Source organism: Eretmochelys imbricata, chromosome 1 (assembly GCF_965152235.1).
Source record: "Eretmochelys imbricata isolate rEreImb1 chromosome 1, rEreImb1.hap1, whole genome shotgun sequence".
NCBI classification, from domain to species: Eukaryota; Metazoa; Chordata; order Testudines; family Cheloniidae; genus Eretmochelys; species Eretmochelys imbricata.
The window spans coordinates 302632538-302776716 of record NC_135572.1 but is presented as its reverse complement, the minus strand read 5'-3'; the positions used below and the strand labels follow the sequence as shown (position 1 = coordinate 302776716).

The following is a 144179-nucleotide window of genomic DNA, read 5'->3' as shown; positions in this document are numbered from 1 at the left end:
TGTCATGAAATATGTGGTGACCACTTGTTCAAGAGAATAATCAGCATCAAATGTATATACCGAAAAATAAAAAAAATTATAGTTCCCTTAGTAGTGTAAATATACATGCTGCTGTATAGTGTGATCAAATCCTTAACTATTATTTATTTTAGTACTTGTTATGGAGGTTGCCAGAGGTTTGGGGAATATAAAAATAGGATTTTGGGGCAGATCTGGTGGCATGGAGTTGTCATTTAGCCACATTAGCTCCAAGATCGCAGGAGTAAGCCTACTTTCACAAAGTGCAACTTGGTGGATAATCTGTTTGTTTCTGTCTTTCATGTTATACTTTCAAACAGAAAATAACATGAATCAAATGTTTATCTTTTGAAAAATCATATGTATTTTCTTTGTTGGAAGTTACTTCAGATTTGATCTAATGTTCATCAAAGTCAGTGGAAAGACTCCTATTGACTTCAGTGAGCTTTGGATCAGGCCCTTAGTCTTTAAGAATTTCTCTTTCCTGCAATGTTTTCATTCATGGCTTTGGTTCCACTTCAGCTTACTTTTAGAGCAGCTCTGACTTGTCTTAGGTCTTTGACAGCTAATAAAAAACACTTTGATAAGAGTAGAATAAAAACTGATAGAATAATTTTAATTTTATTTTAATAAAAATGCTTTTATTTTAATTGAAGCATAAGTACTTCTGTAATATTGTTTAATTGTCAGCTGCCTACTTTCTGAACAAAAACATTCTAATTTTTAAAAATAAAAAAAGTCCTTGATATTTACCAGAGTTAGTTCAGATTTCTCTCATTGTTTGCCGTAAGTGTTTCTAATTATATTAAGTAGGTTAATAGAATCTCTTTCAGTTATGTAAGTATTTTTCCTTTTAAATTACCCTTTTATTTTTTTCTAGGGCTTGTACGTGATCAGCTGTGTGGTAAAGACCCGCCTGCTTTTACTGATCTATGTTCTACTAAGGCCAGCTCAACAGTAATGCAGCATCTTCTCCTGCGAGGAGGAAGAAAGTCACAACTGATAAGCTTAGAGTCAGCATTTGCTTCTTTCATTTGTACTAAGATCTTCTTCCTGATGCCTTGTCCATTGCTTCCTTCTGAAATGTATAATGCCAGAACTGTGAAGGCACAGCAGTGAACAACTTGCTCTCAATTTTGGACAAAATCAGTATTTGGACCCAAACTATTTTATGTTGCCAACATGACTTTGTTTTCCTCTGGTTTTTTTTCAATTGCTTTTTTAATTATTATGAACTTGTTTTTGTCAGTGCATGATTCTGCCTTTTAGCATGAGAGGAAGAAGAATGGCCTTGGAATTAAGGAACTGGACAAGGGCTCAGAACTTGGCTTACTTCCTGGTGCTGCCAAAGACTTCCTGTGTGACTTTGGAGAAGTTGCTTAATGTCAGTGTGCCTCACTGTAAAATAGTGACGATAGAATTGCACTGTCTCACAGGGGTGTCATGAGGATAAATCAATAAATGGTGTTCAGAGGCTATAGCAATGTGGGGTCAAAATGGTACCCACATACCATCAAAGTGTCTTGGTTCATTCCATCTATGTTTGGTCCTGTGCACAGGGAGGGCCTTGAGCAGAGGCGCCACATTGGGGAGAGGGGGCACGGAGGGTCATGTGCCCCGCACCTCCCCGCAAGAGTTGCTACTTGGCTTGTACTGAGCATGCTCAGTAACATCGGCTGAAGCAGCTGCCCTCATTCCATCCCCCCCCGCCTTCCACTATCAGCAGGTACAGGTGGTCTCTGGCCTTAAGTATTATCCAGTCACACTGGGGGAACACAGTTCTTTTCACTCCTGGGCCCTTTTCCACCTACATTGTCATGGTGGCAAACAGTTTTATCTGTCTGGATGGTTCTGAAGGAGCAAACAGTTTTATCTGTCTGGATGGTTCTGATGGAGCCTTTTCCAGTCTCAATGCTGGTGTAATTTCATTTGGTGGGTAGTCACAAATGCATGTGCAGTGGCCATCTGTCTTCCTGTGCTGCCTACAGCAAGGCCAATAATCAGCTCAACATGGCTAGTGATCACCAGTCCAGGGAACTGAAAGCTTAAGGTTGTTCCCTATGGCCCAGCATAGCAACTTGCCCGCCTTTAATCACTCAAGTTTTAAAATTTGGTTTATAGAAATAACAAATGATGTAAGGTTAATAAGAAGAAGGGGTTTTAAGTGGGATATTTTGAACTAATCAATTCTTTTTAAGTGGGTATGTGGTGAGAACTCGAAGCTGATCTTGATGGATTATCATTACTATCAAACATTTCAAGAATGCAAGAAACATAAATGATTATCATTATTGTCATAGCTTTTCTCCCAAAATCTTTAAAAATGGACTATGACATCAAAAATACATGTTGAGTCTGGTAATCTGCTGTCTTTTTCATTTTCATGTTACAGTTTATTTCTTTAAAGATATTATCTTGCAAGTTTATCACTTTATGTATGTAGGGCTCCAAGCCACCCTGTATACTGGCATAAGGGGACCAGACACTGAGAATTCCATAAAGTGATATCTTCAAAGAAACAAAATTACAGGTAACTCATTTTCCCGTCTCTAAAGATACAAGTTACACAGTTCCTCATTCTTGGCTTTTGGTGGTGGCTGTAAAGAGATGCAGAAGCTGAATAATGAAAGTAAAGATTTCAGCACTCTAGAGATAGTGGCAGTCATGTAGAATGCAGGGGGAAAGAATGCCTCTGTCCTGGTGTGGCCTGCTGTTATTGCTGCGTATAGAGAAAGGAGCTGGCTGTGCAGCTCTGACATTAGCTCAGAAGTAACTTGTAATCATGTTTTAATTGTGTACTATAAACTGTTTTCTTCATCAGGTTTCTCCCTCCTTTGCTCAGAGGGTAACTGTTGGAGTCTGGGGTCCTAGACACCCTGTTCTCCTCATATGCCTTGGCCAGTGCCCTAACTAACAAGACATTTGAGGGCTCAAAACTTTTAGGGGACCAGTAGGGAGCTGGCAGTGCTGTGGGGAGGCCAGAGGAAAGCTCCAAGGGTTGCCCATCCTCCAGCCTTGGAGGGTATGTGTACACTGCAAGTAGATCCCCATGGCTGGCACAGTCCACCTGACCTGGGCTCACGGGGCTTGGGCTGACAACCTTGCAGGGTCCTAGAGTGGCGGGGCTCCAGCTGTCAGCCCCACCTGACCAGCCCAGGACGGTGGGGCTTGGGCTGACCAGCCCGGGATGGGTAGGCTTGAGCTATTAGCCCCACAGTGGTGGAGCTTGGACTGTCAAAGACAGCAACAGGCGATGTAAGCAATGCAGCTTATACATGGAGACTCCATCCACCTAACTACCTCGACCTAAGTGTTATGCCTTTCACAGTGGAGGTATTAGGTCGGTGTAGTGGGCGACTTACATTGGCGGGAGCAACATTATAATGAAGACACTTACAAAGTTAGGTCAACATAAACTGCATTACTTCGACCAAACTCTGTAGTGTAGACCAGGCCTCAGGTCGGCTCCCTATGGGAGTTGGCATATTTCCCTAAACTGAGAGCTCTATGCCACCATCCAGATATCATATCTGGACGCTGGTATATCATTGGTGCTGACATGCCTGTCTTATCTTGACTAATGGTAGTGAGAAAAGGGAAGTTCAGGCAGCCATATCTGAGGGTGCTGGTTCTTGAAAGGAGGTATGTGGTGTTTGTCAGCTGTTTTGTGTTCCTCAGTCCAATAGTCTTGTGCCTGTGCCATTAGTGCAGTGATGTGGCTGGAATTAGGGGCCTTGATTCATCAGTCTTGGCTGTTTAGGACAGGACAGCTGATTTTAAGAAGCCATATATACCACATGTGTATGCCAAGAAGCAAGTTGCAGGTAGTGCTAGGAATTAATATAGAGGTGAATTGTGACACGAGAAAGCACCTCAAACTTCAGAGCATTTTTCCATTCTCCCCACTGCCCAGTATATGAGGGTCTAAGCATAAGGAGACACTGGTAGCCACTATCGTCCTAGTACAGGGAGAGTTTGGGACTCTCTTGCATATAGCACTTCTGCAAAGGGCATCAATATCTCCTCAGTGCATTGGAGCACACTTCAGACAAAGGGAGGAGAGAAAGGATGGTCAGTGGTTGGGACATAGGCCTGGGAATACTGTTCCCAGCTCTGCCATAAATTTCCTGTGACCGTGGTCATATCACTTAGTCTCTATGTCACAATTCCCAAACTGTAAAATGCAGATAATAGTACATCCCTTTCTCACAGGGGTGTTGTGAGGATGAATACATTAGAAATTCTGAGGTGCTCAGATACAATAGCAATGGCAGGATAAGGAGCTAAGATAGCTAGATGGGGCGTGGTGAATGGAAGTGCTCCCATGGCAACATTGAAGTGATGGTCTATTGTATTCCACTGAGGGTTTACACGTGTGCCATGTGTCCGGAGCCAGAGAATTTGAAAGTAGGAACGTCTATTGGTCCATGCATGCTCTCTTTCTTCGCCTCACAGTTTTGTCTGAGGCTATAAAAGGCTGGGTGCACCAACAGCATCTCCAATCCCTTCTCATCACTGCATGCTCTCAGTCAGAGCTGCTAGTATTCTCTCCTCTTTAATGCACTTTAAAAAAAAAAGTTTTAAAATTGTATATATAGTTTTTCTTCTCCTGTTTTATTATTTCTTACATAAATAAGTAGTAGTTTTAGAAAGACTGGGACTTCAGGGGAATCTGTTTACTGGTTTCCTCCCCACCTCCCACTGCACCCGAACATACATACGCGGGTATTGGATTATTCCAAAGATGTCAGGATTCAAGATCTGCACCTCTTGCCTGTGTTTGTTCTCAGTCAGCGACAAGCACCAATGCTGCCTTTACTGCTTGGGAGAAGCAGGGCTGGATTACCCAATAGGCAGACTAAGCATGTGCTTAGGGCACCAGCAAAGCAGGGGGCATCAAAAAAAAAAAAGAGATTTTTTTAGCAGGCCATATCTGAAAATATGGGAATGCTGGCAAAGGTAACCCATCATACTTATCCAAGACCATATGTGATGAACTCATTGGTATAATGAGTGACAAAGTTCATTCAGCTGTTGTGGATGAAATAAGTATTGTTGGGTACTTCCGTTTATCTGTCAACTCTACATCTGATCTTTCACATATTGATCAGTTGAGTATTGTACGAAGATATGTGTCTCCCACAGATGGAAAACCTGTTGAACGATTTATAACATTCCTCAATTTGAAGAGCCACACTGGTGAAGAAATGGCAAATCAAGTACTGCATTATCTGTGCCAAGTTTGCAAAATAAATTTTTCAAAGTGCAGAGGTCAATCTTATGACAACGCTACCAAGATGTCAGGGCGTTATCAAGGAATGCAGAAGAAGCTCTTAGAACAGAACATATATGCTATATTCATACCATGTGCTGCACACACTCTCAATCTTGTTGGCCGTGGTGCTGTTGATTGTTGTCCAGTGGCAGTAAGTTTTTTCTCAACAGTCCAGTTACTTTATACATTTTTCTCTGCCTCAACACACGGATGGGCAGTTCTTAAAACATATTTGGGCAATGATCAAAATCTGTTTCTGTTGAAATCTCTTGTGTTGAAATCTCTTTCTAATACTCGCTGGGAGGCACGTGCAGTGGCAACAAGTGCAATTCTGGAGTTCTACTCAAAGATTGTGGATGCATTAGAAAGTGTAGCTGAAGAACAATCGTAAAAGGGAGAAACTATACAAGAGGCAGAAAACGTTGCAAACAAGATGCAAGAACTAGAGTTTGTATTCATGTTGACCATGTGGAATGAAATTTTACAACACTTTTACCACACAAGTCAAGCTCTCCAAGAAAAAGAATTGGATCTGAAAACATGTACAGACCTCTGTCAATCATTAGCAGACCACTTACACACATTGAGGAATGATTTTGAAAGATTTGAAGACATATCAAAAGATATGTTGATTGATACTAACTACAAAGAAGCCCAGTCCTGAAGCAAATCAGGAAAAACCAAGCAAATGATAACAGTGCAACAGAAACAACATTGAATCCTAGAGACAAATTTCACACATCTACTTACTACACTATAATTGATACACTTGAAGCTCATATGAAGAGGAGAGGTGAACTTATCCAGAATTTTGCAATCAGAAAATCTAGAAAGAATTTTAATTTCAGCATACACGTCAGTTTTGTGTCATTTCGGAAAATAAAATTTTATTTTACGGTATAGTATTGTTTTTATTTTGAATTACATATGGGGGCGGGTGGGCACCATAATCTTTTCAGTGCTTAGGGCCTCTAAAGGTCTTAATCTGGCCCTGAAGAGAAGCCCACATTTCATCCAGCTACAGTATCTGCCAGTCCTTCCCAAGCCTACCCGAGAAGGCTGGGCTCTTCACTTCAAGAAGTGCCTCATGGAAGTCACCATCAGGCCTCAGTCAGAAACAGACTGGGGAACCACCACAGCACATTGGCCTGAGAAAGTCAAGAGTGTGCCTCCTGCTACAGAAATTGAGTCTGGCTCTGGCAGTACCACCGCTACGAACCCTGTGCCACAGCCTACTCGGTAGGCAAGGAAGCATGTGCATAAGCATGACAGTTAGTCTTCCTCCAAACTGAAGAAGAATGATGCACCTTCCACAAGTTTTGGGCCACAGAGATGCAGTGTGTTCCAAGGTGCACAAGGATGACAAGAAGTCACGTAGACTGCTGGATCTGCTGGTACCGAGCCCTGAGCCCCACATGCCCTTAATGTCAGCCTCCCTTATGACAAAGGATCTGCTGGTTCCAGGACAGTCCTCTGCTCCAGTTCTGGCTCTGGCTATGGAATGGGTGCCATTAATGCCAGGACAATTGGAGAAAGCACCAGAGCCACATGAGCAGTTAACCCTAAGGGAACTGAGATATCCACGCCTTCCTCTGCCATCCACACCTAGGGAGGTCCGATCTCCTATCAAGGACTTGCCACAGTCAGGCTGCGCTTCAACTCCTCCTCCTGTGGTTTACATGCTTCTGCCGGTTCCAACAGTACCACCATTGGACCCAGGATCTGAGCTTTCCTCATCAGAGGATTCCAGTGCAGCACAAGGGCTGCCCATTCCCTACCACTGGTACGAGTATTCAAAAGGACCACCATCGGCATGGCATTATCCTCCTCTCCAGCAGCAGGGAAGTAGCTAGTTGCTCTCTCCATGGGGCCAGCCACAATATCTGCCGGATCAGTCTTGCTGGTCCTATTGGGGATCCTGGCCCCAGTACCACTCTTGGAATCCACCCGCTCAGCAAGGGAGTCTTCACCGTGTCCCTGCTAAGGGCACCCTCGAGCAGGCATTCTGAACTGGTTATCAAGGACAAACCACTCAGTCTGGTTCCGTCGGTATTGCCAGAGCAAAAGCATTTCCCATCATCCTCTCCACATGCTGCAGTAACATCAGCCTCCCCTTTGCCTCCAGATGACTCGGCAATTCCAAGAACTCCTACAAAAGGTGGCAGTGAGCTTCATGTTCCACTGCAGGAGGTACAAGACAAGCAGCATAAGATCCTGAACATGCTTCATTCCTCAATACTGAGCAGGGTTGCTCTAACAATCAACGATGCCATACTCCAACCAGCTCTACCAGTTTGGCATACCACATACTTGCATGCCTACCCCCAAGGGGAGAGATACTACATACCAGCTAAGGGGTCGGAGTTTATTTTCTTACACCCTCCACCCAATTCCCTGGTAGTATAAGCAGCAACGGAACAGTCCAGGCAGCAACACTCACACTCCACCCCGACAGATAAGGAAGACAAATGCTTAGACCTTCTGGGACACAAGGTCTTCACTTCAGCAAGCCTCCAATTTTGTATTTCAAACTACCAGGCCTTGTTGGCCAAATATGACTTCCTTAACTACGGAAGATTGGAGGACTTGCATAAAACATATCTTAGTCATGCCATATTCATATCATAACAATATTTCTATGAAGAATACGGGGTGTAACGTCACAGTTTCTATTCAACTTACTTCCTGGCACCCAAGAAGAAGGGCAGGTGGAAATGAATCCTGGATTTGTCACCTCAAGCTCTTCATCTGCAAGCCCAAGTTTTGGATGGTCACCCTAGCAGCCATTATATTGTTACTAGAAAAAGGCATGTGGTTTATGGCTCTCGATATGCAGGTTGCCTGTTTTCACACAGACATCCATCCAGCCCACAGAAGATTCCTGAGGTTCCTGGTAGGCCCTTAGCATTTTCAGTACAGGGTTCTACAATTTGGACTCACCATTACTCCCTGGGTCTTTACCAAAATCTTCTATATTATAGTAGCCCACCGGAGGCGCTCTGGGGGTCCTTATTTTTCCCTATCTCAATAACTAGCTTCTAGCAGAACAATCCAGAGATGAAGCTTGAATCTCAACTTCCATGTTGCTCAGACTCCTTTCATCCTTGGGAGTCAGCATCGATGTCAAAAAATTAACTCTGATTCCCACATAGTTCCTAGACTTCATAGGGGCCCCCATCAATTCAATCACAGCCTGAGCTTACATACCAAGAAACAGGTTCCAGACTCTGCAGAAACTCATCATCCAGGTAGTCAACAGTCCATCTGTCCTGGTCAGGACTTCTTTATCCATCCTGGGCCACATGGCAGACTACATGTACGTCACTGCTTTCACTTGCCTCCACCTTTGCTGATTACAGATATGTCCATTGGTGCTGGAACTAAGGGTGTTGGGGATGCTGCTGCACCCGTGTCTTGAAGTGGTTTCCATCATATACAGGGTTTACAGTTTGGCTCAATGGCTCTGAGCATCCCCACTCTAAAAATTGTTCCATCACCACTGGATGTGGCTCCAGAGAGCGTACTCACCCATGCTACATGCATGGACTTTATGTTGAAAGTTCCCCCCATAATGCTCTCTTCCTTTTAGTGGTGGATGGACCCGTGGTAGGTATGTACAGGTATCCCTTTTCTCCCATTCTCTCCAGGCAGGACGATTATCACAGACACATTGCTCACAGGATGGGGAGTGCATATGGGAGACCTCATGGTGCAAGGGACATGGACCTCAGAATCCAGGATGCACATCAATATTCTGGAACTCTGGGTGGTACAATGAGAATGTCAAGCATTTCTACCTTCTATTTGCTCCCATCATGTTCTTATCATGTTGGACAATACTCCCACCGTTTATTACATCAACAAACAAGGGGGCATAATGCTCTCAGTGAGTGTATACAGTGAAGCTTGTCAGCTTTTTCAAAGCAAGGTAACAATTTATTAGTCACCTGGCATACAGAATCTGAAAATCTTTGGGTTAGCACAGGGGGGAAAGGTTAAGACATAGTCCATCTTGACCAAGCCTGTGCAAATGTCGGCCAACCTGTTGTATCCTATCTCTGTTCCTGTGTCTCTCCCTTTTTTGGTCTCAGATGACAGCAGTCAGCCTCTTCCAGAGGCCAAGCCTTTGTCCCCCGCTGGTCCTCTCAGTCCTTTGTTCTCCAGGGTCCATGATGAGTTCACAACCCTGCTGCTGAAGCCTCCAGCCGTTGAGTGTGGCTGGGTCAGTGAGGGCTTCCTTTGTTGAACTGGGTCAGTTTCAACCAGTTCTTTAATGACTCATTCATTCCACGAGGCAGTGAGGTGACACACACACACCTCATATCTCCTGCATTGTTCCAGGAGAAGACTTGACCCTTTTACCTGCACTAGTGGCAAAGCAAAGTACAGAGGGGAACTTTGATTCCTATGTGTACCTCAAATATTACAAAAAAATTTCCACTTTGTCACGGCTTCTAAACACTGAACGGTGCTGCTTCTCTCAGTTTGTGTCTTGCAACAGTGTGTAAGAAATCTCTGTGTTAGCAGCCTCTGGTTTGCCTTGCCAGCGATGTTTAGCTTTTTGGGGGCAGGGATTCTCTTTTTGTTCTGTGTTTGTACAGTCCCTAGCACAAGAGGGGGTCCATGCCTGGGGTTATAGGCCCTATGGCAATACAAATAAATAATACTAATGTTTAAGGGAGTAAATTGAGTTTCAGTTGCACTTTTATTCCCAGGTTCATGTCTCTCTAACCTTGGTATAGGGTGACCATATTTCACAATGGAAAATGCTAGCCCTTTTCCCTCCACACACACACTGGGCTGGGGCTGGGGCTGACAGTTGCTGCTCGCCTGAGCCCTGCCTCTCCCCCCTGCCCACCAAACCACCCTGGCAAGGCTGGGGCTGGTGTCATCACTCACCCAAGCCCTGCCTCCCCCTCCCCCTGCATGTGAGGCTGGGGCTGGTGTTGCTGCTCACCTGAGCCCTACCTGCCCCCCGGGCCCTGCCTCCCCCCATGCTCAGGATTGGCATCGCTGCCCCCCCACACACACACACATTCCTCTGCACTCCAGTTTTTGACAAAAGTGGGCATTTGTCCCATTTGCTCTTGGAAACCTAATCAGTTAGCAAGGACAAATGTCCACTTTTGCCAAAAAAAAAAGTCGGGATGGCCAGGACAGGGCTTATAAAAGGCACTGTTCTGGCCAAAACAGGATGTATGGTCACCCTACCTAGGTAAGACATGGCTTTTCTATTGGCATGAATTTATTCTATGGTAAATAGGCCCAATGGCCTGTGATGGATGTTAGATGGGGTGGGATCTGAGTTACTACAGAGAATTCTTTCCTGGGTATCTGGCTGGTGAATCTTGCCCACATGCTCAGGGTTCAGCTGATCGCCATATTTGGGGTCGGGAAGGAATTTTCCTCCAGGGCAGATTCGCCTTCCTCTGTAGCATGGGGCATGGGTCACTTGCTGGCAGATTCTCTGCACCTTGAAGTCTTTAAACCATGATTTGACATAGGTGAGAGGTTTATGGCAGTAGTGGGTGGGTGAGATTCTGTGGCCTGCATTGCGCAGGAGGTCAGACTAGATGATCATAATGGTCTCTTCTGACCTTAATATCTATGAGTCTATGAGCGGCTGTCGGATTTCATTTTCTAATGCTAGGGAAGGCGTTTATACTGGTATGAGGATCATAAAGTCACTTTCTAGAACAAGGACAGTTGAAATATTTTTCTTCCTGGTTTTCAGAAATAAAGTGGGTTTCTTGGCATGGCTCAATGTGAATCCATTTTCAGCAGTTGGCCTAATTGCTTAGCCATTGTCCGGTTTGGGAAGCAGGGGGCTTAGTCACACCAGGTGTGTGTGAGGAGTTAGTAACAAGTGCTTTCCTGTTGTCTCCCCAGTCTTTCTTTAGGAGCCACCATCATGAAAAGGCATTAGAGAGGAAGCTGGGGAGTGAGCATATGGCTGTGTGTCAAGACTCCTGCATTCCAATCCTCGCTCTGTCACAACTTGCTCTCCGGTCTTGGGGAAATTAACCTGTGTCTGTTCTCCCAGCTGTAAATAGGGGTAAAACTTAGATAACTCACACGGTTAAGGTTGCATTTGCTGATGTTGGCAGCACAGCATTTTGAAAGGGTAAATCTTCATGAATGTTTAGTACATTTCTCCCTATATTGCCAGAGTACACTGTGGGGCATTCCCCAACTCCCTGCAGCAAGGAGGTAACACTAGTTTCCGTGTGGGCTGACAGAATTGGTTTATATTCATTTCTAACAATGAAAACTTCAGTTTGAATCCCTTCCTGAGCAGGGCATCATAGTCTGACCTTTATTTCTCCATGGTCACCTTCATTCAGTTTCCTAGGATCATGTTAAATTTCTATTTACCACTCAAGTAGTTTGGCTCCTGTGTGTCCATCTTTTATATCATATTCTGTTGGGAGGGGGTGTTGCCTTTTCCACCATTATTTTATGCTGGTTGTCATATTCTGGGCTTCCTGGCTCAACATCACTTTAGACAATGCAGGTGCAATGATAGAGACATTCTTCCAGATTGTAATGACCCAGAATGAGATCTATCATGACTAGTTCCTCTGAAGAAATAAAATTACTTGCTTGTAAATCTTGGTCTCCAAAGGCATTATAGCTAGATTCTTAGTTATCACAGATCATACCTCCTACCCAGGACAGCTGATTATGTTAATAACTTTTAGATTTCATTAAGGCCAACATCTTAGTAGGATTCAGGACAGGATTAGACTTTTATAGGGAGAATGAGCACATCCAGGGTCTCAGGTTAGAAATATTATCATGAAAGTAAGGACTATAAATCCTCATGATTGAGAGCGGATGCCAACCACTAGGAACTAATTTTCTTTATGGTCAGTTTTTTCATTGCATGGTTTCTTGTACTTTCCGCTGAAGCATCTGGTACTCGGTATTTTTGGACGCAGAATAGTGGACTAGGTGGACCACTGGTCTGGGGTGAGCTGGTTGAACTATTACTGCATACTGAGGCTTGGAGACTTGTTACAGGATCCCTGCTGATATTAAAAACTATTTAACTGTGAACATACATTGTATCTAAGCTATAAACTGGATGCACTAGATGTATTATGCTAAATGATAGATAAAGCTTAATTCTTGTTATAAGGCTCTAGCATTTAGACACCTCTCTGTTTTGTTGTGCCCCTAAAGTATGTTATTTGTGCATTGTCACCTGAGACTCACTAGCTGTTTTGATTGCTATTTCCCACAGTAAGTCAGTTCCTTCATTTCTGTAACACTTCAGGACTGCTTTGTTATATGACACTCTGTTGCCAAAACTTTAGTCCATGTTCTCAGCTACAGCAGTAAACTTTCCCTTTGCTGGCTCTTGGTCCTGTACTGACTGCTTACAATCCACTGAGACTGACTGTATGTTGTTTATTCATAGTCCTATTTACTCTTGTATGATCCCATTCTTTGCATACTTGCATTGATAACCCATTAAAGTGAAGATTGGGTTGAAATGTTATTGTTGTCATTTAAGGCTGTGGGAGCTGTGGCTCAGTACAATTTGCAAAATCTGAATCAAGTTTACGTTCCACTGTAGCCTATGGTTACTCTGCAATTGAGCTGTTTTTTGTTTTTTATCATTAGTTCTAGTTTAAATGTTTAACCCCAGGATAGTCACATAGTAAATTCCATTTCTGATGTTAAAACATTTTTCCTCCAGTAAATATGTTTTATTTATTGAAATCAGCTGTCCAATTTACTGCATCTTATTCATATGCATGTTGTTAAGCTCTCTGATTTATGTCAGCATTGCAATGTATATTAACAACTCATACCACCTACCATCAGCTATAGCATAACTATAGATGCTCACCCATTGACACAAACCAACAAAGATTTACATAGCTCTGCAGTCAACATTTGTTTGCTTTACAGTTGATGTGATGTGTCATTAAGCCCAAGATTTAGCTTTTGAAATAAATCAGCAACATTTTTAGAAGTAGGCTTTGCTCACATTGGTCTCATCCTTTAAGAATTTATGGAGTGGGGCCTGAATTTAATAGAGGTTGTTCATACTTACCACTTGTAAGTCGCTGAGGCCCTGATCCTGCATAGATTTACACATATGCTTAACATTCTGAGTAGTCCCAGTGAAGAGAATGTGATCTCTCAGCATGTGTAAAATTAGACACACCAGTAAGTCTTTGCATCATCATGGGTGTATGTTTTGGGGCCAAGCAATTCCCGCATGCAGCCCACAGTACAGGTCCTCCTGTTCGTGGGGTATTTTCCTCCTGTAATTTCTAATGTGTTTCTGTACTTTCAGGAGGCTCCTTTGCTCCTTGATTACATCTCCTAAAAGAAAAAAAACACAAAGTCACGAAGGGAGCAACTATAGAAAAGTTTGTATCAACTGTCCTTACTGTAACACCAAAGGGGATGAGTGATGTAACAGGTAAGATTCACTTTTGGGTCCCTACTGGCCATTATTGGTTTTGAAGCAGTTAAACTAACCACAGACCTAACTACTCAATACATTTCCAATAGTGGTCATGTCAAAAGTTTCATTAGAAACAACTCCAGCAACTGTTCAAAAGCCAGCAACTAAATTCTACCAGGTTTTATCACTCTAACTACCTAATAAATACATTTCATTGGTTTGATTCCAGTTCTGTCTGATGTCATCAAAGATGTTAGATCTGTAGCAAAGAATTTCAGCTGCTGAAACAATGTGCAGTAACTATGAGACAAGCTTAATGAAGCATAGAAGTACTAGCAAGGTGTTTAACGATGCTTTTCTACTAAATAAAGGCTGTTAAGGATAAGATTCAGGGCTGCATCTCTGCGCCATAGCATAGATTTCACAGCCCAGGCTGAGGAGTGTGCTAAATTGGTTTAAAATCACATTTGCACCCTCCTGATCCTGGGCTGGAGAGAATTTGGGTAAAATCTGGCAAATAGTTTCAGCCCCAAAAAACCAACAAAACAAACAACCTGGAAAGTTTTGGAAATGTTTTAACAAGTAAGCCACAATCTTAAATGCACAATTTATGGAGCCTGGAATAGTGATGATAAAGTATAGAGCATTTCACCTTTAGGTAACCATTCAAATGTAGCCCAGACAGATAGTGACTGAAAGATGTTTACAGTTCTATGGCTGCTCAGTGAGCGAATAAGATAACAGTCTCAATCCAATTCAGTGCATTGCTCTATTGAAGCTCTGGTGGGGGAGCCATATCCTCTTTGCCCCAGGTTTGGGGGATGTTATGCAGCAGGAATGTAAACTGATCCTGTGATTGACTGGTGCAACAGTCCCTTGAAGTCTGTAATCCATTGGCATCTCATAGTTGTTCTAACTTTAAGCGCTGGGCCTGGTTTGGCCTCTAGGCTCAGGAGAGCACTGAAGTGTCAAAGCTTTGGTCTAGTTCATCTGAGGATTTAGCTTCAGGTGTCTACTTCACAAAATTGCCACTGCAGCTAATGCTAATTAGCGGTCATGGCAGAGAGATAAAGGGGCAAATGGGGAGTAAACATAAGCTTTCACTTAGGTCTTGCTCTACATTGTATTTGCAGAGCCCCTCCTGTGTAGATGCAGCATATGCCAAGAAAACAAATTGTTTTAAGGCCTGTGTTATACAGGAAGTCAGATTAGATGGGATGGTCCCTTCTGACCTCAGAACCTATGAAGGAGCTCTTCTGCTGGCATAGTAACACCACCTCCACGAACGGCACTAGGGCTGGCAGTCTGTATTGCAGGAACTACGCCAGCATCTCCTTGTAGTGTAGACACAGCCTATGATAACTGACAGTACTTTTCTGTGGGTGTAGATACCACCCACCTAAACAAAGATAGTTACCTTGCCAGAAGTCCTCCTCTGTCACCATGCTAGCAGCTGGGGGTTGAGTTGGTATTGCTAGGACACTCAAGAGTGTGATTTTTTCACACCCCTGGCTGACATAGTTATGTTGAATCAGTTCTAACTGTAGATCAAGCCTAGCTATGCCAACAGAATCACTTGTTTGTTGGCATAATTGTATTTATAATTGCGGGGTCTGCTGGCACCGCTATGTCAGCTAGCAGGAGTGATTTTTTTCCCCACACTCCTAACCAGCGTAGCTATGCTTCCAAAACTTTGTAGTATAGATCAGGAGTAAGGGCTGCCCTGCACACAGAAGTTGCACCAGTTTACCTATAGGTGTGATGTTAAATCAGTGTTGCTCTGTACTCAGACACTTACAGCATTTTAGCTTGCACTTGCAAAACCAGATGGACTGTTATCAGCCAGGTTTAATTTGCTGTTAGTGTCCACACATAAAATTAGACCTGTTTAACATCACACCAATGTAACTTGTGCGCATAAGCCAGGCCTAAAGCTAGTTCTTTCACTGTCAGGGTGGAGAAACAATGACAAAGTGGTGGTATTATCACAGCCCTGGCTGGACCTGCTTTAGAAACAAATGGAACATTTCCTTCTCACCCATCATACCAAAATAGATCAAATTGAATAAAAACATTGTGTGTGCACACGGGCAACAGGCTTTTGAGGACCCTTTTGTGTAGCATTACAGCTAAGGAGTTTTGTTAATTTTCCTCGTTAAAACTAAATCTCCTTTGAGTGATGGCCCCTATTTGTATTCCATACTGGGGTACACATGCGCGCCATGCGTCGGAGTCCGGAAGTGTTTCTTAGCCGTGGCTATTGACCCACACATGGGTAATGCATCCCTCATGCTTGCAGCCGAGGGTATAATAGGTCGTGTGGGTCATCGCTTCTCCTGTTCCTGCCTCTTCACACACTTAGTTTTCATTAAGAGAGTGACTACTGTCCGTTTGTTGTAGATAGTTTAGGTAGTGAAGTTCTTTCCCCAATTAAGGACCATTTCCTATTCCTTCCGCCCCCCCCGCACACGCACCACCTGACTATGTCCTGGATTCCAGGTTTTAAAAACTGTCTCCTGTCTGCGCTCATTCTCTGTGAGCGACGAGCACCAGACTGCCTGTACTGCCTCGGTGAGGCACATACTGCGGCTCACTGCTCCCTCTGTAAGTCCTTCCTGCCCCAACCCTGGGAAGCTCCGGAGCTCCACCTCCATACGTAAGTGATGGAACTAGGAATGCTGGGGGTGCTGCCGCACACCGCTCTTGAAGTGGTTTCCATCACACGCAGGGTTTACAATTTGGTTCAATGGCCCTCAGCACCCCCACAATACAAATTATTCCAGTGCCCCCGCCTCCAGAAGTTCCCACTAGAGGAAGCTATGCGACCGCATGCACACTCGGTTCCGGGACCATTGGACCTCCAGCACAGTGGCCGTCCCCAGTGGTGAGCGCCCCTCCAAGCACCGCGTGTGCCCCAGCTCCGGCTGTACAAAAGATGAAGAAACACGCTCATGGCACAAGAGCAGAGCCCCTCAGTGGACTGCTCCCAAGGGCAGCATTTTGGATCAGGGTGGGTGACATGTCATGCATGAATCTGGCCAGACCAGTGCCCAAGCTTCCCTGGATGGAGGGTAAAGCTTGGAGCAAACAGGATCTGCGAATGGTATCCATGTGTCTGGAGCACTCACTAGCATACATACCGCCCATGCCACGGCTCCCGCCTCCCACCCCCCCATGCCTCCTGGACAAGCTAGCCCTGCTCATGCTGCTGGGGCCCTCTGGCATCTCCATGGGCACACCAAAGACTGCTGACTGCTCAGAGCATCTCATCAGCAGTGGAGCTGATACTCCTGTACTGCCATCTCCTCTCCTCTCAGAACCCTTGCTCAGCCGAGATGTCCCCGCTTCAGAAGACAAACTTCTGCTGTTGCCAGCTAGGCCCCCTCCAGTGCTGACCCACAGCCCTCCCACACTGACAGTTCCCTCAGTGGCAGAACTGTCTTCGGAATCGGAGGAAGTTTTGGAGCCAGAACCATGGTTCTCCCTGATGTCACACCACAGTTTGGACTTGTGTCCCCACCGGCCTATGATCCAGCAGTGAGGGTCTGGTACCATTACTTATGGGGCCCACCGCATCCATGGATCCCTTCCCCTTCTCTGAACTGGGAAGCCTGGGACCTTTACAATCAATGCCATGCATCTGATCGTGCATCCCCTGCTTCTCCAGCAGCACCTTCGAGAAAAAGCCGGATAGTGAACTGGTACCACTAGCTCCACTGGTCCCTAGGGCCTCTTTCTCTCTGCCAGATGAGGCACTTATTCCCCTCTCACTTTCTCTACTGGACAATCATGGGCAACAACAGGACTTACTTCAGAGGGTAGCAGCAGATCTAGGGATTCCCTTGGAGGAGGTTCAGGACCAGCACCATCAGCTTTTGGACATTCTCCAATCTCAGGGGCCCTCCAGGATGGCTGTACCTGTTAATGAAGCCATCCTCCAACCAGTGCGGGTGGTGTGGCATACCCCTGCCTCCTGTGCCCCCACACCTAAATTCTCTTGACATCCACACAGCAGAAGAGCAGGCATGCCAGCACCTGCAGAAGTCAACCCCTCCAGATCGGGCAGCATAGCATGTGGATGAAGCCATCCTCCACTGCTCGGGAGGAAAGTATATTCCTCGGTGGCATTACAGTTCCAGATTGTGAACTATCAGGCTCTGCTAGGCAAGTATGATTTTAATAACTATGGTAGGCTAGCAGAGTTCTGGGACAAGCTGCCACCAACAGCAGCAATTTCAGGCACTGGTAGACAAGGGGTGCTTGGTTGCCAAGATGGGCATCCAGGCAGCTGTGGATATGGCTGACACGTGTTCTTGCTCTCTCATGAGCAGGGTTGTCGTGTACTAGGACTCGTGGCTCCAATCGAGCTTTCCCAAAGAGATCCAAGATACACTCAAGGACCTCCCCTTTGATGAGAACAAGTTGTTCCGTGACAACACCAACTAATCCCTTCACTCATTGAAGGACTGCACATTATGGGCCCTTAGTATATACAACCCGCCACCATGTGATGCAGACAAGAGGCAGCAGTTCCATCCACACCCGTACGCGCCTTACCCAGCATACTACCATCAGGAGGCAGTCCCACATAAATGGCACTGCTCTCAGTGCCCACACTTCTCTGCTTCTGCTACAACCACCTTCTCAACCCCCTACCACCAGCAGCCAAAACCTGTTTTGACATGCCAGTCGGGACGTGCAAACTTCCCCCAATGCCACCTTCAATGCTCCATGTCATCTTTGGGGGCTGTCTTGCCCATTTGCACGCAATTGGGGCAAGATCATCCACCATGGATATTCCATAGAATTTCTCTCATTCTCCCTGCATCAGCATCCCCCTAGCAGAAACACTCTGTGAGTCTTCATTAAGATCTTGGCTCATTTGTGCTGCTACCATGGCAATCACAGCTACTTAGTATACCCCTATCTAGATGACTCAACTCTGCCATCCTCACCCTTTGTGCTCTCCTGGCAGCTGTAGGTATTTATGTCAATAAGGAAAAAATCTATGTTGATACCTATAGAGACTATCCACTTTATTGGAGCATGGCTCAACTCCATTGTGGCATGGGCTATTCTTCAGGTGGACCAATTCACAACATTGACAACCATTACCATGGACTTGTCACAGGCTATGTACCACAGTCCACCATTCTCTCATGCAGTACCACAGAGGCCCAGGTTGCTATATGTCCAAGGAGAGAATGTCTACACATGTGTTGCCTCTACCTTTGACTCTTTTCCATCTACAGCCCCAACACACACCATGTGGAGGCCATGGTCATTGGCTGGACAGTGCTGGCCTCCCTTAGAGGGAGGATAGATCCTTCCACGGTTGTGGACAACACCCCCTTCTTCCCTTCCACCCCACAGGCCACCATTACAATGAAGGCCTCCCTCAGGAGCCCATCTAGATCATCACATGGCCAGGGTGTCTGGACACCCCAGGAATCCAGGCTACATATAAACATGCTAGAACTGTGGGCAGTCTGTTTCATGTGCCAGGCAATTTTTCCTATGATCCAGTCCCACCGTGTTCCATTGCTCTCCAACAAAACTGCAGCAGTTGTGTACATCAACAAGCATGGTAGCGCTAAGTCACCTTCCCTCTGCTCCGAGTCTGTCTGCCTTTGGAAAAAACGGTTACTGACCTTCCATAACTGTTGTTCAAGATGTGTTGCTCATGTCCATTCAATGCTAGGTGTGCATGTGCTGGTAACACACTCCCAAGAACCAAAAGCTGCAACTTTATTGTTCCATGGGAGCCAGAGCGGAGAACTCACAGGGCAACATTTTCCTCTTCCTCTGGATGAGTAACATCTGCTATGCCTTTCCCCACAAGATCCACTGGGATCAAGTCACCGTGGTACTCATAGCCCCATTCTGGCCCCGTCAATTCTGGTTCATGGATCTCCTCAGGCTCTGCACCTGCACACTGCTCCTCCTCTGAACACTGCCAGATCTCACACAAGATCAGGGCAAGATCCAGCATCCCAATCTGGGCCCTTTTCACCCCTAGCCTGGTATTTGGATGGGGCTCAAGGGTAGAGGGCTTGCTCCACCCAGTGTGACATATCCTTAACCAGAGCAGGAGGGCATCAACTAGGGCCTGCTACCATGATAAATGAAGATGCTTCATGCCATGGGCTCACCGCCATCACCACCCACTGAGTACAGTATCTGTACCTATCTCCTCTACTCCCTTCTCAAATCTCAGAATGTCAGGCCTTGCCCTCAGCTCTTCACGGGTGTACTTGGCAGTGTTCAGTGCCTTTCGCCCCCTGTGGATGGCACACACTATCATCATCCATTTCATGAAGGGTTTACTCAATGCCTTCCTGCCAATACTGAGACCCACATGCCTCTTGGATCTTAATCTCCTTCTCTTTCACGCTCTGAGCCACTGGCAACATGTTCCGTCTCCATGAAGGTGACATTCTTGGTAGCCAAGAATTATCTATTACCTCAGCTAGATGGGTCAGTGAACTGGCAGCCATGACAGACTCGCCCTTCCGCCCCCCTTCTCCCGAAACATTGTATTCCACAAGGACAAAGTGTCATTGCCAGTACCCCCTAAAAGTAGTTTCTCCTAACTCAGTGCATCCACCTAGCTGTTTTCTGCCCCAAACCACGTCTCCCATGCAGGCAGGGTCACTGCACTTCCTCACTGATGGCCGTGCACTGGCATTCTACCTCCACAGGACTCGCTCCTTTTGCACATCACAGAAACTAATTTGTCCATTGCCGACCAATCTGAGGGCCGAGCCCTTTTCCTGCAGTGAATCTCCAAATGGGTCACTGGGTGCATCCCCAAATGCCACACACAATTCAAAATACCCCTGCCTGATGGAATGCCAGTGCACTCTGCCTGCCTCCCGGATGTCTCGTGACAAGACATCTGTCCTGCAGCAACCTGGTGTTCTGTCCACATGTTCATGACCCCCTACACCATCGCACAAGTAGCAGCTATGGACACTGCTGTAAGCTAAACTGTATCACAGACCTCACTTCCTATTGCATCCTCTCACTAACCCTTGTTTGCTAATCACCCACATATGGAATACATATACAGACCATCACTTGACAATGAAGAGGGGGTTACTTACCAGTAACTGGCGGTTCTTCAAAATGCCTGGTCCCTATTTGTATTCCAATACCTGCCCTCCACCCCCTTTTCTGTGCAGTCCTGGATGCAGCAGTAAGAACAGGACACTAGAGAGGCATCACCCTGCCTGAACTATTACACTCTCTGCTGTGAGTGCAAAGGGCCACACTGGGCACGTTGGGGTCAACAGACACGGCTAAGAAACACTTCTGGAGTCAGGTGCAGGGCAGACATGCGCACCCCCCCATGGAATACAAATGGACACCTGTGGTCCCTCAGTACTTCCAGTTACAGATAAGTAGCCTCTTCAGCCTGTGTATTTGTTCCTGCTTTGTTCTCCCTGAACTTTGACATAGTTCACTCCAATGAGGTGAAAAGAGAAAAGGAGGACTTGTGGCACCTTAGGGACTAACCAATTTATTTGAGCATAAGCTTTCATGAGCTACAGCTCACTTGGGTTCTCTACCCTTTATTGCCAGGTGTCAGACGCATAATGCTAGGGTGAAACAAACTTTCTGTTTCTCCTATTCGTGCACATATTTGCTTATACAAAAAGGCTTTTGTACAGACAAATGTAGTAACAAGGCACCTTATTACTGCACTTATGTATACATAAGTAAAATATGCATGCATAAAATGAGCAAGTATAAAACTAGAGCTGAGGCTGGCTGAAAAAATTTGCCTTACACTATTAGGGGCAGGAAATATGAAGAGGTCAATCTTTAAAAAAAAAAATTCATGTTCTTATAGAGAAACTAGACAACATTGCCTTCAGCGCATATAAGCTTTTCTCTGCGAGCAGAAATCCTTTGCGTAAGTCTCCAGAGTGTTGTGACATGAACCCTGAAACAAAGAGGCAAGAAAACGCTTCAGGAGTTGCTGAGTTGTAATAAAGGCTATTGTGCCAGACCAGAATCCCTTGGACTACGGGTAAAGCAGCTTCTAGGGGAGGCTTAAGGAATGTTTTCATCCCTTAAATCTGTAAAGATGCCACTTGAAGTTCAGGTCACATGTTGCTCCACTCTGCCCTTGATTGGGGAGCCAAGTTGGGATACCAGTTTCAGGAGAGCAGTTGACCAGGCTTCAAGCACTTGGCTTTCCTCTCTGGGGTTGTTCTTGTTGGTCCATCTCAAACATGGGCTCTATAAAGATGGCTCTGGATGAGGGAAAAGTGTTTACTCACCTGTAATTGGAGTTTGCCCAGGTATGTTGCCTGTGCAGAGTCACACTCATCCAGGCTTCTTTCCTCCCTTTTTAAAGGCCTTAGTTGGTATTTCAACATCAGAAAGAAACTAAAGGTGGCTGTGGAAAGGGTCTATCACTGCACTGAACAGTTGGATTCCCAAGAGAGGATGCATGACCCTGCTGCTTATTGCGTTACACAAGAAAGTTAGACTGGTTTAACTAAGGGCTTTAAATGCTACAGCTGCATAGCTGTTCCACTGTAGCACTTCATTGTGGACACTACCAACGGCAACAGGTGGGGTTTCCCTAACCATGTAGGTAATCTACCTCCTTGAGAGGCAATAGCTAGAGTGATGGAAGAATTCTTGTTGACCTAGCACTGTCTACACTGGGGGTTGGATTGTCTTAACTACAGATTTTGGGTGGTGTTGATTTTTCACTCCTGAGCCACACAGTTATGCCAACTTAATTTTATAAGTTAGACCAGGCTCTCAGATGCAATTTGAAACAAAGCTTATTACTGAATTAAGAGCCATTTGCCTGATTTAACTAGATTTTAAAGACGTGATTTAAAACCAATGAAATCTTCTGAGTAGGCGTTTATTTTAGTTTCAATGCTGTCATTAAAACCTGTTTCTACTCAATGTTACCCAGGGCAAACCATGCGAAAAAACAGACTCACATTAAACCAACTTTGTGTAGACAAGGCCCTTGTCTTAATTTTCTTGGAACTACAGTTGGAGAATCTAAGCTAGATATTATTTAAAGATTGACTGGCATTGGGGAGGAATAATGGTTATAATTAAGGCACAAAACTAGGAATCAGAAAGTCAGGCTGTTTCCAGCTTTGCTACAGGCTTTCTTGTGTGCTCTTGGGCTAGTTAACTGTATATTTAATCTGTACAACAGCTTCCTGTAAAACATAGAATACCGAGGTTAAATTCATTAGTTTAAATAGAAGACGAAGGTTCTTTTTTTTTCTTTTACAGGAGTGCATATTTCTCCTAGTTACCTCAGAGTGTTATTCATCCTGGATCCTCTACTTTCCAGCTAGATCATCTTGAATGGCCACCCCTTTTCCTAACGTTACAGCTCCAGTGTGACTCACTGCATTTACAACAGTCGCCTGTCAAAATCTAATGGACTGTAACTTCATATCCTGGAGCAGTAGCTTACACAGCTCTTCTAGTAGTTTTTCAGCTAGAATCAGTGGCTCTTAACCTGTGGTCCATGGAGTCCTTCAGGAGAGGCCACAGAATAAAGCCTGAATAGGAAACAGAGGGCTTGAGGTTCCTTCAACAGTAAAGCCTTGGTCACATAGTCAAGGCAACTGCATGCCCTCCTACAGTGCCCTCATTTGAAAGTACCCCACCACTGCTAAACTGCCCCCTACCAAGGCCACTTTTACACTAGAAAAAGTATCAACAATTACTAAAGTAGTAGAGTGAAACCTGGCCTTGCTAAAGTAAATGTAAAAACTCCTGAGTCAAGATTTCACCTCTTATACAGACAAGGCAGGTTTGTAGTTTTAATGGGTCAGGTGCCCCTTGCTGGCCACCTACCAGACTGCTGTGAGGGGAAATCAAGCCTCTGGTTCCCTAAGGGAGTCTACCCACTACCTCAATCTTGGAGGTCGTAGGCACACAACTCAGCGTGCAGACCTGCAGTCTAACACACCATTCTAAGAGCTGGAACCTACTATCCAGCTGCGGGGCCCCTCTGGGCACAAAGATGAACCTTTAGACTCCTCTGTACTTAAACACACCCTTTCCCAGAACATCACCTGAAAGGTGTGAAACCTTCTTGTTACAGTTAGACACTGGGCAAAAACACTTCATCACTTGTGCATGTCTCCCAAAAGTTAAATACAACAGCTTGTTTACCTAATCATTATAAAGCACAATTAAGTACAGCTGTACAGAAAACAACCATCCTAACTAGAGAGAGTTAGGAATTAGAGAAGGCAAATACAGCAGCATAATTTCCATTTAGTTTTATATGCCTACAAAACAGCAATTCATTTCAGAACTCTCCTGTGACAGATTGTGGTGGGAGATTTAGCCATTTAAATGAAACCTTCTGAGCCAGTATAGTTTAAGACCAAAGACACATTACTTGAAGTTTAGTCAAAAGAATTTATTAGAAAAGATTATGCACTACATAAAACTATTTTTAGAATATTATTTCAGTAGACAGCACTCCAGCCTTAAACACCACAGCATAGACTTTAGCCAGCCACTGTGCTCCTGAAGATACATCTTTAGGATGAGACATTCAAGCAGCATGCACAGTGAAACTATTTGAAGGAGTGCGGGGAAACTCCTTGTGATTTGCCTAAATTCACAAAATGTGTAACATTTTCTCAAGGCAATTTAGATAAGATGAATTTGTCTTCTCAACCTTCTCAGCATCAACTGGGCCCAGAGCTCCTGCTGCCACTTTGTATTTTGCATTAGTGCATGTTGGGAAATCCCAACAACTAGGGGTTAACACAGAGTTTCAATAAATATCAACAGGAACACAGCTTTAATACTAGTCGTTTAACAAAAAGATGTTCACAAAGTTAAAGCACATGCCTTCTCATGCAGTCATATTAAAGTAGACCTTGCTGATTTTTCTGGAAAAATATAGGATAGTCTATGTATTAAGGCAATGCATTTTTAATTTAAACACATCCATTTTAATGGACTGCATATTTTCTGATAAATTCTTAAATATTTCAGTTGTAAAAAATAAGGTTTACTGATCACATTCTAATCTACCAGATACTCTTCATTAGGATTTGAAATACAGTGGAGCATCACTATAATAATCACTGCCCCAATTAGAATGTGGTAGTAAGTGGCATCTTGTCTTCCAGACAGGAGCTGTGGAAACAAAAATTAACAAATCCTCCCTTCCCGCCCGCAACATGTTGAAAGCAACCATCCCTCCAGCTCTTCACCTCCTACTTCCCTTCAAAAGGACAATTACCTATTTCCTAAAAGGAGCATTATAGTGAGGCTCAACTGTATAGAGTAAAAAGATATAAAAATCATTAAACTCCAAAAATTCACCAGAGGAGGAAAATGCAATAAAAGTAAGTACGCATGGCGTGATTAACCAGGATAGACATAGCAATTTGCTACAAGATTTGTCAAAAAGTGCTAACCAATTTTAGCTTAAAATAGATTGAGAGTTCATACAAATTGCTACAACTGTCTAAAACTGAATCACTTTTGAAAGATCTAAAACATGGCTTGATTGTAGAAAATGTATTATACCATCAGTCTCCAATTTACATAAGATTTTGATTTAGGCACACAAAAATAAATATAGCAAGTCAAATGCTTCAGTAAGTCTGCAGAAAGTTAAAAACAAGTGATCAACTGTTTTGTGACAGCATTTAGTTACACACGTCTATATCCCTTATTTTATCTTTCATCTCATGGAAGGGAATGGACAAGCATTTGAAAGTCCCCTATCAAAGACGGCTATGTGGATGGTAACATGCCAGAATGTAAAACGAAGTATATTACACCACATTGCAGGGACTAAGTGTCAGCATGGCACCTTCACACTGTTGAGACCTTTAGTTGGAGCACAAAGGTCCTGGGCTCACAAACAGTATCACCAGAGTGCAGTACTGAGGGACTCACATTGCATTTGTTAATGCTGCCCTTCAAAAGGAAAAGGAAAGCAAGGTCCTGTCTACCGCACCCCTAGTCACTGTCCCGATGAAAGTTAAAAGGAGCTGAATAGGTGCTCTTTCCATAGAGCAGGTAAAAATCTCAAGGTCCTGACAAACATACACTCTCAGTTTAAAGCAGGTTCTACTCAACATTGCAAGCATTCCGGTAACACACTTAATGGCTCCCACATTTACCTTTAGAATGACTGGACTATCTGTACCTAACTCTTTATTGCAAAGTGTTTTGGGAAATATGAAAGCTACCATATGTGACTACATTTTGTATGTCACCTAGGATACCTGTGTGCAGTTTTAGTGACAAGTTTGGTGGTCTATGCTGTATTCCCCTGAAAACTATAGTTCATGTTAATAAAATACCTCACAACTAAAATTGGCACAACTGGCAACCTCTGGTCATTAGAGACCCTAGTAAGACTTAATACAGAAGTCCGTCTTGTTCACTATAGTTGAAGAGCTATAGAAACCCAGTGCTTATATTCCTGAATATCCAACCCTACAGAGTGATAATTTCCTAGGTCCTTTTACCAGATGAGGGAAGAATTAGATATGTACTGTGGTTGCTTGAACCATACCTCTTGGAACTGAATGAAGCCTTCAGTTAATTTCCATAAGAATTAAGCAGATTCGTCCCAACATCTTAAAACAAAAGTCACAAAACAAAAACAAGCAGCATAACCTTTATTTGGTGTTACAATAGAATTACAGCGCCCATGATATTGGACACTGAATCTTACTGTTTATGTTTAATTTTTTTTTTGTGTGTATCTAAACAGTTCTTCTGTTCAGACATAGCCATGTGTTTGTTTTTTTTTTTTTTTTTTTTTTATATACACACACTGACCCCTGCAATCAATCTGTCCAGTTAACACTAGAAATATTTGTCAGGGGAATACATTATCTTTATTATAATTAGGGGAAAATCAAAGAGAAAAATCTTACTTTAATATCTTTTAACCTGACTGATTACATGTACTGTACATACCTGTTCCAAAACCAATGTACTTAGAAGTTTCTAATTTTACGCACTTCATTATTCAAGTCAAAATGCTGTACATCTGCTAGTATCCACACAATCGTACATTCCTAATAAAAATGCACCCTCCTTTACACCTTTTACTTTCTTTTAAGCATCTTTTTTTGAAAAGGGATAAAGAAGTTGCAGTTAGATCTATAATTATTTAGAACAAAACATATACTACATTGAAAAATAATTTTATCAAAACCAGATTCCAATCAATTGTATAATCTTCAGTTAATGGTTCATGTTGAAATTGCACTTTGCAGATTAATCTTGACCATGTTTTCAGTTCTTTTTCATTTTATTCTCTCTTTCTTTCAGCAGAGACTGCTTCCTCCGGATTTTTCTTCCGTGAATGTTTGTATTTGTCTACATATGCTTTCACTAGATTCGCCACTTTTGCAGAATTGACTTCTCCACTCTTGCTATGACAAACCTACAACAGGAAATATATGTATCACACACACAAACACACACACCATTGTCAATGCTTCACAGCTGTCAGTAAAGAGTCACTCACAGATAAATAATGCTTACTTTCACCAAGATGGGCAAAACTTAAATCAGGAAGGCTGTTTTATTAATTTAATAAGGCAATATCTACCTACTCGCCACTGTTATAATTTTGTCTATGGAATGAACAAATGTACCTGATGTTGCAAGGTGCTGAGCACCCTCAACTCATCACCCTTTTTCCAATATTGCTGGGAGGTGGGAAGAGGGCGGAATCAATTAAAATATTAATGTATGTATATTTTTAGACTATTAAAAAGTCATTCCTCAATACAACTTACTTTATCTACTGCTTTCCGCACAATCTCTTTATACTCCTCCTTGGTAATATCTTTATTCTGGTAGAAAGGTTTAATAGCCAGTTTTACCTCTTGTGCTGCTTTTTCTTGAATTAATAATTTCTGTCAAAAGAAAAAGACCTGATTTTTAGCTAAGTACGTGTGCAATTTTTTTTTTTAAACATAAAAAGATTATTTCAAGTTAATTCTAACAATCAAAGTAAGAAAGGCTTTGCAGACTGAAAGTTTCTCTTAAACTAATGCTGTCGGAACCAGGGCCAAAGTTCTGCCCTAATATTTGAACACACAACCAGCTTCGACAGGTGTCAATGAGAACCACACATACCTATCTGCAGCAGAACGTGGCCGTACTAATTAATTACACTTTAAAATATTTTAAAGTACTTACAGAAGTGCAACTCTAAAAGTATTAATATTTTATTAGATAAAAATTAAGTTAATTTGCTTGTAGTTATAGAGTTTCCATGGAAGTTTAAGGATGACAGCAATAAGTATCCCATACATTAAAAAGGAGGTCGACACATTTGTTCTCTAATTTTTAACACTGTAGATTTATATATATTGCTCTCAACTCTGAACTTGCCTGGTCTTTCTTCGAGCTATCTGCGCTGGCTTCCACCGTAACACTTACTTTGCCTTCTGCAAATTTTACAGCAGCATTAGAGGTTTTGATGTGACTTGATGATGTTGCATTACCAGAACTTGGTCCCTGAACTGTTCCCACATTTCCCAGGACTGCTGTTGGAGCAGGCAAGAGTGGTGCACTCATGTTATTACTTACATGAGGAGCACTAGGAATACCCTGTTTTAAAAAGTTACCAGCAGTTAATACATTATTCTTCAGATATTCAATAACTGTTACTTTCTAGAACTCTCAGCAAGTGTAATAAATGCACGAATACCACAGGTACTTGGGTTTAGCAGCTAATTTCTACATCAGCTGTTGCTATAGCAGTCAGCCACTTTTATATAAAGATTAACACACATAAGAACAAAAACAGTTAATGAAATCCTGAACAAAATAAATGCACCTTACATCATATCATTAAAGTTGCTAGACCCTGGCTCTGGTGGACTTCTACCTACTGGGAAAGAATTCCCAAGAACGGTGCTACAAATGGAAATGGACATTTTCAAATTTAAGTTCTGAAGGCAGGTACTTCCCAGACACTTTTGGCTCTCATAGCCATGTACAGGAATGTGTCTGTTAGGTAAATCAGTTCCTAGACCCCAACACTTTGAAATGCATACACAAAAATGAGAGCTTAAGCAAGTGCTTGAGCTTAGGTGACAGAATGTTTGTCCATATGTCTGAGAAGGTTTGCTTCTGTGTTTCGCAAGAGATGGAGCTTCTTGTGAACTTCAAGGGTAGCCATAGCTAGTGCTCAGTCAAGACGAGAAGAGATCAAATGACGACTGAAGTCTACACCCGGGGAAAAGCCATTCTGAGATATCAGCGAAAGGCACAATGGACCATTGCTGCTTCCTTGGAATCAGGGAATAACAATGGTGCCAACAGCTCCTATTGGTGCAAATGCTGCCTCTTGCCTGCTGCTCCAAACACTTCTCCATACAAGCATCACTTATGTACTAGGCAGGTTGAGTCACAGCCAGTTTATATTTATCCAGATTGGGCAGTAGTGAAACTAGAATTTGAGTTCAAATGAAAAGGAGATACAGAGCTGGATATCAACATTACAATGACAAGAACTCAGTTAAAACAATCCTTAACCTTCCTAGCGGTTTCCAGTTTTTCCTTCCTATTCAGTGTTTATAAGAATGTTGCAGGACTCACACAAGGACAAGTAACTGTGTGACACTACCCTCAAACCCCTCTCTAAAGAAGGAGCAAATCTATTAGAGAGGTATTCCCAAAAGACCCTTCAGGCAACTCAGGGCATGTCTACGCTACAGCATAGACACTTCCTACACTGACAGAAGAGGTTTTTCCATCAACATATTTAATCCATTTCTCCAAAAGGCAATAGCTAGGCTGATGGAAGAATTCAGTCAACACTGTTACACCTACACTGGGGGTTAAATCAACCTAACTGTGATGATTGGGGTGCAACATTTTCACAACCCTGAGCCACATAGCTAGGCTGATCTAATTTAAATGTAGACCAGGCCTCAGTCTCTCATAGTCAATGGCATTACAAGGTGCTAACAGATTCAGGACTCAGCACAGACACCATTCCATAGTGATAGAGAGGGGCAGCACGCAGACATCAATTGAGTCTCAGTTCCTCAGCATACTTTGGAGCAACACATTTTACTAAATATGTTGGCTCTACAGTCATATTTATTGAGTCACTGGACAATTCCATTAGTGAAGGGTTCACAGAAACACTTCAGCTCTCTCATGCTTCTGGGATTAGAATATTTAATTTCCCAATGTAAAAATCTAGTTTTAAATTGTTTCAGACAGCAGACCTAAACCAAATTGAAATGCAGGCTGATTGTCTGTTATACTAGTATTTTACCATTGTGTCTGCAAAACATTTGAAATGTGTCATGTTCATTCATATAAGTCAGTATTTCCTATGGTTGTTCCCATTTGTTTATGTGATGTTGAGGTTGTGAATATTAATGACTGACAGCAATGGAAAAGGAACATCATCTAGAACAGTTTCCCAACCCAGGATGCAGAGGAAAGGATGCCAGATTAGTTTGGGGTCACAGGCCAAGGCTGAGGATCAGCACAGACGAGAAAATTTGCAGAACCCCAGATCCACTTCCACACACTGCAAACGTGCTGCTGTGTGTTCTAGTAATGTGTTAGGTAACCTCTTGAAAGCCACCCATTGTTCCTCAGCATTCCTGTGTGGCTCCTACTGTCATGACTGGCTGTGGGAGAAGCTCACATGTACAGAGCTGAAGGCTAAGGCAACAGGCCACCAGCCCAAAGGTCACTTCTCTGGAGCACCACAGGAACTACCAACTTTGTGAGGCACAAAGATATACCCCACTATCTCCAGCAGAACTGAGACTTCTGATGACTGGAGAAATGGGGTAGGGACTACAGCATCAAAGGGGAAGGACAGAGACTAGACAAAATAGGTAAAAAAGCCAAAATAAAAAAAGTAAAAATGATTAGAAGGAAACAAGGATGAAGACATGGAAAAAAAAGGTGAGTGGAAAAGAAAAACAGACACAAGCAACGGCATAAGGAAATGGTGCAAGGGGACATTATAGGGCTGATCCACCCCAAGAGAGGGCTCCAACAGAAAGGTTGGGAACCACTGATTTAGAGGACTGTTAAATGAGACAAAAAAAGCTTCCTCATACTACAAAATATATAAGCTTTCCCAGAGGATAAAGCCAACACTCTGTTGAAATGGGAAGAATATTCAAAATAATTTAGTATCCAATTTCTAAAAACTACTAGAATTGAAATCTCTTGTGTGTATACACAATTTGATAGTGGACAAACTATGAGAAAACTATGCAACATTCCATTCTTGGTTGACATCTCTGGGTGCTACAGAACTATAAATAAAGAGTAAAAATTGTGTATTCTGACTAACGTTTTTAAGTGGTTTCAGAGCCAATCCATTTCGCCATAAATACTTCACTATCACCTTTTTTCAGGGGGAGGAAGAACCAACTGTTACTATATATTTGACAAGTTTTATAGTATGTTAATACAAGATACTCTTGATAGATGTAACACTGCTTAACTATGTTTTATGGCTATATTGCTTAGACCTTGATTTCTGAAAAACATACCTGCAATTGTTTTCCATCTGTTTGTGAAGCAATGTAGCTGACTTGCTGAGATGGTGGGGGAGGAGGTGGAGGTGGAGGTAATCCCTGAGACACATTGGTAGGAGCAGCTACCTGTATGAGAGGTACTCCTGTATGGAGATGCAAGGGCAGCGGGGGATGTATGTTAAATGGATTGTGTTGGATGTTCATAATAGGAGCATGAACACCCACTGGATATGGGAAGATATTCATAGGCTGGTGTTGTGCGTTCACTTGTGGCATTACATTCATTTGTTGCTGCATCATATTTATTGGTAGCTGAGAGCCATCACCTGGTTGGTTTGTTTGGTCTTTGAGGTTTGGATCTATTAAAAGAACAGAATATTTAAAGTACAAAATACATATTTCTATAGAGAACAGAGACGCCCCAAGAAACACCAATTTAGAGGTTTAAGGAGTCACAAAGTTTAGGTTGCTCCGAGAGCCTTTGCTTTGAATTCCCCCACTACTCATTTATACCACAGCTTAAAATTTGTTACAGTCAAAGTGCAGGAATGCAACACACATCACCCAAACTGTCACTACTGAAACATAAGCATACATTTGCCCATGTATGCAATTCTGGGCGTCTGATTTGCACAACCATGCTATAGTTATTTCTAATAACTGTTCTATAGTATAAGGATATTTATACTCTGATTGGCTAAGAGTGCTTATTATCCAGACTTCAGGAATATTAACTGTATACGATAGTGATATGCTCCCTTACTCACAATGGTCACACTTCGTGCCAGAAATAAATAAGTGTTAACCTCAACTTTACTTCCCCCTTCAACAGAAGGCAATAAATACATTAAAAAAAAAATGAAATTGACATATAAGTAGTAAACCCCCAAAAGCTAAGAAGCTGGGACTGTGAAACTGCAGCACTGTTTAAAAATCCATTGGCTCACTTTCCTTCTTTGTACGTAATTGAAATCAGTGGGAACTGCGTCATTGAATTCAAGGAGATCAAGATTTGACCTTTCCTCTTATGCCTCACCCTCCCTACACATGCCTCCTTTTCTATAGGCCAACATGGCTCCGTATTACTGAGTTTATAATGGAAGAATTTAATCCTCTACCTCCAAATTCAGTTAACAACAAAAATACACTGGGCTATTTTGAAGGGGATTTTATGGACATGTAGGAAATAGGGATTAGGAATAGAGATGGAGAAAGAAAAAAATGGGTGAAGAAACAGGGACGAGAGCAAAGGTAGGAATTTTTTTGTAAGTTTTATGTAACATCCCATTTGTGTTCTGTAGCTTACATTTTTTAATTCACATATTTCATAACAATTTCAGAGTATCAGTAACTTGAGGGAGCTTTCCACTAATTCAGAATTAACCTCATCCTGAGCTAATAACTCCTCAGCCTTCTACTGCATAGTTTATTCAGCCCAGAATATTTTTATGAACTTAACAAGAAACAGTGAAAATGATATTACAGTCCCACTGGGTGGGGATGTTCACTGTAACAAATATGGAAAAGAGTAATACTTATATAAAATGTTTTATTTACTCCTAGTTCTCTGAATGCCCTTTGATATTATTGTAGTTGTGTATATCTGAAAAAATTATCTTCTGTACAAATGAGGACTTCTTTGTCTGTTTGCTCTTGTAATTAAATAATAATCCTATGTTTATTGCAACAGTCTGTGCACAGTGATAATTGTGATGTCAAAAACTAAAGGATCAAGATGGGGTAAACAAGGACTCCCTTTAGGTCAGTCAAGAGCCATCTGCTAATTAGTAAGAGCATGAGACATTTTTGGATTTATAAATACTTTATAACATGAAAGCCAGTTTCACTCTAAAAATGCTGACTGCTACATTATAGTTAGCGCAATCAAGTTAACACATGATCAAATCTATAATTTGTATATGTTTTCATTGGTAACTATTAAGTCTTCCTTGAAGAAATCACCCTTTAAAAAAAAAGGCAGTAAGTAGTTCATTACATTTCTCTATGTTCATTCTGTACCAACAATACCACAGTGTGTGTAAACTCAAATGAGCAAAACATATACATGGATGTTTTTTCTTTTTCTTGAGGAACATATTTGGTTGGTTGCACCCTAGTCCTGAAGACTCAAAGTCCAGTTCTTAATTTACTGAACATCCAGCCCAACAGTGTTTGTAGCATACAAACAGGGGTGAAGAAAAAAAGGCCTCCCTTCATAGTAGGCTTTGCCAATTTTGTTTGTTGTGTGACTACTAGTTAGCCTTTGCTGCACAGAACAGTAAAGTGACAGTGTCAAATTCACACAGGATTTGTAGTATTCTTAAAAAAAAAAGGGGGGGGGGGCATTTTCTCCATTTAAATACTATGAAAATCAGATAAAAATGAATACCTTGCTCAGATGTCTCATCTTCTTGCCTCATCCATCCAGACTGTGGACTTGAGGAATTTCTCCCTCTTCTTGAATAATAGTTTTGTACATCTGCAGGTAAAGTCTTTCTTACAGCCCAACTAGATGCAGATGTCCACCCAGACCTATCAGCAGGCGTATCAAAAGAAAAATCTTGTTCACTCTTACGCCTGTATGGTTGATGTTCTGGGAACCTTGCAGTCTCATTCCCGGAACTATTTGAGTTTCCTGAGAGGGGTTTTCTATTTTGCCATTGGTTTTCATTCTGGTCTCCATACATAAAACCGCCTCTGCCACGGCCACCTCTGTTACGGCTGCCTCTGCCACGATTTGAAATCCAACCTGAACCAAAGTTTTTATTCCAAGAATGTCCTGAATTATCATGTCTATTTTCTTCCCATTGTGGATCTTTAAATTTGTCTCTCTCTCTGCTCCTAGTTTCAGGAACAGAATTTATCCTTTCCATTACCCAGTCTGGACAATCATTCTTATGCTTTTCAGAAGAACATTGCTCATCAGTACTTTTGTCTGTATGGTCTTTTTCTTTTTGCAGATTTTCATTCTGTTTCTCCTGTTCACTTCTTTTGTATCTATCATTTCCTCTGGGACTTCTCCAGCTGTCATTTGTCCATCTCTCTTTCCACCGAGGAGAGTGACCATCTCTCTCATTCCTAATGAATGAAGGACCCTTACTTCTTGTTCTTGATCTGGATCTTGATCTAGATCGTGACCGGGATCTTGACCATCTCCTATTTCTTCTCTCTCTGTCATGATCTCTCCTTTGTCCATCTCTGTCACTATCCCTGTCTTTGCTTTGAGACCTAGATTTTTGCCTTGGAGAGGAATCTTTAACTCTTGACCGAGAAGGAGATCTTCTGCCTTCCCTATCCGTCTCCCTTTTAGGAGACCGAGATGGTGTTTTCCTGCCCCCTCTGACAGTCTCTCTTTTTGGAGACCGAGAAGGAGATCGCCTGCCCTCCCTGGCAGTTTCCCTTTCGGGTGACTGAGACCAACTGCCCTCCTTGACAGTCTCCCTTTTGGGAGATGGTGACTGAGATTTCCCACCCTCTCTCCTGGAAGGAGACCAAGTTGTTGATGGAGAGTGAAATCTAGACCTTCTAGTTCGAGGTTTTTTATCTTTTTTAAATTCTGTTGAGCATTCTGTTTCGTGAGAAGAAGCTTCATCTTTTTTGTCAGAAAGACCTGAGTGTGATACACAGTTTTCGGAATCTTGCTGCAATGAGCTTGCCTCCTCTTGTTTTATACTATCAACCGGTGGTGGCTGTTCAATTTGAGATTCAGTCTGGTCACTGCAAAATGAGTCACATTCCATTGGTATCATTTCACTGTTATCCTCACTAAAACGTTTATTAGATTGTTCAACATTCACCTTGAGTAACTCTGTAGTTTTGGCCTCTTCACATACAGGTTTGGGCTCCTCTTCTAAAGACTGGTCCAATTTGTTAATGTCTAGAGAAACATTATTTATTAATACAGCTGTTTCAGTATCTTGAACAGTTTTTATGTTCTCAGTATCTTCAGTGTTACGATTTGCTGACTGTTCTTTGTCCTCAGAATCATCAATTTCTATGGATTCTGGATGCTCACTCAGTTCATTTCTGGGGCTATCTAAAGATGGATCTACTTTTGCCACAGATTCTGGATACTCAGACGATTCATCTTGGGGATTATCTAATGTCTGATCTACTTTTGTAGATGTTACTGAATCCTCAAGTAATTGATCTCCGTGACTAGCCACTGGTTGTTCTATTTGTTCAGGAATATTTTCACAGACATCTTTACTTTCAAAATCTGTAACATTTTTATTAACATCTTTTATTTCACATTTCTGAGTCTCTAAGGTTAACACAGGAGGTTCTTGGATATAAGAACCTGAATCTGAATTTTCTAGGGTATCCTGTTCTTTGTCACAGTCTCTTGTAAGATCCTCACTCTCTACATGTTCACTGCAGCTTTCCAAGCCATTAGCAGACTCTGTTTCTGCATTATTTTTGTGCATAAGGCAAGAGTTACTACTTTCAATATCCGACAGGTGGTCTTTATCTAATATTGGATGTGTATCAGACTCCGCAGCTTCGTCATCTTCCACTGAATCACTGGATGATTTTTCAGAACGCAGAGAACTTCTAAGTTTCTTTTTAACCAAAGGTACCTGCTGTTTAACTCCTCTTTTAGACTTTCGTTTTGAGAGTGGTTTTTCTGATTCTGCAGAAGGAACATTTATAGTTGAGTTATCATCATTGGGGGCATCACATCCAGAATTACTTGATCTTGGTGAGCTGCGAGATTGAGTCATAGTCTCAGGTTTTCTGTTCCGTGCAGATCTTCTAGGAGTAGTATTCGCAGTCTTCTTTCTTGTTCCTCTAGTACCAGATGTGCCAGAGGCTTGTTTTTTCTCCTCTCCTTCCTGTGTACATGCAACAGCATATCTCTTTCCTGAAGGATCTAATATAAAAAAGTAAATTTAGTAATATATTAATTAAATGTAATGTGAATGCAAACGTGGTATTTTAAGTTTAATGAAGAACAGATATTGATGTGTAGCACAATATAAATTTTGGGCTAAGATACCTCCAGGGCTAAAATCTAGCATTTTGTCCAATTTATACTGTTTCTTCAAAAGGAGAAATAGACTAACATTTTGGAGATGTACTGGCAAGGCTCCCTGGTAGCAATTGCATTCAAAAACAAAACAAGCAACCATGTTTCACCACAGTGAGTCTTACTATTACCGTTTGAAGAGTTAGAATGAATGCCATTTAAAAAAAAGGTACTGTTCACCACCTATAGTGGCTAATTTACAGCAGAATTTGCCAGTTCAAGCATAAGACTTATTGCAGCTCCAGAGTGCTAACGTTCAATGCTGCTGCAAGATGCATTTTTTAAATGGGCATCAATGCAACTGTGAATTACCACATGAAAAGTGGTTAATTAACAAATGTAAATAATAGCATAACTCCTAATAAAATCTTAAATTCACAGTTTATAAATAGGACTCTAATTTCACTTTGCCATGGAGCACCCAAACTCTGTTGCAAGGCTCCCTGAATTCTGCAGCACTACAGTGACTAACAGTGGACAACAAATTCTGCAGTAGCTTCTGGCAAATTTAAAAATGAAGTAATATGAAAAATATTATAAGAAGCACAGTACCCTTTTTGTTGGTATGATACTATATTCCCTTTACTCTGCATTGCCCATAATTTTGAATTTTCAATGTGCCACATATTTTTGTACTGGCATTGCCTAAAAGTTGTCATAACAAAGTGGAGGTTTTGGTAGCTGGAAAAGGGACAGTGGGGACTTCTAACACCCAGGAAAGCATGCGGGGTGGTAGGTACATTTGCTTTTTTTGCTACAATGATCAGCAGTGAAACCGTTAACAATATAGGTGGGTGTCCTAACCACCTGACTATTGGATCTTCTCTCTCCCCTGAAATTCCATCCTGGACCTGAAAGCCCTTTCCACAGGAAAAGTTTTGGTTTCCACAAATTGGCAATTTCTAACCAACAAACTATTTAAAAAAATTCCTGACAGCTCCACAATAAGAATATCCTGAATTATTTTCAGTTTGAACTAAAGCACCTCTTTTAGAAAAAAAATTTGATTTAAAATATTTCCAGTGACAGAATCTGCCACAACAGGTGACAAGTTGTGACAGGTGACTACTATAAGGAATATGTGTTTAAGGTGAAGAGGAAACCAAATGGATATTAAATGGAGATCCCAAACTCTTAGAAGGAATACCAAGTGACTAAAGCTATTTGAAATGATATCACCAAGCAAGCAGTCTCTATATAAAAATGTTGTAAAAACCTCACATCTGTAAATTATTATAATACCCGAAGTTTATAGCATAGACCCAGGCCTAAGAAAGTCTTCAAGCAGAACTCACATCCTGAATGGTGAAAACCTGGATTAGGTCTGACAATGTTTTCTTTAAGGTCTTGTCTTGATGAGGTTGCTCTGTAAATTTCAATTCTCCCAATTCAGCATGCATTAAAACCTACACCGCCTTGTTCACATTAGACTATTAAAATGTGTTAGCTAAGAACATCTTTAAATTCTAGTTCAGACAAGGCATAGGTATATATAAATGAACATCTCGTGGGTGTCCGTCCAAGCTCCCTTTTCAAGTCAGTGAAATACTTGTAAATACTAAATTGAATTCTAATAAAGAGAACAAATGAATAGGCATGATAAAAAAAAAGACAGATTTTTTAATTTTAAAATGGTGTGAAAATCATTTCCTCTTATTTCCCTGGCAAGACCCGAACTCAGTATTTTGTGCTTCTTCTAGTGGGCAATGTGAAAGATTTTAGTTCCCTGTCTTGCATTAGGTATATGCAGTGTCAACAACACTTGAAGAGTTGCTAGCGTTATCAACCCTAATTAGGCCCAATATGAATAACAATTTGGGACCTGTTTAAATAAAATAATGTTCAATATTTTATTTCATTAACTTTTCAAATAAAAAATGTATACACTTCTACTTTTGGTGCAGTCTAATAGAGAAGCCCGTCACTTCAGGGGAGAAGTCTAGCACTCCCACATTCCATTGCAGCGGATTCCCATCAACCTAGCTCCATGTTTAAAAAAAGAGCAGCTGGAATCATGCGCTTTCCTATGCCACATCTCAATCACTGAAGGGCAGTCCCTAAGCATCCTGAGAAGAGCCCTTTTCTTAATTGCTGACCCCACCTTCAATTAAGAGGATCAAGTTCCTAAGTCAAATATCTGCAACCACAAAATAGGACCAGCCCCAAAGAGAGGAAGTGTATGAAAGTTAACCAATTTTTCAAGTTATATTTAAATGTACTCCCCTCCCCCAATTTTAAAAGTAGAATCAATAATAAAACTTTTACGTTTCTCCCAAATTTCTCCCTACTGGCTCCAATTTCTGTCTGAGTTTAATTTAAAGCACATTAAGGGCTTGGCTGTATGGCGAAATTGACCAACACAGCTATAGCAGAACAACTATAAAACTGTAGCTATCCTGGTATAACTCCCAGGTGTGGACAAACCTTAAGTTTCTACCCCCTTTAAGGTGAAGAAAGCCTTTAAAATATGAACTACTGAAATGCGCTCCTGAATCTGCAGATGGAGTGAAACAATAGCTTTGAGGGACATTATATAGCTTTAATAATTGCAAAGTTGACACCCAGTTGAAAATGGTTATAATTTAAATGTCAATATTAACTATTTAGTCACTGAGAATTTTAGCGGCGGCATCCAGCTAACGTGTTCTCCTATCACTACTGGATGCAGGATAGGAACATGGACAGGAGTGAGGGGAAAGAGAGCCAGTTAACTTGCACTGCTAAACACTGGAGCCCTGAAGAGTCAATTTTTCCCTCCCCCCACCCAAGAGAGGGGTAAAGTTTTTGCTTGCTACAATTTTGTACTTTTACTGCTGGAGCTGTTCTCACCCCCTCCTCTTGTCCCTTGGTAGCTGTTTCCCTGCTTTTGCCGCTAGCATTGAAGGCCCAAAGTCTCTCTCTGCTTGCCCAGCACTTCGCTCTGAGGCAATACTGCTTCAAAGAGGTTTTGATGATAGTTCTGCTGTCTCTGAAAGCTCTGCTCCCCACGTCTCAAAGCTGTGCAGGTTATGGGGAGGAGGAAGATCTCCGTTCTAACTGGGTTTGAGGGCAGAAGGGACTAGAGCAGGGACTAGATGGCAGTTACCGCAGCAGGAGGGAGAGTATGCTCCGTCACTGCTGCCCCAGCCCCAAATTCCTACTGGATCTTAAAGATCAAAACAATTCTGCCAGTTTTCCCCCCTCACCTTTTGGTGATGGGCTGTGCCCCATCAATTAAATACTAATCTAAACCACTCCTCTTGCTCCTGTACAAGATTGCTTCCTTCACAACATTTAATAGAGCACTGACAGTCTAGGTTGTTAAATAATATATAAACATATCAGCAAAGCTGCTATCCATCCTTTCGACAAGTTTGATAAGGTTACAAGAGTAAATATAAGATTCATATAATTTTGATATACAGAAGAAAATTTTATATAGAAAACATTTTGCTCTTCCCTAAATGAAGAAAACAAGTGTTTTATGTAACTGACCAATTATTTGGAAACTGGCACAACAGTTTACCTCCTAAATTTTAACCTTGAAAATTGATTATGAAAATATCTGGGTTTGAAGCTTACTAATTGTACTGCATCTGATTACAATTTTTCTTTATAACTGAACACTTCATCTAATTTAGAGAATCATAGTGGGACAACAGTTTATATGAACCATAAATAAAACTTACAAAAAAAAAAGTTTACCAAAATTTTCCAAAGGCGTGGTATATGTTGGAAAAACAGTCCCTGGCATTACACTGGAAGCAAGAAGAAAGGTTTCCGCTTCAGCTTCACAAAACACGAAGGGACTTCTGTAATATTAAAAAACAATGAAGCAATGAAAAAGGTACAATGGTTTATGAAGAACTTTAGAAAAATAAGATATAACAATGTCATTTAATGTACTAAGCATGTAATATCATGTTTCACCATGCTGACAAATGAAACATTATACTTAGGACTGCCTCATAGCTAGTGACACAGAGAGTCAAAGCTGATGAGTAGGCTTTCTTTCCCAGAAAGATGTATTCTTCAGGAGCCCTTATTCATTGACAAAAGCCAAACTAACTAACTCCCTACAATCCTTTAGATGAAATCAGACATAACAACCTGAAGCAAGGTTTCAGTAGAAAAATCCAGAGTCCTGCTGTAGGCCCTCACAGTCAGTCCAATAATAATCTCCCCTCCATTGGCTAAGCAGAAGAAATACTACTAAGAGAATCCATCTCCGGCTGGAGCACAGTGAAGGGATGAGAGATTCCTTCTCCCTCAGACACAGAAGTTCTGGAAAAAGAGTATGGGGAGTGAAGAGTTATCATTTTCTCCAGAAACGTTTCTTTTATGGATGTAGGGAAGAACCAGGAGTTTCCACCACAGATGTAAGAAATCCAGTGTGCCATATCATGTTATATGGAGAGTAAGTTGGTTTGCTGCGGTCAGGGGAAGTTAACAAATACTGGTATATTCACTAATATGGAGAACAAATGGACATAACAAGATGGGTTTTGCTTGGGGAGGGCAGAGTTGTTGGAGGGTGGGGTATCAAAACCCAAAACACACCATCCACTGATCTATCTTTTTAAATTTCTGTATCACTCTGAAATTAGAACCTAAACACCTCATATCAGCAAAGGAAAACTATTCTAAAAATAGAAAGGGAAGTGGTGACATCATCAAGGATCTTGTTATTAGGAAACGATAAGAAAGTTACAGAACTGCCTAGAAATCTAGAGGGAAAGAAAAGTGGGTAAAGTTACTGGTGACTGGGGAAAGTGGTGTGGCTAGCCTACAGAGTCAACTGTCATCGGGTGCTGAAGACAAGGTGGATTTATGAATTTTAACAGAACTAAGATGACTAGAAACCAGATACTTCTAGAAAGTAAACAGGATATCTGACAACATGGTTCAACATAAAAGCTGGCTAGTTCATCTTTTTTTTTTCCCCTTCACACGGTTGATTTCACTAGATCATTTCTAGTTTTACCTGTAGTAAATGTGAAATCTGCTGATTAACACTGCAAGTGAAGATTAGGGAAATGATTACTAAACACCTATGTATAAATTTCTCATTCAATATGCCTAGAGCTGAAGTAAGTAGTAGGAAATAATTCATTGAATGAACTGAAGTAATTAAAACTGTTTTTCCACACTAAAACAAACACTGTCAGAACGAGATAAGTAGTAAAACAAAGAATTCATGCTCATTTCATATGGGTTTTTTTGGATTCTTCAACATCAAGCATGACTTTGAATTAAACTTTCTAATGAAATTGAAAAGCAGAGCAAAGGTGAGTTTGAGGATTCTGTAAATGACATTTTTGATACTATCATGATTCTCAGCACATGAAGTAAACATCTAAATTATAATGGTTAAGTTACATGTTGTTCCAAGACTTCCAGCAGGTTTACAACATAAGATTTATCAGGAGCTGTCTTTTCTCGTTAAAAACAAAAAGAATAGCAAATATCAATCAATAAGACTTTTCAACGAACGACAGGCTTAAATTCAACTTGACAAAAAAGTTGCAATCTTGTGATATGCAAACAAAATAGCCCTCTACATAGCAAATAAGTAATTTAAAGAAATGATAGAAGTATTTTTCCCTGAGTTTACTCCACCAGACAGAATAACTCTTAAGTATAGCACTAGAAGTTGCAAGAGAAAAAATACAGGAATAAAAGAAAAACTATAATAATCAACACTGATATTAATGCAAGGTATTGAGTTAGTCCTTGTGTCTGATTAACAGTTACACTCATCTATTGAGGGATTTCATTTTATTCTTAATTATGTTGATTCTGTTTTCAATTTAAACAGCAGAAAAGTATGTCCAAACTGCTGATTATGTATGTCATCTAAGCACACAGAAGGAAGTTTAAGAAATCTCTCCCATTTGCTCAGAAAACAAAGAATTGAAAGACAGAAAAAAAAAGATGAGAGAACTCCTCATGCAATTATTTTGAAAATTTATGATGAATGTGTGTTCAGCACTGTCTTTTTGATAAAGTAGTAACACTTACCACACTCGTAAAACACATCTGAAGTCCAAAAATAAGACTTCCGCAACAACTATCACCCTATTTGGCTGTTAGAAAATGAAAGACTGATGCTCCATCTTCCCATTTGCAATCACATTCAGTTGAGCTCTCAGGAAAATTGTATCTCTACCTTTGCATTGAACTACCAAGGGCGTGTGAAAATTCGATCAAAGTCCTCTATTGCTCAATGCAAAAAACCAAGCATACTCAAAAGAATCTACAGAAAGACACTAAACTTACAAATGCAATTGAAGGAAATTTTGGAGGGATTTGACAGATGAGCTGATGGCATTATTGGCACAGTCTCAGTGAAATCTGGCTTGATCTAATTAAGAAATGGAATCACACAAGAACAAAACTGAGGAACTATTCAAAGCAGCTATAGAACATTTCCATTACACAGCCAGTATAACTGATCTCGAAATTTAAAAGGTCATAGGCCAGGGATGGGCAAACTTTTTGGCCCCAGGGCCACATCAGGGTTGCAAAACTGTATGGAGGGCCGGGTAGGGAGGGCTGTGCCTCCCCAAACAGCCTGGCCCCCACCCCCTCCCCGCACCCCTCAGAACCTCCAACCCATCCAACCACCCCCTGCTTCCCATCCCCTGACCCCTATCCACACCCCTGCCCCTTGACAGGCCCCCCAGGACTCCCACACCTATCCAACCCCCCCCGCTTCCCGTCCCGAGGGCACCCCCCAGAACCTCCACCCCATCCAACCACCCCCTGCTCCCTCTCCCCTGACTGCCCTCCGGGACCCCCTGCCCCTTATCTAACCCCCCGCCCCCTTACCATGCTGCTCAGAGCAACAGGAGCTCACAGCCCCACTGGAGCCAGCCACGCCACCGGCGCTGCCCAGCAGGAGTGGCAGGCCAAAGTGCTAGTGGCGCGGCGGCATCACTGCGGGGGAGGGGACGAGGGCTAGCCTCCCCAGCCAGGAGCTCAGTGGCCAGGCAGGACAGTCCCGCAGGCCAGATGTGGCCCGCGGGCCATAGTCTGCCCACCTCTGTCATAGGCTGAGACAATGAAAAAGAAGAAGAAACTGAAATTGAATGTGCTTTGCGTTTCATTTGCTAACACTGTCAAGGTCCATCCATCTCCCCCATTTTTTATCCACCATGGGGTGAAAAATGTGGATTTTTTTTCCTCCCCAGGTTGAAGAAAGTCACAACCAATCATGGGAGAGGGTAAGCCTAACTGGTTTAAAGTTGAGGTTTAAGTCTTGAGATTTAGTAGTCTGCGTTTAAATCAGAAGAATATTCTAAAAATAAACAACAACAACAACCACCACTGACATTCCCTGAATCATGCAAAATAAAATTAAACTCACACATATGAAAAATGGCACATGTAGGCTCACAGATCAGTGCACAGCGAGGTTATTGCACTGATGCACACGAAAAGCAAGTACCAGGATGTACAATAGAAAGTCTCAATTTACATAAAAAGTAGCAAATAACAAGCTGTGAAAATGAAGAAAATTATGATCTGAAAACAGATTTTAGTTTTCTCTAACAATTGAATAATGTGATTTCAAATCTGAGTATCCATTTAAACTTTTATCCACTTAAAACCATTGAACGCTTTGGATAGGAAACATTTATTTACCTTTGAACTCTAGCTAACACAGAGGATGACAACAATTCCAGTTCTCGTCTCTTCTGTCTGATCACTGTATGAATTTCTGTAAGTTCTGTACTGCAAGATAAATTTCAGAACTTTTTTTAAACAGTTTGCATTATACCAGTCTTGGATATTATGCATGTCAGTAATTGACACAAGCAAATTTATTAGAAGGCAATTATTCCTAAATTAGTTTTAAAATATTTCTACATGTTTAGAGTTTCAAGATTTTTTCATGCCCACCCACCTGAACATACAACTGAGTAAAAATGTCCCAGAGCTACATGTTAAGCTATGATACTAAGGAAAGGCGGGAATTACTAAGATGACAGCAGAATGCAATATCTGACATCTTTTGACTGGGTCATAAACAGACACACAGATTAGGTTTGGGAAGTGATGTGCTGGATTACATCTCATAAGGTTATGAAGGAATTGAGTATGGGACTCTAAATTCATGAACTCCTCAAGAGAAGAGTAGAGTTTCAGCATTCATCAATCCTCTAGAAGACTCCCAAATATACAGCCTGAAGAAAAGGTCTGTGATGAGGTTAAGGAGTGAAGAAACTTGGTTACCCTGACATTTAGTATTGGTAAGCTATATGGGACAAGTGAGGAGGAATTGCATTTCTTAAGTTATACAGTACTAAATAATGACATATAATTTCTCCCTGTTTTGTTATCCAACTAGTGTTCAAGGTTTTCATTATTTTTCTTTCTTTAGACATTTTGTATGCATCAGGAGTTCCCAAACTTTCCCTTATCATGACCACCCACCTGAACAACCCCAAAATATTTGTGATCTCCTTATTTATTGACTTAAAAGTACTGGGCCATTTAGCAAACGATGGTTCAGGGAGATGGAAAAGTACTCCTCTCTGTGCCAAGATAGATCAACAACAGAAGATTTTCTCTGCTGCATGAGCAACCTAATTTTTTTTTTAAACTCTGCCCTTGCTCTGAATAGTGTTCTCTCATTATTCTGAGAGTCAACTAATATTGGTCTTATCTAACTCAGCAAAGCATTAAGTTAAGCATGTAGTTAAATTCTATTCGAACCAGTGAGACTTAAGCATGTACTCACATGCTTTGGTGAACAGGGATGGATTGCTGAACTGAGGTCTCCATTTCCAATACCAGATTTTAAAGGAAAAATGCAGGCTTTTGTTTAGCAATGAGCGTAAGAAAATTACATGTATTTGGGGGTAATAAAATATAAATGAAAGCATCCCTTAACTGCAATTACAGCATCTACAATGCTAAAACTTATATGGTAATTTGGGTAAAGCGTTAGCAAATACTCACCAATCATTTCTATAGCTGGAGAAGGATTCTCCAGTGGAAGGAGATCTATTGCAAAAATGATTTCTGAAGCACTCATTGGAGCAGGTCTGTCTTCTGGGCTACAAAATAAAATTGTAAATGAAAGAGAGCCAATACTAAATCTTCCGCATCTTTAGCGCTTAATACATAACTGTCCATAGACTTTAAATTACACTGGTAAGATTTCCTTCAGATGTATATTACAGAGGCTTTATAGTTAAAACTGTATTGAGATGTGCAGTTAATGCAGGACTAAAACTTTTATACCCAAATGTTTGAATTCAGTCTCCAAGTTTTATACATATGCTCTTCATTGGCCAATTTAATTTTTCATAGTCAGATTTTCTCTAGCTTTGGTACAGAAAACATTTAAAAATTAGACCCTTTTGAATTTTTTCCAGTCTCATGGTTTTTCCTAACTCCTCTAGCTAATGAGCTACGGTACCAACGAACATCCAAACCCACTCACAGAGACATCGTCAAAAGAGTTCAGACAGATGACAAGTTTTAAACTTTGTGGGTTTAAGAAAGCTTAAGTTAGGTATCATCACATTCATCATTTTTGCTAGAAAAAGTCAATGCACAAATCAAATTCAGCTACTTCCTTCCTCCAATGTTGTCAGCCTGCCTGGAGTCACCAGTTCTACCTAGCACAGAGACCCTAAAGAGGCAGTTGGGGAGCAAGGAGGACTGTAGGTAGGTAGGGACAGATGGGGTCTGTGGAGCATACAGAATTCTACACATCTGCAGTGGGGCAGGGGAGAAGAGGCTTTATAAAGGGGCAGGAGAAGCAGCAGCTTTCAGAGCTGTCTGGGATCCCCAGCAAACCAGGCAACAGCACCATGGACAGGAGCATACAAGGAAGGAAGCAGAGAGGGGAACAGATTTTGCAAGGGATGGGGGGAGAATAGGTGTCTATGTCCTGAGAAGAAGTGTTTTTATGTTTGGGGAGAACAGGACACGGGGGGTGAATTGAGGATGAGACTTTTCGGAGAAGCCTAGAATTGGGGAGAGCCCCAAGTCTGTACACTCTCAGTGATTGTGCCTCAGCTCACTGCATTTCCAACAAAAAGTCACTAAATTCTTCTGAATCGCTTCTGAATGCAAAACTAACCCCAACCTCACGTTTCCCCATGGACAACCACCACTTACGTATATTAATTGCTCATATCACCACAGAAAATGTTACAATGTTGTTGAGGATCAGGTTTTGTATTAGAGTACAATCTAGAGGAATGTTGTGCATCCACTGTGTTGCTGAATAAGTTAGAAGTGTCAAGAACCATCTTGTAGAGGTGCAGAGTCTGTCAGTGATTGCATAATATCATGTGTGGTGTTACAGCATGTTCAATAAGGTTGCCCAAATTGGAGATGTCCTTGCTCTTCAGTGATTGTGATGATGAGTTCTGTACATAAGCAGCCTGAACTTAAATTCTATGAAGTTTCTGGATGGTGGGATAACTAAATCCACTAAGGTCCTTGGGTACATACTTCGTTTTCCTATTGTCCATCGCATTTTTGATGCTAGGTAATAAATATCACCAGTAGGTAAAAAAATTAAATTTATCATTACTGTGGTAGTTTGCTTTTGCAATTGTGAAGTTGTGTTTTGTTTTTTAATTCAGGGAAACATGATACAAATCAGCAATTGATTGCAGAGTTCATAGGTAAGTTCATGCTACAGTACATGAACATAAAAATGTGTATTACACTAGCAAATATTTCTCCCAACTTTAGTAAAAATGAACCATAAAAGTTTAATCACAGTTGCTTACAAGAAAGTCTCAGTAATAACAGCAACAGGAGGCAGATTTCAGAGTTCTTATTCCTATGAATAACCCAACAATGCAGGAGACTCAACAGCCCAGTATTGCGGTTTATAAATGCACACCAGATTAAAAATTGGATAATCAATATGGCTGTCAAGTGATTTAAAAAAATTAATCGCGCTGTTAAATATTAATAGATATCATTTATTTAAATACTTTTGATGTTTTCTGTATTTTCAAATATATTGATTTCAATTACAACACAATACCAAGTGAACAGAGCTCACTTTATATTTACTTTTGGACTACAAATATTTGCACTGTAAAAGAGAAACAAAAGAAACAGTATTTCAATTCACCTTATACAAGTACTGTAGTGCAAGGTCTTAATCATTAAAATTGAACTTACAAAAGTAGAATTATATAAAAAGATTAACTATGCTCAAAAATAAAATAATGTAAAACTTTAGAGCCTACCAGTCCACTCAGTCCTACTTCTTGTTCAGCCAATCACTCAGACAAACAAGTCTGTTTACATTTGCAGGAAATAATGCTGCCCACTTCTTGTTTACAATGTCATCTGAAAGTGAGAACAGGCATTCTCATGGCACCGGTGTCACAAGATATTTACGTGCCAGATGTGCTAAACATTTATATGTCCTTCATGCTTCGACCACCATTCCATTACAGTGCAAATATTTGCAATAAAAAATATAAAGTGAGCACTGTACACTTTGTATTCTGTGTTGTAACTGAAATCAATATATTTAAAAATGTAGAAAAACATCCATAAATATTTATAATAAATTTCAATTGGTATTCTATTATTGTTTAACAGTATGATTAAAAGCGCGATTAATTTTTTTGAGTTAATCGCATGAGTTAACTGCAATTAATTGACAGCCCTAATAATCAATATTCCCCTCTTCCCTGGATCAAAGAGTAAAGATTTCATGGTTCAAACATTCTGAAAACTACAAAGTGACACTGTTGTTCACTTGAGAACAATACAAAAAAAAAATTCCTGAAGTTTAAAGTGTAACCACTGAAGATATTTTTTCCATGTCTATTTGGTGTTCATTATTAGATCTGTGTGAACAACAGAGCATGTGTTTAACGCAAAACTAATGTTTTGTTTCAATTTCAAGTATTTAATTTTTTTTTTTTAAATAAAAGGAAAATTCAAAAGCAGGTCATTTCCTTGTGTAGTAACTGCAGTTCTTTGAGACATGTGGTCCATACCTGCATTTCACTGGGGCTACACACGCGATAAGACTGAAAATTTTTTGCTAGCAGTATCTGTTGGTCTGTGACTATGCTCCTCATCTCCTTGTGCTCTGAACTGAGAGTAGAAGGGGCGGTGTGGACTGGCTGCCTCTCCTCTACTGCAAATCATGAGTCAAGAATCTGAAGCAGAGGGGAAGGAGGGAAGGTAGTGGAATACAAACATGGACCACACATCTCAAAGAACCCAGTTACCATACAAGGCAAGAACCTCTTTCTTCAACTCCCTATGTGTATTCCACTATGGGTAACTGAGACAGTACTCACTGAGGAGGAAGGTGTGAGGACCTATGCAGTACTGATGACTGAAGGACTGTCAAACCAAAGGATGCATTTGCTATGGAAACTTGCACTAGGACAATGTCTTGTGACGGTATAGATAGAACCCCTAGTCTCAATTGCTTACCATCTTTTCACTCTTTCCATAGTTAAATATCCTTGAAAACTAGCTATATTTAAAGTAAATAGGTGCTGTAAGTAAACAACAAATAATTTTGTTGTGGATAATTCTGAGCTCTGGATCTCTTCCAGTGATACTAATAGGAGTCTTTTTTCTATTGATTTCTGCTGCAGAAAGACTGGGTACCTTATGTATGTGGCATATTGCCTTCTATTAACAGGTTTCAGCTTCAATGATTAAGATTATTCCAAAGATGGTATAATAAACAGCACTAGGACGGGACACCCAGAGTATTCATCCATCCCAGAGCCAGATTAAGGGGCTGATCCGACATCAAAGGCCTTTTCCCTGGACTTCAGATGCTTTTAAGTGGATGAATGATAATTTTGATATCTGCTTGGGAATGAGACCCCAAACAGATCAAAAGACCTGGCTTGTGGGGGCTATCACAGGAAGAGAAAGCCTGGAACTACTTTTGGGCTCCAAGAGGTAAAGGCCCAACACAAGAAACAATCATCCAGAAAACAAATATCCTCAAGGCCCACCAGACACCAGGTATGTGGATCTTACATCAGGAAAACTGGGGCCATGAAACCTAAACTATGCATGATACAGAAACCTACAACTATTTAAAAATGTAAACTGTCTAAAAACAACTAACAGCAGATAAAGAATTCTTAGGCAAAATCCAAGAAAAACTCTGGGCACAGAGCGAAGGTCTCTATAACCACAGCTAGCGATGAAAAGGAAGAAACTGGCTGGAGACTTCATGGCTTCTTGTGACCTTGGCTCTGAACCTCTGGTGTAACATTAAATTATACAAAGAAAGCAAAAGAACTGGAAGATGCTAATTCGTTATCTTCAGATAATCCCACAAAAATGGAGTTTTTCTAAATCTGAATGTTTATTCGCATAGCAAATTACTTGGTTAAGTACATCTGCTGATTCAGGCATTCCTCTCTCCGTGGCCTTCATATTTTAATTTCTCTGCCTAAGAGCTTGTGGCTGATGCTGCAAGTTGGTGAGAAGATAAAGTTCCAAGCTATTTTTCTTTAGAGAAGAACTTTCTTTGAGCTCTCCAGATGCCACAAGCTAAGACTTGGAACTATACTGCAACTTACTTTTAGGTATTTGCAGGGTACCCTTGTGACATTTTAGTGTAAGTGAACAAAATGGACCAGTATAAAACTGTATTGCAGGCAGACTGTCAAAGTTCACATAACCAGTATTACTTAAATCACTTGCTAATTTTTTTTAAAATAACTACAGATATGCAGTATTTTAGATAAAATAGACAAGTTAACTTTCAAAATAATTTACAGTGTAAAAAACTTGACACTTTCACTTCCTAGTTAGTTTCAACCACGATATTTCCTCCAGTTATTTGAACAAACCTTGTTTATCTTCACAGATGCAGTTTCCTTATTTCTTTCATCATCTGAAATACCACCTGTGCAAAAATCAAGATGACACGCTTTGGTCTAAATTTTAACATGTTTTGCTCTTTTTTAATTGCATGTTTAAGAGCATTAATGCAACAGCATTATAATATGCACTGTCAAGTGAGACTCTCTCCAAATACTACTACTACTTTTTTTTTTTTAAACTGTTACAGGCAAGAGCCAAGAAGTAATTTATAGAGAATAACCAGTAAAAATTGTTGGGAACTGCTTTGAGAGGAAATTGCTACTAGCGCATATAAGACTGGAAAATGAAATACTGAGTAGTCCATTAATTTATATAAATCAGAACATAAACATATAATCTCATTTTGAGAGAGAGAGAGAGGCACACCGATCAAACTAGGTTTATGTTGTGATATATACTTTTCCACAAAGAATTTCTCAGCAGTCAATTGGAGAGATGCTTATAGAACTAAATTTATGCATTCCAGATTACCAGAGTTATTCAGTTTTTATTTAGAAACGAAATAGATTATTAAAGCAATTCTTAAACTTGTCCATGGACCAACTGCTTGTAAACCACAGAGATCGAGCTAGTCAAAGTAACAGCTCTCCTTATTTCCAAACACTAAACTACCTTCACAGACAGTGAAAAATATGACACCACTTTCCTAATATGACGGTAATAGAAAGAATAAAATACAATAAATACCCAGCAATTACTATACCTGACACCAGGATTATATGCAATAATGAGTGGGAGGAGAGGGGATACAAAATTGGGAAAGAGAGAAAAAGGGATCAATGACACAATATTTCTTCTATTTAGTTATGGCCAACACTATGAAAGGGTTTGTGAACTCATGGATTATTGAAAAAACTGACAATATTGTCAAGATACACGGCTGATTTAACAAACGGTCCATGCATACCATTTCCATTAATTGTACTGGGAGTTCTGAGGTTTTGAAGAGCCACAAAAATGATTCAAGGGCTGGAGAAAATTCCTTACAATGAGAGGCTTACAGAGCTCAGTGTGTTTAGTTTATAAAAAAGAAAACTGAGAGGTGACTTAATCAGTGTATAAATACTTCCATGGGGAGAAAATACCAGGTACTAAAGGGCTCTTTAATCTAGTGGAGAAAGACATAACAAGCACCAATGCTGGAAGTAGAAGCTAGACGAATTCTAACAGGAAATAAGGCACCCATTTTTAACAGTGAGCATGATTAAACAGTGGAACAAACTGCCAAGGGAAGCAGTGGATTTTACAACTCTTGATGTCTTCTAATCAAGACTTGATGCCTTTCTGGAAGGTATGTTTTTAATTAAACAAGTTACTGGGCTCAGTACAAGATAACTGGGTGAAATTTAATGGCCTGTGATATACAGGAGATCACAGCAGATGATTTAAGCCTTCTGCTTGAAGCTCTGTGAAGGTCCATAAAGCCTGCATTTCACCACCAGATAAAAAGAATGTCTTCCAATCACTTCAAGAGAAAATCTAAGGGTATGTCTACACTGCAATAAGACCCATGGCACAGCTGCGGCTGGCCCGGGTCAGCTGACTTGGGCTTGTGGGACTACAAACTGCAGGTTAGATGCCTGGGCTTGAGCTGGTTCCTGGGCTCTGAGACCTTCCCCCTAAAGGGACTCGGACCCCGAACTCCAGCCTAAACCTGAACATCTGACCTGCAGTTTGTAGCCCCACAGCTCGAGGCCCATGAACCTGAGTCAATTAACATGGGCTCTGAGACTCAGTGCTAAGGTTTTGGGGTTTTTTTTTTTTTTTTTTTGCAATGTAGCTGTACTGTAACAGATCAACTTCAATATCACAAGCCAACTTTAAGTGTTATTATTTATAGCTATTAATAAAATATAACAAAGAAAATGTCATCTTGCAATTTTGTCTCTACATTATATCAGATTAAATGGCTACTGTCAAGCAAAGGAAACTTCTTAAAATAACTGTTTTAAGTTTTAACTGTTGTAGCACCTTAGGTTAATAATTTTTTAAAATCACTTCAATACTGTTTACTTTCTAAGCTACCTGATAATGGCCTTTTTCCAAGTAGGCTACAGTTTCCAAAATTTGGCTGAATTTTGTGAACTATAAAGCTCTTAAAAAAAGCGATGCTGGTACTATTAACTAGAGAAAATGTTCCCTGAAAATGTTCCCCCCAAATACTGCTAAAGCAACTCAGTTCTGAACTGCTATAACCTAGCTGTGGGCTTCCTGTTAGCAGAGACTACCAATGTGTTGACTTCTGATAAACTGTGCAGTGGCTCCATGGTGCAGAACACCACCTGGTAGGTTGAAACCAAATCCATTTCACTTGTGATATACGCCAGTTTCATTATGATTAAAAAGAAAGCTTTCATATTAACTTACACAGTATAGCGTATATATAGTTCTACCAAAACCAGAAGTTTTCCCTTTACATCCAAATTCTGAATAATAGAAAGATGGGTTCCATTTGTACATGTAAATGATACAAGATTGACAGAATCTTAAAAGAACTATGAAAACGAAGGTAAGAAAATAATCCTAGAATATGGGGGTGGCTCTACAAGTAACAACAAGAGAAAGAAAAGTATCAACTTACTATAGTTCTTCAAACCTTTACAGAGTTTTTCTATTAATGGTCCTTTGTCAGCACGTGCATCCCTTCTGTAATATTAATGAAGAGTTATTTGCAATAGCACCTATGGGTACTACTGCACTAGACACACACAGTCACTGCCCTAAAGAGCTTTAAAACCTTGGTAGGTTTAAAGCACTTGGATTGTTAAGGATCAGACTACAGGACCAGAGCCAAGATTTGCAACTTCACATCATCTGCAATGCAAAATTTTGCATTAACTGGCCCTGTTTCAAGCAATTAGTCTTATAATTGCAAAGAATCAAAAAACTTTCACTATATTATCAATTATTAGATCAATTTGAGAACCACTGAGAAACAATGTACTGGGTATACAGACTATTTTATTTGTTACTATTTTTCAAAGAGCACCAAGTGAAGATCTCGCATGTTTTTAATTTTCAGCAAAACTTTGCAGTTAATCTTTTAATAGTTTTAGAAATTTAAAAAGGGAATTTAAAACTTTATTCAGGAAAATACATCGACGCTGGTTTTCAAATAAGCTAGTTTATTTTAAGAATCCAGTATACAGCTCTTGGTGAATTTGCTTACTATATTTTGGCACATAAAACTTTAATATTTAAATCTGCATGCTTGCATATCAGAGAAACAGCTGCTAATTGCTTTCTGAGCTACTGTAAGTTCTGAAATCACAACTTAGATGAAATCAGAAGCAACAAAGTCAGCAAAGTATTATTGTGACTCCTTCACTGTTCTATTCATAGATTAATTTATAGTCAATTTATTTTGCTGTTGAATAAGCTCATTTAGACATGGAAGTAAGAACCATAAACAGAGTTAAGTAAAGCGCTACACCACCAAACTAGTGCTTATACCAGTGGTGTAGAGACTTTACAATATACCAAAGATTTAATAGGACACTAGCATCCCTTCCTCCACATGGATCAGTAAAAGCTAATGACTTTTTTTTAAAGCAATGCCATATGCACCAGTTTTAACCATGATCAGGTTTCTTTCAATGTATAAAGAGATGACTTATGTTCATCTGACTGTATTGCCAGAGATCCCATTAGCAAGGTAATGGAGGGGAAGTGCTTTTACTTTGGTGGCAAGTGCTTTTCCCCATAAGGGGCCATATCCATTATACATCTAAAGTTAATATTTTCAAAGCAGTGTAGGTGATTTAGCCATACATCCCCTTCATTAAAATTAATAGAAGATGTGTTAAATCCCCAACCTGGTTTGAAAATATCAGCCTATATAAATTCATAAGTTTTTTTACACGTCATTTCATAGGTTGTATTAAAAGGAGAATCATGAAAATATTAGAAATTTAATTTCACCGCAATCTACCCATATTTCTTTAGTGCCTTGATAAAATTACTCAGCAAAGGCATAGATGCATGCAGTTAGTTGCCTTCTGAAGAACCTCCCAGCCCAGGTATCAATGGTTAACAGCAAATGGTGACTCTTAACCCGTTATCCAATATTTATTACAATCAAGCAGACACGGCATCATTATCAAATTTATGTACCACTTACGGGAGAATGGGACATTTTGCACTCCATATCTAAAACTTATTAAAATTGAAAAAGATGCTCAAAACTGTCTCCAATCTGTAAATTTGATAGCCATATTTATATTTGGGATTCAGATATTACCACATATTACATTCAGAGCACAACCAACCTCATAAAGATTTTTGTATTCATGTGGTAATATTTTTCCTTATTGCAGCAGCAGTTTTCTTTTTCTCCCTTCTCCCTTAGTTGAATCTTCTCCTGAACCTGCAATAAAAAAAATGAAGTCAGTCTTGGAACTAGAGCGCACAGTATAATGTGTAAAAATTATTATTTGAAAACTAATGAATGAGGACTTATTTATTCCTGAATCTTACAAGCTCCACTAGGAAAGTACGAAAAACTTCCTTAAGAGATAGCTATTTGGATCCCAAAATGTACAGGTCTTGTCAGGTATTTTTATAAATCTTAATTTGATATATAAGGACTTACTGCCTTGTCAATCATGCATTTAAATTCTGCAATATCAAAGTGGTTACATAATCTGTCAAGATTCAGATTTTCATAGCAAGTAATTCCATTATTATCCATCCAAGTTTGTTAAAAAACAGCATTATGCACTACTTCCCAATCAGAAATAGTTAGTTACGGTTACAATGGTTCTTTGAGATGTGAAGCAGACATGTAATACACTTAGGTGTGTGCACACCCAGCACACCAGAACCAGAGATTTTGCCTAGCGGTACCCGCAGAGGGATGGTGCACACAATTCATGGCTGTGGAACCTCCCTGGGGTTATATAAGACAGTGCTGCCCCGAGTGGCCTCAGTTCCTTTGCACCAAACCCCCATATAAGGGGACTCCGATGCAGAGGCAATGGAGGGTGGGTAGTGGAATACATGTCTACATCGCATCTCATAGAACCAGTTACAGTAATCAATCGTTATTTCTTCTTTGAGTAGATGCAGATCTTTATTCCACCTAGGTGACTTGCAAGCAGTATCCCTTCCAGAAGCTGGGACTATGAGTCTACTGAAGTAGGGATCGTAGTACTGCCCTTCCTAAGTTTGTGTCCACTCTGGAAGATGCGGCAATAGCATAATGTCTGTAAATGTACGTATGGACAACCACATTACTGCCCTGCAAATGTCCACTATGGAACTGTCATTGAGGAATTCTATTGACATTGCTTACGCTCTCGTCGAATGAGCTTGTACCTGCTGAGGAGGCACAGCCGAAGCTATCTAATATACTGCCTTCATACATGCAATGAGACTATGAGGATAACCTTCACGTGATCCGCCTTGAGCTTGACGGTGACCTGGGGAATGACTTGGATTGGGGGCAAGGCATACAAGAGAGTTGATTGCCAACTTTAGTGGAAAGCATCTGAGAGGGAGGCTGGACGGAGCCCCCCTCCCGAAGAGCAGAACATCTGACATTTCCCGTTTTCCCTTGTGGCAAACAGATTGACCATGGTAATGCCCCACACTGCAAAGACAACCTGGAGAACACTAGTCTTCAGGGACCACACGTGACTCAGGGAAAAATACCTGCTAAGGTGGTCGTGAGATGATTCTGAACCCAGAGTAAGTGGACAGCTATCAGAGTAATGTCCTCCTCAGTGCAAAATTGCCACAGATTGATTGCCTCTAGGCCAGGGGTCTCAAAGTCCCGGCCTGAGGGCCGTCTGCAGCCTGAGAACCTCCCCACTGCTGCCGGCGGAGGAGAGATGCAACCACACCGCCCCCTGCAGCTCCCATTGGCTCGGGGACAGTGATACCATCACTAGTCGCCGGGCAGAGTCAGCCATGGAGGCGTCACTTTTTTCCCCACCATGAATATAAACAAGTCAAAATTCCGAACACAACTATCTGATGCACACCTTGCTGCAATCCTGAAGGTTTCAACTGCTCAGCCACTGAGGTCAAACATCAACAAACTCACAGAACTGAAGCATTGCCAGGCATCTGGCAAACACTAAAAACACTGGCAGGCGAAGAATTGTATGAAGTTGTATGACAGTTTTATTATTTCTAAGAAAATGAAAATAAAAAATACAATATAAACGTTTTCTTTTCTGAACACCATCTTCAGTAACATTATTGGCCCACTGGGAGGATTTGAGGACTGGCACTGGCCCTAAGGTAAACTGAGTTTGAGACCCCTGCTCTAGGCTGAGCAACCTGGAATGTGCTTCCCCAGCTTGTTCACACAGTACTTCACAGTGGTATTGTAGGTGAGCAAGTGAACCACTGAGTGTCTTATACAGTACTGGAAGGCACAGTATGAATTGTGGATGGCCTGAAGCTCCAGCATGTTGATATGGAGCAAGGCCTCCCGCTTCAACCACAATGCCTGTACCTTCAGCAAGGCCAGGTGTGCCCCCCAACCTAGCTGGGAAGCGCTGGTGATCACATTCTAGGTGGGTGAGGGCTGGGTGAAAGGAACTCCCAGGCAAACATTCTATGGGCACATCCACCACTGTAAGGAGTCTAGTTCTAGCGGAGAGAGATGAACTAGTCTTTCCAGCAAACGAAGGTTGGGGTGGTAGACCATCTTGACACACATCTGAAGGAGGCAGAGGTTCAGCCTCGCTAACTGAACCACCTGCATGCAAACGGATACGTGCCTCCATAGGCTCAGACACACCCAGACTGTCATGGAAGACAGAGATTGCAGACTGAGGCAGACCCATCAAATTGTCTGAAAGCAGTCAGTCAATCAGTAGGAATGATCTTGTGGAATCTAAGGACCCCAATGAACTTGGACTTTTTGAGTGGGAGCCAAAGCTGACTTTCCAGCATTTAGAATGACGTCCAGACGGTTAAGCAAGTGCAATGTGGTACTGATGTGAGTGAGAACTTCCTCTCTGGATCTGCCCCTCATAACCAGTCATTGAGGTACACGAAGATATGGATTCCCTGATATATAGTAACCACACCACGCAATTGGTGAAGACTCAGGGAGTGGAAGAGAGGCTGAACAGCAGCACTGTGTATTGAAAACGGTGCTCTACAATGAAACAAAAGGATTTGCCTGTGGCTGAGCAGAATTGCTACACAGAAGTTGTTTGCTAGAAGCTGAGAATGGGCGACAGGCAATGGATCACTTGATACCTGTTCTGTTCATTCCCTCTGGGGCAGCCTCCATTGGCCACTGTCAGAAGACAGGATACTGGGCTAGATGGACCTTTGGTCTGATCCAGTATGGCTGTTCTTATGAAGTAGGGGTCCTGGAGGTCAAAGCAGTGAACCAATCGTTCTGAGAGAACACAGGGAGGACAGTCGAAAGAGTGACCATTTGGAACCTCATATAGCTGATATGTTTGCTGAGGCTGCAAAAGGTCAAGGATAGGTCTCAGCCTCCTTTGGATTTGGGTATCAAGTAGTACTGGGAGTAGAAGCCAGGACCTCAGTGTTCCAGTGGAATTTCCTCCACCACTCCCAACACCAATGCTTGGTGAACAGTATCTCATGAGGGGGTCCCTGAAGAGGGACAGGAAGGGAGGGTGGGGAGGAGGTTTGGAGACAAACTGGATGGCATAACCCAATCTAACAGAGTCCAGGACCCAGATGTTGGAAGTAATCAAGCCCCAACCGCTATAAAAAGGGTCAGTCTGTCCCCAAAGGGATGGGAAGATGAGGAGGCAGGAGTAACGATTGGAACAGTACTCTGGACCAAGTAGTCAAAAGGGCATTTAGATGCCACCGAGGGATGGTGCGTAGGCTGGCTGAACCGCTTTCTCTTTTGGGATCTATCCCTCTTCTTAGGTCAGTTCTGCTGCTTCAGGGGAAAGGGCTCCACAAAGTTACACATTGGGCGATACTGCTGATGCTGAGCACCGTAGTGGTGCCTGTGCACTGGCACGGTGTACATGCCCACGATCTCAGGATAGCCCTAGAGTCCTTGAAGGAGTCAAGCATTTCATTGGTCTTGTCTGCAAACAGGGTTCACCTGTTGAAAGGCAAGTCCTCAATCATCAGGTGCAATGCTGGAATTTAGCGGCCACTAAGTCCTCCTCATAGTGATCGCAGAGGCCATCACCCTGGCCAAAGTGTCTGTAACGTCAAGGGTGGACTGCAGAGATGTTCTGGCCACCAAGCAGCCTTTCTTGACAAAAGCTGGTCCACAAACATGAATATAAGGGCCGAACTAAGGAAGTTATATTTGGACAGCAACACTGTTGGTTAGCAATTGACATCCATAGGGATGAGGATGTGTAGACTTTCCTGCCCAAAAAGTCCAATCACTTAGAGTCTCTGTCCTTGGGGATGGACTTCATTGGTTTGAGGAGCGTGTCGTTGATTGGGAGGGCAACTCTCCCAAGGGCAGATGGCTGCAAAAAGTCCACCAATTTGTGGGTGTTCTTATGCAGGAACTCTGCCTGGATGCCCACGGATGAGGCCACAAGGCATAAAGGTCTTGATATCTCTTGAGGTCTCTGTTATTGAAGGGAAGGATGAACTCAGTACTATAGCGTCATCCAGAGACGAGGACAAGGCTCTTAATTGAGCCAAGGCTGGATCTTCTCTTAGGGATGATGCACCCAGACAAGAGGGCTCTGGAGGCTCCATGGGGAGGAAAACGGCTGATTTCTGCATCCACAGCTGATCTACAGCCATCACTGCAGAGCTGGCAGATGATTTAGTCTTTGAACGAGATGAATAGCAGGTCTTGCAGGAACGAGGGGCATCCCACTCATTCCAAGGGGGCCACAGATATGGATAGGGCATTGGTGGCCAGTAGGCGCCTGGCCAGAGAGTGCTTGCCAATGTTACGGACCGTAACAGTCCATCAGTGGTCCTCAGTGTTCACTGGACGATGCAGAGCAGGACAACCTTGACTTGGCTGTGGAAGAGTTCTGGGATTCCGGCAAGGCGGGGCAGAGCTAAACCAGAGGGAGCAAGGAAGTGATCCGTTTCAGCTATTGTCCAGAATGAGGCAGGAAGCAGTGCATCAGATGGAGGTGATACTGTTGGTACTGAACCTACTAGTGCCGAATGCAGAATTGTAAACAGTGGCACCGAAGTAACTGACTGTACCGACACTGAGGGTGGTGAAAGCTGGCAGGGAAACACATGTGGCAGTGCTGAGGAGGTTCCTCATACCAATTCTGATACTAACTCTACCCCCACTACTGGAAGAAGAGCACTGGGATGAACTGCTGACAGCGGCTTGCTCCACTGGAGGGGCTATAGGTGGTGCAGCTCTGGGAAAATCCTGATCCTGGACCAGTGGTGAAGTTGGGACCAAAAGGCACATGATGTCTGCGGCTGTCTGATATGCTGACGACATGGACACAGTCAGTACCAACATCCCCCTCGTTGGTACCAGACTCAACAGAGACTGGAACCAGAGTCAACGGTACAGGGTTTCTGACTTTCCCTCTTGATACTGTAGCAGGCTTAAAGCTACCTGTGCCATCCTGACCGCCAGCACCAGCTCCGTGCCAGTCCATGCTTTTCCTGGGGGAGGCAAAAAAGAGTCACGCTGAGACCTGGAGCAGTCGATTGATCTTATGTGACCTTTTCCTTGGCACAATTGACAGGGAACAGCTCCTCCACTTCTTTGGAGAGGCGCTACTCCCGAACATGAAGCAGACACACTCTCAGAGCCCGAGAGTGACTATCATCTGGATGACAGCATTGGTACTGGATCAGGCCACATGACCTGTTCAAGCAGATGCTGCCTGAGATGAAGGTTCCTGCAGATCAAACAGTGCTCTTTGAGGTGGGCCTTATCAAGACAAAGCAGGCACTGTGTGTGGGGATGGTTATTAGGGATCGCTCTCCTATACGAAGGACAGTGTTTAAACCCCAGTGAGGGTATCACCAGGGGAAAAAACAAACACTAAAACTACTAACACTAATTATACACAATAAAAATCTAGACCGATTGCAAGGTTGTGAGGTTACAACCACACAGAGCTCCAACTCCAGACACAGGCAGTAAGAAGGAACGCGGGGGGGGGGGGAAGCGAGAGGGAGGGGAGGAGGAAGGGGGCGCATGGACAGCACCTCCTAATATAACCAGGGAAGGGACCACAGCCTCTACGGGTACTGCTAGGCAAAATCTCCGGCTTTGGTGCGCTGGGCATGTACACAACAAAGTGGAATACACATCTGCATCTACTTGAAGAAAGACTAATTAGCAAATATGAAGTCTCTAGTTTAAGCTGTTTTTGCAGTGCAAAAATTGAATACTTTCCAAATTAGAACAGTCACCCACCCCCACCATAGTTCCATCTCTTAAAAGGACCGTGCCCGATTATCTCAGTCATTCCAACAAAGATTCTCCTGTTGGTTACAGACAACATGAGAGATTTCCGATAAAGAGGAGCTTTGAGAAAGTATGTGAAAATGGGAAGGAGCACTGTTTCCATTACAAGACCAACTTTCAATTAAGTTAGAGTCTTCATCAGGGAGTTTCTACCATGGCCCCACAACAAGTTTCTGCATTTTATTACACTTGATCATAATCCTTCATCTTTATACTTTTGTGTATTCCTTGTTCTAGACTTTTAAAATACTTTTAAAATACTTCTGACACGTGAAAAATCATCAAGTAATCCATATATTACTTATATGGTTAGGCCACTGGTGTGCTGATATCACAGCCTATCACGCTAACAAATATTTTCTCATTGTTTCCTTGTATTCCCTCCCATCTGTCAGTATCCATCTGTTGTCTTGTACTTAGCTTGTAAGATCTTTAGGACAGAGACCCTCTTTTTGTTGGGTTTGCACAGACCTCAGTGCAATGGGGTCCCAGTCCATGACTGGGGTTCCTGGGCACTATGGTTATACAATAAATAATTATCCTATTGTAATACTCAAACTAGCCATATATCAGGAACACTAAACAATAGATCATTATGCTTCACACAAAATTTTGTTTGTGGCCTCATGCAAATCTTACTCATAACTGTCCTGCTAGATGAACATCCAGAATTTTTGCTGTTTTAAAAGCCCTATTTTGCTGCCCCGTTTGCCAGCTGATAATGCAATTATTTTGAACATTCACAAATAAGACCAGAAGGAGCCATTGTGATTTAGTCTGACCTCCTGTCAACACAGGTCACAGAACTTGTTTAAACTATAGCATCTCTTTTAGAAAAACTTCACCTTTTGATTTAAAGATCACCAGTGATGGAGAATCCACTACAACCCTTGGTAAGCTGTTCCAATGTTTAATTACTCTTGTTCTTTAAAAAAACCCACACCTTATTTCCAGTCTGAATATGTCTAGCATCAACTTCCAGCTATTGGCTGCTAGACTGAATATCTGTTTCCCATATAGACTGTGATCTAGTCACTCCTTAACAGTCTCTTTGTGACATTAGAAGCTAGGTTTATCTTCTCCCACAACCAATACAAAACCCTCATCCTCAAAAACTTAGTTTATCTTGCATCAGCCACTTCCTTGGTTCTTCAGAAGAGAATTCAGGAATAAAATGGGATTGAAAAGTAGTTTTCTATTGATGGGAGGCAGGCTATTGGCTATAGGTCAATGATAACAGAATCAAAGACAAACTGCATTGCCAGGAGACACTAGAAACAGCTGACAGGAATTGGTCACCTGATAATTAGTGTCTCAACCTGATATTCCACTGAACTGCAAAAATACTACCTCACTGCTTCTGAAGAATGCTGAAGCCAGCTTGCTTTGCTGTGTTAGCCACAAGAAGTACACTACATAAGAATTGCACTAGGCATATTTACTTGCTTCCCGGTGCAATTCAAGATGTTGATATTGACCCATGAAAACTTTATATTTTTTTCTAGCTATCTGAAAAAGCTACCGCTCTCCGAAAAACTGCCCCTCTCTGTGTGTGCTCCACCTCAACCACTGTATACAGCTGAGCCTTTCACAGTCACTCAAACTTAAACATCTGGCTGCGGCAAAGCTTCTTGATACTTGAAATTTCAATTTTTACTGGTGACTGTATAGAACAGCAAAACCTGTACATACAAGCAGCACTTTTTCTGAGAAAGGATAATTTACATGCAAATTTATACAAGGTTAGCTTATAAAGACACTTAAGTATTTTCTTTTTTAAGTGAAGATAAGATGCAAGGAAAATGCCTATTTTGGGGGATACTGTAAAAGTTTGTGAAGAAAAAAATTTTTTTGTTCAAAAACAACTTAAATGTTATCAAATATTGGGTAAAAATGCAGTGTATTTAACCAGTGAGTCTTAGCTAATAATAGTAATTTATGAACAACAGGCTTCAGCATGGCCCACAACTGAAATGTATTTGAAAAAGAAAAGAACTCTGGACTTACCTTTATATGGTATTTTAATGCACCAAGCTGATATACTGCTTGAAAAGGTTTGCGATCAATCGGACATGAAGCCATAACCTGAAAGAAGATTTTTCATTTATTAGGATTTACACCAAATTAGGAAAAAAAAAAACAATTGTCTAGACTTTTAATTCATTTAATTCTCCTGGACTTCTTAGCAGAAATCTCTCACCCTCTACTAGCTGCTCAACTATTGATAGCCTCTCAATGGAAAAAGAAAAATAGTCCAACCGTAGAGGAACGGATCCAATAAATATGGGAAGTTGTGATGGAAAAATTAACACACTAATTACGTACCCAGAAAAAACAGACAGAGGGCAAATGGATACTTTGATATTTGGTCATCTTTTATTCAGTACTCAGACAAAGTACGTTCACCTATAAAATAACCCAGCACTCTTGTTCAATTTTTTTAAAAATAAAATAATATTGGATAAACATGCCTATTCTGTTCAATGAGCAGAGATTTCCCTCAATTTAATGACAGGTTTCAAAATAGCAGCCGTGTTAGTCTGTATTGGCAAAAAGAAAAGGAGTACTTGTGGCACCTTAGAGACTAACAAATTTGTTAGTCTCTAAGGTGTCACAAGTACTCTTTTTCTTTTTACTCAATTTAATAAGATCACTAGAACCATGTCTTAGATGTAAGGAGGCTCACTTTGTAATATAGTACCACTTTGTTAAAGAAAGATTTGATGACTATATTTTTGTATGATGTGTCTAAACAAAAGCTCATTGACATGCTAATTATTGTATGCAGTGTAGTCGTAGCCATGTTGATCCCAGAATATTGGAGAGACAAGGTGAGTAAGGTAATATCTTTTATTGGACTAACTTCTGTTGGTGAAAGAGACAAACTTCCGAGCCACACCTGAAGAAGAGCTCTGTGTGGCTTGAAAGTTTGTCTCTCTCACCAACAGAAGTTGGATAAATAAAAGATACTACCTCACCTACCTTGTTCCTCTAATACTGATTTATTATTTTGTTTCTGATATTTACATGGCAATGGCATGTAAACCTATTAAGACTCCCTAAACAAAATACAAAAAACCACAAAAATGAAAGTAAGTTGCTCGAAACATGCAATGTTACAACTGGCTCACATTAACTGATTTGCATTTATTACCCTAGTAAAATTTAATCAACCATCATAAAAGCTGTCATGTACAGACTCATAATTTCACCCAACCATTGAACTTTTAATTAAGGACAAAACTGCTATATGTGAAACAGAATGTACCAAAATATCTAGTTCAGCAGGTACTCTCCAGAAATAACGTTACATGAAGTTAGCTGCAGCTATTTTTTTTTCCTTCACAGATGTGGGGTATAAAGGACGCTGAATAAAAAATACAGTTTCTGAATCTTTTTGAAAAAAGTTTATCAACTTCAACTCACCTTACTTAATATCACAACACTTAGATATATTTATAGTGAAAACAACGATAAGTTTATTACCAATGATTCAAAAGATAGTGAGCAAGGATAATGGAAAGAAAAAGTTATGGTTTTTTTTGTTTTAAATATAACATTTTCTAGAGACTAAACTTAACTATTAGTTAACCTGTCTAATGAAGTTAACCTCACTCACAGCCTTTTGAAGAGTCTTAAAACCAAACTGGCCGCAATCCCATTTTCATGAGTGTAAATGTACTGCACTTTTACTCCCTAGGTGCAGGATGACAGGATGTCTTTTTTGTTCCCAAAATATCAGCCAGTGAACCTTTAAAGGGTACCAACTTCCCCTGTTGTTTTTCTATACCTGTTCATTCCTTTCCGAAATTCTTACAATCCTTCATCTGCATTTAGCTTTGATGGGTAATGTAAGACCAACTGTGAAGCAGATAAAACTTAATTTACATTTTAACAGAGACAGGTAAATAAACATCTTTTGTCTGACAGGAAACCTGCTTCTGCACCTCTGCTGTGATACAGAACATATTTTCAGCAGACATACATAACTCCTTACATAGCATCTGTACATACATTTCATAACAATGACAATGACTGGTGTGACCCTGGCTTTCATTTAAGCCCACATAGGATTTTCTCTGGTGAACCAGAATGTACCTACCATAGAATCATAGAATATCAGGGTTGGAAGGGACCCCTGAAGGTCATCTAGTCCAACCCCCTGCTCGAAGCAGGACCAATTCCCAGTTAAATCATCCCAGCCAGGGCTTTGTCAAGCCTGACCTTAAAAACTTCCAAGGAAGGAGATTCCACCACCTCCCTAGGCAACGCATTCCAGTGTTTCACCACCCTCTTAGTGAAAAAGTTTTTCCTAATATCTAATCTAAACCTCCCCCACTGCAACTTGAATCAGAATCAGAATATTCTTGTAACCCCCTTGCCAGCTGGCATTCAGGGTTCCTTGGGTCATAGCATATATACAAAAAGTTCACAGAACTCAATTTTTCTATAACGTGCTACCATGGATAACACAGTTTATGTTCATATAGTGCCTTTCATACCAAAGGGATCCCACAGCTCTTTACAAACACTGTACATGAGTCACTTTGCCCACTACTAAAGGACAGCCACATCTGCAGTGGAACTCATCAGCTTTTTTATGGCGCATAGCATCATTATGACAATTTAGGATAGGAAATGAAGTTCATAACTAACTGAAATGTAAATGTAATTAACTAACTGTAATGCTGTTCTCTTGCTGCAGAGAGGAAATGGCTCCTACTACTCCTAGGCATTAGTCTCCCTTTGCCCCCGTTTAATTGGATCTGGCTTCTCACAGACCCCTGCTATACTCCTCCTTTTGTCTTATTCTTTTACCTTACAGGCTTCCTTGGATCACACCCCACCCTCCACATGATAAAACTATCCTCTCTGTGCCTTTCCTTGGATTAAACCCTGGTGGGAGATTGTGTTACTTGCCAAAGTGCTGAAGCAACAATGCCAAAGTGCTCAGTGCCAAAAGGAAGAACTTACGCAATGCATCAGACGATTCTTTAAGATCTTCAGAGACTAGTTTTCTATTTATGCTCCTGATCTAGTGATGGCTGAAGAGTCCTGCCCTGATGTCACCAAAATAAAACTTAAATAATGGAGGACAAGACCTGATTAGAAGGCACAGAGGCATGCAGAATAGATACTAAAGCAGAGTAGGTGCTGAACAGGAACAATAATTGAAGAGGTGTATCTTCTATGGGGAACCTTTGCTGACCTGTCAAGAGGAAATGGATAAAATGTTCCAGGGTGGTATCATAGAATATCAGGGTTGGAAGGGACCTCAGGAGGTCATCTAGTCCAACCCCCTGCTCAAAGCAGGACCAATCCCCAATTAAATCATCCCAGCCAGGGCTTTGTCAAGCCTGACCTTAAAAACTTCTAAGGAAAGAGATTCTACCACCTCCCTAGGTAATGCATTACACTGTTTCACCACCCTCCTAGTGAAAAAGTTTTTCCTAATATCCAACCTAAACCTCCCCCACTGCAACTTGAGACCATTACTCCTTGTTCTGTCCTCTTCTACCACTGAGGATAGTCTAGAACCATCCTCTCTGGAACCACCTCTCAGGTAGTTGAAAGCAGCTATCAAATCCCCCCTCATTCTTCTTTTCTGCAGACTAAACAATCCCAGTTCCCTCAGCCTCTCCTCATAAGTCATGTGTTCCAGATCCCTAATCATTTTTGTTGCCCTTCGCTGGACTCTCTCCAATTTATCCACATCCTTCTTGTAGTGTGGGGCCAAAAACTGGACACAGTACTCCAGATGAGGCCTCACCAATGTCCAACAGAGGGGAACGATCACGTCCCTTGATCTGCTCGCTATGCCCCTACTTATACATCCCAAAATGCCATTGGACTTCTTGGCAACAAGGGCACACTGCTGACTCATATCCAGCTTCTCGTCCACTGTCACCCGTAGGTCCTTTTCCACAGAACTGCTGCCTAGCCGTTCGGTCCCTAGTCTGTAGCTGTGCATTGGGTTCTTCCGTCCTAAGTGCAGGACCCTGCACTTATCCTTATTGAACCTCATCAGATTTCTTTTGGCCCAATCCTCCAATTTGTCTAGGTCCCTCTGTATCCTATCCCTGCCCTCCAGCGTATCAACCACTCCTCCCAGTTTAGCATCATCTGCAAATTTGCTGAGAGTGCAATCCACACCATCCTCCAGATCATTTATGAAGACACTGAACAAAACCGGCCCCAGGACCGACCCCTGGGGTACTCCACTTGACACCAGCTGCCAACTAGACATGGAGCCATTGATCACTACCCGTTGAGCCCGACAATCTAGCCAACTTTCTACCCACCTTATAGTGCATTCATCCAGCCGGTACTTCTTTAACTTGCTGACAAGAATACCGTGGGAGACCGTGTCAAAAGCTTTGCTAAAGTCAAGAAACAATATATCCACTGCTTTCCCTTCATCCACAGAACCAGTAATCTCATCATAGAAGGCGATTAGATTAGTCAGGCATGACCTTCCCTTGGTGAATCCATGCTGACCGTTCCTGATCACTTTCCTCTCATGTCAGTGCTTCAGGATTGATTCCTTGAGGACCTGCTCCATGATTTTTCCAGGGACTGAGGTGAGGCTGACTGGCCTGTAGTTCCCAGGATCCTCCTTCTTCCCTTTTTTAAAGATTGGCACTACATTAGCCTTTTTCCAGTCATCTGGGACTTCCCCCGTTCGCCACAAGTTTTCAAAGATAATGGCCAATGGCTCTGCAATCACAGCCGCCAATTCCTTTAGCACTCTCGGATGCAACTCGTCCGGCCCCATGGATTTGTGCACGTCCAGCTTTTCTAAATAGTCTCTAACCACCTCTTTCTCCACAGAGGGCTGGCCATCTACTCCCCATGCTGTGACGCCCAGCGCAGCAGTGTGGAACCTGACCTTGTTAGTGAAGACAGAGGCAAAAAAAGCATTGAGTATATTAACTTTTTCCACATCCTCTGTCACTAGGTTGCCTCCCTCATTCAGTAAGGGGCCCACACTTTCCTTGGCTTTCTTCTTGTTGCCAACATACCTGAAGAAACCCTTCTTGTTACTCTTGACATCTCTTGCTAGCTGCAGCTCCAGGTGCGATTTGACCCTCCTGATTTAATTCCTACGTGCCCAAGCAATATTTTTATACTCTTCCCTGGTCATATGTCCAACCTTCCACTTCTTGTAAGCTTCTTTTTTATGTTTAAGATCCGCTAGGATTTCACGGTTAAGCCAAGCTGCCATATTTACTATTCTTTCGACTCATCAGGATGGTTTGTCCCTGTAACCTCAACAGGGATTCCTTGAAATACAGCCAGCTCTCCTGGACTCCTTTCCCCTTCATCCAGGGGATCCTACCCATCCGTTCCCTGAGAGAGTTGAAGTCTGCTTTCCTGAAGTCCAGGGTCCGTATCCCGCTGCTTACCTTTCTTCCCTGTGTCAGGATCCTGAACTCAACCAACTCATGGTCACTACCTCCCAGATTCCCGTCCACTTTTGCTTCCCCCACTAATTCTTCCCTGTTTGTGAGCAGCAGGTCAAGAAAAGCTCCCCCCCAGTTGGCTCCTCTAGCACTTGCACCAGGAAATTGTCCCCTATGCTTTCCAAAAACTTCCTGGATTGTCTATGCACCGCTGTATTGCTCTCCCAGCAGATATCAGGAAGATTAAAGTCACCCATGAGAACCAGGGCGTGCGATCTAGTAGCTTCTGCGAGTTGCCGGAAGAAAGCCTCATCCACCTCATCCCCCTGGTCCGGTGGTCTATAGCAGACTCCCACCACATCACTCTTGTTGCTCACACTTCTAAACTTAATCCAGAGACACTCAGGTTTTTCTGCAGTTTCGTACCGGAGCTCTGAGCAGTCAGACTGCTCCCTTACATACAGTGCTACTCCCCCACCTTTTCTGCCCTGCCTGTCCTTCCCGAACAGTTTATAACCATCCATGACAGTGCTCCAGTCATGTGAGTTATCCCACCAAGTCTCTGTTATTCCAATCACGTCATAATTCCTTGACATCACCAGGACCTCCAGTTCTCCCTGCTTGTTTTCAAGGCTTTGTGCATTCGTATATAAGCACTTGAGATAACCTGCTGATCGCCCCTCATTCTCAGTATGAGGCAGGAACCCTCCCCTCCCAGACGTTCCTGCCTGTGCTTTTACCCGGTATCCCGCTTTCCCACTTACCTCAGGGCTTTGGTCTCCTTCCCCCGGTGAACCTAGTTTAAAGCCCTCCTCACTAGGTTAACCAGCCTGCTCGCAAAGATGCTCTTCCCTCTGTTCGTAAGATGGAGCCCATCTCTGCCCAGCACTCCTCCTTCATGGAACACCATCCCATGGTCAAAGAATCCAAAGCCTTCTCTCTGACACCACCTGCGTAGCCATTCGTTGACTTCCACGATTCGATGCTCCCTGTCCCGGCCTTTTCCTTCCATGGGGAGGATGGACGAGAACACCTCTTGCGCCTCAAACTCCTTTATCCTTCTTCCCAGAGCCACGTAGTCCGCAGTGAGCCACTCAAGGTCATTCTTGGCAGTATCATTGGTGCCCACGTGGAGAAGCAGGAAGGGGTAGCGATCCGAGGGCTTGATGAGTCTCGGCAGTCTCTCTGTCACATCGTGAATCTTAGCCCCTGGCAAGCAGCAGACTTCTCGGTTTTCCCGTTAGTTAAGTTCCATAGTGAGATAAGACTGTCAGATATGGGGATGAATTTTGGTGGGTACCACCTGACTCTTGCTAGACAGCTAAGATCCGGGAGGAAGAATCCTACAAAACAGCTTCACAAAAATAGAATTTCAAGGTGAGCAACATTCTCTTATTGCTGTGTACTAGTCTTTTCTCTCCTAGGACACTACTCTACCCCCACACAATCAAAGCAGAGACTGCGAAGAAATCAGGAAACCTTTCTTTTTAAATTTTCAGTTTCTTTAAAATATTAGCAGATTAACTGTAATTAACTGCAAAATGTCATTTGTCACTGTGTATATACTAGTGTTTTTAAGTTGGTTCCTCTGTAGAAAATAAAAATCTGACAGTAGTTCAAGTCATATTGAGCAACTCTTTATCCTCAGTTTTTACAGAATATATTGAAAATAGGCTCCATTTTGGAAGGTGGGGGAAAGAGGAGAGTCTTTCAGATTAGAATTTTCAGGTAACTGCTTAGTTTTTTTCCACCCCAATGGATGTAGCTTTGCCTTTAAAATAAACCACAAACCTTCAAGAACTTGTATATGGTGGTATAAACCTAGTTATTGTACATTTCAAAGAAGATACATTATTGTCGTATCTTCTGTATTCCGAATTGGGTGATTTCTCATAACTCATAAGACAAAGTAATTGATAGTTATTTATAAATGAATGACCATACAGAAGGATCAAGGTAGGTAAGCAAATATTAAACTACTCCTTCACCCAAATACAAAAAAAAACCCCTTAAAACTAACAGTAAATATTTAATACTAATTCATTAGGAAAAGTAATGACCAAACTACATGACATAAACATACTTCTAGGGGCCACACATTTAAAATATACTTCTATAAAACCACTTATAAATTTCCCCAACAATGGCATTTTGGTATCTCCCCACCAGACTTTACAAAGAAATTTAAAATTATATTTATATAATTACATGGGCTGAAGGTATCCTAGAGCCCCAGAGGAGAAATGAACCTTCATAGCGTTATTTATATGAGGTTTTCCCTCCACACACATTTATCTTTAGCCATGGTGGAAAAAGCAGACAGGTCCCCATGGCAACTAACAAAACTTAAATACAAGCAAACTGAAAAGGTACATCTTTATCTATCTTAAATAATTAGACAGTAAGCTGTTTGCGGCAGAAATCACCTTTTATTCTGCTTTTGTATAGTGCCTAATACAATGGCAGTCTCAATCCTAATCAGGCCTTGTAGATGATACCTATATACTGCAGAGGAAATCAATGACAATAAGAAAAGCTATTACAGAGGGAACAGAAGGGCAGAGATCTTATTTTCTAAACATATGATTAGGGATCTGGTAAAGCATGTATTTAAACCAAAAATCTCATTTACTCTAGCAAGGAGGATTGTAGAGAAGAAAACTCTCATAGGTCTGTATTGTACCGAATGAGATAAACTTAATACTAACTCAAAAGGACAATTTTTTTTTGAAGAAAACAATGTCATTTTTATACTAGGAACCCAAACAGCGATACATAAAACAAACGATCCATTGCTTTTACCTACTTTCAGCTGAAGCTAGGTTTGACAACCTTAGAAAAATAATAGTTTTGCTGCAGTGGGTTCAGTTCTTGAATAAGTGTACACTAGATACAGAACAGAATTAAAAGCCATTGAAAAGAAAGTTAAGGACAGAAAAAAGTTTTCCACTTACTTTAGACAAGCAAACAGAACCTACAAAATAATTACTGGTTACAGAACAGAGAAATTGTGGTTATGATTTTAATATTACCACAATGAAGCATCTGGAGGAAGCAACATTTCTTAATAAATTCCTGGAGAGCAGCAGCAAACTAGAGAGTTAGAAAATGGAAGCCCCATTGTGCTAGGTACTGTACACTCACCTATGAAGACAATGTCGCTGCCCAGAAAGTATTACAACATAAGATAAGGGAAGTATAAATAATTAGTGGAATGGGATTCAAATCAAAAATTTTTATATAATTAGCAATCACAAATATAAAGTGGAGATTATCCCCATCTACCCCTCAAAATAGCCATAATTAATGGGCTAATTTCTTGTAGGCATCACAAGAGGTGGGAGGTCTTGAGAAAGAAAATGTAATGTATCAGACTATTTGAACAGTGGAGAAAGCTACTTAGCACTATTTATAAACAGATTATTTAAAAATTTTGAAAATCTGAATCCAATTAGAACACATACTCATAGATTTAAAATAAATGGTCGAAGTGACTAGTGACAACTTTACTTGATCAGTTAATCACTTATTTTTCCCATTAAAGATTTCAGACACACAGAACACATTACATCTTTGTTCTGAAACTTACTTCAGCCCATTTAAGAATACAGGTCATGCAGAAGAAGTGCCTGCAGTTTTCAGGAAAACCAACCTCCTGTTCTAAAAGGCAGTTTAGACAGATCGGGCACCTGTCAGCTTCATCATATAACACAGCAGTAGGACAGGAACAGCTTTCTTCATTCTCTTCACCTGTTATTAACATTGACACTTTCAATTATTGTTCATTTCTGGAACTACATTAGATTTGAATACAACAGTTTGTGTTAAAAATAAGTGTGTACACTCTTAACTGTACATATTAGTATCTTCCTGATTCCTCAAGTTTAATATCTTGTATTTTTTGTACAAGATAACAACTCATCTAGTTGTAGTAAAGAGCAGAGTGGCAAATCAATTATCAATGTTTCAATTGTTTAGTCAAGCTGTTGACTAAAACAGTGATGTTAATAAAGGAATTTTAACTTGACTGGAAAAACCACATAACCCTTACCAGTATTCTCCATTCAAAGGAATGGAAGTTAGCTCGACATTTGTTTTAAAAAATATAAACACAGGGATGATAGGCTAAATTATTGAACAATCTAGCCCTATTTTATTTGGAATCAATGCACAATGTAAAATGAGTTCCCTTTTGTTTAAGTCCCCCCTCATACGCGTGTGGTGTCTGGGAATAATGGGATGAGTTAAGCATGTCTCAGTTCCAATACCTTGTAAATCAACAAAAACATCTATCCTTAATTTTAGCTTTTTTGTACTTCCATTCAAATTGAAAATTATTTTTTCACATGACTTCCTCCTGACCTAATAAAATATCTACAGTGCATGCTAAATGCAGCAACGTTCTTCATTTTGTTAAATCAAAACTTATTTTCAAATCAGACCAAACTGAATTCAACAGTTAGTAAGGATTAGTTTCATGACACATCAACTTTAAAGTTTTCACACAATATATTAATTCCTTCACTCAAAAGTGTGTTTTCATGTTTTCCCACTCACCCATAATTCAAACACAAATGAAGAGACATTACTCAAAATTTACAAAAACTACATTGCTATTAAGTTGCAAACACTACTAACCCAGGGCTGGGCCAATCCCTGCCTGCACCTGACTAAGAGGTCTGTTTCTGTTTCTAGAACTGATCAGGTTGAACATGTTGCTGTAAAGGATTTAGGGACCTTTCCAGGCAGAAGAAAAAACAAAACAAACAAAAAAACAACTTACACTGGTTAGCAAAATTTGGTTAACAGATTAAATTCTACAACCTACAATCTACTAATTCAGAGAAAGATCAAATACAAAATCTAAGCATATTGCTTGAACCTGACTACTGACAATAAAACATTTTCATGTTTTCCCTAACATTTTTATTTCACATAATTCCAGATATTGTCACTTTATTACAGGACACCATGTACAAGTTACATACACACACACATATATATATATATACACACACACACACACACACGTTACCTTCCATGTCTTCATGTTTTTGATCCTCAATATCTGGAATACATTTTTTTTTGTTCTTCATCTCTACTTGGGAAATACAACCTGAAAAATATTGAAGTAACAATTTAGTTTCGCTTAATATATGTTTACATTCCAATTAAAGAAATTAACCACTATCAACTTTACAAAAGAATTTCCAGCGCTCGCCATTCTTTTATTATATAAATTGGAGAGCAGACGTATTTGCCAGGGAAAGCAGCAGAATATGGATCATTTAATATGCACATTTTTGTAGCCTGTTTTGATCCTAATGTCTCACTGGACCAGCTCAAGTAGATGGCTATAGAAATAGTTTAGCCACTGTAAAACCTAATAAAGAATATCCTTTAATATCAAAACTATATTAATACAACTTTATATCTGATATTTTATAGGTGAACTACAAATCAATTTTTAATAAAATATCCCCCAAACTTTTGTAAGATTCTAAAAGGAAAAGTATTACTTTTTATTAATAAAAATATGTGTTTCCTTGAAAGTTTCCTTGATAAGTTGGCCCCCTTAGTACCTGTAACTGGGATTCTCCATCTCTAGCAAAACTGTAGCAACTATGCTCTGCCATTCCCACCTCAGCAGCTGGGGGTGGGGCAGGAGAGGGAGGGAACAGCAGGATTTGGAAATCACTTAGATGTACATGGAAGAGTGAGAAGAGATGAAGATGATGCTCCAAGCCTGAAGAATAGAAATAGTAGCATGACTACAGTGAGAATTAAGAGGATTTAGCAGGAAAATGTTTTAGCCATGCTGAGTTGAAAGTGTTGTCTTGACATCCAGAAAGATATGTGAATGAGGCAGGCTGAAATAGGAGATTCGAGACAGGTCACAAGCGCAGGTATAAACTTAAGAGTCACCAGCATAGAGGACACAGTTAACATAATCACCCAGAGGGAAAGGTGTTAACTGAAAAAAGGGAAGGATTAGAGAGGTCCCTGGGACCTATATCCCATTCCCTCAGACTGCACTGATGTGCTACCATGTAAAAAAAAAAAACAGGTTTGAAGGACAGCCTGTCCACTGGTCTGGTGTTGATCTGTTTGGATGTATGTATCTTTGGGGAAAGCCTGTTCAATATACCTATCCCAGGTCTTCTTAGCTGAGGATGGAAAATAGGTGTCTTTTCCTCTCTCTCTTTGTGAAGGGTATCTTTGTTTAGGTCACAAGGTGATGCCTTGGAAAAGTAACACCTGCTGCAACTCACTAAGAATTGTGTCGCTGAATTGCCCTTTCCTCTTGCTGCATCTTAGACTCCTAAGTCTTAGGGGAAGAGGAAGTAAAACCCCAGTAAACATCCAAGTTTCCATGAGAAAGGCAGAAGTTGGAGACATTTTATAGTTTAAAACATGTTTACAATACCCAGGAATGGATTCAATTCACGTCCCACGTGTTTGTTGCCAGGGCCAGTTAAGAGACAGATTTACTGATGTATCTAGGTATGAAGCCTGCTTGCCTGGAAAGGATGTATATACAACTAATTCTGGTACCACTCCTGCAGCTGAGGTAGATAGAGACTATAAGAGGGAATGAGTGTGGGAGAGGAGGTGACTTACCCTGTCCATAGACTGAGGGTATGTCTACATTTCAATTAAAAACTCACGGCTGGCATGTGCCAGCTGACTTGTATTCATGAAGCTCAGATTTCAGGGCTGTTTCTGGAAGTTTACACCCTCCAACCTTGCAGGGTCCTAGAGCTCAGGCTGCAGCCCAAGCTCAGAAGCGTACGCTGCAATTCAACAGCCCTGCCACAGGTGTCTAACTGCAGCATAGACATAGCCCTTCCAAGCCATAGCTCACTTTCCTGCAGCTGCTCTAAGGCCACTGGCTGTAACATGGTAACCTTCCCTTCTCTGAACTCTTCACTATCCTTGCTGCTTACTGCTAAGATTTGATGTTTATGTGCACTTGGATTCCATTTGCAGCAGTCCCCTTCAGCACAGCTAGTAGCTCTTAGCTGAGACTCCCCCGGCTTCCCAGCTACTCCCACGTGCTGTTTACCAATCTTGTGGTAAGAACAGCAAGGTGAGCAGCACTGCTGCTGGTGGCTTCGTGTAGTGCCATTTAATTGGCTACTTCAGGCCGCTAAGGGCGTGCCTATACAGGGAAATTGACTAGAATAGCTACTGTGGAATAAACTGTGAGGACAGAAAGACCATTGTGAGAACAGGTGTCTCTAACTACAAAGGAGAAATGGTGTTTTTAAATCAAGATTTGTGATAGGTACCATTTCCTTTAGCTCCAGATAAATCTGGACTGTTTACTCCAACAGAATGCATAATGTTTCAAACCAAAGTTCTGAAACAGCCTTTCTATTCTAAACCCCTAATTCAATCCCCTTTGTTAAATTATGTGATGTTGCTCAGTCTGGAAGTGAAACCAGACATCTGCAATTTTGACTTTTCAGGACTTCAAATAGCTTTGTTAAAATAGAGCACTCGTTATATTTTAAAACATTGTCCTTTTCCCTTTTTGAAATGTACAAGTCTAATCAACACCTCTGAAGCTCTCCTTTAAATGCACAATAACCATGAAATTCAAGGTTATATGGTTCCCACAGCAACTGTACCTAGCTAGCTGTTCACACCGCTGTCATATGGTGCTAAATTTTATCCCCTTGTATGTAAATGACTGCCTACGAAGGAGTACTGCAGAAAGAAATCTGAGGGTCATAGCGGATCACAAGCTAAATATGGAGTGAGCAGTGTGACGCTATTGCAAAAAAAAAGCAAACATCATTCTGGGATGTATTTGCAGGAGTGCTGTAAGCAAGACACGAGAAGTAATTTCTTCCGGTCTACTCTACGCTGATTAGGCCTCAACTAGAGTATTGTGTCCAGTTCTGGGTGCCACATTTCAGGAAAGATGTTTGTTTAATCTGGAGAAGACTGTGAGAGGATATCTTCTGAGCATATATGTGCAACGTGCCTCAGGTGGCACATGACTAGGATTCACCAGTGAATTTGGTCTGCTGTTTGGATCATTAGCTTTCCCAGCTCGGGCTGGGTACTGACAGGTTGTTACAAGGAGGAGGAGGAAGAAAAATCGTTCTCCTTAACCTCTGAGGATAGGACAAGAAGCAAGGGGCTTAAATTGCAGCAAGGGAGGTTTAGGTTGGACATTAGGAAAAAATTCCTAGCTGTCAGGGTAGTCAAGCACTGGAATAAATTGCCAAGGGAGGTTGTGGAATCTCCATTATTGGAGATTTTAAGAGCAGGTTAGACAAACGCTTGTCAGGGATGGTCTAGATAATACTTAGTCCTGCCACAAGTAGAAGGGACTGGACTAGATGACCTCTCGAGGTCCCTTCCAGTCTTATGATTTCTATGATCACTGCACAGCAGATGGATACATGTAGGACAGGAAGTGCAAAATACTGTAATAATCTGCAAGGGGAGTTTGACATATGCATAAGGTAGTTACCAGAATGGCAATTCAAGCAACATCACCAGGGTTAATGCCCCATCTCTCAAAAAGTGTCTTGAGATCTTTAATGACAAAAGTGGTACTTAAAAGCAGGATGGGTAAAAATCAATGATTTTTTAAAACATTTAAAAAAAAATCAATTTTTTTTATTTAAATTGGATTTTTTTGATAAATCGCTTTTTGAGGAATAAACTGATCTAAATATAGTTTTAATTAAGATACACTGTAGCTCAAAGGTATCTCATCATGGAATAGGGATTATAAATTCTAATTCTATAGTATGAGACAATTTATTCATTTAATGTTTAAGAAAAGTTTTTTAAACGAGTTCCAACAGTTCATGGATTAGGGACCCAATTTTATGGGATTCCAGGACTTCTGTATAGATTATTTAGGTTAATCTTTCTATCTACCTAATGGAACTCAGTGCTCAGTCTAGAAGATACCATCAAAGATGCTTAATTTTGCAGTTCTCAAACTGTGCACTTGTCTCTCCAGAGATAATATGCTTGTTAACAGCAAAAATGTTTTAAAATAAATAAAACAAACAAACATAGAAAGGTGAGAAATAACAGACCTCAAGCCTATTGTCCCTCTGCAAATTTGTGTACACAGAGTCAATCCCTTATCTCTCTCTAGAAGTGCAAAGTTTCAGAAAGTTCAATGAATAGAAGATTGTTGGGGGCGGAATAGATCCGGACAAGGAGAAGTCTTGAGATAAATGTGAGAAGGGAGGGACAAGTGGTAGAAACAAAAGTGAAACTGTTTGAGCACCATATTCCAGAAGTCTTGAGGTCTTTTTGAGTGTAGCCTTCATTGATTTGAGATCTACCATACCATTCTCTCTCACTAGAAAGGAAAACCTATAATGGCAGCAGGCCGTAAGAGAGACCCAGTTTAGGAATAATAACCATTCAAGAAATATATGTTTGCTGATGATGTTTTAAAGAAAGTCACACCAGTGAACTGTTGGAAGTCACTTAAGCACTAGGATTCAGAGATTGTTGAGGTGATAATCTCACTTTTAACAGCAGTAGCTTCTTCTGCTGGTGTAGAAAGAATATTTTCTTTCTTTGGACTAATTCATTCCAAATCGAGAAATCGTTTGGGACCTGAAAAATCAGGAAAGCTTATTTTTCTTTTCCAGATTATGAACAAACAGGAAAATGAAGGTGAAGACGATTGAGTTAGCTGCTGAAGCCAATATTTTAAGTTTCTCATGTTGACCTGGCTGACATAGTCGATTTAATTTTTATTTTTGTTTTTTAAAATATTTCATTTAACTATTTTAGTTAAAAACAAACAAAAACAAACCTGATTTTAAAAAACTTGAATGTTTAACTAAATTCAAAAATTCATTTGCTTGTTTTGTTAAAATATTCTATGTCTGCTACTGAAGAAAAAATAAAATCCAGAATACATAACATTGTTGTTTTAGTTAAATAAAACAATTAAAATGTCTGTCTGATGATGTTCTCCTCCTAATACAGCATGGAAAGAAAATCCTCCAAATATTAATGATTAACCTGTTGAATTGGAGATAGTTCACCTCCCAATGACTTCATAAATAATCTTCAATTACCTTTGGTAAATGAAATAACCAAACAATCATTCATTTTCTGATATAGCTGTAAAACTAATCTGAAAAGTTTTCAGAATAAATCACTTTAAAAATGTATAGTGTGTACCTTCTAAAAATGAAACCTACATCTTTCTCTGAGTTGTGAAGAATATGTATTAAGGTTATAACAACCAACAAGAATGCAGAAAACCATGATTAAATCGAGTCTTCTTGACTAGTGATTTAAATCATGATTTAAGTCACTAATTTGATTTAAATCAAATCCACCCTGCTTAAAAGTGGTAATAGCATAAACCCCAGGGAAGCAGCCAAGTTTAGGTTGACAGGCAAACCCACCAGTCAACTTTCAAGCCTCCAAACATGAGTTGCAGTAGTGTTAATTTCCAAGGTCCTCAATTTCGGCAGCCGACCCATAAATTCATGGTTTACTGTGATTGAAAGCATGCATTTTTACCAGTGCTTCCTCTGTCTGATCTCTTCTTATGAACAAGTATTCTGAAGTGTTTTGAGCAGAAACCTTGGCAATGTCAATACACTGCCTAATATAAAGAAGAAAGCATGGACATCATGGAACTGGAGAGATGGACATAACTTAAACCCAACAGATCGACTACACAGGTTACCTTTTGGGAACGGAGACTAACTTTTTTCTTTTATTGTTATTATTAAAAACAGCACTTGTTTTGAAGATTTCCTAGCAGGAAAAAAAAAAAAAAAGCACTGAGTGTTATTCTAAAAAAAAGAACATTTTGATGGAGAGAAGCCACAGGATTACAGCTGATTCCAACAAGGTTGATAAATTTCTAATCTTATTCCCCCTCACCAACTGACCAACATTTTCAACAACAAAACCAATACAAGAGCTGTTTGTTTTTATTTCACTGAAAATATGAATAAAAAGTTATTTCGTAAAGGAACTTTGAAAGGTTATTTTTCCTGCCTAGTTTTAAAAGGGTATTACCAAGGAACACAGTAGTAACACGGTTAAAGATTTTTAAGGACACTTACGTTATGTTAGCATCCAAGGAGTCTGGAATGTGTTCAACAGCTGAGCTTTGATAAACTGTGGAAAACAAAGAATTTTAAAAGCAAATTAAGATTTTTGGAGGAAGGGGGTGGGGGGAGAGAAAGGACTGTTAGAAGATGAAGTACTTCTCTTCCCCAAAACAAAATATCTTCCAAGAAAGTAAACCTTGAGAATTTAAACCTTAAGAATATTTCAGTAGCACTTATCAGAGCTCATTGTATTGCACTTGTATACCACATCAGTTTAAGTAATTAGAGAAAATTTGCATTCAAAATGAAGAACAATATTCATCTGTCCAATTTCCTCAGTTTCTTAAAAAAAACAACTGATTTTGCATGCAAATTGTGAATGTCCAGTAAGGTTCTGAGAAATTTTCTATTTGAGTTTTAATAATATCAAATTCTGTTGATTGCCTTGTGCATGATACTGCACAATGTTTAAGCAGCTACAGTCATCCAGGTGTTGACATGGAATATTCAAAAAGGAAATGAGTGTTTGCAAAGAGTAGTAGCAAAGATCACACCATGTAAGTGTTCCAAAACCAAGAGAAATCCATTCTAATTTATATTTCCTTTACAAAATAAACATACAAAATACCTAGTTTAAGAATAGTAGCAACATTATAATTGAAAAGATGCTTTTTCAGGTACTTATAAAAACTTTTTATAGAAGTTACCTTTTGGCATGTAATTTCTTGTTTAATCTCAGTCTAGCGATGAATTGTGGCCATAGTTTGATGAAGTTAGCAATTTTTCAGATAACTGAGCATAAATGTTTTCCACCAATTAAATATGACCTACTTTAGTTTTAAAACAGCTGTTTATACATTTCAAATTTAGGGATTTAGGCTAGATTCAAAAAGAGAATTGCAGTCTCTGTCAATGCAAGACAAAGTTCTTTGACATGTGTCAATAAATTCTATTTGAAAATAAGGACCCAGGTACAGTTCGAGATGTTTCACTTTTATCATGAGGAATAAAGCCCCAAAGATACATACATCTGAACAGATCCACACCAAGCCACATATATTCCCTAAGCAATAAAATGCAATTGTGGTTATTTCTAAGCTTGATCTTATGCATCTGAAAATATTCACTAGCGTGACCATTTACATTTATTTTTGAAATAGCTAAATGGTAAAACTATGTAAATGTGTTATGGTTTAGATAAGTGAGTAAGGACAAATTAGAACATCCCTAAGTTAGTTACATTACAAATCTATTAAGGCATTAAACACTACACAGCACAATACACATTACTGAACAGGCAGAAGAGATCAGAGTTTGAGTTGCTGAAAGAGTTACACGTTTGAATACCTTAAACTATTAAAATTAAAATCTTTACCATAAAGTTGCAGTGGTGTAGAAATAAATCAGATAAAATAAAGAACAAAACAAAACAAAACAAAACAGGGAGGTGCCTTGCATGCAATCAAGACTCATGCATCTAAACCCAAAAGACTGTACCTGTTTTTGATGAGTATAACCAGGTGTGACCAACAATAAACTAATGAAATCTTTAACCATATAGTTCATTGCTATGAAGTGGGAGATCATGACTGAAGAGAACTTCTCCCCCAGATGCTTCAACTTGCTCTAAGGACTTTCCAACATACAGAATTGCATCAGTTTAACTTAAGGTGTGGTTTTAAACCGATTTACTTAAACAGGTGCAAAAGGGTTTGTGAACAATCCAGTATCAGTTTAAAACAGGATAAATTTGGTTTAGCGTAAATTGATTAGGAAGAGGTTTGAGTGAAATTGAAATAAGCCACTCTTAAACTAAAGTATGAAGGGGTTTTGCACTGGTTTAAGTAAAATATCTTTATAGAGTATTGACACCGTATTTTTCCACTAGTTCAGTTTTGTTTTTATAAATCTTTTGTGCCTCTGCTACAAAGAAGGACTATAAAAATAGAACCATCTTCCTTGACAGTTCTGCTCCTAATGTGTGCTTACAATCATATCTGGTTGCTTAACTAAAATTACACACACACATACTTTTTTACTCCTATTAAACTGGACAGAGTCAAACACACTAAAAGCAATCTAGGTTTTTCTGATTCCTGATTCAAATAGAACCCACCACATTCAAAATGTAGGGCTGAGTTCTGCTATTGCACCTGTGCTACCAAGTGGAACACACTGAATTACTCATATGTAACTGATGGTGAATTTGGCCTGAGTTATTATTACTGATATCAGCAAAAGCTGAAAGATTTTCAGATTCCATGCTTAGGTTTCAAAGTTGTCAAATGGGAAAGCTATCTTTTTACTGGTAGGCTGACAAAATGCGATTGGAAATCACTGACACAAACATGGAACCCATTTAGCTGCTCAATCACTTTTCAAGATAAAATTATATAGTTTCGCTAGAGTCTCTAGAATAGGCAAATTTGTAACTATTCACCTACAAATAAGCATACTTCTGTAAAGATGTGTTCAGACTAGGACAACCACCAGCAAGCTACAGCGATAAAAGCAATATTCCATGAGATTTCCTTCCAAACAGCAGAGGTAGGGCAGACTAGTGAGAATCTTGCAAGAGATTATTTTCAGATAAATTAAGAGGTAAAAGACCCCTTTCCTAAAGAGATAATCCGTGTAGGATTCCCATTCTTAAGTAGTTTGTGGCCTGTCTCAAACAACACAAAACAAAACAAAAAACAAACCACCCTTCCCCCCCACTAACTATAGCATGTGCAAAACAAAACATAAACAAGGACGATGCCAACACCTGAAGAATTTAGGAACAAAGGAATTGCCAGACTGGATCATACCCAAAAGTCCATCCAAGCCAGTATCCTGTCTCCAACAATGGCCAGAACCACATGCTTCAGAGGAACATGTAAGAACCCTGCAGTAGGCAGATATGGGATAATATCGCTCGCATAGTTAGAGACTGGCTTAAACCCTGAGACCGTTCTTATGTTCTTGATATTTAAGAATTACATTTTTACTGCTAGACTTCAGAAATTTTTATATTTTTTGCTCAATATAATCAAGCATCCTAGAAGAAAGTTTCCTGTTTAAAAGCAAAGTTTTAGGCATTTATGGAATTTTAACATTTAACTTTTTTTTCAAGCTGTTTGGTTGTTATGTTGTTAGCCATAAGGATTTAAATAGATGTAAAAAATCCTTATGATTTATTAAGCTATTTTCCCTATAAAACTGGATTTAAAATAAATTACATCATTTAAAAAGTGGTACAAACTTGCAGGAGGAGGAATCTTTTATATACAATCTCATTTTCTTTAAAGCAATAAATTCAGTAATACCCAGCGAACAGGAACGACTTTTTTTTTTTTAAAACACCATTATGTTTTGGGTCCATCTTAGACATACGGGGTTATGAACATCCGTCATCTGCAATGTTTACAACTTCAAAATCATCTGCCAGTACCACCAGCAGTGCAGCAACTAACATACAGGCAGGCAGTTTGTTTTTAAAATAAAGGTAAAGACAACCTTTATCATCCAGTAAAACCATGGAAGAGTTCAAAATCAGCAAACTCCAGCAAGACTCCACAGATGAGAAGATTGCTCAGTTCATTTATGCAACCAATTCTCTCTTTTATCTTGTTCAGAGCAAACATTTAATTTATACAATGTAATCATTAGGACCAGGCTATACTTCACTGGGCAGAGCAGACATTGCTGGATACAGTGTATGAGAAGGAAATTGAAAAGTGTGCAAAAACATTGATGGGAAATTCATTAAGCTGAATCTTGATGGTTGGAGCAATGTATACAGTGATCCAGTAATACATGCTTATGTGACAATAGAAGCTAGGGTTGTCTAGCTCACATAAACAGCTGATACATCAGATGCCCATACAGCAGAATACTTAAAAGTAGCAGTAAATGTTATAACAAACTGTGAACAAAAATTCAACTGTCAAGTGTGCAACTTCCTCACAGACAATACTGCAAATGTAGCAGACAAGAGGGAAAAAAAAAATCTTGAATAAAATAATGAAGGGAACCTGAAACTCCTAACATATGGGCGCAGTGCTCATTTGATGCATATTTTAGCCAAAAGCTTACGTACAACTCCAGGAATAAAAGAAAATAAATGGAACCTTGCCAACCGCCTGGAAGGACGGTACTGTGATCTCACTTTATAAGGGCAAGGGACAGAGCAGCGAATGTAAGAGCTACAGGCTGATCACCTTGCTGTCCGTTCCAGGGAAGGTGTTTGCGCATGTTTTGCTGGTACGCAAAATGCTTCTGTAACAGCTATTGTGTTTCAGCTTCACTGAGGAGAGCAGGAGGATCCAAACTAATTCTTCCCCAAGATGTATGAAGGAATTCAATGGTTGATTGTTTTGACCTATTTATTAAATAACTGGGCTATTCTGATGACTATTTGTGAAGAAAAATGTGACAAAATACCTGGAACTATCACAGCCAAAGTAGTCAACAACAGAGTAAAGAGAAATGTAGAAGACGTGCTGAATATACTGAAATCTCTCTCCATAGCCTTGAACAAATTGCAGAAAGATTGCTGCTGTACTGCTCATGCTGTTGAAATTTGGAAAGAACTTCTAGAGACACTGATGAAAGAAATATCCAACAACAAAGTTAAACTGCGGGCAGTACTCCACCTCATTTTCTTGAAAATATTCTCAACTCAAAGTTCCAAGATAGTTGCCTAACTGCTGAAGAAGATGCTGCTATGACAGGAGCATCTAATATTCATACACCAATCATGCCAACCACACTAGACTTCAGAGCTGGAGGTGAACCATTCAAGCAAGACATGTTTGCTTACTATATTTTGAAAGTCACACCACTGAACTGGTGGAAGTAACTAGCTAAGCATCTGGAACCAGAAATTTTGAAGCTTTAAATCAGTATTTCATAATAGTAGCCTCTTCTGCAGGCACAGAATGAATTAGTCCAAATGAAGAAAATATTCTATCAAAGTTAAGAAATCTATTGGGAGTTGAAAAAGCAGGAAAACTTGTCTCTCTCTTCCAGTGTATGAATAAAAAAGAGGGGGGAGTGAGGAGGAGAGACAAGATACTCTAGTTTTAAAAGTGTAAAGGGCTTAGAAGACTGTCTCATTTTCAAGAAACTTAGGCACATAGGAACTCAAGTTCCAGTCACTTTCACATAGGCATATTTGAAATTTTCCCAGGCTGGCCTGCAATAATCAATTTATTTAAACTGATTACAGTTAAACCCTCTATTTAATAAATCATTAAGTTGTAAATGTGAAACCTGTTTTGATAAGAGAAGATTACGTATCCAAAACATTTACGGTTATTTTGTTTAATAAAAATAAATGTTATATGCTGGTTTGTGTGTTTAATTAAATTCCAGCTACCATCCTAATGCAGTTTGCCATAGATCATGAGCAAAAAGTTAATTATCTAGTAAATGAGCAATATCATTCACCAATTTTCCAATGTACTAATAACGTACAATAAAAATCTGAAAATATTAAGCCATATAATTGCTTAAATAAATGAATACTTATAGCGTGCCCTTCTACATAGCAAAAAGATGTACCAAATCTAGCGTAAAAGCTCTGTTTATCTGTAAATCAACATTTTAATGGTTATATGAGAACGCATCTTTCTGTAGAAAATAACTGAAGTACAAATGGAAACACTGATTTAAAATCGAGGCTTTCCACTTGGTGATTTAAATTAATCCATCCTGCCCTGAAAGAGAATATCAGTCCTCCAACAGACCAGTCTTATGGTTGGTTTTATAGGGACTTTACAGGATCTTTTCCTAGACGTTTCTTTCACTATGTATCCGTATGGGTCACCACTGGTTGTGGACTACAAGTGACAAATGAAGCATGCAAAAGAAACAGACCAGTGGCAGAAGTTCTGTGCCAAAGATGATAAATTGCTTTGAAAAGTTTTCAAATTTTTATGCAGTGGCTGGGAAAATGGCAGATAGTGGATTTGTCCTGCGTGCAGGCCAGACTGATTAACACAGGCTGTCTCTTTTCAGCAGCTGACTCAAGACTGTCCCACAGGAAATAAATGTATTTTGTAGATTAAAACTGCTCCATTTCATGTAAACCTCTCTGCTTCTGTGGTGGCAGAGCAATGTATAGAGAGACAAATACCAAGACTTCAAGGCTTCAGTTTTTGTCTGCATTGCTATCTAAGTCTCTGGAGAGACTAGGAGAACTTTATTCCACAACATGTACTTTGGATCCATGTCCTTCCAGGCTGAAGGTGGCTCCGGGGATTACTTGGTCCATCATAAATAAAATATACAGTGGAGATTAATGACTATCAGACCAATGTCAATATATTTGAAGTCTTCCTTTCTAGGATAACATTGATGAGACAACTCAATACTGATGCTTCTTATTTCCTGAGCCAGTAGGTTCAATCCTGGGTATTATGTTTGAGGGAGGATCACATTTAAAAGGCGTGTTTATAGTAAAAAAAAAAAAAAAAAAAAAAAAAAAAAATAGTAGTAACATTGAAGAAATAACTCCACAGAGACTGAAATATAAGTGTTCATGTTCTCCAGGTAACAAATGAATATTAGTTGTCCGTGTCAATATTCCATCTATCAGTGTTTATTAATACAGTTGATAAGGTAACACTTAATTGCCTGTAGACCCTAGTGTAAGGAGGAATGCAGCCACTTGAGGGCAATTCTACTTCTTAGATATTCCAGTGGATAGTACTGAGAAAATGTTCTTCTGCCCTGAGTTCCATACATGTGTATGAAGGATCATAGGAGATTTTTAAAATAGGAGACATGGGTTGCAGTGTTACAAAAACAAAATACACTGCCTTCACCTCCTTGCTGAGGGGGCTAAATAAGCATGAATTGGGATACCACACAGACATATGCACAATTGGTGGGTCCATGTTCCAAGCTGTGGGCCAAATTTTCACTTTCAACTCTTTTAAAGTATGCATGCGTGTAACCAGACTAGGGGAAAAGTCCTATGTGGAAGACCAAAACAACCAAAACCCCCAAACTGTACAAATGAAAAGGTTCCAACAACTGGCCAGGTAAAAAGCAAGTCTTCTGACCTTCTGGAAAAAGTAGTAATGCTATCTGTTTATCAAAGTATTTTTTGAGGGGTTATTCACTGAGAGGTTTAGAATCATAGAACTGGAAGGGACCTCGAGAGGTCATCTAGTCCAGTCCCCTGCACTCATGGCAGGACTAAGTATTATCCAGACCATCCCTGACAGGTGTTTTGTCTAACCTGCTCTTAAATATCTCCAATGATTGAGATTCCACAACCTCCCTAGGCAATTTATTCCAGTGCTTAACTACCCTGACAGTTAGAAAGTTTTTCCTAATGTCCAACCTAAACCTCCCTTGCTGAATTTAAGCCCACTGCTTCTTGTCCTACCCTCAGAGGTTAAGAAGAACAATTTTTTCTCCATCTTCCTTATAACAACTTTTTATGTACTTGAAAACTGTTATGTCCTCTGTCTTCTCTTTTCCAAACTAACCAAACCCAATTTTTTTTCAATCTTCCCTCACAGGTAATGTTTTCTAGACCTTTAATAATTTTTGTTGCTCTTGTCTGGACTTTCTCCAATTTGTCCATATCTTTCCTGAAATGTGGCACCCAGAACTGGACACAATACTCCAATTGAGGCTTAATCAGCATGGAGTAGAGCAGAAGAATTACTTGTGTCTTGCTTACAACACTCCTGTTAACATATCCCAGAATGATGTTCGCTTTTTTTACAACAGTGTTACACTGCTGACTCATATTTAGCTTGTAGTCCACTATGACCCCCCAGTCATTCCCCATTTTGTATGTGTGCAATTGACTGTTCCTTCCTAAGCGGAGTACTTCGCATTTGTCCGTATTGAATTTCATCCTATTTACTTCAGACCATTTCTCCAGTTTGTCCAGATCATTTTGAATTATAATCCTAGTCTCCAAGCACTTGCAACCCCTCCCAGCTTGGTATCGTCCATAAACTTTATAAGTGTATTCTTTATGCCAGGGCTTTTCAACCTTTTTCCTTCTGACCCCCCACCCCAACATGCTATTAAAATTCCACAGCCCACCCAGGCTACAACTATTTTTCTGCATATAAAAGCCAGGGCCAACATTAGGGGGTAGCAAGCAGGGAAATTGCCTGGTGCCCCATGCCACAGGGGGCCTAGCGAAGCTAAGCTGCTCAGGCTTCAGCTCCAGATGGTGGGGTTTGGAGTGGCGGGGCTTCCACCTTCTGCCCTGGACCCCAGTGAGTCTAATGCTGGCCCTGCTTGGCGGACCCCCCCTGAAACCTGCTTGTGGTGCCCCAGGGGGCCTTGGACCACTGGTTAAGAACTGGTTTCAGAGTAACAGCCGTGTTAGCCTGTATTCGCAAAAAGAAAAGGAGTACTTGTGGCACCTTAGAGACTAACCAGTTTATTTGAGCATAAGCTTTCATGAGCTACAGCTACATGCATCCGATGAAGTGAGCTGTAGCTCATGAAAGCTTATGCTCAAATAAACTGGTTAGTCTCTAAGGTGCCACAAGTACTCCTTTTCTTTTTGGTTAAGAACTGCTGCTCTATGCCATTATTTAAATAATGGATGAAGATATAGAACAGAACCAGACCCAGAACTGATCCCTGGGGATCCCACTCATTATGCCCTTCCAGAATTACTGTGAACCACTGATAACTACTCTCTGGGAACAGTTTTCCAACCAGTTATGTACCCACCTTATAGTAGCTCCATCTAGGGGGATTTTAAGGGAGATTACTTCTGATTGCTAACCTTAAGCAATGTTTTTATTATAAGCTCACTTAGTGACTGTAAGTATGTGTATTTTATCATGTAAAATATATCAGTTCCCACCATGAAAATTAGTCTGCACTTAAATAACGGATGCATCAACTAACTAGTGCGTCCAATATGCCTAATACTGAAAATGAACCAATTTCCCAAGTAACATGAACGTAATTTATCCTATACACTTCCCAAAGCACAGCCCAACTAAATGAACAGTACTAGTGAAGGAATTCCAAAAACAAGTTCCACAAACAAAAGAAATCAGGCAAAACTGCCATAAATAATCAGAAGAAACATCAATAAGCCTCGATAAACAGTACAACAGTTTCCATAGCTCCATTTGCTGGTAATGAAAAATAATCAATCACTGAATTTACTATAGGCCACTGAAAATACAGACAGTGGAAATTCTTCTAAGGTCTCTCCCATGATCTCTTCTATGTTTAATGGTGTCTACAGTGTTCTGTAAAAAACTATATGCATTGTTAATTACAAACTTTTTTGTTTTGTCTTTATGGTTGTGAAATAAGTCTCTAAATGTGAACCAATTCAGTGCTGTCTTCCCAAGTCTGAAAGAAAAGCCTTGTGTACACTTAAAGGTTATGTCAACATGCCTACATGGACCAGGGGTGTGAAAAAAGCACCTGAACTAACACCCAGTGTGGACGCAACTAAGTTGATGGAAGAATGCACTCACTGACCTAGCTACTGTTGCTTGGGTACGTGGTATTCCTACACCAATGAAAAAAACCCCTTCCATCAACATGGTCTGAGTCTACATTATGGGGTTACGCCAGCATAGCTACAGGAGCCTAGCTAGGCCAGTACAGTCCGCATAGCGTAGACACACCCCAAATCAGAAACATTAGTACAGTACTCAGAGTTTTAAACTGACTCTTCCATCTTAATGAGTTATCCACTTAATGACTATTTCAGAGTTCATTTATGCCACTGGTTCTCAACCTGCGGCCTGCTTACGGCCCAATCAACACACAGATGTGGCCTATGTGACATCCTCAGGACCATACAGGTAGTATATATATTGTGTGGCTGTGACCCACTTAACTAAGGCTACGATTTAGTCATGAGTATTTTTAGCAAAAGTCATGGACAGGTCACGGGCAATAAACAAAAATTCATGGCCAGTGACCTGTCCATGACTTTTACTAAAAATACCCTTGACTAAATCTTGGGGGGGCGCAAGGGAGGGAGACAGTGTGCTGCTGGGGTGAACCGGGGAAGGAGAGAGGGCCCGCAGCCACCACCCGAGGCTGCTCCAGCCGCAGCCTGACCACTGATCGGGGCCGCCCTGAATCCGTGATAGGCACGGAGCCCTACACATAACAGATAGAGAGCTCCATATGCGGCCACAATGGTAAATAGGTTGAGAACCACACTAATAAGAAAGAAAAGGAGTACTTGTGGCACCTTAGAGACTAACCAATTTATTTGAGCATGAGCTTTCGTGAGCTACAGCTCACTTCATCGGATGCATACCGTGGAAACTGCAGCAGACTTTATATATACACAGAGAATATGAAACAATACCTCCTCCCACCCCACTGTCCTGCTGGTAATAGCTTATCTAAAGTGATCATCAGGTTAGGCCATTTCCAGCACAAATCCAGGTTTTCTCACCCTCCACCCCCCACACACAAATTCACTCTCCTGCTGGTGATAGCCCATCCAAAGTGACAACTCTTTACACAATGTGCATAATCATCAAGTTGGGCCATTTCCTGCACAAATCCAGGTTCTCTCACTCCCTCTCTGTGTATATATAAAGTCTGCCGCAGTTTCCACGGTATGCATCCGATGAAGTGAGCTGTAGCTCACGAAAGCTCATGCTCAAATAAATTGGTTAGTCTCTAAGGTGCCACAAGTACTCCTTTTCTTTTTGCGAATACAGACTAACACGGCTGTTACTCTGAAACTAATAAGAAAACTAGTGGACACGGCCCAAGTGCATATAACACTTTCTGCAAAGGTACTGCACTCCCCCCTGCCCCCAGAGGGAACCCCTATTAAAGGAGGATTTAAAAAAAACAAACAAACCCCAAGACTGAGTGAAATAGAGCTTATTTTATTTAAAATTACACATCAAATTAATTGTTGGGATAAATTATCTTTAAAAATGTTCATACATTTGGAATGATTTCTTTAAAAAAATTTCAGACTTCTCAAAATTTCCCACAGAATATTGAAGGTGAATTCTTCATAATGTATAATTTTTCACATACATCCAGGCATCTGTGTAACAACTAAATATGGTGGACTGTAACCAGACATATCCTGAGCAGAAATTACTTACAGCCTTTCTAAAACAAACAAATAGAGGTCTATGCTCAAAATTTATTGATTTAAAAATCACAACAAATATGAAGTCATGCTTCTGGTACACACGGTACCATGATAACCACTGCCCTATAAACACAGATTGTGAAGACACCATATAAATATTAGGTTAACATTCATCTAACAAGTTTCAATGTTTACAGTTTTAGACTAATGGGATACAATCCTAACATATTGTGCCTGAAAGTATTCAAGTAATAAATAAAATGACAGTCCTGAGAATGCCTGAAAAGTTTCTGAAGACGTTTAGAATGAACTGGCTCTCAGCCTTAAAGATACCTCATATAAGAAGAAAAATGGATGACTATGTTTACTTCTTTATAATGTCTAAAGGGTTTTCTTTCTTACTTTTAAGACCACTTGGGAGTAGGGATTTTGGGGGATTTTCTGTTTTAACACATACACATGCAGGAAATTCAGATCTTGTCATCCTATTTTTTTCCTGGAAGATTACATAAAACTGGATAACTTTTAAGATACCATTACAAGTACCGTATGAGTGAAACCTGATCTGCTGAAAAGGGAAGAACTTTTATTCGGGCTCTTTAAAAAAAATTTGTGATGTGTATTAACAAAAACAAACAATTGAGAAGAAAGATATCTTTGTTAAAGATTTAACACACTGACCTCTTTAAGTAAAAGACTGTGGAAGCTCCCAATCCACTTCCAGGGTCTCGTCCAAGGAGACCATTAGTTAAAAAAAAAAAAAAAAAAAAAAAGAAAGACAAAATTTGCATTTCATGGTATTGCTATGGTAAAAGATAAGTGGAAAAAGAATTTGAAAAATATTTTTCAAGGCTTCTTAATACTTCATAAAGTAACCAAAGACGGCACAAAATAACTTTTCCATTTTTAGGCTTTCAAATATAACTTCACAATAATTAGTACAAGATGAGTTAGAATACTTCATATCTCTACAAAATAAAATTCCAATACATTTTAGTTAGTGATATTAATTTGTCATTTCATCTCAAGATCCTGATATTTTAATTACTGTTGCCAAGGTTATTGCTTTGATATGAAGGCCAGGGCAGGGGAGTTAAGGATTTACTCCACTCTTTGTCCTTACAGTAAGCTTGAACTCTTTTAGGGCATATCTGCAATATAGCAGCATAGCCACAACCCTGCAGCAATAGCACTGCTAACAGAACATCAATGGGAGGATTTTCCCATTGATGTAGGTAATCCACCTCCTCAGTCAACCTAGCTACATCTACAAAGGCACGGGGGGGGGGGGGGGGAGGGAGGGGAGGGGAGAATAGGTCAACCTAACTACGTCTGACAGGGTGCAAAATTTTTCACAACTAGGAGCTATGCAGTTAAGATGATCTAAGTTTTAGATGTAGACTAGGCATCAGACAGTACCACTTGGATAAGGATTTGTCTACACTACCTTTTAAATCGATGCAAGTTACAAGTGACGTAAAGCAGTATCTACACCATGCTATGTTGGTGGGAGATGCTCTCCCACTTACATAGCTTCCCCTCTCGTTTCTCCCATGAGCATAGCACGTCTTCACCAGACACGCTAGAATGGTGCAGTTGCACTGGTGCAGCTGCGCTGATGTAGTGTGGTAGTATATACTAGCCCTAAATTAGGTGTCTTTCCCTTAAAAGCTAAATCCCCTTAAGAAAAAGTTGTGTTAAAACCCCAACATGTTGTTAATCATATGAATGATGCTGTGGTTGTGCAAAAAATATTTGAGTGAAAAAGAGCCTCTGGGCTCTTTTTAGACTTACTGAATATCAACTCATCTGTATAAAAGTCCTAAAAAGCTATAAAACTGCTGAAATAACTGGTAAATAAAGTTCTGTAGACTAAAAATCATATAAAGTCAATCTTTAAAGTGAAACTGTGTAGAATATCATGGACACAATTCTGTAGTCCAATCAGATAATTAGAACGTAAAAAAAATACAATAATGCAAAGTTATATTTAAGAGTTTACACAAAAAAGTTAGGAAATATAAAAAGTTCTAGTCCCTTACAGGAACCACATTTAACTCACTTATACACAATATAGTTTCATTTCATGTTGCATATGCATTACCTGAACAATAACTGATTATGTACATAATTGCATATGCAAATAAATCTATGTAATTGGTTATTTCAACATGCAGAAAGCCAAGTATATGTATAAGCTAGCAAAACAAAGCTCCCAAGCGCTGCAGCTGAATCTGTGAGGATGTATATACAGGATCAGGGCTCACATTAGTAGTAAGAAAAGAACCATACCACGTATGAGAGTTACACTACTTCTCTTCTCTCGCAAAAACAAGGAGTCGTCCTTGTGGCACCCCTCATTGTTTTTGCTGATACAGACTAACAGGGCTACCACTCTGAAAACTCTTCTTTCAAGAATTCATTCCTCACTGAGTATACACATACAAGGCTGAACTTCTAAAATGAAAAAAGAAAAAAGTTTCTGAATTTTTTTTTAAATGGTAAAATCCCAAAATGATAAGAGCCCAAAGGCTAATCTTTTCAGAAAGTTCTAAGAACCTAGAAAATCGCATAATATAAGTGTTTTTCAACCTTAACTGTAATGCAACTATTGGACTGCTCTACCTGATATCAAATTTTGCACTGTGCTACATTCCACTTTAAAGATTCAGATGAATCTTTAAATTTGAACTTTATATTTAAGTTTTATTTTGTAATTAAGAATCTTATATTTAGCATGAAGCTTTATTTTAAAAAATGTCAAATTGCACTGCACCCTCCATCCCAGATAGTTCTTAGACAGTAAACTCTTTGGGGGCAGGAGCTGTCATTTATTATATCTGTACAACGGCACCCGGCCTTTGGGCACTATTGTAATATAAATATTAATAAAAATCTATATAAAGCACAAAAACCTGTATTCCAATAAGTAGTACAGAAAATAAATTCACAAATGAACTTTCTGATAATAGCTCATCTTAATTAATTAGCCTCTTACTCCACTTTATGTTCTGTGTATACATATATCCACATATAAAAAAAAATAAAATCTTACTATATGTTCCATTCTATGCATCCGATGAAGTGGGCTGTAACCCATAAAAGCTTATGCTCAAATAAATTTGATAGTCTCTAAGGTGCCACAAGTACTCCTGTTCTCTTTTCTGGGTAATGTCTACTTATATTTTAAAAAAAGCTTCCTTACCAAATTATACTAATACCACATAAGATTACTAACACAAAAGAGTTACCTTACTTTTGCCTATTTACTTTCTGTATTTTGCTCTTCTTGGATATTTAGTTTCATAGCATTTGCAGTACAAACACTGCAGATTTTAAAATCTATGAAAATCACTCAATTTTAAATAAGCATAAAGTACTACTGTTACTTTTATTAATATTAGGAAATGTGAAATATATATGTACATTTAAACCTGGGGCCTCATCTGTCCAACAACATCCTTTTAATGGATATCAAGCAAAACAAACAAACAAAAAATTGGAACCTGGTTGACCACCACTACATTCCCTCCAAAAATCAAGAAGTAGAAAGTCTCACTGATTAAAGGGTCAAATTTTCTTCTCACTACCAGTTTCACCCCAGTCTAACTCCAACAACAAATTACTCCTGATTTACTCCAGCATAAAGGCAATCATACCTGGGCTAAATCCCAAATCCCTCCCTTTAACTTTACAACAACTTTCAGGTGTTAATCTAATTCTTGGTGCCTGAATGCAACGTGCAGATACGGTGATGCCAATACAGAAAGCTCGTATCCAAGCATTTTATTACAAAAGCGGTCTAGATAAGATTTTGACCGACCCAAACGAGAGCAACATTTAGCTCAGTGCACAGGACTGCTCTACACATGCGATTTTAACAAGGCTTGGTCCGTGCCTATCGATTACATACAGTCGGGATTTGTTTTGGTGGTTTGTGTTTGTGTAACAAAAGCTTTCCCCGGATGCTGGCTGAGCGGGGACGAGGAGGAGCAGTGCTCGGGCGGAGGCTCAGAGGCCGGGGCTGGCCCGGGGACTGGGGAGCTCAGTTACTCCAGCCGCTGGTCCCCTTTGTTTTCCCTCTTGCCCCGGGGAAATGCGCAGATGCACAGGCAGCCGGGTAAGGGCCCAAGCAGCGGAGCGCGCCCGAGCCCAGCGCCTGCAGGGCAACGGCCTGTCACGTTTGGTCTTAAACTCTTGATCCGACCGGCTCGTGTCAGTCTCTTCGCGCGGGGTGGGGCGCAGCGGGCCGGGCACCAAACCCCGCCCGCTGCCCCGGGGAGGGGGAAGTAGAGAGACCGCAACTCTCCGGGGGGCTCCGAGTTGAGGTGAAGGCCCCGCGGAGCCGCGCTGCCGCGGCCGCCTCCGACGCGGGACAGGGGAGTCGCCCCGCAGCCCCACCGGGAGAAGCCGGCTCAAACTACTTTCACTTGTGACACGGGAGCTGCCGAGAGTCCTCCCGCCCGCGCCCCCGCTCCGGGAACCAGCGTCCCAGGACACGCGACACCGCCTCCCCAAGCGCTCCCCCAGGAGGGACCCTAAGACTTCCCCAGCCCCTCCTCGGGCTGCCGCCCCCAGGGCGTACCTGGCGCCAAGGATCGGAGGCTCCGGCTGTTGAGGCCCCGTGTCCCCACAGGGCTCGGTTACTGCTGCACTGCCAGCTTCCCCAACATGGAGGCTCCTGCTCCTTGCGCCGCCGCCGCCTTGGGACTTCCGGGAGCCGCCGCGGTCGCTTCTCCGCGGCTGAGGCCCGGAACGTGTCCCCGGCCTAAAGGCTCCGCGAGGGGAGGGGAGGGGCGGACTCCGAGCGCGCTGCGCCACTGCCGCCTGCTCCGCTCGATCCTCAGCGGCTCCCCGGCCACATGTCAGTGCGCGGCGGCGACTGCGCAGCACCCACGGAAGCCGCGCGGCGGCGCTGCCCAACCGCCTTTTGCGACAGAGGAACAGCGTGGCGGCGGGCGGCGCAACCTGACAACGAGACACCTCCGACCCGGCCCTCGCGCGTCGCCTGCAAGGGCACTCTGGGAAAGGTCCTCCAGCTCCGAGCTCGGGGGGTGGGGTCAGTCGCTGCGGCGATAGGAAAGGGCAGGCCGAGGAGCGAGGGGCTGGGCTGGAACCTTCTCTGGGGGGCGCGGGCCGCTGCGCCCGGTGCCGAGCTGCGGGGGCTCGTAGGGGCCGCACTGGCGCGGCTGGTAGCAGTGGCGGGAGGCTCGTGCTCGCCTCGTGCGGGGCGTGAGCTGCTTCCTGCTGCCCCCGGCGCTGCGAGGTTGATGGCAACAGGCGCCCCTTTGGGAGCGGGGCATTTCCCCCTTTGCCGGGGCGCTGGCGGCCCCGCAGCTGTTTCCATGGGGCGCACAAAGCGGCTGTGCGGCATGTGCAGGGCGGGCGGCCTCGCCCGACGGCGGTCAGGTGACCAGGCAGCGGGTGTTCGTGCCAGTGGGTAGTTGTGGTGTTTGGCTGGCTCTCCTGCGTGAGCAGCGGGGCTTTTGAGAGATTTGACAGACCACGTCGGGCAGGGGAAAGGTTTACCCAGGTTCCTAGTTTCCAAGGTCAGAGGGGAGATTTGCGATGATCTGCTCCAGGGGTTCTCAAACTTCATTGTGCTGCGACCCCCTTCTGACAACAAAAAATACTCTGTGACCCCCTCCCCAGGAAGAGGGACAGAAACCTGAGCCCAGCTGAGCTTCACTGCCCCATGTAGGGGGTGGAGCGGGGCAAAGCCTAAGGGGGGCCTGTACCCTGAGCCCCACCACCCAGGGTGGTCGGAGCAGGCTTTGGCCCCGGTTCTGGGCCCCAGCAAGTCTAATGCCAACCCGCTTTGGGGTCTCGACCCACAGTTTTAGAACCGTTGATCTACTCTGACCTCCTGTAATTAAAACACAGGCTTTAGAACTTCCCCCAAATAATTCCTAGAGCAGAGCTTTTAGAAAAATATCACCTAATTTAAAAATTGTGAGTGATGGAAGGTCCACCACAAGCCTTGCTAAGTTGTTCCAATGGTTAATTACGCTCGCTGTTAAAAACATATGCTTTATTTCCAGTCTGAATTTGTCTAGTTTTAACTTCCAGCTGTTGGATTGTGTTGTACCTATGTCTGGTAGAGTGAAGAGTCCATTACTAAATATTTCCTCCCTGTGCAGTTACTTATAGACTGTAAACACATCATCCATAACTTTCCATTTGTGAAACTAAAGAGATTGACCTCTTTGAATCTATCACTATAAGGCATATTTTCTAATCCTTTAATCATTCTTGTGGCTCCTCTCTGAATCCTCTCTAATTTATCAACGTTCTTCTTAAATTGTGGGCACCAAAACTGGATGCAGTATTCCAGCAATGGTTGTACCAGTGCCAAGTAGATTTAAAATAACCACTCTACTCCGACTTGAGATTCCCCTTTTTATGCATCTCCAGATCACATTAGCTCTTTTGGCCACAGCATCACACTGAGAGCTCCTGTTCAGCTGATTATCTGCTATAAAACCCCAAATCTTCTTCAGAGTCACTGCTTTCCAGAACAGAGTCTCCCATCCTGTAAGTATGGCCCACATTCTTTGTTCCTATATGCATACATTTACATATAGTTGTATTAAAATATTATTTGCATGTGTCCAGTTTACCAAGTGATCCAGATCGCTCTGAATCAGAGACCTGTCGTTTTCATTATTTACCACTCCTCCAGTTTTTGTGTCATCTGCCAACTATATCAAAGAATGTTTTCTTCCAGGTCATTGATAAAAATGTTAAATAGCATAGGGCCAAGAATGAATCCCTGCAGGACTCTACTGGAAACACACTGGCTTGATGGCGATTCCCTTTTTACAATTACATTTTGAGACCTATCGGCCAGTTTTTAATCCATTTAATGTGTGTCATGTTTATTTTATGTCATTCTAGTTTTTTAATCAATGTCATGTAGTACCAAGTCAAATGGCTTACAGAAGTCTTATGTCCACACTTTTACCTTATTAGCCAAACTTATAATCTCATCAAAATAAGATAAAGTTAGTTTGACAGGATCTATTTTTTCTAAACCCATATTGATTTGCATTCATTACCTTACCCTCCTTTACTTTATTAAATTTTATTCAGTCCCTGTGTGATTCTGATCCTCACAGTTTGCATAGTGTAAGAATTTGCTGCGGATGTAGGGACAAAGTCACATCCAGCATTTTGGGCCTTGCAGAACTGGGCCTAATACTCTAAGAAAGTCACAAGATTCTTAGTTATATGTGCCCAACAGATTACCTCATTTTAACATTATTATATTATTTGTTGAGCGCCAATAGTTAAGTGCAAGGTGCTTTACAAGATGTAAAAAAGACACAGTTCCTGCCACAAGGGGCTTACGGACTAAAAATATACCTACAATAATTGCACACACAAGACACCGAGAATTGTGCTAATTTGGGGAATTTTTTGATTTGTTCAAAATGGAGTGGTGATAGCAATTACTGGTTTGGGTTAGTATTTGTTGGCCTTGTAGAAGAAGCAAGGTTTAGTCCATATCTGCGCTACAAGAACCCGGCTAGTCATACTGTTATCTGAACTGTTAGCAGCTTTTTTTCACAACACAACCATCTCATGCATTTTTGTCCATGTTTCCTGTGTTTGAATCAGTTAATTTTGGGTAGCTTTTTCCATAGTGCCTCAGTAGGAGTGAAAGAGCTCAGAGGACATGCATGCCGAGTGGTAGAAACAGCACACATACGGCAATGCACTCTGATGTAGCACAGAGAGCTGGGAGTTAGGCCTGGCTATCCTAATAATAGAGACTGGTTAGGGTTCTGCCCAACCCAAAATGACTGTTACAACCATGGGCAATGGGTATAATAGGCCAGGGGAGGCTAAGCCTCCCCAAACAGCTTTGACGCGCTGCCTTTGAGAGTGCAGACGCCTGGGCCAGGGCCTCTCCTGCACTCCGTCCCAAAGCCCCGCTCCTGCTCTTCCTTTGTGGCCCCACCCGTGTTGTGTCTCTTCCTGCCCACGCTACTTCTCTTTCTCCCCTATGTGGAACATGGGCGGGCCCTGGGATGGAGCAGAGGTGGAGCATGGGGCAGAGTGGGGGTGGAGCGGGGCCACGGGCCAGGCACCAGGGGAGCTTCCAGTGCTCATGCCAGCCTCCCCAAATGCCAGAGCCACACGCTGCCCATGGTTACAACCTGGTTAGACTAAGACAATTATGTGCCAGCCTTGGCTGCTGGCAAGGGCAATGATACATGATATGTAGCCATGATTACTAATAGAGTATTAACTTGTGGTGTGTGGATACAAGCAGTTGTAACTGACCCCACTGTAGGGTGTTACTGTGAGTTGGACTGGGACTTTTCAGCTTGGAAAAGAGATTACTAAGGAGAGATATGATAGAGGTCTATAAATTGACTGGTATGGAGAAAGTAAATAAATAAGGAAGTATTATTTACTCTATAACACAAGAATTAGGTGTCAAGGTTCCTTCCCCACTCTGAACTATAGGGTATAGATGTGGGGACCTGCATGAAAGATCCCCTAAGCTTATTCTTACCAGCTTAGGTTAAAAACTTCCTCAAGGTACAAACTTTGCCTTGTCCTTGAACCCTACGCTGTCACCGCCATGCATGTTAAACAAAGAACAGGGAAAGAGCCCACTTGGAGATGTCTTCCCCCCAAAATATCCCCCCAACCCTTACACCCCCTTTCCTGGGGAAGGCTTGATAAAAATCCTCACCAATTTGCAGAGGTGAACACAGACCCAAACCCTTGGATCTTAAGAACAATGAAAAAGCAATCAGGTTCTTAAAAGAAGAATTTTAATTAAAGAAAAAGTAAAAGAATCACCTCTGTAAAATCAGGATGGTAAATACCTTACAGGGTAATCAGATTCAAAACGTAGAGAATCCCTCTAGGCAAAACCTTAAGTTACAAAAAGACACAAAAACAGGAATACACATTCCATTCAGCACAGCTATTTTACCAGCCATTAAGCAAAAGAAAATCTAATGCATTTCTAGCTAGATTACTTACTAACTTAAGGAGTTCTGAAGAGCATTCCTGATCTGATCCTGGCAAAAGCATCACACAGATAGACAGACCCTTTGTCCCCCCCCCCCCCCGCTTTGAAAGTATCTTGTCTCCTCATTGGTCATTTTGGTCAGGTGCCAGCGAGGTTATCTTAGCTTCTTAAGCCTTTACAGGTGAAAGGGTTTTGCCTCTGGCCAGGAGGGATTTTATAGTTCTGTATACAGAAAGGTGGTTACCCTTCCCTTTATATTTATGACAGTAGGGGACACCAAATGAAATTAATAGGCAGCAGGTTTAAAACAAAAGGAGATATTTCTTAACACAATGCACAGTCAACCTGTGGAACTCTTTGCCAGAGTATGTTGTGAAGGCCAAGACTAAATTCATGGAGAATAGATCCATTATTGGCTGTTGGCCCTGATGGGCATGATGGTGTTCCTAGCTTCTGTTTGCCAGAAGCTGGGAATGGGCGACTTGATGATTACCTGTTCTGTTCATTCTCTCTGGGGCAGTTGGCACTGGCCATTGTCAGAAGACAGGATACTGGGCTAGATGGACCTTTGATCTAACCCAGTATGGCAGTTCCTATGTTCTTATGAGTGTTGTGGTATCCACACATGTGGTAGTGTGTTTTGTGTACTGCATGCTCGGCGGTAAGGTGGCCCAAATATTTTCCAGGCTTTAGCCTTCCCTGAATTCCCATAAACACTCACATGCTTTGAATAACATAGGATTCCTTGGCTAGCTGCCAAAACTAAAAGGTACAACTGCCCTATGTACAATGACTGGAAGGTACAATAAAAGATAAATCAGCAGTTCCTAATCCAGCCCCTAAGAGCAGTCCAGTACAGGAGTATACAGGTAACTGTCTTGTAACTCCTCCACACTGCCCTTCTGCCCAAAGATCACTGCCCTGTATTCTCCTGCTGTGGTTACTGCTGGTCCACTGCTAGTAAAGGGGCATAACTGCCTGGATCTCACCCCCAGTTCCCAAGCTTCCTGCTGCCCTGCCTTCCCTCTGCAGCCAACTCCCAGGCTGATGCCTCCAGCCTGCTATGGCTGTTTTCTGATCTCAGCATATATATACTACTTCCTTTTCCTGTATGTTTGGGGGTTACGGAGCCCTTCTACATGTTGAACTGGCACAGAGTGATCTCCACTGGCTAGAAGGTACTAGGTAATGGGCCAGGAAGTGGATTATGTTAGTGGCCCAAGAGGGACTTAAATAAAGTGAGTATGGGTGCATGTTGCACTGGGTTAGGAAGATATTCCTGTTATAGGAGACAGCATGGAAGAAGGCTCAATGATGATGATGGGATAGGTGAAATTAGTTTCACTAGCAGGGTGAAGGAGAAATAGTGAGAAACAAGAGTAAAGCCATAAGCAGGGGTGTAGTTGTGCATAGTCTTAAAAGTAAAGACAATAATCTTAATTTAGAGACTGACCCAAAGGTCATATAGATGAATGGACTGTTGTGTCCTCAGTGGGCTTTGGCTCAGCCCTTATTACAGATGATAGGAGGAAACTATTGTGTGTATGTGTGTGTGGGAGCTGGCGGGAAATTAAAAGAAGTCCATGCAGTAGATGAGGAAGATGATTTTCAGTGCTACATTCTAAATAGGCTGCACTTTTGGAAAGAGGGAGGCCAGAAATAAGGAAGCTGCAGTAGTCAGGATGGGAGATAATGTGAGGAGAAAGCTGCTGCATGTTTGGCTGCCCAGCCTCCTAGGTGAAGCTTTACCACCTGCAGGGCATATTATAGTTATTTACTCTTCCTATATTATTGTGAGTCTTGCCATTTTAGATCATTATAAAGCTGCTTATGATGCAAGGCTGGGATTAATTCGTGGCAGTGTTTCCAATGCCCACGAATTTATGATAAGTAGTGCTTTTGTGACCTCTGCTGAAACTAAGCTCCCAATAACTGAGAAACTCTACCCCTCACAGATTTTCACTCCAGCCCAGGGGAGAACCCCTCTTCTGATTGGCTGCCTTTCCCACTTCATAAGAATATAAGAATGGCCACACTGGGTCAGACCAAAGGTCCATGCAGCCCAGTATCCTGTCTGCCCACAGTGACCAATGCCAGGTGCCCCAGAGGGAGTGAACCTAACAGGTAATGATCAAGTGATCTCTCTCCTGCCATCCAGCTCCACCCTCTGACAAACAGAGGCTAGGGACACCATTCCCTTACCCATCCTGGCTAATAGCCATTAATGGACTTAACCTCCTTGAATTTATCTAGTTCTCTTTTAAACCTTGTTATAGTCCTAGCTTTCACAACCTCCTCAGGCAAGGCATTCCACAGGTAGACTGTGATCAGAAGAACTTCCTTTTATTTGTTTTAAACCTGCTGCCTATTAATTTCATTTGCTGGTGCCTAGTTCTTATATTATGGGGACAAGTAAATAATTTTTCCTTATTCACTTTCTCCACACCTCTCATGATTTTATATACCTCTATCATATCCTCCCTTAGTCTCCTCTTTAATCGCTCCTCATAAGTCCCCATCTCCTGGGGAAGAGCAGCCAATCAGAACTGCAGCCTTATTGGGATCCAGGAAGTGGGCGGGCGAAGCTCTCTCCCACGCCACTCAGGATCCCAGGTGAGTTTTTGGGTAGAGGAGGATCAGGGAAAGGAGCAGACAGAACCATTTTCACATGATGGGAGTGAGGAGGCAGCGGTGTGACAAAAGATTTTGCCTCAGTTGTCTGAATTGCCTTAAATTGAAGGTTTGCAGAAAAACCCTGTGAAGGAGGTTTAAAAACTGCAAAAATTATAACTTGCTTAATTGGACATAAAAGGAGCAGTGGTGGTGTCAGGACCCTTTGGGATGCTTAGACTAGTAATTAGTTTTAAGAATAATTCTTTAATTAAAGAGAAATAAAAAATAGTAGTTTAAATTAGAAAATCCAGTAATAGCAGCTATAAGGTGATGTAGTGGAAGATTCCATTTCTAAGACATATATTACATTACCTATGATGTAATAATTTCACTTCCTGTGATGAAATGGTAAACACCACTTCCTATAGGGAATGACTCAGCAAAATCACCTTTTTAAAGAAATACATAGGGCTTCCAAACAGGAAGTAGCTGGGGTCATCCACAGGTCAGCTGAAAACCCCCCATAGGAATACATTGTGGCCCATAGGAGTACAAAGGGACTTCTGGTGAGGAGGAGGAGCTATTAGTCAAGTGTAGGGATATGTGACTGGGCAGAGCTAGAAGCAGAGCCAGCAGAAAGCTCGAAGCTGATTGGCTGAGCCTGGGTGACCAGCCGGTATATTAGGGCAACAGCTGACTGGCTAAATTCTGTAGTGGGTTTGGGACCTTGAAGAGAGAAGGAGCTGTAAGGAACCTGTTTAGGAAGAAGAGGGTTCTGAGGCAGTTTTGGGTGGAGTCTTGTTAGGCTTTGGGAGGGAATTGCCTGGGGATTCTGAACAGCAGCTTCCCACAAGCGGCATCAAGATGCAGCAAGCAAGACTAGCTAGGTTTTGGGTAGAGTCCTGTTAGGCTTTGGGAGGGGCTTGCTTTGCGGTTCCAGAAAATCTCTACCTTTAAGAAGCAGAGCAGCAGCTACCGAAAGATTTTTAAGGTTGCCTAGACAATGGCTGCTTTTGCTATGCAGCCAGCAGAGGGCTACTATAGCAGCTGCCCTAGCAGCCTATCACCTCTCCTACCAGAGGAGTTGTTTTACCTCCAGAGCAGGTGTCCACCCAACGCAGCTACTTAAAGCAGCCCATGGTTTATCATTCACACACAATACTCCCTATGTTTGTGACAGAGCAGAAGGACCCTTTTAGACAGTCTCAGAGGGATTTTAAGGAAGCCTTTGTAAGTTGAATATTCTTTTTTAATCCTTTTGTTCCTAGAACATATGGGTTTAATTTGTAAATAAAGCTGGGGGGGCTGTGGTCTAAGCGAGATCTTTCCCTTACCCGTCTAGTAACTGCCTAGCTAGCGCTTACTGGATGTTTAGTGCTAAGTATTGCTTGTTTAATTATTGTCTAGTGATTATTATTATATTGATATATGTTATACAGTTTTGAGTTTGTGTTGAGTCTCTATCTTTCGTTTACCATGCCACTTCATTCTTTTATTATTGTATTGCTTTCATTATTTGTTGCCATGCCGCTTACCCTTGCCATATTTCTGTATTCTTATATTGCAACCATTCACTTCTAAATAAATATTGCTTCTGTTTTTGAAGCATTGCTGTTTCTGTGCCCTTTCAAGGGAAGCGCAAGCTAGCTGCGGCTTTCCCTGGCAATTCCTTTAGGGCAGGCCACAACCTTGGTTACCAGTTTAGATAGTTATAAAGGAAAGGGTTTTTAAATTAAAAGCAGTGGTTTTAGAAGAAGAATCATCTTACTCTAAAATCTCAAGATTTGGGGCTAATCTTGTGACTTTAGTTTCTAAAATTTGGGGTTGACTAAAGCCACAGAATGTCCTGAACCAAGATGGCCACTATTCCCATAAAATCCTTTGTAGAGGAGGTGAGACTGCCACTAGTAAAGATGGCTACTGTTTCCCATTATTTCCAAAGGGTCTTCAGTCAGACCACCCTCAGATTGACCACCAAGCTCTTATTTAAAGGGACTGTCCCTTATTTCATGGATTGTCCCTCCAGGTGACCATTCATCCCTTATGTTAAAATTTATTGAAATATAGTAAAATTGATAAGTATCATTTTAAACATTAAATTGAAGCTTATAGTAATTGTATTATATACTTAAGAGAAAAAATACATGATGGACTAAGGGAAATGGTGTTTCCCTAAAATGTCCTTTATAATAAAGCATTGTCCCTTATTTTTCATGTGGTTTTCCCTTATTTCTATCAAACAAAGGTGGTGACCCCTCTGATCTCTGCATGGGAACAGTAAGGAGACAAGATGGGATATGTGGTGCTGTAGAGAATAGGACTGCAGTCAGGTGGAACAGAGAAGCTTGGGGTAGGAGCAAGTAAGAAGACTGGGACAAAGGAAATGTGGAGGGAAACCAAATGGGAGAATGTGGCGGGGAGAGTTAGACAAAAAATTCTAGTTTGGAAATTGTTCAGTGAAAAACAGGGTCAGTTTTTTTCAACAAACTCTAATGGCCCAGCGCAGAAGTAGATAGTCTGGGGGTAAGGGAATGTCAGAATTGCCTACAACAGATACTCAGATATCTTCAGCCAGGCCGCCAAAAATCATGAGGTTGGCTTAAAACATCACAAGTTTTCTTTAAATAAAATGTGGATTCTTTTCATTTGCCTTCTAGTTTTTGAGCCTTTTAAGATGCATTCAGATCACATTTTCAATCTTTTCTGTGCAACCATGAGGGCTAGAAACTTAATGGAAACTGAGATTCACACCTAATAATTTGTCTCCAGAAGCATGGTTTCCCATAAAAACTCTAGATATCATCAGACTTGAGATAAAATTGCACAAGTTGGCTACACTGGAATGTGGAAGTGAGGCAGGGAAATGGAAAGACACATAATACTGGGTAGTGCTTCTTAGAATGACGGTTGTGGAGTTGAGTGATGTCGACCACCAGTGTATCCATCAGCCAGTGAACGAAGGTACTGTTCATGAATTATTTTCTCTCTCCAATTTTTGCTACTTATTTAAGCGATGAACAATTTATTTTTGCTGTTGACATTTCTAATAGTCCTGAATGTCTTCAGCTTCAAAATAATTTAAATGTATTGGCAATGAACACTTTCAGGTTCAGCTTTGGCTTGTGTCTACATTTTAGGCAAAAATTGAAACTTGTTCTATATATTTTCTTTATAGCTATAGATATAAAGATCTGATTTTTGCAGAAATTTGTGTCAGCATAGCTTTTTAGACTGTTTTGAAGACCTAAAAATTGTTTGCAAACACTCATGAGTAACCACATAAATAGTCCTAGATTGTGTACTTTATATTCCATCACATCTTGCACCACACTAGTCAAATTATTTTAGAGTTACAGCATTTTATGTAAGCTTCTCCTTTTCATAAGTCCTTTGGTTGATTAAGAGATCATGGTATTTTATTTTTGTGCAGCATATCTTTGCTTGCATAATTTAAAATAATGAATCACTCAATTACTAATATATGTGTTTGAATAAAAGGAAGTAGAGTGCTAAGTCTGAGTCAACAGATACTCAAGTGATGAGGGACGCAAGCATTGTGCTATTTAGGGGCAGGCTAAGACCTGCATACAAGAATTTTGGTTAAAACCTGTGCAAAATATATTCCAAGACTAGAACTCCCTCGGTGAACTGGTTTCTTCAAAATATTGACAAGAACTGATATGTGCTAATGGCTATGTTTTTAAAATGTTTAGTTGTAAGTTGACCGTTTTTCCTCTGCTTTGTCTCAGTGCTTTGTAAAAGCCCTCTCCAATCTCCCTTAACTTTTTTTTTTGGTCTTATGTACAAGAAGTCTTTTTTTTTTTTCCAGCAGAAACACTTCATTTTTATTTTTTTCCTTGTGACTTATAAAAACGCACTAGAAGATTCTCAGCTGCTACTTTGGGTACCTTCATGTTTTTGTAAACAACAGTACAATAGAAGAAGAAGAGCTGTGGGGGGAGCCGGGAAAGCATCAGCAAAGCTCCAACTCAATAAAGCTGAATGGATAGGACCTTCTCCACCAAAATTAGATCCCTTATAAATAGTTGCTTCCCTCTGTTTCCAACCTCTTCACTGCCCTGGTGAAAAGATGGGCTTTTTCTGGTCTCTAAAATTGCTTCTGTATGTAGTACAGATATTAACAAGCCAAGGGAAAAATGTTGAGTGAAGGAGTAAGGAAAACAAAAAGCTGTATTTAAATATATATATATAGAATGGCATCTAAAAGTACTGTCAGCACCAATTCATGCTATAAGCGAAGTTGTGTCCAGGAATCAGATCTTCGTTACATTATTACTAAAACAAGGAAATAATTATATTTTTCTATCTGGGGAGCCAACAAATACTTAAGTGTGATCTACTATTTCTCTCTCCTTCTAGAACACTGTCATTCCTATTCTTCTCTTGATTCTTCCTCCACACATTGTGTGACAATTTTCCTCTAGCTGGGAGGATGAAAGGCCAGTTTCCATTCCGGTGTCTCCCTTTAGTGCTGCAGATAAATCCAGCCTTACACCCTTCCTGACTCTGCTGGTCACAGGCAACACAAGCACTCCCCTCTAGGCCTCTGCTGTCTCTCTACAGGCGCACTCCAACCCCTGCGTCCTCCAAGCATCCCTCTGGAGTGTCCAGCTGCTGATCCCCTGAACGCTCCCAAAGGAACAACACACCCCAGCTTACCAATTACATCGCAGATCACTGCTCTGCTTAACTCACAGCCCTCAGATATGTTTATATTGAAATTATGTATAAGATTATTTCACAAAGTACAGAGATGCAAGTGGAAATATTGGAAACAAATAGTTACATATAACTAAAACCATAACACTCATTGTGGCACCGAGACTTAACTAGTTCCTGTCATGTCTTATAAAAAGCAAATCTGACCCCAAATCCTTCCAGTGATTTACAGCTATGCTTGGGTGTGATTTTTTTTTTTCTGTTGAGACAAGTCATGCTGTCAGTTTGCTCCATCAGTGAAAAGATCCTGGATGTACCTATGCATGCAGTTATGCTGCCACACACACCCCGCCACACCCCCGCCAAACATCCATTGTCTTTACTCCTAAACAGGATCTCCTCCTGCTGTTTACAATGTGCAGCAGCAGTCAAAAAAGCTAACAATGTTGGGAATCATTAGGAAAAGGATAGATAATAAGACAGAGGCTATATGATATTGTCTATATAAATCCATGTTACACCCACATCTTGAATACTGCGTACAGATGTCACCCCTTCTCACAAAAGAGAGATTCTGTAAAGGTACAGAAAAGGGCAACAAAAATTATTAGGGGTATAGTACAGCTGCCATATGAGGAGAGTCATAAAACTGAGGTGTGGTTTTTTGTTTTGTTTTTTTAAGCATAGAAAAGAGATGATTAAGGGGGGGATATGATTGAGATCTATAAAATCATGACTAGTATGGAAAAAGTAAATGAGGAAGTGTTGTTTACTCCTTCTCATAACACAAGAACTAGGAGTCACCAAATGAAATTAGTAGGCAGCAGGTTTAAAACAAACAAAAGGAAATATTTCTTCACACAAGCCTTTTAGAAAGACTAAACCCGCAAGGTAGGCTAGGCCATAATAGCTCTGGTCTTAGGGGTAGGGATACTTACCTGCACACAAGGATAGCAGCCCATTGTCTGTCCTTAAGATCCGCAGTGCGTGCGCTACACACATATGACACCAGAGAGGGAGAAGACCAATATATCTGTTCGGAACAATTGTCTTCATGAGGAAGGCCAGCCAGGGAAAGAGCAGCTACCTGTCTGTAGTCCCGTCTTCAGAATCCTGTTGCCTCCTGTCCTGCTGTGTCTGTGAGCATCCATTGTTCCTGTCATCTGAGATGGTATAGTGACATTTTAGTAATCCTTAGTTTTTAATAAATCTTTCTTACTCCCATTGTATGTTTTCATTTGGGACTGTAACAACCCGATGATAAATGCAGGATTAGGGGGACAAATCTTTTCACCTTCGGCCAGGTGAACACCCTCAGCCGGGACCCAGGAGCAGCAACATTTGAATTTTTAGGTGTCCCTAGAATACTTGTGCCCCTAGGCCTGTGCCTAATTGTTTCTGGGTGTCAGGAAGGAACCTTTTCATTCTGTCCACCATAGAAAGGCACAGTTATCAAGGTCCTTGCATTATAACCTTTTTTAACCTTTGAAGCATCAGCCTATTGGTCTGAAATAGAACTGTCACATCAGAAACAATAGGCGGCCTCATTCCAGCCTATCCTATACGTGAAAATTTTGGGTTGCACAATTAAAATAATTGAGCACTCAACTTTACAGTTTGCAGCTGCAAATAACTTGTTTCAAAGTCCCCTTTCTTTCCCAAATAGGAAAAGTATAGGTATAACACCATTTGTTTTGGCGTAATCTATCCATAAGCACAGATTTCCCAAACAGCAAATCAAAAGGTTAGCTTTAAAATTCACTTAGGCTGTCACTCAGTGAGGCACCCTTATTTGGTCATTCAGTCAGGGTTAACGTCAGCTGCATTTTTATACATCAGAATCTACTTCCCACTGTTGTTTAAGAGGACAAATGTACAATTTAACTACAGTGCCTCCCCTTGATTGTTGATTTCAAAAAGGCAATGTGGGAATTTGCTTCAGTAGTAGGCTATTACCTCAAACATCTATCTTAGATAAAAGAGTGATGGGTGCCTAAATTCTAATAGGACTTCACAGATATAACTGAGAGAAGGTTATGGTCTACAAGACTTTTTTTTTTTTTTTTTTTTTTTTACTGGTGATAATGCCTGAGAGGGAAAGAATCCCGCTTGACTGTCAGTTTCTTGGGTGAGTTTGCAGGAGATGGCAGTTGTAAAAAAATGTTTTGCCTTGCGAGCTGAATAAATTTGATGTGAGGTAATGGAAAAAACAATAAGGCTGAAGCAAACCCCACAATACTCTTTTACAGTGTTACTTTTTCAGAGGAAATACAACTGCACTTCGGTGGACAATGTTTGAATGAGCAATCAGATTAGAGAGAGGGTTGCCAACCCTCCTGGTTTGGCTAGGAGTCTCCTGGAATCGGGCTCGATTCCTGGAGGCTACTGAAGCCAATCTATGAGATTTTAGGCTCCTAAAAGTCCAGTGGGGCTAAGGCAGGCTCCTTGCCTGCCCAGGCTCCTTGCCGCTCCCGGAAGTGGCCAGTATGTCCGGCAGTGGCTACTAGGCGCAGGCGTGACCAGAGGGTCTCCGTGCGTGGCCCCTGCCCAGAGCACCGACTCTGCAGTGCCCATTGGCTGGCAAGGGGGAGCTGCGGGGGCAGTGCCTGCGGGGAGGGGCAGCATGCAGAGCCACCTGGCTTCCCTGGAGACTGAGCTGTTGCCGGACATGCTGCTGCTTCCGGGAGCCACCCGAGATAAGCGCTGCCTTCCTGGAGCCTGCACCCCAAACCCCCTCCGAAGCCCCTACTCCAGACCTGAGCCCCCTCCTGCACTCAAACTCCCTCCCAGAGCCTGCACCCCCTCCTGCACCCTAACCCCCTGCCCCAGCCCAGTGAAAATGAGTTAGGGTGGGGGAGAGTGAATGATGGAGGGAAGGGAGCTGGAGTGAGCCGGGGCGGGGCCTGGCGGGGTGTTTTTGGGTTTGTGTGATTAGATCATTCACAACCCTTGTCAGAGAAGAGAAATTTTAGGTTCATAACATCTAGATATCCTGAAACTACAATATCAATTCCTGGCAATCCTTCGTATATTCAAAGTAGACAAACTGCGTGGCCAGCTCTTAGATAAGACCATCAAAAATGAGACTCCCTCTGCTCTTTGTGAGTAGCAAAGATCCTTTATATAATCTTTTCATATGATATGGGGGGCTTATGTAGTAGCCTTGGACAACATTTCTTTTTTTTTTTCCTAACCAGGCTAGTTAGAGGTTGCATTTCAGTTGTGCTGAATGAATATAGTTCTGACTCCTTCGGGATGAAAGGCACTATACAAATCAAAGGCGTTATTAATAACAAGGGTGAATATCATGGAGAAGAAAAGGTTTCCTGTCTTTAGAGCACAGGGGAAACAGGATGTGAGATAATGAGCCATAATTTGTGTTATACAGTATAACCATGTTGTCTCCTCAGAAAGAAATGGGATGGGTTTCACTCCTTCATTCTCCAGTTATTTCTACAGGAGTTCCCATTAGCACTTTATTTTTATCCTAGCACTAAGCTATGAGATATTACATTAATTTGAGTATACTAAAATTACAAGTACTAAAGGGGAAATGCTTGGAGCTTTTAACACTGATGGCCAGAATGCGCATAGTAAGCAAATACTGAATACAAAAGCACTGGTTTCCTAAATTGGAATACTCTGCACTCCTTTTTCCCCATTTTCTTATATTTATCCATTTTATATTTATTTGCACTTATAAATATGCTCCCCAGTGAGGCCCAACCTTTAATGCCTCAATTTCACTCCATTGAAAATGTTCTGTTTGTTTGTTTTTTTGTTGTTGTTTTTTTTTTTTAATCCAATCATAACTTCAGCCTGTTGGCTGATTTAGTGAACTCTGGACTGAAATGAAATATTAGTTCATTAACATTCCTCTTGGTGACACCAACGAAAAGCAGTGCTTGAAAAATAGCAAACTGTGGCATTAGCAGAACCTGGACATGGTAGGAAAAACTGCTTCCTCCTGGTGTATGTAAGTGAAAATCATTTACATTTTTCACCCATGACCTCAGTGAAAATACTGTTTTAAAAATGGCATGACAGTGTTTAAATGGCTGGTCCCTACAACAGTTAATTTAAAAAAAGTCATAGAAGATTAAGGTTGGAAGAGACCTCAGGAGATCATCTAGTCCAACTCGCTGCTCAAAGCAGGATCAACCCTAATTAAATCACCCCAGCCAGGGCTTTGTCCAGCCAGGTCTTAAAAACCTCTAAGGATGGAGATTCCACACCCCTGCCCTCCAGGTAACCCATTCCAGTGCTTCACTACCCTCCTAGTGAAAAAGTTTTTCCTAATATCCAACCTAGACCTCCCCCACTGCAACTTGAGACCACTGCTCCTTGTTCTGTCATCTGCCACCACTGAGAACAGCCTAGCTCCATCCTCTTTAGAACCCCCCTTCAGGTAGATGAAGACTGCTATCAAATCCCCCCTCATGCTTCTTTTCTGCAGACTAAATAAGCCCAGTTCCCTCAGCCTCTCCTCATAAGTCATGTGCTCCAGACCCCTAATCATTTCTGTTGCCCTCCGCTGGACTCTCTCCAATTTGTCTGCATCTTTTCTGTAGTGGGGGGGGGACGACCCAAAACTGGATGCAAGACTCCAGATGTGGCCTCACAATGCCAAATAGAGGGGAATAATCACTTCCCTCGATCTGCTGGCAATGTTCCTACTAATGCAGCCCAGTATGCCTTTAGCCTTCTTGGCAACAAGGGCACGCTGTTGACTCATATTCAGCTTCTTGTCCAGTGTAATCCCTAGGTTCTTTTCTGCAGAACTGCTGCCTAGCCATTCGGTCCCCAACATGGGATTCTTCCATCCGAAGTGCAGGACTCTGCACTTGTCCTTGTTGAACCTCATCAGATTTCTTTTAGCCCAATCCTCCAATTTGTCTAGGTCACTCTGGACCCTATCCCTACCATCCAGCATATCTACCTCTCCCCCCAGCTTAGTGTCATCTGAAAACTTCTGAGGGTGCAATCCATCCCACCATCCAGATCATTAATGAAGATGTTGAACAAAACCAGCCCCAGGACCGATCCTTGGGGCACTCCACTTGATACCGGCTGCCAACTAGACATTGAGCCATTGATCACTACCCATTGAGCCCGACGAAGAAGTTGTGTTGTTTTTGACATAGAAATATACCTGTTTCAGTCTGGGCACTACTTGGTCCATGGTAGATAGGTAGATTTCCACTTACTGATCTATTTTAAAGTAATTCAGTTGGATAAAGCAGTTATTCTCTAGCCCATGTGTCTATTACAGATACGGTAGAGATAATTGGGTATGTCCAGAGGTTATAGTGGAAACGATCGAGTCCTGTGCAATTAATCCTTTATGAGGCCAGCTGGATTATAATAGTAGGTAAGATGTTGACTACAAACAAACTTTTTTTGGGGGGGCAGGGGGGATGACAGGAGTTATATCAGCCTGAGCCCCTAACTTTCACCGCTATTTTGATCCTTGTGGGATGGAACTGCTAGAAAAATTAGAATACAGCAGCCTCCTATATGAATATAGTTTTAAATTAGAAATAATCTCTTGTTTATCAAACAAGTCTTTTTTTATTGTTTTAAAGTGATGGACCAAAACATGACAGCTTACAGCGGTTTTATGGCATTTTGAACTGTTAGTGTAGAATATTGTAATACTGTAATGTAATTTAATAATATCTTTTGAATCAATATTGGTTTTTTCATCTGAGTGTCTAAAACAGCAGCTCTCAAACTTTGGGTAGGGACCCCAAAGTGGGTTGCTACTCCATTTTAATTTGGGTCACATGGGCTGGTTTAGACTTGCTGGGGCCCAGGGCTGAAGCCTGAGCTCACCATGCAGGGCTGAAGCCCTGGGCAGTGGAGTTCAGGTTACAGGCCCCCTGCCTGGGGCGGAAGCTCTTGGGCTTTGGGCCCCCCACCCAGAGTGGTGGGTCTCTGGCTTTGCCCCCCCCGGGCTGATGGGGCGCAGGCAGGCTCGAGCTTTGGTCCCCCATCCTGGGGTCGTGTAGTAATTTTGTTGTCAGGACGGGTTGCAGTGCAATGAAGTTTGAGAACCCCAAGAATGACCTTGTGCAGATCACTGCGGACTACATGGCTCTGGGAAGAAGGATAAAGGCGTTTGAGGCGCAAGTAGTGTTCTCGTCCATCCTCCCCGTGGAAGGAAAAGGCCTGGGTAGAGATTGTCGAATCGTGGAAGTCAATGAATGGCTATGCAGGTGGTGTTGGAGAGAAGGCTTTGGATTCTTTGACCATGGGATGGTGTTCCAAGAAGAAGTGCTAGGCAGAGACAGACTCCACCTAACGAAGAGAGGGAAGAGCATCTTCGCAAGCCAGCTGGCTAACCTAGTGAGGAGGGCTTTAAACTAGGTTCACCGGGGGAAGGAGACCAAAGCCCTGAGGTAAGTGGGGATGTGGGATACTGGGAGAAAGCAGGAGAACGCAAAAGGGGAGGGCTCTTGCCTCATACTAAGAAAGCAGGACAAACAGCAAGTTATCTCAAGTGCCTATACATAAATGCAAGAAGCCTGGGAAACAAGCAGGGAGAACTGGAAGTCCTGGCACAGTCAAGGAATTATGATGTGATTGGAATAACAGAGACTTGGTGGGATAACTCACATGACTGGAGCACTGTCATGGGTGGATATAAACTGTTCAGGAGGGACAGGCAGGACAGAAAAGTTGGGGGAGTTGCATTGTCTGTATGACTGCTCAGAGCTCCGGTATGAAACTGCAGGAAAAACCTGAGTGTCTCTGGATTAAGTTTAGAAGCATGAGCAACAAGGGTGATGTCTTGGTGGGAGTCTGCTATAGACCACCGGATGAGGGGGATGAGATGGACGAGGCTTTCTTCCGGCAACTAATGGAAGTTACTAGATTGCAGGCCCTGGTTCTCATGGGAGACTTCAATCACCCTGATATCTGCTGGGAGAGCAATACAGCGGTGCACAGACAATCCAGGAAGTTTTTGGAAAGTGTAGGGGACAATTTCCTGGTGCAAATGCTGAAGGAACCAATTAGGGGCAGAGCTCTTCTTGACCTGCTGCTCACAAACCGGGAAGAATTAGTAGGGGAAGCAAAAGTGGATGGGAACCTGGGAGGCAGTGACCATAAGATGGTCAAGTCCAGGATCCTGACACAGGGAAGAAAGGAGAGCAGCAGAATATGGACCCCGGACTTTAGAAAAGTAGACTTTGACTCCCTCAGGGAACTGATGGGCAGGATCCCCTGGGAGAATAACATGAGGGGGAAAGTTGTCCAGGAGAGCTGGCTGTATTTTAAAGAATCCTTATTGAGGTTACAGGGACAAACCTGTGGATGTGTAGAAAGAATAGTGAATATTGCAGGCGACCAGCTTGGCTTAACAGTGAAATCCTTGCTGCTCTTAAACACAAAAAAGAAGCTTACAAGAAGTGGAAGACTGGACAAATGACCAAGGAAGAGTATAAAAATATTGCTCAGGCTTGCAGGAGTGAAATCACGAAGGCCAAATCACACCTGGAGTTGCAGTTAGCAAGAGATGTTAAGAGTAACAAGATGGGTTTTTTCAGGTATGTTAGCAACAAGAACAAAGTCAAGGAAAGTGTGGGCCCCTTACTGAATGAGGGAGGCAACCTAGTGACAGAGGATGTGGGAAAAGCCAATGTACTCAATGCTTTTTTTGCTTCTGTCTTCAGGAACAAGGTCAGCTCCCAGACTGCTGCACTGGGCAGCACAGCATGGGGAGGAGGTGACCAGCCCTCTGTGAAGAAAAGTGGTTCGGGACTATTTAGAAAAGCTGGACGAGCCCAAGCCCATGGGGCCGAATGCACTGCATCCGAGAGTGCTAAAGGAGTTGGCGGATGTGATTGCAGAGCCATTAGCCATTATCTTTGAAAACTCATGGCAATTGGGAGAGGTCCCGGACAACTGGAAAAAGGCTAATGTAGTGCCCATCCTTTTAAAAAAAAAAAAAAAAAGGGAAGGAGGAGGATCCTGGGAACTACAGGCCAGTCAGCCTCACCTCAGTGCCTGGAAAAATCATGGAGCAGGTTCTCAAGGAATCAATTCTGAAGCACTTAGAGGAGAGGAAAGTGCTCAGGAACAGTCAGCATGGATTCACCAAGGGCAAGTCATGCCTGACTAATCTAATTGCCTTCTATGATGAGATAACTGGCTTTGTGGATGAGAGGAAAGCAGTGGACGTGTTCCTTGACTTTAGCAAAGCTTTTGACATGGTCTCCCACAGTATTCTTGCCAGCAAGTTAAAGAAGTATGGGCTGGATGAATGGACTATAAGGTGGACAGAAAGCTGGCTAGATTGTCGGGCTCAACGGGTAGTGATCAATGGCTCCATGTCTAGTTCGCAGCTGGTATCAAGCGGAGTGCCCCAAGGGTCGGTCCTTGGGCTGGTTTTGTTCAATATCTTCATTAATGATCTGGAGGATGGTGTGGATTGCACCCTCAGCAAGTTTGCAGATGACACTAAACTGGGAGGAGAGGTAGATACGCTGGAGGGTAGGGATAGGATACAGAGGACCCTAGACAAATTGGAGGATTGGGCCAAAACAAATCTGATGAAGTTCAACAAGGACAAGTGGAGTCCTGCACTTAGGACGGAAGAATCCCATGCACTGCTACAGACTAGGTACTGAATGGCTCGGCAGCAGTTCTGCAGAAAAGGACCTAGGGGTTACAGTGGACGAGAAGCTGGATATGAGTCAACAATGTGCCCTTTTTGCCAAGAAGGCCAATGGCATTTTGGGATGTATAAGTAGGGGCATTGCCAGCAGATTGAGGGATGAGATTGTTCCCCTCTCTTCGACATTGGTGAGGCCTCATCTGGAGTACTGTATCCAGTTTTGGGCCCCACACTACAAGAAGGATGTGGGAAAATGGAAAGAGTCAAGCGGAGGGCAACAAAAAAGATTGGGGGACTGGAACACATGACTTACGAGGAGAGGCTGAGGGACCTGGGGATGTTTAGTCTGCGGAAGAGAAGAATGAGGGGGGATTTGATAGCTGCTTTCAACTACCTGAAAGGGGGTTCCAAAGAGGATGGATCTAGACTGTTCTCAGTGGTAGCAGATGACAGAACAAGGAGTAATGGTCTCAAGTTGCAGTGGGGAAGATTTAGGTTGGATATTAGGAAAAACTTTTTCACTAGGAGGGTGGTGAAACACTGGAATGCATTACCGAGGGAGGTGGTGGAATCTCCTTCCTTAGAAGTTTTTAAGGTCAGGCTTGACAAAGCCTTGGCTGGGTTGATTTAATTGGGGATCGGTCCTGCTTTGAGCAGGGCGTTGGGACTAGATGACCTCCTGAGGTCCCTTCCAACCCTGATGATCTATGATTCTAACCCATGGTCTGAAAGCTGATGTGCAATGGATTTTTTTTTTTTAATTAGGTTTGTGCTCCTTTTTGCTTCTTTATGACTTATAAAGTAGGCCAGAATGTTTTTACTTTTTTTTTCAGAATTTTATTTCCTTAAAAATATTGGGAATATAAAATTTTGGCCTTCCCTGGTTTTGCTCTAGGGATGCCTCTCGCACCTTATTTGAAGTGCTGGGAAGGCTGGATCTTTACAAGACCTCTTCTTTTTTCCAGAACGTTATTTAGTCATTGCAGTTAAATGGTATTAACAAAAAATGAAGTTTTAAGCAGTTCAACTAAAAATCCCTCCCCATCTCCATTGATCAACATTCACTCTCTTGTTTCTTTTGAAGTCTCATCTCATGAGTTCTCCACTTACTAGAACCCTTGTCTACACTATACTTTTTTCTCAAATTTTCTTGCTATTGTAATTCCATCACCAGCTGTGAAACTTTACTGCTAACTCCATCAGTTATAAACAGTAGGAGCTGGAGTGCAAATAGGAGTCACTGCCAATTTAACTACCTTATCATGTAGACCTGTTCTGAACCAGGTTACACAACTTGGTAGTTAAGACATCAGGAGTGGATCCACTTTCAGCGTTGATAGCACTGGTGGAGCCGCAGAAGCGATAACAACTGTGAGAGAGTCTACTAGAGTATTTCTCTACTATTTTTTTTAGTTTATGTATTTTGACAGGCCTATTTTTATCTAGTCAGTTTGACTGTTTCTGCTGTACAGTCAGTTTCTTCTGTTTTTGTGAATATATTTTTCCAGTCTTTTGCGTTAAAGAGTTTTAAAAGGGAAAACCCAGATAACAGGAAAATGTGATTGCTGATGTACAGCCACTATCTGGAGGACTCAACGGGAGGTGTAGCACCTGAAAGTACTTTTAACTTACATTTATTTAAATGAATTCGATTTCAAGTTAAGTAGGCCACTTTAGATAAATATATAACAATAATTTCAGCACATAGAGAACCAAATTCCTGTTACAATGAGCAAAACTCCTAAAGATTAGAGTGTAGCCAAAAGTTGGCCATAATGTTAGATACAAAATTATGGTCACACATCAACATATTTGCATAAGAGTTCATGTGAGTTGCATCAAAGCCAATTCCCCCCCTCCCCCTTTTTGTAGATGGTCTCTTTTATATTGTATTGTATTTGAATATAAAAGTACAAGTTTAGATTGATGATGAACTTTGGATATCAACAAATTTACTGCAGCAAAACTTGGTTGCATTATTATAGTTCCTTGGCAATAATCCCTAAGCAACCACAAAATAATAGCTTTAGAGTCAACAGTGAGGTTGTTAGCTAATGGTCCAATGCAAAGTGAAGTGCTGTTAGCAATCTAACAAACTAATTTTCATAGTAGTAATGGCAGATTTACATGAGGGCATCACTCACACAAACATTCATCAGTGATTTATATAATCAATAGTGTCTTTTTAGTGGCTAATAATCAGTCTCTTCTTTAACAAGAACTAAATAGCCACTCCATTAAATTTAAGTGTAATCCATTTAATATACTGTAAAAATTACAATACATGGTCTGTGTATTTGTCTGGTTCGTAAATAATTGTTGGCACAGACCCAAAAATGTCATTTCAACATGCCTCCTAAATTCATAAAAATACATTTTGTCTCCTTGTCTGTATTTGTGTTGGCTTTATGGAGAGTGCATGTGGGTAAAAGGATTGGAAATGAAACATGGTATTCATCCTGAATGTGGGCCCAATCCTAAAAAGACTTGTGCATGTCGGGGAGGGATAGCTAGGTGGTTTTAGCATTGGCCTGCTAAACCCTGAGTTGTGAGTTCAATCCTTGAGGGGGCCATTTAGGGATTGGTCCTGCTTTGAGCAGGGGGTTGGACTAGATGACCTCCTGAGGTCCCTTCCAACCCTGATATTCTATGATTAACTTTACACACCATGAGTTCCAATGAAGCCACTGGAACTACTTGCGGTGCATGACAATGAACCATGTAAATAATTGTTTCCCGTATCTAGGCCTATATTTGTGGGACTTGAGGCTTTTCTTGGTGGTTTGGTTTTATTTTGTTCTCTCATGGGTAACTAATAATAAAAATTCCATTCAAGTGGATAATCAAGAATACTTTCCAATAGAGGCTCATAATTTTTCATTGTTTGAATTTTACCAGTACTGCTGAAAATTATTAATACTGTTTGATTTATTTAGATTTAAAATAATAAAAAGGACATCTATCCAATGTTCTAGGCGCCCTATCACATTAATTAATTATACAATACAGTGAAATCCCAGCGACATTAAAATAATCATTCCAGCGGGAACTCAGCCAGCCATAAGCCTACAGAAACTCTTTTCCCACCCTTTCATCGGTTTGGGAACTATACTCTCAGCTCTCTCCAAAAACCCCATCCAACAAATGTATTATGCAGCAGCCCAGAATTCGGCAGCTAATGCACCATCACCAAATTCAGGATATTTCTGACCCAGGGGAGCAACACCTTGCCAGCCACCTTCTCTGTTTGTTTTGTAGTGAGAGGATCCCGTTCAGTCTCCCCTGCTGACTGCAGCTTTGGCAGTATGGCACAGGGTGAGAGGCAGCCCCTTAGGTAGGCCAGTCCCAGGTCATTTAGAGCTTTATAGATTATAACCAACACCTTAAACTCTACCTGGAGACCAGTGGGCAGCCAGTGCAGATCCAAGAGCACTAGTTATATGCTCCCAGAAGATGCCCTGCTCACAGTGGTGGATCATCTAATCGGCCAATGGGGCCCACGTGCAGGGGACCTGGCCAATTGGGGAGCCCCAAAAAAATGGGTGCCCTGTCCCCAGCAGAAATCTGACACAAGGTGGTGGAATAGGGTTGCGAGGCTTCCGGTTTTCGACTGGAATGTCCAGTCAAAAAGGGACCCTGACAAGCGGCAACATCGATCAGCACCGCTGACTGGGCCATTAAAAGTCCAGTCTGGCGGAGCTAAGGCAGGCTCCCTGCCTGCCCTGGCTCTGCATGGCTCCTGGAAGTGGATGGCATGCCCAGCTCCTAGGTGCAGGGGCAGCCACAGGCTCCATGCGCTGCCCCTGCCCCGAGCGCCAGCACTGCCCCCACAGCTCCCATTGGCAGGGAACCGCAGATGGGGGCAGTGCGCAAAGCCACCTGGCCACACCTCCGCCTAGGAGCCGCTTGGAGGGACATGCCAGCTGCTTCCGGGAGCTGCCTGAGGTAAGTGCCGTCTGGTTGTAGCTCGCACCCTCAACCCCCTCCTGCACCCCAACACCCTGCACCAGGTCAGAAGCTCCTCCTGCACCCCAAACTCCTAACTGCATTCCCCAAACTCCTGCATTCCCAGCCCCACCCCAGAGCCTGCACCCCCAGCCGGAGCCCCTACCCCCTCCTGCACCCCGACACCCTGCCCCAACCTGGAGCCCACATCCTCAGCCAGAGCCCTCATCCCCTCCTGCACCCCAACCCTCTGCCCCAGCCCGGTGAAAATATATGAGGGTGGGGGAGTGTGAGTGACAGAGGGAGGGAGGGATGGAGTGAGTGGGGGGGAAGGTCTCGGAGAAGGGTCGGGGCAAGGGTGTTTGGTTTTGTGCAATTAGAAAGTTGGCAACCTTATGGCAAAAGTCTCTGCACACCACCCGTGGTCCCCAGCAGAAGCGCCGGGCAGCAGGGGAAGCCCCAGCACCCGGACCGACGCTGCAGTTCCGGGACTGGATGAGCTCTCACTCTCATTGCAGCCTCAGGGCTGGTGGTCACAACGAGGGGACAGAACTTCTCTCATCTTAAGGCTGCAGTCAGGGTGGAATGGGGTGGGATTTGGGGGTAGAGGCAGATTAGGGTGGGGCCGTGGTTGGGGCTGCAGGCAGAAGGGATGGGGAGGGGCTCCTCACTTGCTCATTGCCCTAGGAAACCTTAATCTGCCTCTTCCTGCTCAATAAGTGAGCTGCAGCATTCTGCACCAGTTTCAGTCTCTGAATGGTTGTAAGGCATAGCTCTATATAGAGCACATTGCAACAGTCTAATCTTGAGATAGCAAAAGCATGGATAATAATGGCAAGGTCCACGTCCCAAAGGAAAGTCTGCAACTTCCAAGCCAGATACAAGTGGTAAAAAGCTGACTGAGTCACTGTAATATGATTGTCAAACAGCATCTGGGGCTCTAAAATCACCTGTGAGTTGTGAATCCACATAACAAATGGTGGACATACTCCCTCAATCAAAGGGACTGAGAGAACCTCCACCATCTTCTCTGATTGCTTCCCCCACTCCCACCATCATCCGTCTTGTCTGGGTTGAACTTCAGCCAGCTCGCTGTCATCCATACCCCAGTCTTAACTAGACATTGCTTCAGGCACTGAAGTAAGTAGGACGAGATGGAGACATCCAGTTGGTTGTTATCAGCATACTCTAAACATTGCACCCCATGCCTCCCTACTAGCCCTCCTAACAGCCCCATAAGCACATTAAACAGGCAGGGCGATAGAATGGCTATGATGTCATTTGTTGTACAGAATCAGAGTACTCAATAAAGGGAAAAGAAAATAATAGGTGCTTTGCTCTATAAAGTCCACAGCTGTAGGCTGGAGAGATGGGTAGATAATTTATGGGGGAGACATTTAAATAGAAAATAAAATATAAAGCTGTGGTGTGAACATATATAGTCATTATTAGTCACAGGCACTGATTTTTGGTTTTGCCCATTCATCCTGGCCTCCACTTTGAAAAAATGCTATTGAAATGCTTTTCCAAGGAGCTATAGGGTTTGATACCTTCCCCCCCTCCCCTCGTTCCATTGGATTCCTAGTAATTAAAACGGGTAGATATATGCAAAATAATTTTAGAAAAAAATTACATTTTTAATCTACACTTTTAATTTTCCAAAAATTTCAACTGCTCGTTGATTGAAAAACAGCAATTCTTTTCATGACCTCCAATCTTGATTTTAAAATGGTCAGTGATGGAGAATCCACCACGACTGTTGGTAAATTGTTCCAGTAGTTAAACAGGGAAAAGATTCAGCAGGCTATAAGTGATTAAAATGAGGGGGTTAAAATGCAAGCACTTGTTTCACCTTAACTGTTGGTGGTTGCTATTGCTCCAACTAGAACAAAACATAATGAACAATCTTAATTTTCTGCCTTGGCAGACACTTTAATTTAGTGGCATATTTCAGTACAGAAAAATTTATTGCAATTGAGTTAGGAAAGCCTAAATATAAGACTATCATAAAATCAATTACAGACCTAAAAGTGGCAATACTTCAACAAAAAAACTTCAAAAACAGACTCCAATGAGAGACTGCTGAATTGGAATTAATTTGCAAACTGGATACAATTAATTTAGGCTTGAATAGAGACTAGGAGTGGATGTATCATTACACACAGTAAAACTATTTCCCCATGTGTATCTCTGCCCCCCCCCCCCTTCCTCAGACGTTCTTGTCAACTGCTGGAAATGGCCCACCTTGATTATCATTACAAAAGGGTCCCCGTTCCCGCCCTCCCCCGCTCTCCTGCTGGTAATAGCTCACCTTAAGTGATCACTCTGGTTACAGTGTGTATGGTAACACCCATTGTTTCATGTTCTCTATGTATATAAATCTCCCCACTCTATTTTCCACTGAATGCATCCAATGAAGTGAGCTGTAGCTCACCAAAGCTTATGCTCAAATAAATTGGTTAGTCTCTAAGGTGCCACTAGTACTCCTTTTCTTTTTGCGAATACAGACTAACACGGCTGCTACTCTGAAACCAGTCCTGTATGAATGATTTTTGAAAACCACCGTTCAGCGGTATTATATGTAACCAGTAGGTGGCAGCACATCATTCTTTGATACAGTAGGGATAGGCATTTTTGATACAGATTTCTCTTCCCGTGCAGTATTTAGATAAATTGGTAAATTGACCCCTTATGGTCCAACTCCGCATTAAAATCAATGTGTTTGCACAGGGTGTAAATCACTACACAACCTGAAAATTTGTAATTGTTATTACTAATATTTTTTTCTAAATTACAATAACATTTAATATATAATAAAAAAATAATACTTTTTCCTTTTAAAATTACTGTGGCAGCATGAAACAGTTGTTTGCTACTCATATTGTAGTTTCATTCTGTTTGCTGAAGGCAGACCCATTGTACATTACCATTTTTGTACCATTTTGATTGGTAGCTGTCCTTTGCTTTTGAATCAGTTACATGTTGATTTTAAGTAGCTTAGTAAATTACTTTACTTGGTGCCATGTCTAAATAGACATAAGTGATTTTGTAACTGGATGTTAGCAATCAAAGTTTCTTCCATTACAGAATAATTCTAGCCTCTTAAAATATTTACATAGGAAAGACCTATATGTTACAGGCATGAGGACTATACAAAACCTGAAAATAGTCAGGCAAACATAAATTCAATAGGAGGGCCTTTAATTCCCAGTAAGAGTTGGGGGTGCTGTGCTCATAACCTTGCAGGATTGAGCTCACTATGACCCTACATATTTAACATAAGTTGGGATGTGCATATTTTCCAGCAATTGTAAAACAGTTGGTGGAACTTTTGGCATGTGACTAACAGTCTGTTTATAGTTCTACACCCTCTGAAACACAAAAGCATAATTAACGTCCTACCCACAAGGGTCAGTTACTTCTGATTGACTATGGCCTTAATAAAGACAAGAGACGCAGTTTACTTCAACAATTGCTTGTTTGCAATGTGAGGTCACTGAATTTCTGGTCTTTGAGGAAGGTGCCATGTTACTATGCCAGGCATATAGTTTTGCTGTTGCAGAAGGAAAAAGGAGTAGACCACAAACAGAATTTAAGAGACATTATCAAAATATATATAAACAAACCAGCCAACCTTGGGCCAAATCCTCAGCTGATACAAATCAGTCTAGCTCCACTGAAGTCAATTGAACCATGTCAATTTACCTCCACTGAGGGTGGTGTGACCTTACTTTTTTAAAAAAACAGATCTATTTCCTTTACTTATAAAGTATTATTAGTACTGTACATTATTAAAACAGAATTTTTAATCTAATACTCTTTTACTAATGTATGCTCTTTGCTTATTTTATCAATTTCAATCAGTTTTTAGACCAAGAAACTAGATTGCTAACAGTTTGCTAGATTACTAGATTGCTTCAGTTTTACTATCTGGATTTCTTGTAGAAACACAGTACTGTTCCACTGTATATCTGTTGCCAATACTGCACTGGAACATTTAAAGGAATATTATAAGATGGAAAAAAAAATAACTCTTTGAATTCTTCTACCTACTATTATTATAAATAGCACCAAAGGTTTCTATCACTGAAAGAGATCGAAAAAAGTAATCTTTCTATTTTTATTCTGTTTTATGCATTTGACAATCCTTTGGGTATAATCAGTTCTCGATCTTTCAAACATTTAAGTGCGTGCATAACATTACTCATGTGAATAGTCTCATTAACGTCACACTCTTAAAAACAATCTCATATTTTGACTGAAAATTAAAAATATTAAGAAATGCATGAAAAGTGGACTGATACTGTCTAGACATCTGGTATTCCAAGCAAAATGTGTCAGTCACATTCCTAGTGTATAGGTTTCTACATTGCGGTTCACAATAATGGGAATGTTTTTTGGTGCTTCTAAAGAAGCCAGAAAAACTGAGTACACAGGGACAATGAACTCACCAAGATTTAATTCCTCCAGGCCAAGGGTGAGGCACGTTGCTAGGGCAGGTTGAGGAAGCTGATATTGCTCTCCTCATGCCATGTGTGTTGTGTAGACAGGTAGTTTTTAAAGTCTTCTTCAGTTCTGTCAATCCATGACTTTTTTTTAAAAAAACCACTGAAATTAACCATAAAATGGACTTTCTCCAAAAATACACCTGGAAAGAACTGATATATCACTGCGTAGAACTGATCACCCCCATTTAAATGCCTTATGAAAACTCACTTTAGCACAGTGTACAAATGTTAACCCATTTCAACTTAAATGGGGGCTCTCATCTGGCGTGAAAAATCAACAGCAAAAAAATCTTAGGCTTCATTCTGGATTTTCGATTATGTCTAATTTGTGTTGTTGTTTCATTCACACTGTACATATTACTCCTGAGGGCATTATGTGCCAAAAAATTAAGTTATGCACACTATTTTAAAATTCTGCAAATTTTATTTGTCAAATAAATGTGGATGCTCCAGAATGGCATTGGGGACCACAGACCACTTGCTGCACAGAGGTGGGAGATTGCTGTGCAACTCCCCCTCTCTCTCCCGCCCCCTAACGCCCGCCGGACATGGACTCAGTGGTGAGGCTCAAGGACCAGGCCTGCCCCAGAAACACCTCAGGGCCCTGCCCCTCTCTGCTAGGTGCACCAGATGTGAGCAGGCAGGCAGGCTTAGCAAGGCAAGATCCAAGTGCAGGGGTTCCAGGTGTGGGTTGAGAAGTTACTGTGTGGGGCAATCTGGGTGCAGGCAAGCTCCGTGGGGGATCCAGGCGTGTGGGGATTTGGACGCACAGGGGCTTGTGGGGGTGGGGTGGGGGTTCTGGGTGCAATGGTAATGGGACTCTGCAGGGGGGTCCAGGTGAAGATGGGTGGGGCTCAGTGTGTGTGGGGGGTCTGGGTTGGGGGGCATGGAGCTCAGCAGGAGGATCTCGGTATGGGGCACTCAGCAAGGGGTCCAGATGCTGGGGGAGTGGGGCTTAGTGAAGTGATGATGATCCAGGTGCAGCTGGTTTGGGGCTAGGTGTGTGTGTTGGGGGAGATCTGGGTGCGGGGGGATCGTCGGGGTGGTGCTGGGGGAGTGTGACTGGGGCTCATCGTGGGGGAGTTCTGGGTGTGGGGGGAGTGAGGCTCGGTGGAAGAGTTTGGGTATGAGGGGATCTGGATGCACAGGAGTTGGGCAGATGGGGAAGCCTATACAATAATCCCCCCCCCCACACACACACACACAAAATTCTCTCTTCTCCTCCCCCTCCCCCCCCCCCCCAGCTGAAGAGCAACGGGTGCAGGAAGCACTGGGGGCAGGGGGGAGTTTGCAGAGCTTCCTACAGCCAGGGGAAAAATCTGGGGGTGGGTCTGACCCAGACCCGGATGCTGTACAGGGGAAGAGGAAGTCCTGTCCTCCCCAGCCCAGCTGGGACTAGCAGCTGAGCCCGGCACAGGGTAGGAACCATCAGCCAGGTCTTCCCAGTCTCGCCCCCTGCCCCACAGTGATTTACCTTGCTGCCGAATGCTCGGGGCACCCAAAACACACTGCTGGGAAGGGGCTCAGGACCACTCTTGTGACTTCCCTTTGCTTCTCTGTCAGAAAGACATTTTTCTGCAGGGAAGCAAAGAAATCTGCGAGGGGACATAGATTCTGCGCCTGTGCAGTGGTGCGGAATTTCCCCAGGAGTAACACGTGTGCATGTGTAAAAACACACACACACACAGCCTTTATTGAGTTATTGCAAAAGGCCACACTATTTTTAAAACAACATAACTTGAAGCAGTTCTATTGGAAATACTGGTAACTAACTGCACATAAATTACAGATCAGTGGCAGAAGTGATACATGGCAGAAAGTAGAGAAAATTATAACTAAAAAGCTGGTTCAGTTGTATGTGTTCAATTGTATGGGGTATTATTTCTCAGAGAAAATAAGGCTAATAAGTCTTTACGCTAATGGAGGGAAGTGGGGAGAACTGAAATACAGAGGTTTGTGCATGTGCAGGAAGACTGGTTTTATGAGACCAGCTCTGTCACAAGCTTCCTCTGTGACCTTAGGGCCAGATTTTCAAAAGTGCTCAGCTCCTCTTCAGGCACCAAAAATAAGTGGCTAGAATTTCCAAAGAGCCAACTATGTTGGGTGCTGAGGTGTCTCAGAAATCTGGCCGTAAATGTCCCAGTGGGCTTTGCTGGATGTTGAGCACCTTGGATAATCTAGCTCTCATTTAGGTGTTTAAACAAGAGCTGAGCTCTTCTGAAAATCACCCTGTCATGGGTGCTCAGCACTGGAAAATCTGGCCTGAGTGGTGACTTCATTCTAAATTCAGTGGGTGCAGCTGTGGGGTCTTTCTGTGCTTTTGATTCTTCATCTGCAAAATGAGGACAGTAATATTCACATCTCAGGGATGTTGAGAGGCTTATTTCAATGCGCAGTTAAAAGGAGAAGACAAAGCTCAGTTTGGGGCTGAAAGCCTGGTTTCAGCCAAGAGCTGGAGATAGCTTGCTACTTGGACAAGCCTTCCAGGGCATGGGGTGACTGGGCGCAGGAAGACTGACTAAAGGGACTCGCTGCACGAAGACAAGCCCTGCGTAGAAGATCAGGGTCCTGCCAAAGACTGTTTGTTTTGAGTTAAACATTTTCCTTTATTTTTGGATTTTAATAACTCAGAAGGCGTGGGTCAAAGTATGCACTTGACCCATAAGAGTTGGCAACTGACTGTCGGAGATGCTTCAACCAGGGAAGTATTGCCCCCTTGGGCCAAAAGGGGGCACCATAGAGTCAGACCCTGTCACAGTGACATAAAGCCATCTTCCCTTACCCCTTCTTATACCAAGTACCGTTCTTGCCAATGACCTGTATCAAGCCCAGCTCAGACAGAGCCAAGGAATGGGCCCATTGTTCCAGTTGGAATGGCAAAAATACCCTCAGGATGCTTGCAACCCAAGCTCTTCTTACCAGCATTGATTAGACACCCTGTGTTTTTCAGCAACAGCAAAATGAGTACAGTTAGGAAGGCACAAGAAATCAGTTACTGTTTAATTGTTCATTGTACATCACTGTGCTATAGTCAGGAAATAATTTAAAATCCTACACTACCCTACCACTTTTAGCTGCTTTCTTTAAGGTGTGTTTTTTGACTCTATGTCAATTGCTACTGTAAATATACAACTATTTATAAACTATCTCACAACAGGCCATATGGTCCCCATTTTGACTAAAAATGAACAGAAGGAGCTGAAAAAAAATCTGCAAAAGAGAGGCATAGTAAATTGATACGTCACATACCATCTGCTTCCATGAGAAACTGATGTTATAACAAACTGCAGGAGGCCTGGCTAAAAAATTCATTGCAAAGAGCCAAACCCCATTAGCAAAAGATCTCCAAACAGCACAGTCTTCTGCATGGTACCAATTTTCTATTGTATTTTTCTGTGGCAATGTACCAAGTAGGACATATTGGCCAGCTTATAGGGCTTTTAATAACTAGCAATGATTTTCTCTTTGTATTACCATCCAGTGAACACTCCAATATTTGACTCCAGGTGCTCTGATCTTGCTAGACTTATGAATCATTCTTTCAAAAAAAAAAGAAAAGAAAAGGAAAAAAAAAACCAAAAACGGTGGCCAGACTAAAATTGAAATGCCATTGACACCATTCCTCTTGTAGAACAAGTAAAACAGTTAGAAACTGCTGCAGAACTTGTTCTCATTAGCTAAAATATTTTCTGTATTTGCCTAAAACCTGTAACAGCTTTGCTTGAGCAGATATTTGATTGGTACTTATGTTAGTTCTCGGTGGAGAAGAGAAGTTTTATTAAATAACCATTTAATATCAATTGCAAGTACATGTATAATGCAGTTGTCTTATTTTATTAATAGGAACATGCCACACTACATACTGGGTTTCAGATGTCTTACACTAATCCTTCAAAGATACAAAGGAAATGACTGAAAAATTCCCTTTAAAAGCCCAGTTTTATTGTGACAAAGTCTGCACCAGGGATTAGATTGACTTAACTATGTTGCCCTGGGGTGTGGATTTTTCACACCCCATGTGAAGTAGCTAGGTCAACATAACCTTTTAGTGTAGACCAGGCCCTAGTTATTGCTACTGATTTTATGTGGAAGGTGCTCAGATAGTACAGTGATAGGCAGAAGTATAAAAACCTAAGACAGGTAGCAGCTCGTTACTAAAAACAAAAGCGCAACTCATCAAAGAGTCCATATTTTAATATAAGTAGCTTTATGACCTATCTTCAGTCTTTACTCCAGCTAATATTAGCTGATCTCCTAGATCTGTTTTCTCTTTGACCTACTTTGTGCATACTATGAAAGATGCTCTGTGTGTTGTTCAGACAGAGCTCACTTGTAAACCTTCATTACTGGAAAAGACTAATTTTTTTCATTTATCATTAAAGCCTACAGTGTGAAGTAACATGTAAGGGTCTAAAGTGTGCAGATGTGAAATGATACATAAGGAGGAAATATTGTTTGTGTGACCTGGTTTTATCAAAGCCGGGTATAGATCTACATTATCTAGCATGGAGTATTTGACAGCAACTCCCCCTGTGAATCTGTGTGGCTTGGTTTAGTGCAAAAACTCTGGCGCCTTTGACAAAAGCCCCATGTTGACATGTTTGAATTGCCCTTTCATCTCAGGAAGGACAGTTAATTTGTGTCCGGGATTAGATGTACAACAAGCGTGGAAGAGAAAGTCACATGGAGGGTTTTGTTGTTGTTTTTGCCTGACAGATCAAAGAGAAGAAAGAAGAAGTGACAACAAAAATGGCACTTAGAAACATGGGATACACTTGAGATAATGTTAACTAAAGACCATAAAAACCTAGGAGGCCCAATCTTGTCATTCCCATGCACTTCAGTGGGCGTTTTGCCTAACTGGGTACAGCATAGGTAGCTATATTCAAACCATCCCTTCGCACTTCTATCAATACTGATCTGGAGAACTTTATGCTCAGTCATTTCCTGGCCTCTCCTCTGAGTCTGCCAGAATGACTGACTGTCCTCTATAAGGGAGTTTTTGTATTGCAGACACACAAAATTAAACTAAGGTCACAAGCCTTTTTCACACCATCCCCTAAATAGTCATCACTAACTACTTGTTACTACTTACCTGGGCTTGACTTTAATTTTATTTTTCCCCAGTTTGAGCTTTGGTGGGAAATAGACATAAACAACCCAGAACTACTGAGGAAGTTTTTTCTTTGCTATAACCACAAAGCAGCAGTTTTTTTCCTTATGTTTTCCATACTATAATAACCTTCCTCTTCATTGCTTTTTACGTCCCTGCTTGCTTGTTGATTCTCCATGTCCGTTGCAAAGGCAGCTTAGTTAATTTTTCATTTCTTTCAAAGGCTTGCACCAGTGAAGTACTAATTCTCTAGTAATGATAAAATGGAGCAAGAGTTGAAAGCTTCAAGATATTGCCTTCAAAATAATTCACAAAGGAAATCCTGAGTAGGTTTGCTGTTTCATTTCAAACACATAGACCAGATCCTCAGGTAGTATGAATAAAGTTATTAAATAGAACTATGCCAATTTGCACCAGCTGAGGATCTGGCCCTTCAGCTTTTCCATAGATCAGTGTTACCATTCCTGCGTTAGAAAGTTTGGAGCACTGCATAGTGCTCTTTCCCCCAATGCTTTTAGGGCTTGGAGACTTTGGGGGACTGCTAACTGGTACTAGCATTTTACCTTCGATTCACTAATTTATCTCTTGTGCAGGCCAGAAAGGACTGAAAGTTCTAACCAGTTGATGGCTGTTTAGTGTCCTATGTGAAATAAGTTAGTTGTCCAAGTCGTTACTGGATAATTTTCCACACTTAAAAAAAATCCAACACCCCACCTGGTACCCTTGTTAGCTGTGGGTTAGTCCATGTGTCTTCAAAATGCAGCATATTTTTATACAAACACTTGCTTAGCTAATCTGGTTTACAGTTACAGGGCTAGATTCATGGAAAGTGTATACTGGTTTCTGCTGGACATAGAAGGCCCCCAAGACAGAAAATTTGCTAGGGGGAGGTTTCAGTGGCACACAGCCACTGAAATCTTCTTTGCACCTGGGAGTGTTAGGGGGTGGGTGCACGCCCCAAAAGCAGGATTCTGACCAGGAAGGGTGGCTTGGAGTGCAGTGGTTGTGTGTCTGTGCATGGAACTTTGATGGACCTCTGAGGAGAGTCACAGCTGCTGCCCTCAGGGGGATCTCCAAGGAGAGGTGGTGGCAGAATCACTGCATGGCCCTCTTCTGGGTAAATGCCCCTGTGCTGCAAGGAGCCTCACTGGCACAGGGTGGTGTAATGTTCACCTCTCTGTGACTGCTTCAGTGAATATTGTTGGATTGCACTGACCACAGTGTATTCACAGCTGTTAGAAAAGTATAAAGAAAAACATTATGGCCAAAGCTGTTTTCTACAATTTGGAACAATTTTGTTTACTAGGTCTGAATTATTTCATAAAATACCTATAGCCAAGATTCTTTCCTTCTTATATAACTGTCCTGAGTCTAGCTGGCATCCAGATTCCCTGAAGGGAAGTGCAGGTTATTTCTAGCCCTGGCAAACAGGGCTGACTCTGTGTCCCATACAGAGAGCATTGAACCAACACACAGGTGTGGACCTGTTTGAAGAGGTTTAATGTTTTCCATAGGATGATTAAAGAATCTACAGAATAGAGTCTTCCTGTTCTACACAGATCCAACATTTGTCTGGTTCATTTTGATTCCACTCAACTAGTACTGTAGTTTTGTTGCCCCGCTGGGTTTGGCCATCCCTTTAGGACGTCTCCTTAGTTGTGCAGAGTTCATGCTCAGTGTGGTTGAGAAGAGGAGAGATGGCTCTAAGCTTCCTTTTCGTTCACTGGTCCTGCAGCTGGCCAGCAGCTGAAACAGCCCCCGCTCTAGCTTAGCCTGAGCTAAAATAGAAAATTAGGTTGTCTTAACTATGTCAGTCAGAGGTGTGAAAAATCTACACTCCTAAGTGGCTTAGTTAAACCAACTGAAATCCCCAGTGTAGTTTTCTTCCCCCACCCCCAGCCCATCAACCTAGCTGCTGCTTCTTGGGGAGGTAGATTATCTATGCTGATAGGAAAACCCCTCCTGTTGGTGCGTCTACACTGAAGTGATACAGCAGTGAAGCTGCTCGCTGTAGCGTTTTAAATGTAGATTATACTCTTAGAATAGGCAAAATTAAGCTGAAGCACTGTACAAAAGAAAGATGGACAGGTGGCATAGATCCCTCTATGTCAGCTTTATGCTTCCCAAGGATTCCTCTACATCAGGGATATGCTTAACTGTCCCTGCAGGGCAATTTTCAAGTTGTTTCATGCTGCTTGACGTTGATGAGAATCCATTCCAGTCTATAACAAACAGATTTTTAAAATGCTACTCTAGGTTATTGGCTCCCACATGAATGTGATAGCTCTGTTCTGAGCAATAGGGGCAGTGTGCTGGGAGAGAAGCTGAGCCCTGATTAGGGACGGAGCCTCTCTGACTAGGGGTCCTATTAAAGGTAGCCAGCCAGTTAGGCAGCAGCACAAACAGCTGCAGCAGCCCAGGAGCTAGCAAACAGAGCTGTAAACAGGGGAGTTTGCAAAGGGAGTTTGGGGGAAAGAATAAGAGCCAGGCCAAGGAACAGACGGGATAGTGAAGGGAGTGTGTGGTGGTCTGGCAGTGTTTTGGTGCTCATTGGGAGTTTGTTTTGCTGTGAGGGTCGTGGTTTGGTTTGTGTTTCCCGGACTAACAGGTCTTAAGTGAGAAGGCTATGACAGACACAGAGGCAGCAGTGGAAGACACAATGAAGATGACTGGATGTAGAAGCTGTGGCATGTACATGATCCTGGAGGGGGTGCCTGAAAAGAGTTTCATCTGCATGAAGTGCCGCCTGATAGAGCTGATGGAAGAGAAGATGCAGGTGGAGACTCTGGTTGAGTTTAGAATGGGGTTTGAGTGGATGATGGAGCAAAGACATAAGGAGGCTGAAGAGAAAAGCTCAGACTTGCAAATGGAAGCAGGACCGAAGAACCCTGAGGGGATACTGCTGGGTCAGGAAAGTGGACAGTGGAAGCAGGTAACTAAGAGAACCAGGCAGAGGAAAAGACGGGCCAGTGAAGGAGAAATAGAGCTCAGAAACAGGTTGCAGAGTTGGAAAATGAAGAAGGGGCACAGCAGGTAGTCACCGAAGGTGAGAGGGCAAGGAAGAAGACAAGAGCAGATAGTCTTATAGGAAGAGGGCAAGAGTCAATGGAGAGAACACCAAATATGAGCCCCAGGAGAATATGGGATGGGTTGCAGAGGATTGCAAGGGACAATAGGAATCAAGAGGACTTGCGGCCAGAGGGAACAGGAGATCTCCTGGTGATGGTGCTATTCTCCAGTCTAAGGCTGGGCTAAGTGATTGGGGACTCTTTACTGAGAAGAATAGACAGGCCTGAAACAAAAACTGATCCAGAGAAAAGAAGGGTGTGCTGTCTGCCGGGTGCTAAGATACGGGATGTGGACCTGAGGCTGAAGAGGATCGTAATGAGAGCGGGAAAGAATTCATTGATTATCTTTCATGTGGGAACAAAGGATACAGCTAGATTCTTGCTGGAACGTATCAAGGGAGACTATGCCAGGCTGGGGAAGACGCTTAAAGAAATCGAGGCTCATGTGATCTTCAGTGGGATTCTGCCTGTCCCTAGAGAAGGGCCACAAAGGTGTGACAAGATTGACTATCAACAGATGGCTCAGGCAGTGGTGTTATAAGGAGGGCTTTGGGATGTATGGCCACTGGGAGGCATTCATGGCCACTTGGAGGACATTTCTCTCGGGATGGGCTTCATCTGAGCAGGAAAGGAAATAGACTTCTAGGATGGAGGCTGGCACAACTGAGTAAGAAAGTTTTAAACTTGGTATTCAGGGGAGATGGTGGGGAGATGTCCAGGTAATCTCCACGCCAGATTTTTCTCTTTGAGAGGGAAGAAAATGAAGTAAGAAAGGATACAGCCGTGGGTAGGAGAATGGTATCCACGCGGCCCTTCCTCCTTATGTCCAATCTAATAGGTAATATTGGCGGTAGAACGTCTGTGCCTAATCAGGTAAAGACTGTGAGCGAAGCCAAATAGCAAAATTTAAGATGTTTGTACACTAATGCAAGGAGCCTAGGTAACAGAATGGAGGAACTAGAGCTGCTGGAGCAGGAGGTGATCCCAGATATTATAGGGATAATAGAAACGTGGTAGAATAGTAGTCATGACTGGAGTACGGGTATTGAAGGGTATGTGCTGTTTAGGAAAGACAGAAATAAAGGCAAAGGTGGTGGAGTAGCATTGTATATCAATGATGAGGTAGACCGTAAAGAAATACAAAGTGATGGAATGGATAAGACCGAGTCTGTCTAGGCATTATAGCACCACTGCCTGAGCCATTGTGGGAGAAAACTACTAGAGCCTCCCCTGGGATAGTGCTTGGGGTGTGCTATAGACCGCTGGGATCCGATTTGGATATTGATAGAGACTTCTTTAACGTTTTTAAAGAAGTAAATGCTAATAGGATCACTAGTGTGATCATGGGAGACTTTAACTTCCCAGATATAGACTGTGTTACTCGGGGTTCTTTCAGCCGAAAGCTCTTGGTAACTTTTACTCTGTGCGAGGTGGTGTCAGGAAATAAATCAGGGGAGACACCGCCATCCATCCGATAGATGGCTGGCACAAACCGGACAACACAAGAGTGCTTTCACTTAAAGCTAAACTTTACTTAGTCTCAAGCACTTATACACATGTCTGCAACAGGTTAGTAAAACACCCCCAACCCTTGATAATTACCAAAGTTGAGTGTGGCTCTCGAGTGGCACAGCGGCAGCCCATCTGCTAGTGGGGAACACAAGATGCATCCAGAGGCAGAGTCCCCCTACCTCAAACTTTTCCCCCTTATTTATACATTAGTAACAGAATGACATGTCCCTTAAAGAAAACTTGTTAAGCAAGCAGTTCCAATGGGCAAGCAAGAGGCTCCTTCTGATTATTGATTAACCAAGTGTGGGTTTTTCCAGAGTTTGCAGCCTTGAGGCCTCAATAGACCTTCCTGGGGCACATCCTGCTCTTCTAAGATGTATGTGTCAGCAACTTCAAGACAAGTCTTACCGGGAAGGACACGGGGTCAAGCTGCCCTTTCTGTGGCACCCAAAACCCCCCCTCCCCTCCTGCCTTGGTTAAGCTAAGCCTGCTGACTTGGCTGCTTTTAGCAATAAGCCATAGTAGTTTCAGGCACTTTACTGGTTTGCCAAAGTCTCCCCGTACAACTGGAGGACAAGTGCTAGTAATAATAATAGGGCTCAGATTTTCCTGGATACGATAGCTGATGGATTCCTTCACCAAGTAGTTGTTGAACCGACAAGAGGGGATGCCATTTTAGATTTGGTTTTGGTGAGCAGTGAGGACCTCATAGAAGAAATGGTTGTAGGGGACAACCTTGGTTCGAGCGATCATGAGCTAATTCAGTTCAAACTAAATGGAAGGATAAACAAAAATGGATCTGTGACTAGGGTTTTTGATTTCAAAAAGGCTAACTTTAAAAAATTAAGGAAGTTAGTTAGGGAAGTGGATTGGACTGAAACTTGTGACTCTAAAGGCAGAGAAGGCATGGAAGTCAAAGTTGCAGAAACTATCAGAAGCCTGCATCCCAAGAAAGGGGACAAAATTCATAGGCAGGAGTTGTAGACCAAGCTGGATGAGCAGCATCTCAGAGAGGTGATTAAGAAAAAGCAGAAAGCCTACAAGGAGTGGAAGATTGGAGGGATTAGCAAGGAAAGCTACCTCATTGAGGTCAGAACGTGTAGGGATAAAGTGAGAAAGGCCAAAAGCCATGTAAAGTTGGATCTTGCAAAGGGAATTAAAAGCAATAGTAAAAGGTTCTGTAGCCATATAAATAAGAAGAAAACAAAGAAAGAAGAAGTGGGACTGTATAACACTGAGGATGGAGTGGAGGTTAAGGATAATCTAGGCTTGGCCCAGTATTTAAACAAATACTTTGCCTCAGTCTTTAATGAGGAGCTTAGGGATAATGGTAGGACGACAAATGGGAATGAGGATATGGAGGTAGATATTACCACATCTAAGATAGAAGCCAAACTCGAACAGCTTAATGGGACTAAATCGGGGGGCCCAGATAATCTTCATCCAAGAATATTAAAGGAACTAGCACATGAAATTCCAAGCCCATTAGCAAGAATTTTTAATCAATCTGTAAACTCAGGGGTTGTACCAGATGACTGGAGAATTGCTAACATAGTTCCTATTTTTAAGAAAGGTAAAAAAAGTGATCCGGGTAACTACAGGTCTGTTAGTTGACACCTGTAGTATGCAAGGTCTTGGAAAAAAATTTGAAGGAGAACGTAGTTAAGGACATGGAGGCCAATAGTAATTGGGACAAAATAGAACATGGCTTTACAAAAGGTAGATCGTGTCAAACCAACTTGATCTCCTTCTTTGAGAAGGTAACAGATTTTTTTAGACAAAGGGAACACAGTGGATCTAATTTACCTCGATTTCAGTAAGGCATTTGATACAGTTCCACATGGAGAATTATTAGCTAAATTGGAAAAGATGGGGATCAATATGAAAATTGAAAGGTGGATAAGGAATTGGTTAAAGGGGAGACTACAGTGGGTCACACTGAAAGGTGAACTGTCAGGCTGGAAGGAGGTTACTAATGGAGTTCCTCAGGGATTGGTTTTGGGACCAGTCTTATTTAATCTTTTTATTACTGACCTTGGCACAAAAAACGGGAATGTGCTAATAAAGTTTGCGGATGACACAAAGCTGGGAGATATTGCCAATAACAGAGAAGGTCCAGGATATCATACAGGAAGATCTGGATGACCTTGTAAACTGGAGTAATAGTAATAGGATGAAATTTAATAGTGAAAAGTGCAAGGTCATGCATTTAGGGATTAATAACAAGAATTTCTGTTATAAACTTGGGACGCATCACTTGGAAGCAACAGAGGAGGAGAAAGACCTCAGAGTATTGGTTGATCTCAGGATGACTATGAGCTACCAATGTGATATGGCCGTGAAAAAAGCTAATGCTGTCTTGGGATGCATCAGGTGAGGTATTTCCAGTAGAGATGATGAGGTGTTAGTATGGTTATTCAAGGCACTGGTGAGACCTCATCTGGCATATTGTATGCAGTTCTGGCCTCCCATGTTTAAGAAGGATGAATTCAAACTGGAACAGGTACAGAGAAGGGCTACTAGGTTGATAGGAATGGAAAACCTGTCTTATGAAAGGAGACTGAAAGAGCTTGGCTTGTTTAGCCTAACCAAAAGAAGGCTGAGAGGAGATATGATTGCTCTCTATAAATATATCAGAGGGATAAATACCACGGAGGGAGAGGAATTATTTAAGATCATTACCAATGTGGACACAAGAACAAATGGATATAAACTGGCCATCAGGAAGTTTAGACTTGAAATTAGACGAAGGTTTCTAATCATCAGAGGAGTGAAATTCTGGAACAGCCTTCCAAGGGAAGCAGTGGTGGCAAAGGACATGTCTGGCTTCAAGACTAAGCTTGATAAGTTTATGGAGGAGATGATATGATTGGATAGCCTAATTTTGGCAATTAATTGATCTTCGACTATTAGTGGTAGATATGCCCAATGGCCTGTGATGGGATGTTAGATGGGGTGGGATCTGAGTTACTACAGAGAATTCTTTCCTGTGTGTCTGGCTGGTGAGTCTTGCCCACGTGCTCAGGGTTTAGCTGATCGCCATATTTGGGGTTGGGAAGGAATTTTCCTTCAGGGCAGATTGGCAGAGGCCCTGGGGGGTTTTCGCCTTCCTCTGTAGCATGGGGCACGGGTCACCTGCTGGAGGATTCTCTGCTCCTTGAAGTCTTTAAACCATGATTTGAGGACTTCAACAGCTCAGACATAAGTTAGGGGTTTGTTATAGGAGTTGGTGGGTGAGATTCTCTAGCCTGTGTTGTGCAGGAGGTCAGACTAGACGATCATAATGGTCCCTTTGTACCTTAAAGTCGATTATTCTAATAGCAATGCTGCAGTGAAACCAAAAACTAAAACAGACCCAATTGCTAAAGATTTTCCAGGAACAAAGTTTGATTGTTATAGTAACCAGAAGGCTGTTATAAAGCAAATAATGTTTGCCTCTCAATGTCCTTATTCCTGGGCTTTGTTGCATCAACTGTGATGATTGTAGATTCTGATTAAAATAATCTGCCTATGTGAAGTGAGGAATTTGACCCTTATCTGTTAATACCGGCAGGATGCCACTTAACTCTCCACTGTAGTCAAAATTTAACAAAGATGGGTTAGGCCTGAATGTTCCTGTGCTTGTTGCTCAACAAGATTGTTTATCAATTTACATCAGGGCCACACTGCCTTTTGAAAGTGCTGCTGGAAGTCTGCCAGGAGTAATAAAAAGGAACTGCTTCTATTGTCTAAATGCCACTGAATACAAGAACGATATAGACTGATGTTTGTTTTCCTTTTATTTTATGATGATCTAATTGCAAGAGATATATAATTCCTTGTTATGCCTGTGAAGCCATTTCCTCAGCATCTGGTACTTTTCCGATTATCTAGACACAGAATTGGAGAATTACTAGGAGCATCAGCTTTAGCATAAAAATACTACTGGAACCACTGTATACATCGATCTACAAAAGACTTGGTGCTCTGCAAAAGCCAGCTCCATTGCAAGCTTTGATTATGGTTTCAAAAAATGTGTTCTACAAATGTCATGACATCTGTATTCTGCTACTTTTACTGTGGTCCATGTGCAAGTCATTAATCTGATCTGACATCATAAAAATCTCTGCATCCTCTTTATAAGTTTCTTTGTTATTGTAACACTTTTTGCAGTATTTTGGCCCCTGACTGCATCACACTCCTTTCTAATTGCTGTAGATAAAACAACAACTTTGTGCTATTTAACATGTTTGGTTCTCTCAAATGGTATTATAGATATCCTATTCTTCCCATTTCAGTGGTAAATTGAACAGCCAGAAACACAACTGGGAATTTTAGAGAGTTAGTATTGGAGACAGGCAAAACATACGGCCAACAGACTCTTTGCTTTTGACCAAGTTTGAAATCTTGGTAGCACAGAAGTCTGTTCCTACTGAGAAAAAGACAGTTACTTTTTCTTTAACTGGTGTTCTTCGAGATATGTTGCTCATGTCTATTCCACAATAGGTGTGCATACTCGCCATGTGTACCGGTGCCAGAAGTTTTTCCCCCAGCAGTACCCGTAGGGGCGCGCCCCTAGCGACCTCTGGAGTTGTACCTCCATGGCGCGGTATAAGGGGCACTGCGTGCTCCCCCGACCCCCTGTTCCTTCTTGCCAGACCACTCCAACAGAGGGGAAGGAGGGCGGGATGTGGAATAGACATAAGCAACAAATCTCGAAGAACACCAGTTACGGAAAAGGTAACTGTCTTTTTCTTCTTTGAGTGATTCTTCATGTGTATTCCACAATAGATGATTACAAGCTATATCTGTTGGAGGTGGGTAGGAGTTCACAAACTCTCGGGATGGAGGACAGGCCTGCCGAACCCGGCATCCTCCTTGGTTTGGAAGACGATCGCATAATGTGAGGTGAATGTGTGAACTGAAGACCGTGTGGCAGCCCTACATATGTCCTGAATGGGGACGTGGGCCAAAAAGGCAGCCGACAAGGCCTGTGCCCTAGTCGAGTGTGCCCTCACAATTGGTGGTGGAGGGAGACCCGCCAGGTCATAACAGGTACAGATGCACGAGGTGATCCAGTTGGAGAGCCGCTGAGTGGAGATCAGCTGACCTTTCATGTGCTCGGCTGAGGTGATGAACAGCTGTGAGGACTTCCTGAACGGCTTAGTCTGCTCCAGGTAAAAAGCCAGAGCCCATCTCACATGCAGCGTGTGGAGGCGGCGCTCCTCACTGGATGCATGGGGCAGAGGACCGGAGAAAGATGTCCTAACCCATGTGATAGGGGGAAACCACCTTCAGAAGGAACGAAGGGTGTGGGTGGAGCAGGACCTTATCTTTATGAAACACCATGTACGGGGGCTCAGAAGTCAGGGCCCTGAGCTCCAAGACTTGCCTAGCTGACATGATCACAACCAGGAAGGCCACCTTCCACAAAAGTCTGACCAGGAGCATGTGGCTAGTGGCTCAAACGGGGGCCCTGTGAGACAGGCCAACACCAGGTTTAGGTCCCGCTGTGGGACTGGGGGCCTAATATATGGGAAAAGACGATCCAACCCCTTAAGGAATTGGCCAGTCATAGCATGGCAGAATACCATGTGGTCCTGCACTGGCAGATGGAAGGCCGATATGGCTGCCAGTTGCACCTTGACTGACGGGGGCACCAGGCCCTGGGCTCTAAGGTGAAGGAGGTAGTCCAGAATAAATTGGATTGGGCAGCCACCGGGGAAACTCCCCGCTCGTCCACCCATCTGGAAAACTGAGACCACTTTGCCAAGTAGTCTCGGTGTGTGGAGGGTCGCCAGCTTTCCAGGAGGACGTGCTGAACCCCTTCCGAGCACATTCTTTCCTCCCTACTTAACCATTGAGCAGCCACCCTGTGAGGTGGAGTGCCGCTAGGTTGGGGTGGAGGAGGCGGCCCTGGGGTGGAGGAGGTGGCCCAGGGAGAGCAGGTCCAGGCAGGATGGCAATGGCCACAGTGGGGCGACTGCCAGACCTGTGAGAGTCCCGTACCAGTGCTGCTGGGCCATGCCGGGGCAATCAGAAGGATCCGGGCCTTGTCTGTCTTTCTTTTCCAGGACCCTGCCGATCAGCGGGAATGGGGCATAGAGGAACTGGCTTGACCAGGACAGGAGGAAGGCATTGAAGATAGCGCCCCATCCCAGTCCCCGCCCCGGAGCAGAACCGGGGACAGTTACAGTTCTGCAATGGGGTCATGAACAGGTCCACCTGGGGAGTTCCCCACATATGGAAAAGTCTGTGCACCACCTCTGGGTGGAGTGATCACTCGTGCAGAGAGGAGAAGTAGCCGCTCAAGCGATCTGCCCGCACGTTCTGGGCACCCGGCAGATGGAAGTCCTGTAGGCAGATGTAGTGGGTTAGACAAAAGTCCCCCAGCGTGAGGGCTTCGCAGCAGAGGCTCTGGCTCTGCCTTGCCTGTTGATGTAGAACATTGAGACCATGTTTTCCGTGAGGACCCTGACCACCTGGCCCTCCAGGTGCGAGCGGAAGGCCATGCATGCCAGCCATACTGCCCTGAGCTCCTTTACATTTATGTGGAGTGTCAAGCCCTGAGCCAACCACAGACCTTGGGTCTGAATGCTCCCCACATGGGCCCCCCATCCAGGTCCGACACATCGGACACCAGGTGCAGCGATGGGGCCCTGCCCCTGAACAGGACCGCTTTGAGCATATTTTTCGGGGAGGACCCCCACCTTAGGGAGGTGATCACTGACTTGGGCACCATGAGAACTTTGTCCATCCTGTCCCTTTTCTGGGAGAACTCGAAAGCCAACCAGAGCTGGAGGTGGCTCATCCTGAGTCTGACGTGACGGACCACATACGTGCATGCCTACATGTGACCCAAGAGCTGGAGGCATGCTCTGGCTTTTGTCACCGGAAACCTTGTGACCATGTCGATGAGCACCTTCAGGGTCTCAAAACTGTCCGGTGGGAGGGAGGTTCTGGCTGATGAGGCGTCCAGGACCGCCCCGATAAACCCTATGCGTTGTACCAGGACTAACGTGGACTTGGTGGTGGTAAGCAACAGGCACAAAGTGGTGCACGTGGACAGAAGGAGCACCACGTGATCCCGCACTTGCATCTGGGAGCTGTTCTTGACCAACCAGTTGTCCAGATAGGGGAAGATCTGGACCCCCCGACGTCTGAGGTTGGCCACCATCACCGACATACATTTCATGAATATCCTGGGGGCACTGGACAGGCCAAACGGGAGGACCGTAAATTGGTAGTGCTCCTGCCCCACCGTGAAATGGAGGAAGTGTCTGTGCCCCTCAAATATATGAATGTGGAAGTATGCGTCCTGCAGATGGAGTTCGATGTACCAGTCCCCAGGATCCAGGGAGGGGATGATGGAGGCCAAGGAGACCATGCGGAACTTGAGCTTCACCGTGTACTGGTTCAGGCCTCACACGTCTAAGATCAGCCTGAGCCCCCCTTTGGCCTTTGGGATAAGGAAATAGCGGGAGTAGTACCTCTTGCCTTTGAACTCCCCCGGTACCACTTCCACAGCTCCTAGGCCCAGGAGCCACCCCACCTCCTGCTTGAGCAGAGCCTTATGTGAGGGGTGCCCTAGGAGGGACAGGGGCGAGGGATGGTTGGGCAGGGAGGAAGTAAACTGAAGGATATAGCCCCGGGAGATGGTGTTGAGGACCCATCGGTCCAAGGTCAGCCGCGACCACACCGGGAGGAAAGTTCACAACCAATTGGAGAAGGGAAGCTTTATTGAGGGTGGATCCCTAATGAGAACTGGCAGGGCACCCCTGGGCGTCCCGTCAAAACTGCCTTTTCCCTGCCTGCTTGCCTTTGAGGACCCAGGCTTGGGGGCAGGCCGAGACTGCCTCTGCGGGCGCCTCTTATAGTCCCGCGACTTCGTATAAGCAGTCTCATATTTTGAATGGGTGTCCTGAGTGGGAATCTGCTGCAGCTTAAACTTAAGTTTAGCCAGAGCCGGAACATAGAGACCCAGAATCTGGAGGGTCGTGCGGGAGTCTTTTAGGCCATGCAGCTTTGTATCCGTTCTGCAAACAGAGCTTTGCTGTCAAACTGGAGGTCCTGCAGGGAGGTCTGCGCCTCGCTGGACAGCCCCGAGAGCAGGACCCATGATGCCCATCGCATGGACACCGCAGAGGCCATGGACTGCACGGCCGTGTCTGCTGCATCTGAAGCTGCCTGCAGGGTTGTTCTGGCAGCCGCTGTGCCCTCCTGCACCAGCGCTTTGAACTCCTTCCTGTCGCGGTCCTGTAGGGAGTCCTCGAACTTGGGCAGGGAGCCCCACAGATTGAACTCATACAGGCCCAGGAGAGCCTGGTGGTTCGCCACCCATAATTGGAAGCTTGAGGACAAATACATTTTCCTTCCAAATGAGTCCAGCCTCCTTGAATTTTTATTTTTCGGGGTAAGAGCTGGTTGGCCCTGCCGTTCACTGTGGTTGACCTACTCAACCACCAGGAGTTAGGAGCAGTGTGGGTGTATAAGTATTCATGCCTGTTGGAAGGTACAAAATACTTGCATTCTGCTCTCTTAGAGATGGGGGCCAAAGAGGCTGGGGTTTGCCACAGTGCATTTGAAATGTTCACCACCCCTTCATGGAGAGGCAAGGCCACCCTGCCCGGTGCCAAGGAGGACAGCATGTTAAATGGGGAGTCGGAGGGCTCCTCTATCTTCTCTGCTTGGAGGTGGAGGCTTCATCCCACCAAGAACTCTTAAAAAGGGTGGCCCCTTTTTAAGTCCTCCTGTGGGACAGAGGGAGGAGGGGCCGTAATCCCCTCATCCCGGGAGAGCGAGGAGGCCAGTGCGGTACTTTGTGTGTCCACCGGCACCGGAGGGTCCACCACCTGGTCAGTCTCTGGGCATGGTGCCGAAGATGTACGTCCCACCGACTCCTTCCTCAGGGTCTGGAGAGACAGAGGCCAATGGCCCTTCTGAGGATCCAGCCACCGAGCGAGCCCCAGCTGCATCGGGGGCCACGGTGCCCACTGGTACCATTGGGCTGGCCACGGGGCCCAGTGCCACCGCTCCTGCTGCAGCATAGGTGGAGCCGGCTGATCGGCCTGACTGGCCTGGCCCTCGATGGATAACTACGAAGGGAGGCTGGGCTGACATATGACCTGCCGCTGTCCTGGACTGGGAGGAGTGGCGGTGCCGACTGCGAACCTGATGTGGAGGACCAGTACCATTGGTAACAGCTGCACCACAATCTGCTCCAGCGGGCGGACCTGCGACGGTGAGACACCGGCGATAGAGGCCCGGGTCTGCGGAGGCAGTGCCAAGATGGGGCCCTGGAGCAGGACGACAAATGTCAATGATGTCAACGTCTGTGCCGTGACCAGCTGCGATAGCCCCTCCTAGGCGAGGACCTTTGGCATTGTCTGCCTCAGTCCCGCTGGAGGTCGCTCCTCAAGGCGGAGTGGTGCCAAGAATCCTGATGGGACGGAACCCAACCAGAAAGCTTGGTGGGGGTTGAGGGCGATCCATGTGGACTTTGCTCTGAACGGTTGCTGGGCGGCAAACAGCATTGGGAACGTTCCCTCGACTGAGACCAGTACTGAGCTGGGGGCGACTGCAGAGATCCCAGCTGAGGCTTGCCTCTGGAGCGCAGGGCTGACATTGGTGGTGCTCCTAGTACCGGCCTGGATATAACCTCCTGGGCCGCTTGCAGAGCCTCCAGTGTGGAAGGCATCCAGACATCCGGGGAGGCCTGCTCCGAATGGGCCGGGCTACTACACTCGAATTGATTTGGAGGCCTAGAGGCCGGTGGAGATCAAGGACTGCCCGACATGGGTCTAGCTTCTGTCCCAGGTTTACTCTGGTGCCGCAGCGAAGAAGGCCTCTTCCTAGCTGCCTTGGTGCAACACAGGGACGGGGAGCGGTGCTAACTAGTTGATGGCGCCCAAGGGTCACCACGCACCGCCACTACGGTGCCCAGTGCCGACTCAGAGTGGCACACCAGAGCCGGGGTTAGCGCCGACTCCATCAGGATAGCCTGGAGCCTAATGTCCTTTTCTCTCTTGGTCCGAGGCTTAAATGACTTGCAAATCTTGCAGCGATTGTTGAGATGGGTTTTCCCCAAACAGCGTGGAAGACACATGAGCAATCGCTCAAAGAAGAATGGAGATTTCCTGTGTGTGGTCATTCTACTAATCATTCATGGGAAAATAAGGGATATAGACATACATACAAAAGGCTTCCTTGGAGTTATTCTGTGACATCAGTGTAACTGAGAGCAGCATGTGGTTCTGCAAAGAGTTGTACTTAAGTTTTTCTTCAGCTACCATTGTATCAGACATAACCAGAATGGCAAGAGTGAGCTAAGGATCCTTTAGATGAGTATACACAAAATACACTTCTATTCATTTACTGTTACCAAACTTTCATGTGCTATTTAAATAGCATCAGTTGCATATGTTCAGATTCCCAGTGTGCTGTATAGTGGTCATTCTAACATGCCCTCATCCCCACTCAGCAAGGGTGCTCAGCAAGGGTCATGAAACTGCTGATTTTCATTAGGAGGGGGAGCACATGACCCACAAGACAGTAATGTATTGACACCGTATAGCGGTATTGGGTTTTGTCAGTCACTGCCTTTGGTAGCTTTGTGTCCTTGCTAATAGTGAACAAAAGTGAGATTTGTTTCTATAGAAACAAGAGTGGAAACGCTGAGATAGAGCGTCAGGCCCACAAAGGCTATTGCAATCTTTTACTAACATCTCAATATTGGAAGAATAACTGCTACCAACCCTGGGGCTCAGAGTATTTTAAATCTGGCTTCTATTAGCACAAATCCTGTGGCCCAAGTGAGGATTGCAGAAGGCTCCACCTGCAGCACAAATGGGGCTGTTCCACTGCATGGGGATGGAGAGAAGGGCAGGTTGTAGAGAGCTACAAGGAATCCACATCCTGTGCGTCATGGCGCTGTGATCGGAGCAGCTTGGAGTGGAGATGTCTATTCTGATCCTGCTGGCACAACCCTGCCTCCTTTCCCCCACTAGAAGAGGGCAGGCAGACAGCAACTACAAAGACTACTGCATCCTAATGACTTGTGTCCACCTGCCCCCGCCTCCAGCCACTATAAAACCCACCTGCTCAAAGCC

At 42.3% G+C, this 144179-nt stretch overlaps 2 protein-coding genes and 1 long non-coding RNA gene across 10 annotated transcripts in view; 2 read left to right on the top strand and 1 right to left on the bottom strand.

Annotated features, from left to right (window-relative positions):
* ARID2 (AT-rich interaction domain 2) overlaps positions 1-2458 on the top strand; it is a 175190-nt gene extending 172732 nt beyond the window's left edge. For both annotated transcript variants that reach the window (XR_013347962.1, XR_013347963.1), the window contains one exon: positions 899-2458. The gene's annotated coding sequence lies outside the window, so the exon portion shown is untranslated. The remainder of the gene's footprint in view (positions 1-898) is intronic.
* Positions 2459-26360: 23902 nt separating this feature from the next.
* SCAF11 (SR-related CTD associated factor 11) lies at positions 26361-94926 on the bottom strand. 7 transcript variants are annotated; one of them, XM_077833855.1, is made up of 16 exons: positions 94627-94925; positions 78983-79037; positions 72937-73017; positions 71491-71651; positions 62506-62583; positions 54386-54483; positions 52699-52763; positions 50084-50139; positions 45219-45316; positions 43899-43988; positions 39957-40063; positions 33633-36116; positions 31259-31602; positions 28161-28331; positions 27512-27631; positions 26361-27153 (listed from the first exon to the last, which is right to left on the bottom strand). In XM_077833855.1, the coding sequence occupies exons 3-16, from the start codon at positions 72995-72997 to the stop codon at positions 27019-27021; spliced, it is 4068 nt and encodes a 1355-aa protein (XP_077689981.1). In that variant the 5' UTR covers positions 72998-73017; positions 78983-79037; positions 94627-94925; the 3' UTR covers positions 26361-27018. The 7 variants fall into 7 exon arrangements, with proteins under 7 accessions (XP_077689981.1, XP_077689965.1, XP_077689987.1 ...); XM_077833839.1 differs by having other exon boundaries at positions 28113-28331; positions 94627-94922; XM_077833861.1 differs by lacking the exon at positions 28161-28331 and having other exon boundaries at positions 94627-94926.
* Positions 94927-95136: 210 nt separating this feature from the next.
* On the top strand, positions 95137-96651 carry LOC144259513 (uncharacterized). Its single transcript, XR_013344847.1, has 2 exons — positions 95137-95450; positions 96456-96651. It is a non-coding gene; the product is annotated as an uncharacterized LOC144259513 (long non-coding RNA).
* The last annotated feature ends 47528 nt before the right edge of the window (positions 96652-144179 follow it).

What these genes read in the sequence shown, in the direction of transcription:
- SCAF11 (XM_077833839.1), bottom strand. Translation starts at nt 72,997, where the DNA reads ATGAAGAACAAAAAAAAATGTATTCCAGATATTGAGGATCAAAAACAT. An exon ending in CATTAAAATACCATATAAAG is followed by an intron (nt 54,484 to 62,505) that starts GTAAGTCCAGAG and finishes TTTTTATTGCAG; the next exon opens with GTTCAGGAGAAGATTCAACT. An exon ending in CATCTGTGAAGATAAACAAG is followed by an intron (nt 45,317 to 50,083) that starts GTTTGTTCAAAT and finishes TTTATTTTGTAG; the next exon opens with CCCAGAAGACAGACCTGCTC.